Below are 116,044 nucleotides of genomic sequence, written 5' to 3' on the forward strand. Positions count from 1 at the left end.
GGTAAACCATTCATTTGAACTTCTGTGATATACCCTTGGAATCTGAATAGGGTACTTAACTGTTTTCAGTCCAGTTAATTTTCATTTTTGTGTGTGTGTGTGTCAATAAAGCTGGGAAAAGTCTGATTCTGTGTGTTCATTTCAGGCTGTAAAGCAAGGGTGAACATTTGGAAAAGGGGTGGTTACTTTCTCTACCCACTGTAATTCTGTCATTGAAAGGAGTGTTGCATTTTGTGTAAAGTTAGTTATTCTTGTGTGTACAGTTAAGAATGGTTGTAAAGTAAATACATAAAAAATAAATGGACACTAATGAAGATGTCTTGTTTTGGAGTGACAGATTTAATGATTTATACATTGCAAAATCAAGATAGTTATAACGAACATGCAATTGTCAAAGCAAGGCCTTTCTTGTGTTTTGGTAGCGGTGACCAGGATAGAAGTTAGGTTACTATATTTCTGATGAATACAATAGAACACATTCTAGATCTGTATCGTAACCCAAACCTATTGTTATTTAATTTCAAAATATCAGTTACAATATATATTTAAACCCACTTTTGAGCATTCTTCCATTGCCAGCTAGAGTTCATTTTTTGCTATTGTACAAACAATACGATACCAGACTAACAGCACGAAACCAAATAAATAGCCAAATATTTCAATCTGATATATAGATGACTGCATCATCAGCATATGTGAACGTGTATTCCCACAAATCAGAGATAATTACTTTTTAACATAGATAAATGTAGAGGGACTCCTATACTTTGTGGTACTCTTTCTTCTGATTTTAATAAGTCATGATTTTAGTCCTGCTATTAATGGACAAACTTATATTAACTATTTCAAAAACCAAGATGTTTTTCGTCAGAATAAGTTTTGTTAAGGTAACAGAAGAGCTGACACTAGATATTTCTGCTTGCTCTGGAAAGACATGGTCATAGGATTATTTTCTCAAAAGGATGATATGACATTTTATGAAGAAATGAGTAAATTCCTACATCTAGCATATACCAGGGGAATAGCAGAAACAACATGTTTACAATGGTAGAATACCTTATATAAGTAACTATTTTAGCTGTCATTTTGTTTGGAATTCCTGTAAACCTGCCGTTGGTATAATGTGTTAGCTGAGCGAACAAACTGTTGTATAGCTACAGTGAGGGAAAATATTATTTGATCCCCTGCTGATTTTGTATGTTTGCCCACTGACAAAGAAATGATCAGTCTATCATTTTAATGGTAGGTTTATTTGAACAGTGTGAGACAGAACAACAACAAAAAAATCCAGAAAAACACATCAAAAGTTTTGTTAATTGATTTGCATTTTAATGAGTGAAATAAGTATTTGATTCTCTCTCAATCAGAAAGATTTCTGGCTCCAAGGTGTCTTTTATACAGGTAATGATCTGAGATTAGGCGCACACTTAAAGTGCTCCTAATCTCAGCTTGTTACCTGTATAAAAGACACCTGTCCACAGAAGCAATCAATCAATCAGATTCCAAACTCTCCACCATGGCCAAGACCAAAGAGCTGTCCAAGGATGTCAGGGACAAGATTGTAGACCTACACAAGGCTGGAATGGGCTACAAGACCATCGACAAGCAGCTTGGTGAGAAGGTGACAACAGTTGTTCGCAAATGGAAGAAAACAAAAGTCTGGAGCTCCATGCAAGATCTCACCTCGTGGAGTTGCAATGATCATGAGAACGGTGAGGAATCAGCCCAGAACTACACGGGAGGATCTTGTCAATGATCTCAAGGCAGCTGGGACCATCTCAAGGCAGCTGGGACCATAGTCACCAAGAAAACAATTGGTAACACACTACGCCATGAAGGACTGAAATCCTGTAGTGCCCGCAAGGTCATTCTGCTCAAGAAAGCACATGTACAGGCCAGTCGCGGCTGCTGGTCTTTCAAAGAGGGGAAGCTCATTTTCCACCAACATTATAACCCTCTGATGGTCTTCATTTGTAGTGACACTCGGGGTCTTATGGACCCCAGACAATAAAATGTAAGCAAACAACAGAATATATATATTTTTTAAATATTATTTTACTGTTTATTAATGTTTTTACTCAACATTTGTGCAGTTTTTGGAGGAGTTACGATATCTTAAAAAATTCTATAAATACATAAATCTTTTTTTAAATAGGACTTTTCACAAAAAAAAAAAAACTGATCACTTTATAAAAGGAAGACTTGGAAGGAAGACTTCCAAATGGATTCGCTAAAATCAGGTCAAGTATTAGCACTGTCTGCCATCGTGCACAGTTTCACTCGCGTACGAAACTAGCCTAGCCTACTACTGTATATGAATGAATGAACGAACGAACTAAAAAAGATATTAAACTTTGTAAAACTGTAACAAGGATTGTGGTGTAGCCTATAATTGTGTGAGACGTATGATGCAAATCGGCTAGCATTTTCGCCAAACAAATATCAAGAAATATTGCAGTAGTTCGTCATTTGAATACACTTAAAAAACTGCGATGAGACTGAGCGCGAAATAGCTTTAGTGACTTCTTATAGTACAGACCGCTGTCAGTCAAAAGGAGATGCAGTTTGACAGATCGTCAGATCCTCCAATCATCATGCGTAAACCTGGAGTCTGAGTCAGATCCGGACCAAATCGAGTCATCTGACCTGTAGCTGATTCTGAACAAACTAGTTTTAGAGATTACGTATTTTAATGCATTTTTTGTCAATAAAATATTTACACAATAGTACATATTTGACCATATATTTTTTTTGACATTATAGGGGAAGCCGAGCTTCCTTTGCAGTCTTAAAGAAATCCCCACTGGTACAGGCACGTCTGAAGTTTGATTTAGAGGAGAACTGGGTTAAAGTGTTGTCGTCAGATGAGGACAAAAATCAAGCTTTTTGGCATCAACTCAACTCACCGTGTTTGGAGGAGGAGGAAAGCTGCCTATGACCCCAAGAACACCATCCCCACCATCAAACATGGAGGTGGAAACATTATGCTTTGGGGGTGTTTTTCTGCTAAGGGGACAGGACAACTTCACCGCATTAAAGAGATGATGGACGGGACCACAGTCAAAATCTTGGGTGAGAACCTCCTTCCCTCAGCCAGGGCATTGAAAATGGGTAATGGATGAATATTCCAGCATGACAATGACCCAAAAGACACGGCCAAGGCAACAATGAGTGGCTCAAGAAGAAGCACATTAAGGTCCTGGAGTGGCCTAGCCTGTCTCCAGACCCTAATCCCATAAAAAATCTGTGGAGGGAGCTGAAGGTTTGAGTTACCAATCGTCAGCCTCAAAACCTGACTTGGAGAAGATCTGCAAAGTGGGACAAAATCCCTCTGATTTGAGGGCACACCGGGTGGCCAACTACATGAAACGTCTGACCTCTGTGATTGCCAACAAAGGTTTTGCAACCAAGTACAAAGTCATGTTTTGCAGAGGGGTTGAATACTTATTTCACTCAATAAAATGCAAATCAAATGCATTTTTCTGTTTTTTTTTGTTGTTATTCTGTCTCCCACTGTTCAAATAAACCTACCATTAAAATATAGACTGATAATTCATAGACATGGTCTCCGTTAATGACTAGCTAGTTTGGCACTTTAGCTAACGTTGTTTCAGAATTGCCCAATTTATTGCTTATCCTGCTCTAAGGATAACTAAGCAAACAACCACTGTTGGTATACTAGTACCAGGGTAACAGCGCAAGACAGGTTATGCGGCTGGGTAGCTAGCTAGTATAGCTTGTTATGGGGAGCTTACCTTGAGAAATATGGTAATTTCAGGTCCTTATCAGCTTATGTATTCCTCATTTGAAAACAATGCCTATATTTGAGTTTTATGCCAGCTTCTTTGAGAATGGCAATGCAAATTACTAGAAAATTGCGAAGACACCGACTCAAATGGGAGTACACTGACTATTGTAAAGTACTCCATTTCAATTACTCTGTATGAACAAAATTAGATGGTAACCCGACCATCATGCCCATGTGAGCTTGTTGGGCATCCCATTCCAATACCATGGGCAGAACCCCCCCACAGTTATAACAACCGCCATGTTACGTGGATTTTAGACAACAAGGCCTGGCTCACAATTGCCAGTTCATCCCAAAGATGTTCAGAGGGGTTGAGATTAGGGCTTTGTGCAGGCCACGAATTCCTCCCCACCAACCTTGTCGAACCATGTCTTTATGGACAGCAGCACAATCATGCTGGAACAGGAAAGAGCCTTCTCCAAACTGTTGCCACAAAGTTGGAAGCACCCAATTGTCTAAAATGTTTTTGTATCCTGTAGCATTAAGATGACTTTTCACTGAAAGTAAGGGGCCAAGCCCAATCTCTGAAACACAGCCCCAGACCATGATCCTGCTTCCACCAAACTTTACAGCAGGCATTATGCATTCCGGCAAGTAGAGTTTTTCTGGCATCCACCACAACTTGATTCGTCCATCAGACTGCCATATAGTGAAGCATAATTCATCACCCAGTTTGCACCACAGTTTCCACTTCCAGTGTCCTGGAACAGCATGCTTTACACCACTCCAGCCAACGCTTGGCATTGTGCATGTTGATGAGAGTCATGCGTACAGCTGCTCAGCCATGGAAACCCATTTAGAGAATCTTCCAACACGCAGTCCTTGTGCTGATGCCGCTTCCAGGGGCAGTTTGGAACCCTGTGGTGAGTGATGCAACAGATATGTGATGTTAACACGCTTCAGCACACTGAGTTTGCATGGTCTACCACTTCGTGGCTGTACTGTTGTTGGTACTAAATGCTTTCACTTCACAATTATAGCACTTACAGTTGACAGGGGTAGACATTTAACAAAATGGCAAAGGTGGCATCTTATGCCACGTTTAAAGTCACTAAACTCTTCAGTACAACCCATTGTACTGCCAATGTTTGTTTATGGAGATTTCATAGCCATGTGCTGGATGCTATGCACCAGTAAGCAACAGGTGTGGCTGAAACACCTGACCTCAATAATTAGTCAATATACACTCACCTAAAGGATTATTAGGAACACCATACTAATACTGTGTTTGACCCCCTTTCGCCTTCAGAACTGCCTTAATTCTACATGGCATTGATTCAACAAGGTGCTGAAAGCATTCTTTAGAAATGTTGGCCCATAATGATAGGATAGCATCTTGCAGTTGATGGAGATTTGTGGGATGCACATCCAGGGCACAAAGCTCCCGTTCCACCACATACCAAAGATGCTCTATTGGGTTGAGATCTGGTGACTGTGGGGGCCATTTCAGTACAGTGAACACATTGTCATGTTCAAGAAACCAATTTGAAATGATTTGAGCTGACATGGTGCATTATCCTGCTGGAAGTAGCCATCAGAGGATGGGTACATGGTGGTCATAAAGGGATGGACATGGTCAGAAACAATGCTCAGGTAGGCCGTGGCATTTAAACGATGCCCAATTGGCACTAAGGGGCCTAAAGTGTGCCAAGAAAACATCCCCCACACCATTACACCACCACCGCCAGCCTGCACAGTGGTAACAAGGCATGATGGATCCATGTTCTCATTCTGTTTACGCCAAATTCTGACTCTACCATCTGAATGTCTCAACAGAAATCGAGACTCATCAGACAAGGCAACATTCTTCCAGTCTTCAACTGTCCAATTTTGGTGAGCTCGTGCAAATTGTAGCCTCTTTTTCCTATTTGTAGTGGAGATGAGTGGTACCCGGTGGGGTCTTCTGCTGTTGTAGCCCATCTGCCTCAAGGTTGCGTGTTGTGGCTTCACAAATGCTTTGCTGCATACCTCGGTTGTAACGAGTGGTTATTTCAGTCAAAGTTGCTCTTCTATCAGCTTGAATCAGTCGGCCCATTCTCCTCTGAACTCTAGCATCAACAAGGCATTTTCGCCCACAGGTCTGCCGCATACTGGATGTTTTTCTCTTTTCACACTATTCTTTGTAAACCCTAGAAATGGTTGTGCATGAAAATCCCAGTAATTGTGAAATACTCAGACCGGCCCATCTGGCACCAACAACCATGCCACGCTCAAAATTGCTTAAATCACCTTTCTTTCCCATTCTGACATTCAGTTTGGAGTTCAGGAGATTGTCTTGACCAGGACCACACCCCTAAATGCATTGAAGCTACTGCCATGTGATTGGTTGATTAGATAATTGCATTAATGAGAAATTGAACAGGTGTTCCTAATAATCCTTCAGGTGAGTGTATAGTCATATAGTGTATCTTTCCCCAGTACCCTTAATATTATAATTAGCATTTCCTATGATTGTATGCATGTGCTTTGCAGCCATTGGACTGAAAGCTAAACTCTGCCGTGAATACATTCAAAATACAGTACATGATATATTACAGAAACAGTTAGTTATTTTTGAAATATTTTTATTCTTTATGGTTACAGATTTATTGCTCATCTACCATTATCACTTGCAATATTCAAACAGTTTATGGACAATTAAAACATTTGAGAAGAATTTGCCAGACTGAGGATTTACAACAATAAATACAAGAGTTGATCTGTTGTAGGTCCTACACTTTTGAATGAACCAATCAGGATGCTGGTGTCAACCACGCCCAGGTGATGCAGCTATTGGAACCCATATCACCCACTCCCCACTTCCACCCCCCCAGGCTATGATGATTAAAAAAAACTAAAACAGGGTATGATCGGAAAACAGGCCACGTTATCGAAAAAACACAGGCTAGGATGAACTGCATCAAAGCAATCATGTCCTACGACACATGACCTTAACACACGCAGATATTCGCACATGCCAACGTTCACTCACACAACATCATACAAACGCAAGCACATGAAACACATGGAAACTTAAGACAAAGGGTTGTCTATACCGCGATAACACATCCTTCTAACAGATGAGACCATCAAGTTTAATGTCAGACAAGCTTTGAGGGATGGTTGTGGAGGCTGGGGGGAAACCAATGCACAACGGCAACTCACGAGTATGACAAACACAACCGAGACATTTTGGGATTCATAATGTGGTCAAAATTAACAAGGGGTTGCTGCTGTCTCCCATTCAAGGAAAAGTCAATATAGCTGGTTGCTCCCAGCTGGCCTGGTAGGGGATTTTAGTATGCATGAGTATCCTACGCATACGACCATTAAAAACCTGAACTCTTCAGTTCAGGTGAAGACCACCGCATGTGGGATTCCTAAAATAGTTCATCTAAACACATGAGAACTTGAACTTGGGCTAAAAATCGTATCAGGACTTTGGCCCTGTTAAAAAAAAAAAAAAATACTCAAATGACCCCAAATCTTATGAATGGTAGATTTTTCCTCAGTCATAAATACATATATTTCAACGATGAAGGAGACGAATGTCTGAAAAGACAAACATTTTTCCCGAACATGAAATCTGAAATGTAGGTCCCCAAACTAATTACAAGCATTTGTAATGATCCAGTTATCAAGTTATAATCTCACTGCAGGTAAAATCACAACTAACCCCTGACAATGGCTATATGTACCAACTGGCTCTGGCCCGGTAAGTACTGTACAGTTCTTCTTACAGCAACTTACCATGTAGGACACTGGTACCAGACTGGCTATACATTTGGTATAATAATGAAATAGACTCTGTGTCACAGTATTCTAAAACATAAAGATCACCCTGAACATGTATTACATTTATCATAGCATAGAACATTTAATTGGTTATCTTTATAACGACATACATGTCTGATTTCAAAAGTAAGATAATAAACGGGTTGAGGAAAATCTTGAAAAATCGTAATTTCTATATAAATATCTAAATATATACCCCATGTAATGATCTCCAAAACCTGACATGCATCTAACACAGTATAATGCTTTGAAATGGAAATCTGTGGACATCGCTGATCAACTCTTACTTGCTGAATACTTTCATGTAACTTCAACACTGGCATCATTATTTGAGCGTTTCGAAAGCTGAGCAACACAGTTAATCACAGAGAGGCTGTGACACAGGCAGCTGAGATGGATTCACTGTGTTTGAGTGACATCTGGGAGAAAGGGTCCCAACCAATCATAGGAGTGGAACCCGGCCCAACACCGTCACTCTCCAGTTTAACTGCACTAACTACTGGTGCCTGGAGGTAACAGGAGGACCAACGCATAAAAAAAACACTTAGATGAAGATCAAATAAAAAAGAGAGGATATGATTGGACCCAATGACCACCCTCCCCATCTATCCCCTTTACATTTTGTCTTTAAAAAAAAAAAAAAAAAAGCGTAGTAAATAAAGATAAAGAACAGGAAGGACGCATCCAATCACTAAATCTTTTTTGTTTTTGTTTTTCTTCATCTTTTTCATCCATAGTTTTTCATCTTTAGTTTTTAAACAGGTAATAAAAAAGGTTTCGTAAATGTTTTTTTTAAACGTACGACTGACGGACACAAGTAGCGAAGAGAAGACAAAGATGAAACGGTTGAATGTCCAGGAGACATTCCCTAAGGAGCGCAAAATGGCCAGAGCAGCTCAAAAAAATTAGAGTTACGTTATTCTAGCGTAAATAAATAAACACTGCTGAAGCGCAGGTAAAGCAAGACGCTCCGCTCTGTCTGTCAGTTAAGAGCTCCTTCCCGTTCTATAAAAAGCAGGTGTGTGACAATTTAGCCCTACTCCTACCCCTCTCAATTCTCATTTCCTCTGGGTTTTCTTTGATTCATGGAGTCTTGATCTTTTCTTCATTTCAGAATTGGTTTAATACCTAGAAGAGGAAAAAATGTATCTTTAGAATCACGTTGTAACAGGTACTGCAGTATCACATGAAAACATTTGCACCATAGTTATGCATTGATAAATTATAACGCTGAATAAACGGTATGCACTGTGAAAAGCAACATACCAAATTCATAATGATGTGAAAAACTAGTTAATTGCTTGACAAGGAATAATCAATTTCCAATCATCCCTCTGTGATTAAGTTGTATTGAATTGGTCTGAAGAGGTCCTTAACCTGTAGTAGTTGGGCTTGAAGGGCCCGTTCTTGTTCAAGCCCAGGTACTTAGCCTGTTCGTCACTCAGCTCTGTCAGGTGGGCATCAAAAGTAGGGAGGTGAAGACTGGCCACATATTCATCTGTAAATATACAGAGGGAGAAAATCTTAAGTTAGCGTAGACGGCAGGGGCCCATTCATTTGTGAGGGTATCCGAGGGCTGCTGGGGGTAATATATCTTTTTGAGGGGATATCCGAGGGCTGCTGGGGGTAATATTTATTTATTTTTGAGGGGGTATCCGAGGGCTGCTAGGGGTAATATATATTTATTTTTGAGGGGTATCCGAGGGCTGCTGGGGGTAATATATTTATTTTTGAGGGGGTATCCGAGGGCTGCTGGGGGTAATATATTTATTTTTGAGGGGGTTGCAGAGCCTGGGATGCGTCTCTCCGTCTGCAGCTCTCCCTGTCAGTGTAGGTGCAGTGAGCTGAGCAGCAGGCTCCCACAGGCTGACCTACATTCAACCACTCTCTGCCAGTGTGCCTCTTCTTGGCATTAACTGGCGGCGGGGGTATTGGGGGGGGGCATCCAGTTATGCTCCCGGCAAACGCTCTGGCATACAATCAGGCTCTAGGAAAGACGCACTCTACTGTGAACGAAGCATAACCCCTAGCACATACACACAGTGATGTGAATTCCCCCAGACACAATGCAAAGACAAAATCCCCCTTTTTTAATTACAAATTTGGTTGAATTATAAAAATGTAACCAAATGTAACCAAAAACAACAATATAGTAGTATACTTCTGAGGAGGATGATCTAAACAATCATTGGTCTAGAGAAGGATAAAGTGGCCAATCGGCCACATTCATTTTGATTTTTAACAGTTAACACACCCATTCCAACACATATATACCCAGTTTTTTAAACATACTTAATGAAACTGTTTAAGAAGGAATACTGTTTCGTTTATATTGCAAGTAGTTTTAGGTCATATATATATCTTTGAAATTAGGAAACCTTGGGCTGTTACTTTAAAGGGTTTAGCCAGCGGTTGAGTGAGATCGTACAGGGTTCAGAGAGGCAGAAAGCGTCTGCCACTGACTGGCCTGTCTGAGAGCAAAGGGATGTGTGTGTATGTGTGTATAAGAAGAGGTGAGTGTGTATGGGATAGGGCTGGCCTGTCTGAGAGCAATGGTATGTGTGTGTATGCGTGCATAAGAAGAGGTTGTGAGTGTGTATGGGATAGGGCTGCACGATTCATCAAATTATAATAAAACTTGCAATATTAACATGTGCAACATCCAAACCAACTTGAGCCGTTTTTCAGACATATTCTTGATGGTTTTTCAGAGTTTGGGTTCACAATGCAAATATTAAAGACATTGTTTTAAGCCAGTGCCACCAAGATATTGCGCCGCCCACACACACCAAAGTTTCGGTTTCAATGTCAGGGCCTAAAAACATACTTAATATGGGAGAAAATATCCCTCAATGATTGAGAAGGTTTGCCTAACACGCACTGGCAATTACACAAACACAGCCAATGCCATTGCATTAGGTGCATATACAATTCAATGTTTTGACACAGGCCGCGCATTCAAATTGGTAATAAGTGCAAAATGTTTCGAAAGCACTTAACTTCAACTGGTTTTCAATTCAGTTTACCACCACATTATGTCGGCGGTGTTCTTTGTGATTTCTACTTTCAACTGACATTATCAACCCGGTTTACACCCGGGCATAATCATAATTTAAATTTTTGGCAAGAAAATTGCAATCCAATATTTTATCCAAGTAGTGTTATTTTCCCCAGTGTTTCTCCCCGATTTAGTAATATGCAATTCGTAATGAAGGCCCTGCTTCATTTCAGCACTCCTGTGGATACGTCGTTGTCGGGGAATGTCTTCTGAAGCACATCACATTGCTCGCTCAACAAAACATCGCCACCAAAATCCATTCACGCGGGAAAGAACGCAATCTTCAACCTTTAACCTAAACGTAGCTCATGTGTGGACAGAGCCGAGCCTCTCACCCATCTTTTTGGGCAGCAGGTAGACATCCTGTTTGTAGCGTCCCTCAGGGGCGTTGTATAGCTCTATCAGAGCCAGGGCCTGTAGGGGACACAGAAAACACTAAATAGACTGGCATGTAGAACGACACAGCCTAGCCTTGGACTAATGCAAGAGCAATGAGAGCACCCACAATTGCCGGGTCAAGTGTTACAGAAACAGAACCGCCCCTCCCCCCTCCGACATACCTGAGTTGTGGCGGTGATGGACAGTACAAAGGTGGGCACAGTAGAACAGCTGAGGTTCAACAGACGACCCTGACGACACAGGACAGACCGTGTTAACAGCACACCTCCAACACATCTGTCTCAGTGGTGTGCTAAGGACATGCCGCTAACTTGGTTTCTGATTCCAAGGCCAGAACAACACATCTCTGACAGGGACCCCAGTCCCGGGTGGCCGACATAACATATTGCTATACACACACACAACTCTATATGTAATGCTGATTGGATACAGGGATTCTGGAGGGATTAGATTAACCAAACACACTGTATGATTCCTCTGCTTCAGCGGGAGAAATTAGAGAAAGGGTTCTGATGAGTCAAGAAAGAAAAATATATTTGAAGGTACAGCTAACTAGAGCGACATTTCCTTCTCCCAGTTTGAGGCCAGTAATGGTATACACTGCCCGATTTTGCAGGTTTTCCCACTTACAAAGCATGTAGAAGTCTGTAATGATATTCATAGGTACTCTTCAACTGTGAGTGACGGAATCTAAAACAAAAATACAGAAAATCACATTGTATGCTTTTTAAGTAATTAATTTGCATTTTGACCATAGGTCTGTCGTGGTGAAGAAAGAGCTGAGCCGCAAGGCGAAGCTCTCGATTTACCAGTCAATCTACGTTCCTACTCTCACCTATGGTCATGAGCTTTGGGTCATGACCGAAAGGACAAGATCCCGGATACAGGCAGCCGAAATGAGCTTTCTCCGCAGGGTGGCTGGGCGATCCCTTAGAGATAGGTTGAGAAGACCTAGGACACGCTGGAGGGACTATGTCTCCCGGCTGGCCTGGGAACGCCTCGGTGCCCCCCCCGGAAGAGCTAGAGGAAGTGTCTGGGAAAAGGGAAGTCTGGGCATCCCTGCTTAGACTGCTACCCCCGCGACCCGGCCCCGGATAAGCGGAAGATGATGGATGGATAATTTGCATTTTATTGCATGACATAAGTATTTGATACATCAGAAAAGCACAACTTAATATCCGGTACAGAAACCTTTGTTTGCAATTACAGAGATCATATGTTTCCTGTAGTTCTTGACCAGGTTTGCACACACTGCAGCAGGGATTTTGGCCCACTCCTCCATACAGACCTTCTCCAGATCCTTCAGGTTTCGGGGCTGTCGCTGGGCAGTACAGACTTTCAGCTCCCTCCAAAGATTTTCTATTGGGTTCAGGTCTGGAGACTGGTTAGGCCACTCCAGGACCTTGAGATGCTTCTTACGGAGCCACTCCTTAGTTGCCCTGGCTGTGTGTTTCTGGTCGTTGTCATGCTGGAAGACCCAGCCACGACCCATGTTCAATGCTCTTACTGAGGGAAGGAGGTTGTTGGCCAAGATCTCGCGATACATGGCCCCATCCATCCTCCCCTCAATACGGTGCAGTCGTCCTGTCCCCTTTGCAGAAAAGCATCCCCAAAGAATGATGTTTCCACCTCCATGCTTCACGGTTGGGATGGTGTTCTTGGGGTTGTACTCATCCTTCTTCCTCAAAACACGGCCAGTGGAGTTTAGACCAAAAAGCTCTATTTTTGTCTCATCAGACCACATTACCTTTTCCCATTTCACATCTGGATCATCTAGATGGTCATTGGCAAACTTCAGACGGGCCTGGACATGCGCTGGCTTGAGCAGGGGGACCTTGCGTGCGCTGCAGGATTTGAATCCATGATGGCGTAGTGTGTTACTAATGGTTTTCTTTGAGACTGTGGTCCCAGTTATCTTCAGGTCTTTGACTGTGTAGTTCGGGGCTAAACCCTCACCTTCCTCATGATCATTGATGCCCCATGAGGTGAGATCTTGCAAGGAGACCCAGACCGAGGGAGAAATGACCGTCATCTTGAACTTCTTCCATTTTCTAATAATTGCGTCAACAGTTGTTGCCTTTCAACCCAGCCATGTGCAGGTCTACAATTTTATCCCTGATGTCCTTTCACAGCTCTCTGGTCTTGGCCATTGTGGAGAGGTTGGAGTCTGTTTGATTGTGTGGACAGGTGTCTTATAAAATTAACAAGTTCAAACAGGTGCAGTTATTACAGGTAATGAGTGGAGACCAGGAGGGCTTCTAAAAGAAAAACTAACAGGTCTGTGAGAGCCGGAATTCTTACTTGTTGGTAGGTGATCAAATACTTATGTCATCCAATAAAATGCAAATTAATTATTTAAAAATCATACAATGTGATTTTCTGGAGTTTTGTTTTAGATTCCGTCTCTCACAGTTGAAGTGTACCTATGTTCAAAATTACCGACCTCTACATGCTTTGAAAGTAGGAAAACCTGCAAAATCGGCAGTGTATCAAATACTTGTTCTCCCCACAAGTCCAAAGGAGTGCCCAGTTCCTTCATGCAGTAGGCATCCTAAAATTCGACCTTCTTAGAGAGTTTTTCCTAGCCACTGAAATTCAACACTACTCTTGTTTGCTCCTTGGGGTTTAAGGCCGGGTGTCTCTGTAAAGCACTTTGTGACAAATTTGATTGATTGATTGAGTAGGCACACCACCTCCTTAAAACACGTCCCTCTACTTTGGAGCCGAGAATACAGACTACAAATAAGCTCTAAAGAACCAAACTAACAAAACAAGCACCACTTCTGCTGTTTGAAATAGAGATGAGGGTCAAGGAGTGACCCCAGAAGAGATTTGAGAAGAGAGAAGGAAACAGCAGAGGAGAGGTGTATCTGCTATCAGATTATAGCTTGGAGGACATCAAAACGGCAGATGCACTGAAGAGCCCTTTTGTTTGTCTCTGTTTAACGGTGGTCCAATTCTGTCGCTCACGCACACAATCGCTTGGCAATGAGAGACACAGTGTGTGTTAGTCATTCTGATTGTTCTCCAAGCTTAAACCTCAGTAAGGGGTTATATGGATCTTTTCATGCCCCAGTTATTTAGGACTGTACAAATGATTTGGAGATCAGACCGTTGACCAATGTGACTAGGCCCGGACTGTCATGGACAGACTTATTAACGTCAGGATGTTCGCCTACCTCGGCCAGGAGAACTATCCTCTTGCCATCAGGCCAGATGACGTGGTCCACCTGTGACCTCACTCTTTCCCAGGTCAACTCTGGGGTCCGCAGGCTTGCCTGGGGGAGAAAAACAGACAGTAAACAACCACCGGAGGTTTCCCCACGACCCTGCCCACGGCCGTGCACGTGATAAACATGACTGACGGGCATGGGTCACAAAAGGTCACGCCGGCTTTACGTCAGAGACCTTGCTGAATCAGCCACCGCCTCCCCTGCAGTGGCAACGGAGCAACGGGCGCTGGTGACGACCGTGCTTTCCACCCACACGTGGAGAGTTATACCATTAACCAAGCTTAACCCACGCATGTGCATACACAGGACCCAACAACATGCCGACACGCTTGAATATGTTTGCTGCCTCTGGGCGCAAAGATGCTTAGTGAGGAGAGATAACACCTCCACACTGCAGGGCTGCTAGCTCCTTCACTTATTAGGTGGGTCTGCAATCTAATGGCCATGTACTGCCAGCCTGTGAACATGGCCATAAAACACTCAACAGCAAACAACTTCTCATTACACAACAATGTTTACACACACACACACACACACACACAAAAACACACACACACACAAAAACACACACTACTGACCACATCGATCTCAGTGTTGGAGTGCCCCATGTTACAGACAATGCAGCCGTTCTTCATGCGGTCCAGGTATTCCCTCACCACCACGTTCTTGTTGCCTGGAAGAGATGGAACAGTACATGCTGTCAGAAATATACTCAAAACATCACTGCCACTGAAGTAACCTCCGAAATTTAACAGTGTGATTCAGAAATGGGCAGAAGAGACAAATGCTAGCAATAACTCCTGCTGCCAGGCAGCCATTATGCCCAATTATGATGTTTTATGTCACTTTAAAAGAGGTTATGTTGCTATACACCAACTAGGCTTGGCATAAAGCATCTGCACTCAACTGAAAATCTATGTACTCAGAATGGGCTCATGCTAAGCAGACTGTATAGCAAAGAATGATTACATTACATTGCTCGCCTGTGTATTTGTGTAAAATTAAACAGAATTAAAGTGAGTGAGAGCAGGAGTGTTAGAGAGAGACACACAAATATACAGGAGTTATTAAGGCAGTCTAAACTTCATTTTCAATTAGCAATTCCCCCTGAGGACGACAGCACGAGGTGGACCGTAGCTTGTCAAAAGGTCTAATTAACAATAGGCAGACAGTCTGTCGCAGTTAATTCTTCAGTCTGACTCAACCTGAATTTGGAGCACGGATACATGGCTGATAGCTCATGGGGATGAGACAGCTCACCAGCTCATGTCCTTCCAGATTCCATCCTTTCAGGCTAACAGGCGTGTGCGTGGGTCTGCAGGTACAACCAAAAATCCCAGCTAAAGACAAGAAAAGGTCCACCTTGTGGAAACACGTTGCTAGTCCCCATGAGGAAAAAGGCTATATGGATTTTCTGGTTAGGTTTAAGAAAAGGTGTTACAACAGAGGTTATATTCATAATGAGGATTCAGTGAAGCCACAGGAAGGATAGGTTGTTTTGTAGCAATATGCTGGAAAGGATGAAGATTGGGAGTAAGTGCTGTGACGGAAAAACTAAATGAACAGTGCCTTTTAAATTAAGTTGGACAACCGTACATGTTTTTATTCTTGGCAGGACAAGTAGATACGTAGAAATAAGTGGACAGAGCTAGAAAGTAGCAAAAATGTGCTCAGGACCCACATGGAAATAGACCTGCCAACCTTAGATAATTTCTATGGGCAGCACTTCAGAGCAGAGGTCCACGGTGGCCACCTGGCCTCGGTGCCATGACAACGCACATGCGAAGCCCACACACACCCCCACTCAAACAATAATCAACCATCTATTCTAACATGAAAAGGATGTTGGTAGAAGGCTTCCTCAGAGGGATTTATAGGCTAAAGTCTGTCATGAGTACTTGGCAATTGGCTGCTATTCAATAAATAACATGAAGGGATGATTTCACAGACACAGATTAAGCCTAGTCTTGCACCAAAAAAAGACAACCCAGTAACACAAGACATACCGTGAAACAGTTTTAAATGGAGTATCGGATTTGTCCTTAAGATTTACTGAATGGGTGAGGCTGACTCAGCCAGAAGAGGTTTACAGGACATCAGTCATAACCTCATATTAATGCTGACAGTCGGCATTTTTCAACCTTTCAGTCACTGTTTCATTTCAAATCCAAAGTGCTAGTATACAAGGCCTAAACATAAAAAGGTCACTGTCCAAATGCTTATGGGAGTATTTTTACCCATGCACTGTAAATGCTGTGCCTTGAAACCTGTAATCACGTATTAAATTATAGCCACTTTCAAAATGATTGCCACCCTCGATAAAAGGATTAGTAAAAAAGCTTTTATAAAATAAACACAGGTAATGAGCAATGTTTAAACACATGTAAAATTACATATGTATTACCCCCTTCAATTTAAACCACAAATGAGGGGGGGGGGGGATTGACAATGTATTTTTGGCTGATTCCTTTGAATCATTAAGTACATTACATGAGGGGTCTGTTCATACACAAGTAACATCATTGCTGCTATCCCTGCATATCAGTTGCACATGCTACCTTACTACTTCGATATGCCTCAAGTGCAAATTCAGAATGCCATTGAGAATTGACACTACTACTTCTCACTATTATTAAAATGCCTGTACATTTTCTGTAAATGTGTGAATTTTCCACTGCACATATGTAATGCTTTTGGATTTGTCGCACACTTATTCATTCCACAAGTACAGTACAATGAAAGGCAGTTAGCGTCTAACCAGCAGTGCAAATAGAGGAGAGCAGAAAAATATATAAGTACAAGAATATACATGTATATTTTTCTGCTCTCCTCCATTTGCACTGCTGGTTAGACGCAAACTGCCTTTCATTGTACTGTACTTGTTCAATGACAATAAAGTTGAATGTAATCTAAATTGTTGAATCCTGAATTCAGGATGTTCTTGTGATAATGATTCATATTTTGAGTGTCTTAAATACTGGCTATAATGACAACTAAAGACCAATATTATAAGCAGCTCTCCCTATTCAATGTCTGTTTCCATCCACACAAAGAAGCAATAAGCTACCACAATACTGCCCGTTTGGTGACTTACTCTGCGGTGATCAAAGCATATCCTGGCCACTAAAAAGGCTAGTTTGAGACCCTCTCAGTAAGGACCAGAAACTTTTATTAGCAAGAACAAAGCAAAAACTGATCAATACATCCACATATCAAGTGCATATGAATAGGATAAATATTAAAAAAATACCTTTCCTTAAATTTGGGTAGAATCAAGCTTTACACAGTAGCAGATTCCTTTGACCTAGAAATGCATGCTTGCTACATAAATTGAATGCATTTTAGCAGGTCTGGAATGAAAGGAAGGGGTCTTGGGTGCTTATATACACGACCCATTTCACGTGTGAATTGGGTTGTAACTACAGAAACCCTTGGGGAACGCAGTCACAGCCAAGAATCAGTCATTATCGACTGTGAGCGTAAAGCAATTAGGATTAAGTGCAATGCTCAAGGGCCGATCAACAAATGATTCACCTTGTTGGCTCGGGGTTTAGACAGCAACGTTTTGCTATTGAACAGCTTCATGGCTCAAATCCAGAGACATGTGCCCAGATAGTTGGCAGAGCTGAAGCTCAAGTCTCCATCGCCAATGGGGGCCATTTGTTTCAGTCCAGAATTGAAACTTCTATATTACAACTCCACCACAAGGAAGGATGCTGCGTTGTTACCACCAATGTGTTTTTAGGTGAAAACCTGCACCGAAACAGCCAGTGTTCAAAACTGGCTTACTGCTCTTGCAGCAAAATCTATTTTCAGAATTTTCCCCTGCTGTCTCCATCCTAAAATGAAAATGCATCCGCTCGCCAAAAACTAAACAAACCTTGACATTAAGCTAAACATCACATATCCGCTCTTTTAGTTTGTTTGTTCGCTTTTACAGTAATGAAAATGTTTACAAGCTCATCAAGCAGTTAGCAAGGGAACATGGGTAAGCTGTTCACCTGTACAGGTGATGACAATGTCCACTTGTCGGATGACTTCATTCAGCTTCACCAGTCTGAAGCCGTCCATGCTGAGCAGGGAAAGAAAACAAACGGGTTACTGTACTTCCTCATAAACCCCTGCAGACATAGGGCAATGAGCTCTGATTGGTTTTACTTACCAGGCCTGCAAGGCACAGATGGGGTCAATCTCTGTAACGTACACGATGGAGCCCATAGCTTTGAGAGCAGCACAGCAGCCCTTACCAACCTAAGGAAGAACAGTTAAATACATGAGCATTGGACTGAGGCTCTTCTATGGGTTAAAATGGTACAGAGTGACCTCTAGTGGTCAGTTCTTCTCATAGCACAGCAATAGCGTTGGATGCGTTCACGATGGGCAGGCAGATTCGGACCTCTTTGCTAAAGAATAGATTGGTCAAAAGATGAGCCGTCTTACCTCTCCGTACCCACACACCACTACCTGTTTTCCTCCAAACATCACATCAGTGGTCCTCTTCAGACTGGAGAGGGAGATTGAACACCAAACACACCAGGTTAATGTCACTGGTGTTTAAAGCAACACAATTGATTATCATGTAATGAATCGTTTAAAAAGCAGCTTTTCTATGATTGAATGGTGTGGGCGTACTCCAACAGAATAATGTTGTGGGCGACTGAGTATTGTTTTTCCCCCTGTTGAATTCATGATTTTGGCACAAACACGATCATTAACTGGTTAGGAGTTAACAGTATAGGCTTATAAAATTGATTTCTCTTTTTTACATGGCTGCTGCCTCAAGCCATTTGTAGACAATGACTCCTGGCTGCCAACGGTCAGACATTTACATGTTACAACAGACAGTGTTTTAGTGCTTAGTGTGTGTCAGGGTTTTCCCTACCCGTCCAGGATGGACTCTCGGCAGCAGTAGAGATTGTCAAACTTCTGCTTGGTCACGGAGTCATTGACATTCATGGCCGGAACACACAGCTTCCCCGCCTTGGACAGCTGGTACAACCTAAAGACATGTAGGTTTTTATCATTAAGACAATGCTCTCACCCAACACAACAAACTGCAGTGGCTGGATACAGGTTCCACAACCCTGGCATCGCATGTCTCATGCCCTCTCAAATGAACATGGAGTTGAGCAACATTGGAAAAGCCTTGCTATGGCTTTATTATTTAACTCATTTCGTATATTTGTTTTAGATTCTCCATAAGATCCTACCTAGGCACCAGCTCCAATTCCATGTGTCCAAACAGAAATAAAACAGCAGAATATACAATAACGTATATATGAATACAAAATATAGACTTGAAAAATTTAAAAACAAAACAGAAATCTGAAGAACACTTCTGAATAATGCGTCTCTTCACTGTTGAGGAACAAGGTGTTCTTTAATCAGGTTTTTAACCCCCCCCAAAAACAAAACAGAAATGCAGTCGATAGCTCCTAGAAGTCATGCCAATTTATGGTCCTCTTCCCATCTCAGCAACCATTGAGTCCATGTTTAGACCATGTCAGCTTGCGGTCTAATAACACTGAGCAGTCTGGCCTCCTAAACCTGGTCAATCACCAGTGTATTTAACAGTAGATAAGTCTAGATGTGTCCAAGCTTCAGTGTCCGATTGGTCCCGAATACACACACCAACAATATTCAAGGTTAGTTGAAGGTCATATGTTCAGTGTTTTGTAGTGGACACATCTTGCCTCAGTTTGCAAATTATTTGTACATCTAAAGGAATGTAAGGGGTCAATAATATTAAAGGGTTTTACTATAATTTAGTCATTTGCCTCGTGAAGGACTGAGTGTAAAATGTTTGCCCTAAATTTAATCTGAACTACACCACAACTTATTATCATAAATATAACCATAAATCTTCATTTTACAATCCAGTTTAATCTTTTTGGTTTTGTTTAGTTACACACTTTCTCAATTTACTGTATTCAAGCCAATCATCTGTGCAGACAGACTTAAATGGCATTGCATTATGCAGGCAAATCTGACATTACCGGTTATGACCACTAGACGGAGACAAGCCCACCCGAGACAAACCTTCAGAGGGAAAACACTGGTTTCAAGACTGTGTTTTACAACACAGGTGAGGTGAGGGTAGGAACTAACTAATTAGTGACCTAATTAATCAATCAAGTACAAGGTGAGAGTGAAAACCTGCAGATACTCAGCCCTCCAAGGAACCTGTTTGACACCAGTTGCCAAGACAATGAGTACAGTGCACTCCATATGTATTGTGTCAGTAACGTCCATTTTTGCTGTACAATGAGGCAAAAGTACAGACTATAACCTTTTATTCCTGGTTGTTTCTACACATATGTTTTACCAACTAAGAATAACAGCACTCAAGAGTTCCATCCCTCAATTTCATGAGATCATAAGTATTGGGCCAAAACGTAAATCAAATGCAAGAAGTTTAAGAGCTAGTATTTAGGTGTAAATCCCTGGCAGGATGGTATCACCCTTTGACAGGCTTTGCCAAGCTTTTACTGCAGCCATTTTGAGCTGTTGCTTGTTTTTGAGAGTTTCTGACTTCTGCCTCCTCTTCAGTAAGTGAAATGCACAGTCCTTTGGAATTAAATCAGCAGATTGACTTGGCCAGTCTAAAACGTTATACTTTATTCCCATGATGACCTTAATAGATCTCTAATCTCTTTCACAGCAGAGGCTGCGACCTCTGCTGTGAAAGAGGCAAAACAGCGGGTGTGGGAGGAGTTTGGGGAAGCAATGGAGAAGGACTTTCGGTCGGTACCAAGGTGTTTCTGGAAAACCGTCCGCCACCTCATGAGGGGTAAAGTAAGGATGGGACACTGTTGACCTCAATTGAGGAGGTCATTGGGCGATGGAAGGAACACTTTGAGGAACTCCTAAATCCCACTAACACGCCCTCTATAGTGGAGGCAGAGCTGGAGGCTGATGGGGAAGCATCGTCAATCTCCATGGCAGAGGTCACTGAGGTAGTCAAACAACTCCACAGTGGCAAAGCTCCGGGGATTGACAAGATCCGTCCCGAAATGTTGAAAGCTTTGGGTGTGGAGGGGGTGTCCTGGATGACGGGGAAAGTTCCTAAGGAGTGGCGGACCGGGGGGTGGTTCCCCTGTTCAAAAAGGGGGACCAGAGGGTGTGTGCCAATTACAGGGGTATCACACTTCTCAGCCTCCCTGGGAAAGTCTACTCAAAGGTACTGGAAAGGAGGGTTCTGCAGATAGTCAAACCTTAGATTGAAGAGGAACAATGCGGATTCCATCCTGGTCGCGGAACCACCGACCAGCTCTTTACTCTTGCAAGGATCCTGGAGGGGGCCTGGGAATATGCCCATCCTGTCTGCATGTGTTTTGTGGATCTGGAGAAGGCGTATGACCGGGTCTCCCAGGAGATACTGTGGGAGGTGCTGCGGGAGTATGGGGAGTGAGAGCTGTGTTCGGGTTCTCGGTAGTAAGTCGGACTCGTTCCAGGTGGGGGTTGGCCTCCGCCAGGGCTGCGCTTTGTCACCAATCCTGTTTGTAACTTTTATGGACAGGATATCGAGGCGTAGTCGGGGTGGGGAGGGGTTGCAGTTTGGTGCCCTGGGGATCTCATCGCTGCTTTTAGCAGATGATGTGGTCCTGATGGCATCAATGGTCTGTGACCTTCAGCACTCACTGGACCAGTTTGCAGCCGAGTGCGAAGCGGTTGGGATGAGGATTAGCACCTCAAAATCTCAGCAGGAAATCGATGGAGTGCCTTCTCCGGGTAGGGAATGAGGCGTTACCCCAAGTTAAGGAGTTCAAGTATCTCGGGGGCCTTGTTCGCGAGTGAGGGGACAATGGAGAGGGAGATTGGCCGGAGAATCTGAGCAGCAGCGGCGGTATTGCATTTGCTTTACCGCACCGTTGTGACGAAAAGAGAGCTGAGCCGGAAGGCAAAGCTCTCGATATATACCGGTCAATTTTCCTTCCTACCCTCACCTATGGTCATGAAGGCTGGGTCATGACCGAAAGAACAAGATCGTGAGTACAAGCGGCTGAAATGGGTTTTCTCAGAAGGGTGGCAGGCTTCTCCCTTAGGGATAGGGTGAGAAGCTCAGCCATCCGTGAGGAACCCGGAGTAGAGCCACTGCTCCTTTGTGTCAAAAGGAGCCAGTTGAGGTGGTTCGGGCATCTGGTAAGGATGCCCCCAGGACGTCTCCCTAGGGAGGTGTTCCAGGCACGTCCAGCTGGGAGGAGACCTCGTGGTAGGCCCAGGACTAGGTGGAGAGATTATATTTCGACACTGGCCTGGGAACGCCTCGGGAACCCCCAGTCAGAGCTGGCAAATGTGGCTCAGGAAAGGGAAGTTTGGGGTCCCCTGCTGGAGCTGCTGACCCGCGACCCGATACGGATAAGCGGATGAAGATGAGAGAGATGAGACCTTATTAGATGCACTGACTGTGTGTTTCGGGTCACTGTCCTGTTGCATTGTTAAGTGCTGGCCAATGAGTCTGGAGGCATTTTCTTGTACATTGGTAGCAAAGATGCCTCTGTACACTTCTGAATGTGTTATTTATTATATTATCAATAAAAGATGAGTGAGCCGGTTGCACAGACTGCCATGATTATGAGACTACTTCTAACATGCTTCACAGATGAGGTGGTAGATACTTTGGATCCTCCGCAGTTCATGTTTCTCTCCACACTTCTGCCTTCCCATAACTTTGATTAAGGTTCACCTCCATAAAATGGTTGAAAAACTGTACTGGCTGATCTCTGTACTTTTTAGCAAATTCTAATGATTTCCTTTGCTGATCATGACACTGCTGAATACTCAAGACACCAGTGTTTTTCAAACTTTTGATTAGCCTGAGCCCAACAATGGCATTTTTCTTCGGCACCCAAATCGGTTGCATTTGTTCGATAGACACCTACCTAATCTTCATGTTGGATTAAGCCCTCTGACACCAAACACACACTCCAAAGGCAAAACCAAAGAATGGGACTGAACCAACATTCACAGCCCTTGTGTGTGAACAATCAATGCAACAGGAAACACCTGATCACTCAGAGACATCTGTGAGCCACATGTCCCACTACTTGAACTCTGCAAGTCCTGTTGTTCTTAGTTGGTAAAATGCATACGTTAGAAACTGACAGAAATAAAAGGTGACATTCTGCACTTTTGCCTCATATCTTTTAATCTTATTTTCCCATACCTTGACCTTACTCTCCCAATACTAATGGAGGGACCTGTATGATGAAGCTGTGTCTGTTATGCCAGTAGATGTCCACCCACCTGTGTACCCCAGTGACGCTCTCCTCCACGATGCCCTTGATCTTCTTGAACATGTTGGGGTATTTCTTATAGATCCAGTGGGTCAGGTCACCTCCATCGTCAAGGATCATGTTGGGCTGCCACCCCTCCAGGTTGACACAGCGGTCAATGCACCACCAGAAGTCATCCTCAGACTCTCCCTTCCATGCAAACACAGAGAACCCTAGAGAGAGACAGGGAGATATAAAGGGGGACAGAGAGAGCAATAAAGGGGGAGGGAGAGAGAGTTAAAGCGGGGGAGATAAATGGGGAGAGAGAGATAAGGGGGAGAGAGAGAGATAAGGGGGAGAAATAGTGGGGAACATCCAAGAAAGGATGACACAGGAAAAGAAAGGGAGATCAAGGGGGGAGAATGAAAAAAGAAGGGAGAGAACAGTCATACACAGAGAGGGAGAGAACAGTCGTACACAGAGAGAGTGAGGCAGACAGATAAAGGGAGACGGGGAGAGATAGGGACGCTGGGAGTTAAGTGACAAACGGGGCAATGCAGCATGAGCTGATTGACTCCATTCCAAAGGATCGCCCTTTAATTCAGTTGGGGCGACTTCAGAGAGCTGGCGGTCGCTACAGAGGAAGAGCTCCCACGTGAGCTGCTCAGACTCTCTGGAGGTACAGACACCCAGTTCTCACACACCTCCCTCAGCCAGAGCAGCTGCCACCTCGTTCTGAGTGGAGTAGATATTACAGGCCGCCCATCTGCACTGAGCCCCCAGGGCGGACAGAGTCTCCATCAACACCTGCATGACAGAAACCTTCCGTTAGGGAAGACGATCACCTTCACAGCAAAGACAGAAGAGCTAGCAGTGGCGCTAAAAGGTGTGTAAAGCTATCTTTAGACGTGGCATTCAGTAAGTCTGTGTCCTTTTGAGTTTAAGGTGGGCTGAGCGGTGAGTGTGTGTGTGTGTGTGTGTGTGTGTGTGTGTGTGTGTGTGTGCATAACAGACTCACAGCGGTCTGAGCAGTGATGTGGGTGCAGCCAACCACTTTGGCTCCAGCCAGAGGCTTCTCTCCCTGGGCCCTCTTCCTCAGAGCCATGAGGGCTGGCATCTCTGAGGAAGAAAACACCACCCCTGACCAGTTAATTGGGCCAACAACCCTATGAGGACATCAAACAAAGCTCCTGTTTCACCACTTTGAAAATGTGTCTTTCTTTCATCTCGAGCCAACGAGCATCTTAGAGGCTTATGAAACGGCTTCCCGGAGATAGCTCAACTGGCTAGCTTTGATTCACTGCTGCTGCTTTAATTTCCTCATGTCAGTCAAACACGAATCTGCAGTCCAAGCAATTTGGGCTACTTGACACAGCATGCCCAAGTAGGAAGTCACGGGCTCAAAGCGTATTATTTGGCCACGCCTACTCCCCTCAGATTGAGAAGACAACAGGACATTTCTCCGGACAAGGCCTCCAACTGGCCAAGAGAGCAACTTAAATGCACCGCAGATTGCTGTACCACATGGGAGGTGTAACTTGTGCGTCAATGTGACAGCAATGTGTCCAGCTGGATTCTGACTTTGCTGTATGCGGCACCAGTGTGTTTCATCTGGTCTCAATGGGCAGTCCGACCCACTGAGAGGGAACATACACCCCTGGACGGCATGTCACCCTTAGCAGGGTACGCCCAACTTCACGTTATCCCTCGCCTGAACCCACCTTGCTCAGCGATCTCAATCTCCCGGCGTCCGAAGTCGGCCTGCTTGATGTTCTTGATGCAGAAGTCTCCGTTGCCCTTGGAGTTCTTCTGCTGCTTGTCTCGAGGAGAGGTCTCATCGTCGGAGCTGTCTGTGTACGACGCGGCTAGAAATACAGAGAGAGAGGGGTTAGCCAGGAACTAGACACCCATGCAACATCCCCCGTGAAGACCCACGGACACACCAATCCAAATGGCCCTCATCAGGATAAACACACTGAGCTACACACTACGCTTTGATGTCGAAAACAACTACAAAGCAACAGTCAGGGCAGCACACCGATTCAGAACAAGGTAGGTCTAATTAGCCTAATTACAGCATCACCAACACTTCGCTACACACAATATTTTCCAATTTGTGTGCACGCGTGTGAGAGAGACACAGAACAAGATAGTGTTTGCTAGGGAGAATGTGAGGGTGTGTGTTTTTTGAGTGTATTGAAGACCCAGTCAGGGTTGAGACTGTTAGGCTAGGACAGAGAACGTGAAAAAATAAAAAAAATAGAGGGTGAGAGTGAGGGTTAGAGAGAAAGAAAAAGAGGGTGTGAGAAAAAGTGGTCAGGAGTGAGTCAGTGACTGTTCCCGTGGGAATAATTACAGGAACCAAAAAGCTGTGGGCAGAAAATGACAGGACAGGACATAAGGAGCAAGCGTGTGAGAAATAAGACCAGACAGTGAGAGGGGAAAAAAAGACAAGCAGAAATGGAGAAAGTGAGGGGGCGTTGGGGTAAGAGGTGACAGAAAAGAGGAGACATTTAGAAGTATCTTAAAGTGGCCGGTTGTGAGTCCCTGTATGACTTTCAAATCTCTGTTGACATCATGAAGTACTATGTCCGGGACGCACGGCATCATTCACACTCTTACTCTGATGTTCCCCGTTTAAGGGTGGAAATACTGACCTGTTGACCTCTATATTAAACAGGACTGTTCACACACAGGGCCTAGGTGGAAATGTCACAGCTCTCTTTGGACCTTCTTTCACTCACTCTGAACCGAGGCCTTTTGGAGCCCCAGGGAAGAACCAGTGGTTAGAAAAGGAAATGACTGGGACTGCTAGTAAGAATGTTGCCTCTTCAACATTCTCTCCCTCTATTTTTTGGACCCCCTTAATCGGATTTCACTGCCCCGCCTGCCGTAAAAGAAAAATGTCTCAAATGTTCAGAAGGACATTGGGGTGTTTGTGTGTGGCTGCATTAATAACTCAACTGGAATGTCAGCTCTTTTCCCAATGTTGGAAACTAGAGAAGACACTCAATCTTTTCATCCTGACCTGGGGGGAGCTTATGGAGAACCCTCCCGCTCCCTGCTCACCTGGAAGTCTGCTGAGCAGCTCTACCTGGGCTGTAATTAGCATTCAGACAGAGGGCGTGGGGGGGGGCCTTAAGCCAAATTACAGTCGAAGCACGCTACATACTAGCCATTTGGCTGTGAATGCCCACGCTCGTGTCTGTGTGTGTATTCTTAGTACCAGAACTAAAGATGTCAGAGGACACCTGGGAGATTGTGTGTGTGTGTGTGTGTGTGTTGTAGGTACCTGAGCTATAACTGTCTGTGGACACCTGGGAGATTGTGTGTGTGTGTGTGTGTGTTGTAGGTACCTGAGCTATAACTGTCTGTGGACGACTGGGAGATGGAGCGGGACAGGGAACGCCGTCCGATCTTGGTGGGACGTTTGTTGAACTCTTGTTTCTGGTCCGCAAACTGGATCTGTCGGCAGAGAGAGAGGAATGAGACCACGATGTTGAACGTTGGAGCAGCCATCTCCAGCCTAAAACCAAAACAGACAACTTCTTCTTGAATATATGCTATATATGCTATTGGCCCCTTGTATATCTCAGTACCCATCATTATATATTCAAATCCACATCTGTAATAAATATACTGCGTGGGTGTGTGCGTGTATATATTGTTACATAAAACAGCATCACGTGTCTAGGGGTTAGGGCGACTGATTGATCGGACAGAACTCAGGCTTCCATCACACTGAATCTGCACCGTTAGACCCACAATCTTCCATTAGGCCCAGGCCAGACAGCCAGCTGAATGATGTTAATCCTGCTGTTGGCAATGTTGATTGATTACTTATTGGTGACATGAAACCAATACGGTCACAATAAGTTGGTGACAAAAATAAAAACATCCAGCGGTGGCTTTGATTTAACAGCACGCAAAACCCCATGTCATAAATAATCCCTGCGGCGTATTGATGCGGAATGTTTATGTAACGCCAGAAATCCTGACAAAAATCACTTTAAATGCGAATCAGACATCTGATGAAAATAGGACACTTCAGCACTGGATAACATTAATCTCCAACAGTATCTTTGCAGTTCAAACCAGTGTTTTGATTTTATATTATCCGGTTTAGTTGTACAAACTCTGGTCTACAATGTGATGCGTGCAGGCATTCCCCTTTGGATTTGAGAGCAGAGCAACGAGTAAACGGTTGAGTTTGAGTGCATGCTCACATATACAATGTGACATGTCACAGTCTAAGCACAAATAAGCCCACAGAATTGTCTGACTCACAGTCAGATTAACTGACAGCGAGTTTTTTCAGCCTCTATTCAGGGAGACATTGCATGACTACTGAGAGACAAAGAGGGGAGTGTCAGTGACTCAGGCGACCAATCCGTCACAATCTTAATATCAGTTGCAACACACAACATGTTAGAAGCTTTGACTCACGGTAGTGGATTGCACAAGCAACTAGATCATTGGATTTGAGTCATGGCTACTTATGGCGGTGAGTCGCGCAAATTCGTGTCCATGTGGTTCCCTTGCAGCTGGACGGTACTCTGGTACGGTCCGTGAACATGGTGGTGGAGACACTGACTGAATCACTAACTCGGAGTCCTTTGCGCTTACAAAAACGTCACCGGAGAAATGCTAAACACACAGGTCTGTGTGTGGCCTAGTGGTAAAGGGTCTTAACTGCTTCCTCCGGTACAAATGAACTTCAGCAGCATGGGTATGAATCTACCCCACTGCCTTTTCTGCAAATCCCGCTCCTTTATCTGTCCAATAAAGCCGAAATGCTGAGAAAAAACATGGATCTTTCTACATCTGACACCCCAAGATGAGATCCTTATGATTTCTTCAAGACAAAAGCTCTTTAAACACTTTCAGAAAGTGACTACGACCCAGAGGTCAGTGTCGCTGACCCTCTCGCCAGTTCTACACCAACCTTACCGTCCTCCTTCTGGGTTCACCGCCACTGCCATCGCCCTTCTTCTTCGTCAACATGACCTGCGGACTAGACGTGAGGTGTGAAGAGGAGTCTCAACGCGAGGTGGTGAGTCTGGAAAAAATTAGCCGTTGTGTGTCTGGTCCATTTAAACAGTCGCTCCGTCCAGGCTGCTTTGCCTCGATCCAGCCCAAACTGGTCCAGACTGTGACCCGTGCGCTTTGCCTCAGACACAAGGCAGAATTGTTCTCCCTTTTGTTTTTTCTCTTCCTCTACTCTCCCCTTCAACGTGTTTAATTGTTAATTGTTCACAGGCTGGATAGGTTAGGCGATTCTATATCACGGCCAACAACCGCAAAGTGCCGTTGGCTAGGGGCTATTGAGGTCATCCACAGTGGACCTAGCCAGAATTGCATGGTAGCAATGAGGGTTGTAGAGCTGGATATTGGAGCTGTGGTAATTCTGCTTATTCTGGGGGATCAGGACAGTGGGTTCTGTCAAGGAGATCCAGGCCTGCCACAGTTCGGATGGACAAAAGAGCCTTTGTGTAACGGATTAGAACAATTTTCTGGATCTCTCGGTGTTTGTGCGGGACCAAGGCTGCTGTACTAGAACAAAGTTGAATGTGGGCCTACAGGATGTCTATGGTGATTGTTTCACAACAAGCAACGCATTTGCCCAGCGGATCGCATGAGGAGGTTTGGCATCATTTCAGAACATTTGTAAGGTCTGGGAGGGTTACGACGGGGCAGTGACAGACAGGCGATTTAAAGGTCGGCCGACACCCGTTTCTTGTGCCAGATTGTCATGCAGGTGTCTGTATGTGCTTGTGTGTGTAAGAGGGAGAGAGAGTGAGTGAGAGACAAAGAGAGAGACAGAATGAGAGTGTTTGCATGGACACTGTGCGCAACTCACCTTTTTGTTTCCCCGAGTCTTTTAGGGAGCAAAATGTTTCCCCGCCAATACAACTCCCATGTTCCCTTACCTTACCCCAAAGATGAAAATAACCTTTTTCAAATTGTGGAGCGCCCAGATTATCCACGGGTAACTACTGAAGACACATACCAGACGGCTTCAAAGAGGTTTCACGAAGCAGAAGAACAGACGCCAGGGTCAGTGAACAAAGCTCTAATCCAACAGACTTAATCAAGGATTTCGCCTGGTGCAATTAAAACACATTCTAGGAGAAGGAAATGTCTTCGGTGATTTAAAAATGACTGCGGATCTGGCTTTTCTTGGCCCTCTCACTTTCCAAGATTTTAAGAAGCCAAATTTTATGCTTGGGTGCTGTGTTTCTATACATAGTGGCTACCTTCCTGTCTGTAGCTGCCAGCCCATGAACAGATTACCGGTCATCTTCATCTGGGGTAAAGTTAGAAAGAAATGGGACACAATTGCAAGAATGGGGACTGCAGGGATTGGAATTGATTACTTCAATGGAATAGACTTCCATCTTGTAATGTATGTAAGATGAGGTCAGTAGGAAAATATAAGAGGATTCTGAGTGAGTTTCATTCAAAACACTAACTCACATCCACCACTACATTTTGAAATGCCGTTCAAATAAACTCTCAACGTTTCCCAGAACTACTGCAAGTTGGGCCCATATGCTCTTTAAAGGAAGGCTGGCACACTCAGTTCTCACAGCTGCATGTGCAGAATTAATGTAGCATGTTACCAAGTGAGACATTAAGAGAGAGAGGGAGAGAGTGGGCGGGGGGGCGAATCAGAGAGCTACAGGGTAGGGGCTAATTTCAGCCGCCTGCCCTAAAGCAGTATCCTGGATCACCATTTCTGCGTTTACATTAGGGATGCAATGGTACACGCTATGTTATCGAACCGTTCGGTACGCCCCCTACAGTTCAATATGCACACGTGAACAGGCAGTGTTATGATATGCCGGTAATTTTGCTGTAATTTCCAAAACATGCTTATTGCGCTGCAGACTGCACGCATGTTGTAGAGGTCAGGTCCACAGAACCAGACGCATAGTTGTGAACAGGTAAGGCAGGAACCTGCTTGTGGCCCCAGGCTGTTAGGGGGCTCTCAAACTTTACTACACAGGAATGACTCAAAATGTCACAATCGCAGTGACCGCAACCCCCTCCCTCTTGAACAACCAATGGACGATTCGCAATGACATCTCAGTAGGAAACCTCCCTAAAGGAGCCCCACAGGCAAAAAACGTGGGCTTCATTTTCTTTCCCTTTGATAGAGTTCAACTACCAAGCAGAGTCGCTGTTGTCCAACAACCTCTGATTGAATTTGCACTTTCCCATGGTACCTGGGGAAGTTTAACAACCAATGTCCACTATTTAGCTAGCTAAATTACTTAGCTTGGTACTAGCTAGCTATACACCTTAAGAACAACACTGCTTGGAGAAAAGTAGCCAAACATCATGGGTGTCTTCCTGACATCTAACATTGTGATTGAAACCGTGGATTCTCCGAGCGTGAGACCAGAGCTAAAATTAGTTCAGAGACAAGCAAAAAGAACATTTGTGTAAAATGTACAAACCACTGGAATCCGGCCTATAGATTTCTCAGGCAATACTGATATCAATCTGTCAAAATTTTACAATCAAATAATTTAGCAGATGCACTTAAGACCGACATACATTAGCGGGTGCCTACATTATCATACTTTCGCATTACTTTCTTCGGATAAGCGCATTGGTTGTGGAGCAGACCAAAAGCGCTAAAACTATGAATTAAAAATTAACCACCCTCCCGGAAACCTGAAATATCCCTAATGCCCAACAAACCCTACACGGAAGTCCGAAAAGGTTTGATTGGTTGAAGCAACACTGAACCAGGAAATGTACCATTCCAGATAATGACATTATTTCAGAAAATGTAAAAACATAGATCAAAATAGGGGGGCTCGGACTGGGAGCAGAATTGACATGTTGCAATGTATAAAGTAGACCATATTATTGACCGTGGCTGGGAAGACCAGTCATCACTGGGAAAGACAGGAGCAATTATTCCTTCCACAATACAGCTAGGGGAAGATGTCAACCCCGACCGAGGCCTTTCATGCTACACCACCACTGCATCCAAGGCATTAACCCTGCAGGACTGCCCGGCGCTCCCACACAATGCACGTATTATGGATGCTAAGTGATGGCCAGGCTAATGACATGTGAATAATAGATGCTAACTTAACAGAGTGCCTGTCACCCAGACTGTCACCTGTCTCTGAAAGTGGTCACAGCTAGTTTACCACCGTATTAATGGAGGAACCAGATCGATAATAGCCAGGCAGAAGCACAGGTGAACCCATGGCCCAAACAACCGCCCCGTAACATATTGCAGTGGCTGGGGGGAAAAGGTGATGGTTGGCTTCTCACCCAGATAGCCACACCTGACGTGGCCTGTTGTTTTTACCAGGCAGCGGTGTGCTAGCGTGGCAGGGAATGAAGCTTTCAGTAGACACGTAAGATGAGACCAATCAGACAGAGGAAACAGGAGACTGAAGCTCAGAGCGGAGTTCCAGGTAAACGTTGAGAAAAGCGGCTTGGAGCAGCATGAAGCGCTTGGCTGCAGTGCCGAGAAAAACAAACAGGCGAAGATGTGATGGAGACGCTGATGATATCTGATCCTGTGGAATCCCACCAGGCGTGGTGGCATGGAGGCTACGGTTCAGAGAGAATGAAAACAGGGAGGGAGGGAGTGGCCAGCGGGGGACCAGTTCTGGCCTTCACAGACTCTGGGTCGGGTGGAGGGCTGGCCCCGATAACAGGGAGAGAAAGAATAAAGGAGAGCAGAGAAGATGAGGTTAGGACATTTTAGAGACAAGTGAAAGGAGGAGCGCGACCATTCGTAGAAAGAGGTAGACCGATAGAAATGTGAGAAAGTACAAGATGTACATACAATAGGACAATGAACACCCACACCCGCTGGTGGGAGTATGTCTGTGACAAGTAACGAGGGAGAATGAAATGCATTTGATTGTTGATTTCACATCCGCCATTTATTATACACTCATTATATCCCACTTGCTTTGACAATGTAATGTTTCCTGTTGCCAATAAATCCCTACATTGAACCGCAATTGACAAAGTCAGAATTCTGAGGGTCATTCCGGGCTTCCATCTCTGCAGGAAGGCAAGCCAGGACAGGACAGGCAGCCCAGGGCAGGACAGCTGTACTTTGTGTGATGTTCTGCCAACACTAGATACAGACTGCTCTGTTCTTGCTGCAGGGCTCATAGATTGATGGGGCGGAGTCTAATGACAGCACATCAGCTGTATCCGACCAGAAAGAGATGCACAACACAAGGCACAATAAAGTCAGGATAAACACCATCTACACAATGTCTACAAAAGTGTGCGTAGTAAAAGGATTGATTAGTTTGCCCACTATGAGGCTATTACTATTACTAGTTTGTAAGATTAAATTGCGTTCCGCACGGAGGCAGGATGAGAAAGCACTGATGAAATGATGCCTCTCAACTAGGAATCAATGGACATCTAACTTCCTGTGAGAAGTTAGTTTTGTTTCAGCATCAGCTTTCTATAACCCAGCATCCAGAGTTGAGCTGGTCAATCCTAGCAGGAGTCACTAGATGGTCATTAACAGAAATGGAGACAATGCTTACATCCCAAATTGCATGTTATTTCCCAACATGATAAACTTTTGACTGTTAGGAGAGAAGAATATTACTCCAACATTATAGCATGCATTTTTTCAATGACTATTCTCATTCTATTTTCCATCAACACCTATTTATTACCTAAAGACGTATAGCTACAAATGCATCGGTGGTTCAATGGTCGAATCGTCTGCCACACTAGGCCCATATCGTTTTGGGGGAGGTGGCAGGGTAGCCTAGCGTTTAAGAGCATCGGGCCAGTAAACGAAATGTGTCTGGGTTCTAATCAAAGCCGACAACGTGACATTCTGTGCCTGAGCAAGACTAACCCTGATTGTTCACATGTTGCTGTAAATAAAATGTGTTCTTAAGCACACTTATTTGGAAAAAGAAAAAAAAGAATAGGTGTACTGTAAGTATAGTTAATCAATACGACAAGAGGGGTCGAGCAATATGCCCAAAATAACAACGTCTGTTCCAAGTAGGGATGTCATGAGAACCGATACTTTGGTACCAAGTTGATGCCAAACTTAAAAAAAATAACATGGTAACACGATACTGGATTTCGTACAGTTACGTAGGTACCAGAGATCCAAAACATGACACATGGCGGCAAGTGTAGCTCAGTCTCATCGAAAAGAAAAACGGTAAGAGAGTCGCAAACTTTGCGTTCGAGGCGGATGATCAGGGAGTAACAAATTCGCAAAAACCACTATGCAAACGGTGCCTTCAAACTTGAGACTAAACCAGGAAACACTTCCAACTTTAGTGAAGCACCTCAAAGACAGACATGCAGATTTATTTAAAGAATTCAAGGTGAGTGTTTCAATTCATGTTACATTAACAACGTATCCAATGTATTATCCTGGTTATATCCTTATCCTGAAATACATTGTTGTTGTTGTTGAGACAGCTGGCATTGCCGTCTAGTCTAGACAACGTTTTCAATGGTCTGGTCTCACGAGACTAGCAGTGACTAAACGCTCACTAATGGCCTATCACCATGTCAGTAAATTTAAACTACTGCTTGCACTCTGAGTAGAGGGGGGTAGGGGTGGGTGTGTGTGTAGCCCCTGCTGTTTACTTAAGTACATGGGATTTATTGTTGTTTTTTATCATGGTATCGAATTGGGTATCGAGAATCGTGGAATTTTGCTGGTATTGATTATCGACTACAACATTTCTGGTATCGTGACATCCATAGTTCTAAAACATCTCAATGGAGACCAGGACTGCATTCATAAAGGAGAACTACTGATCCAAACGTTGCTTCCGGACATGTTTTTTTTTCTCATTCACAACCGGAATTACTTAATAAATCAATAATGCAGCTATATCAAGGAGAAGATAAGGATGGATTTCATTGAAAGATAATTGAGTTAGTGTAACAGGATGCCTTGATGTAAGTTGGAAGAATGAGATGTGCTTTTAACAGAAGCCTGGGACCTTATCCATCCCAGACAGAGCAGGTTTGTGCCTAGCTTAACATTGTTATGGCTGGTGTGAATGTTTCTTCTTTCGGTTACACTGCAGCTAATAGAAATCAGCACCAGCAGTTCGAAATGACACACACTTAGGGATACTTTCTTAGCTCTTAATTCAGGGAAAATGTTGGTCGTAAAATGTCTGCCTGGCTGCAGGTGGTTCTACAAAAAACTAAATTGTTGTTGTGTACTGCTTCAGGAGGTTCTCCCCCCTGTTAGCATTAACCCTGTGTCTTAATAGGTAGTAGTCATTGCCATAACATATTGCTGTGGTCACAAGCAGAAGAAAATGGCAAAGTGTCACACACTGTCACCAAATCAAGGATTTACTAAGTACAAGGGGCATTTTTCATTCGATAAAAAGACAGATAAAACATCCTTCTGGATTTATTTTCCTGGTTTGTGTTGGACTAAACACTTCCACCATAGGAGTGGCATAACGTTTGGCCGAAGCAAAGAAAAGTAGTTGTCCAGCATTTAAAAAAAAATATAGTAAGAGATAGATAGAAAGCAGCAGAGAAATCAAAAGATTTGTAATGTATTGACTGACTGCAAGAGAAATCTGTTCACTGAAACTGACCAGATCACAGGACGCTTTCTTTTCCATGCATGGATCTGAAAATATTGTCCCAAACTCTCCCAGGTATCTTTTAATCAGTTATCGCCCTCTGAAGCAGCTTGACCTTTTGAACAAAGTGAACTTTGATGTGGTGTTTTCTTCCATCTCGGAGGCACAAAGGTAAAGTTGGTTGATGAGTTGAAGGGAACATTCATTTCTTAACAGAGTGTTAGTACAGTCCAAAGGGTCACAGCTGACGGGGAAAAGTCTTTGACAGACATTAATTCTGCAGTCTCTGTGACACGGCAAGCCCAGAGCATTTTCATCCGAATCTAGTTCTATGCAGTGAAATCAGGTACAGCAGAGGAACATTGCACGTTTGTATCCAGAGAGAACACAGCAGAGAAAGAGAAAGAGAGTGGGCTTTTTGTTCTCCAGTCCAGCCGAGGTAGGATACGGGTCTATGTGTAAAGTGAGACCCCTGGTTGTGACCCTGGAGTTGTACAGAGCCACATGGAGGGCAGGCCCTGTCTTTGTGCATTCAGCTGTAGCGGCAGGGGTTGTGGATGTGAGTGGTGTGAGACTGGTTGCTTAAATAAAATAGACATTGTTCCGGGGTTAGTTGGGTTTACATGGCTTCGTTGAGCTTGACAGGACAATATGATACTTTTAAGCAGTTTTTTTTTTTTTTTTTTTTTTACAATTCCAGACAATCACAGATTTTAATCTTTTTCTGAGTTGATCACATTCATATTTAGGTCATTTAGCACAGGGGTTTCTCAAATCTCTCCTCAGTGACCTGAAGCCATTCCATGTTTTAAAAGTTTTCCAGAGCTAGTATCCCTGATTTGATTCATAAACTCATCACTCCCTTAATTAGGTGCACCTAAAGGTCTGCAGGTCACTGAGGACAGGTTGGGGAACTGCTGATTTATCTTACACAGTCACTTACCGTAGTGAGTGCATACATTCCACCCTTTTTGTGTACTGGCATCCAGTAGGAAATCAAACCACCGAAGTTCTAAGTACCATGCTTTGCCAATTGAGATAAAAAATAAATCAGGTAAGTTACCTGGCAGTTTTAAGATAATTCTAATTTCATCTTCTTTTAGGCTATTTAAGTTAACTGAGAAGAACACATTCTTATTTACAGCAACGAAGCAATTACAACGAACCAGAGATGTTTTAACTTGCCGGTTCTGGGATTAAAGCAAGCAAACTTTCAGATCTAACCACTAAGCTACACCCCGACCCCTTTAAGAAGAAAGCCATCACGTTAGGCCAGATCTTTAGTGAGTATAAAATATAACTCAAAAGTAACGAGTAAGATAATAAGACCTACTGAGTAGAGGATGTTAGTGTCTTAAGTCTCTCCGATACAGCAGAAGGAGAGCCTTAGATGAGTAGGCTAAGCAGACCCTGGCTTGAGTATTACATTATTCTGGAACACACGTCTTACGGTTGGGCAAATCTTTTCGTTAAGAGTAGGCAACTTCTAATACCCAAAACATCTGCTCAAATGTTCTTTTTCTAGGCACATTCTGGAAAGTTTTCTTATGAGTTGACAGAGGTCAACAATTGTTTTGAAAACCACAAAGCTGAGTATTTTGGGGTTTAAGTCAGCTGCTGACTCCCACGTACCATTTACGCATCCAACACAAGTCTAGAATAATCCATTTATGACGCTGGCCTGACAACTCGGTTTGAAGGCACAGGCTCTCACACATCCTTTTTTCTGAATGACATCCATTGTTCAAAGGGAATGAATGGAGATGGAAAGGAAACCGAGACAACCCACTACGTTCTGAGGAGAATATAGCTTCACGCTTCAATACAGTACATGCCCATCGGCATTTAAGTTAAAATGAGAACATTAGTGATATAACAGCACGCAGGCCTACAGTAGCCATAGGCCACAGTACTGAATGCTCCACTCTCCCACTGATTCTCACTAATCGTCAAAATGTCAGTTTCACATTTCCCCAGCACAAAAACTTGCTCTTCTGGTCAGAGGAATGAGGAAGTCTTCTTCAAGATTTTGACCAGTGAGACCAGGTATAGCTCATCAGCAACCATAAATGCTTGCTCCTTTCTGTTGACCCAGGTTAGTCTTCAATAGATTACAGTTAGCTAACACCATATCCTGCTTTATTGACTTCAGTCAGTGAGAGAAATACAGACATGCACACTGACACCAGGTTGTCAGTAGTCAGCCAGAACATGGAGGGAACAAAAAACTAAAAGATCAGCAAAAGACAAAGGCCAAGATACACAATGGTCAAATGTAGAATTGGGTAAAGGAAAAAAATCTAAACCCATTTGGTGACTGAAGCAGTGAGACTTGAGACCTGTGAATGTTAGGACTCCAAAAATTGCCGTCACGCTTTACTGTGGTATGTGAACACCTGGTATGACCAATGATGTGTATGACCCATGGACCACTGTTCTAAAGACACTGCGCATCAATCTTGGTATTTCATTGTACAAATATATACATTCTGCAAGCAATAGAATGGATGAACATTCAAATTCTATGGAGGACAGCACCGTTGGAGCAGTATGGTGGTTGGTGACTTCAAACCCTCTAACATAAGAAATCCATTCTATTGAACTAAGATGACAAGAGCAGAGTAAAGGCCTCTTTAACAACAGCGTCCGTAAACGACATTATCCTTAAAACAGTCATTCAGATCGAAAACAGATCTCCTTTCATGACATGCTGGCCAGGGTGACAGAGAATGGAAAACCCAAACACTGACTGCTTTATTTCACCTTTAGGGGACAGACTATAATAATCTGGGGTGTGGTTCCCAGGAGGGACAAGGGCCTCAGTCAGATACAACAGAATGAGACCTAAACCTTACTGGTAGATGTCACATTCCTCTATATGAATCAATGAACCAATGTCTAATAAGAGACATAGATACAGAATCAGTGCAAGGTGTCTACAGGTCTGTGGAAACGAATGATACAGGACCCTGTTTTCATAATTTTACTAGTGATGTATGGAGACGCTTAAGGACGCGTCAGCACAATGTGCTCTGAATTGCATGTTCCCACTGGCGTCTGTCCCTGGTGCTAAAACGGGCAGCACTCCTTAGTGTCAAAAACCTTAAGAACAAGTGAAGATGCTGTTCTTTGAGCTCGCCAACTAACATTGTGCCAAAAATATTTTTTAAAAACTAAACCAAGAGCCGTCGTAAAGCCGAGTGGGCAGAACCTAGGAAAGGAGGTGGGCGGAGACCATGACATCGTCAGTCATACGGCAGCCTTCCCCTTTCAATCATCGTCCACCGACCTGCTTTCTCGGAGAAGCACTCCATTAGTGGACGACTGGATCAAAACAGACCCAGATAATGCAGGACAAAGTGCCCCCTGCTTATGCTAATATGAGATACCAGGAAGAAAAGGTACATTTTGTGCTACACAGAGACTAAATGTGGGGCTGATCGGTTTACCAACCTAAAAATGCAGGCCTAGTACCCGTGAATTACACAGAATTTTTATTAGAAGAACATCCTTAAAAAAGAAACCAGATGTTACTTTGGTCCTTAATTTTTACCTTCAGGGTGAGATTTTAATAATGGTGTGTTCTCCTCGCACACATTGAATTACATACTATATAACATACTATACATAACAATACATACTAATTCATTCTGCAGTACTTGCACAGGCAATGTGGTCAGGTCCAACACAATTAAGATGTTGCATTAGGGGGCTGAGTTGAGAAACTGGGGGAAGACTCAAGTGTGCCTACGAAGTACTACAGGCTTATTTTGATGTTCGGGACAGCTGGTCAAGTAAGTCTCGTTTTCTGGACAGAGCCACATGGCCAATCATTTATTTGTGAGCAGGACATATCGACACAGACTACAAGAGTGAGAAAATAAACCCTGCTCAGCTGCCTTTCAGGATTTAGTTACGTTACTCAATCAAGACTGCTTGGACGCCCAGCTTGGCCAGACAGGACCAGGGTTTGACTCTGTGGGCTAGATAATCCTGTGAACTCTGGGACACTAAACACCACTCCCTGAGAGCCTCAATCTCTCCTTCCCACCCACTCCTCACAGATGCAGTGGCAAACATCTATGCCATGGTCGGTTTCTGAATATTAACAGATACAATTGTTTTATTAAATGACTAACTCACTTATTTTAAGCACAATGTAATAGCTCTCACTTGGAGATCACTGACTAGCATAGGAATTAATATGGTTAGCTCCACTGTAAGAGGAATTAGTAAAAATGCACGTTAACCCATATTTGAAACTACAGTCGATGTTGCTGCACTTGAACCGATGCACTCGTGGGTCAAACGTTCAAACTGGGAATTGATACACATCAGTGAATGGTTATGTCCCTGTTAACATTCTCGAAGACCCAAATTGGTGGTTGACTGGTCTGCATCCTCTGCACATAGGCAAATATTGCGTAGGGCTAAAAGTTAAGCCGATCGCAACCCCAGTGCATTAACATTCACTTTGATGGATGAAGCTCAGTGCTGCTAGAATCCTAATACCTCCATGTCAATGCGGTTGGCTGCTACTTCTTCCCGGGCTGCCCCTGAGACCAGCCCGGACTAAAATGGACACAGGCAGTTTTGACCTCTCTGACGTTATTTAAAGCAGGGACAGAAGGCTCCCATTTACTTCATTTTATTATTTAGGTTTGAGAGGAAAATACAAAAGATGTCCTCCACTGAATTACAGGCCGCGTTTCAACCGTCCACTAAATGCCTACAAGCGTATACATAAGAAGACGATAGCCTTTGCACTGGAACCCGGAACACACGCAGTGACAAGGCACAGAGAACCCTCCAGGGAAGACATGGTCCCATCCAATGGCAGCTGAAAAGGCTGACTGGGTGAGTCAGTGCAAGAAGGAATCGTATCCCCGGCTGATTTACACAAACAGACAAAGGTTCCCAAAAATTCAGGTTAAGTCACACGCATCTCTTAAGAAGTTGCCATAAGAAGTATACAAGCAGCACATTAAGCACAGCATTAAGCACAACATTATTCTAATGGAATGGACTCTGTACCACGGTACACTGTAAAACTAGGGAAGTAGATCGCTGTGAAACCACACCGGGAACGCCAAGGCTAAGCATGGATTAGGAGTGACTGCGATCAACCTGTACATTCCAGGAACAGATATACAGCTCCGGAAAATAAAGAGCCCACTGCACCTTTTTCTTTCTTTTGCAAAAAAGTTGGCTTTAGGCAGTTTAGCTTTTTACAAATGTATTATCAACAACACAAAACTGAAGGTCTAGGGGTCAGTGACATTAGCTGAAAAAGTAACAGACAGGTCTGTATTCCAGACCAAGCATGAGAGGAATCAAAAACAACATTTATACAGATGGCCAGCAATTTAGAGATTATTTCTCCCACAAGAAAAGAGGAGGAGCTAGGGATGGAGGAATTATAGGCTGTTGACTACAAACGCACCGAAAATAGCATTTTCTCAATGGAAAGGTAGTATTACATAAAACACACAGAGTTCAATTAAGTTGTTTTTATGGCCATGCTATTCCAAGTCTGCTTTTTGTGTAATTGAGACCCTGGAAAGTAAACCAACCATTTGCTTCAGAAAAATCAAACAAGTTCGGTTGGCGAAATTGTCCTCCTGACTGTAAAGCATTCCCTCGCAAGAGCTCTGTGAATGCTCATTATGTAAAAACTGTTGGAAGTTACAGGATCTAGGCATGAAGAAAATGCAACTGAAACAGCTACTTGAAGGGTCATCTCTCTCCAGCTCATTGGAGCCCCATATTCTCTCGCCACAGGAGCCTCTCCCATTGTGGTCACACGCTGCTCGGGGCCTGTGACTTTTTAGCGCTAGCAGGGAGGAAATCGAGCAGACTGAACAGTGTTCTGTTTACCATTCTGAGGGGGCTTTTTGCGATGCAGTATTGTTTTAAACAATACTGGTTCTTTGTACAGGGGTCTGGTGTCAGTCTGTACTGATTTCTGAACTGCAGGGAGGCCTTGACCAAGCAGTGCACCGGGGAGATGAATGTTGAACGCTGACTCCATCTAGCTTTAACATCACCACCTCATTCTGTTCACCTCATCCCTCTACTAAATAATCGCATTGTGTAAAAACCTCTCCTTCATTGTTCCAATTTTGCATCAGCTAGTGGTTAGCGGATTTATAACTGTTAGAACATTCCAGAATGTACGCACACCCACATGGGGGAAACCAGTTCATGGCTTCACCAGCTCCGCTGGTTACATTTCTACCCAGTTTGTTCTGAACGTTTCACCTCACTGGCCACACGGCATGGGTCTACAGAACAAAGTGACGAATGCCCCGGAAAGAGGGGCTGAAGGTCAAAATCCCAGAAGCTGACACGAGGCATTCTCAAGCTCCTGACAGCTCTGTGAGCAAGAGTGTCTGGCTGCAGCACTGAGATCACAGATAGACCGGTCTGTAACTCGCACACAAAAAAACCTGTCTGTGCGCATGTGTGACAGTGATTACATTTGATAGCGGGTCACTAAAGTGAAAGACATGGCTGGTCCTCTTAAAGACATTGTTATCTAGCCCTGGAACCAAGAGTCCATGTTCTTGACAATGTAGAAAACAAGGAGCCTATAAACCCACATAGAGCAGGCGGTGAGTCAGCAGAGATATCCCTGTTTGATTGGTTCAGCTCAGCTGTCATTCGCCTACAGAAGAACGTTGAGGAAGATAGAAGAGTTGAATTAAGGTGATGAGTGTTCCTGTGCGTTTGCATGTGTGTGTGTGAGTAAATAACAGCGAGACAGCAAGTGTGAGAAACAGTTTTCCAAGTCAATAAAAACCAAAATGATAACTTCAGAGGACTGAAAGTGCACTGATTGCATACTATGCCAAAAAGAGACACACAGCCAATCATCGACTGCCCCAAAGTAGAGGCGTCGTGCGGAAATGCAATGACTAACCGTGAGCGGTGTACTCGGAATGACCTAAAATTAGATATCCCATATTAGTCATTCAAAGTAAGGTCATCCCACGCTGTACTGTTCGGGCCTTTGTACCTTTCAGGCATGGCTCAAGACATGAGTGCGCACAAGGAATGTAGATAGGAAATGACTGCAAAATGAACTGCATGTTATTGGGGCAGAAAGGGAAAAGACAATGTAACCATTATAACGGTCTAAATAATTGCACGTACTCAGCTTCGATTCGGACACGGACACATACCTTTCCCTGCCTCCTGTCAATACACCCCTCACAACAATGCATATCGCATCACATGCATTTTCATGAAGACTCACTGGAGTGTGGTGACTTTCCCCACCGGCTCTATTCACGGAGGTCTCATTGACCTGGAGTTGCCTACAGTGACTGACTGAACAGAGATCCAAGGATCTGGCCCTCCTTGACTTGGAACCAGTCAGCTCCCTTCATATTACAGCTATGAGCTTATAGACTACAGTAAAGAGTCAATTTAAGCAATAGGGCATGAGCGGGTGGTCTATGACCAGGATAGCACAAACCCCCAGGAGGACCTACAACCCAGACACCTATTAACAACACAAATTAGATCTTGCAACCCATCATCATCATCACCACCTCCATCACATATATGGCATACGATCTGACATTCCAAGGCTTCTTCCTCTCATTTATGTGAGTGTGACATTGTTTTTTTCTTGTTAACAGAAACAAAACAAAAAATTGGGTATATCACAACTGTCACATCCCTAATATATATAAAAAAAATTACCAGTATTGGTATATACAAGTGGAATCTATAGGTGTACAATTAGTGCATTTGCATTAATTGCCCACCTATACATTTGTATTGCACAAACATATACTAATACAGTATTCGTAAATTTGTATTTGCACTTCTGGCACAATCTGCATTTCGTTGTACTGTACTTGTACTCTACATTGACATTTCATTCAGTGAAAATCTAAATGTAAGGTGACATTGGTTTTATGTTAGAAAATATTTAAGGAAAACACTCAGGCATGTTGCATGCATAAGTATTCAACCCCCCAAGCATTAACATTTGTTAGCAACACTTTTTGCTGCAATAACAGCTTTAAATACTTTAATCAGTATGCACCAGATTTACATAAAGTGCAGGAGTGATTTCGGGCCTTTTCTTCTTCGCAGATTTACCTCATGTTGTTAGGCTGTTTAGACATGTACCACAATTAAAAGTGCAACAGATTCTGTATGGGATTGAGATCAAAACTTGGCCTGGGCTATTGTAAGACCCTTTTATTCCTCAAGCTACTCATGTGCTTTGCCTTGGATCATTGTCCTGTTGAAAGTAACTTCCTCTCAAGCGTCAGTTATTTAGCTGACTGAGACAGGTTCCTTTGCATGTGCAGTGTTAGTCTACGCCACACATGGGACTTTGACTTACCTAAAAAGCTCCATCTTTGGCTCATCTGGCAGCTGGGTCACACACAGATGCCCTCGGATGGTAATTTGAGAAACAGATTTCTTGCCACCTTCCAATAGATCAATGTTTTTAAGAGCTCTTGATATGCTTGACTGGTGCAACATGACTCCAATCCCTGCCATTGATCACTGAAGCTTCTTCAAAGTAACATTTGTCCTCCCTGTGGCTTCTCTTATAATGCTCCTTCTTGTTTGAGCTCTGAGTTTTGAGGGATGACTACTCTTGGCTGTGTGTAGGTGGTGTGATGCAGCTTCCACTCCCAGGTTATTGATCCAACTGCACTCACTTTTGAACCCTTTTCCAAATCTATGCATTTGTATTACATTGTCTCTAACTATTGTATAATTCTCTTTGGTTTTCAGATTCTCAGCCTGACCAATGGTCCTTCAATAGTGTGTTTTTTTATCCAGACAATGCCAGAGAAACTTCAAGGGTTCACCGATGGCAGCAAATTGTAAGGTAATTATGTCTATGTTAGGGCAGTTTCTTTTATCTGAGTAAACTGGGAGCTTCCACAGCACAGGGGTTGAAAACGTATGCATGAAACATTTAAGAAAATCAACTGTTGTATTTTATAAGGGGTTTGGGAAACATTTCCCATGCAGATATGTCCATAAGCCATTTAGCCAACAGGCTTTCTATAGAGAACAGTATGGTAGTTATCTGAACTAGGAGCTCTTAATGAACAGCTTAATGACATAACCTTAGAGCAGGGCTTTGCAACTCTGGTTGCAGAGGCAAAAGCACTTCTGGCTTTCATCCTCTCTAATATGGTACTGGGAACTAGGAAGAAAATCAAAGAGTTCTGTCCTCCATCACCAGAATGCCCCTCCATGAACTGCCACCTTAACGTGGTGGAGGGGTTTGAGTACCCGAGTGACCCTAGGAGCTATGTTGTCTGGGGCTATATGCCCCTGGTAGGGTCTCCCAAGGCAAACAGGTCTTAGGCGACGGGTCAGACTAAGAGCGGTTCAAAACCCCCTTAATGATGATTACGCACAGCTTGGGCTCTGGAACCACACTCCTTGAGAGAGGATGGACTCTTCACCACTCTGGAGTTGCCCATGGTGAGAGGCGGCGGGCTGGTGTGGGTTTGCTTATAGCTCCCCAGCTCTGCCGCCATGTGTTGGAGTTTACCCCGGTGAACGAGAGGGTCGTTTCCCTGCGCCTACGGGTCGGGGATAGGTCTCTCACTGTTGTTTGTGCCTACGGGCCGAATGGCAGTGCAGAGTACCCAACCTTCTTGGAGTCTCTGGGAGGGGTGCTGGAAAGTGCTCCGACTGGGGACTCTATCGTTCTACTGGGGGACTTCAACTCCCACGTGGGCAACGACAGTGATACCTGGAGGGGCGTGTGGTGGAGAGTGCCTGCCTCAAGTGGAGGAGTTTAAGTATCTAAGGGTCTTGTTCACGAGTGAGGGAAGGATGGAACGGGAGATTGACAGACGGATCGGTGCAGCTTCTGCAGTAATGCAGTCGATGTATCGGTCTGTCGTGGTGAAGAAAGAGCTGAGCCGCAAGGCGAAGCTCTCGATTTACCAGTCAATCTACGTTCCTACTCTCACCTATGGTCATGAGCTTTGGGTCATGACCGAAAGGACAAGATCCCGGATACAGGCGGCCGAAATGAGCTTTCTCCGCAGGGTGGCTGGGCGATCCCTTAGAGATAGGGTGAGAAGTTCGGTCACCCGGGAGGAGCTCAGAGTAGAGCCGCTGCTCCTCCACATCGAGAGGGGTCAGCTGAGGTTGTTTGGGCATCTGTTTCGGATGCCTCCGGAACGCCTTCCTGGGAAGGTGTTCCGGTCCCGTCCCACCGGGAGGAGACCCCGGGGAAGACCTAGGACACGCTGGAGGGACTATGTCTCCCGGCTGGCCTGGGAACGCCTCGGTGTCCCCCCGGAAGAGCTAGAGGAAGTGTCTGGGGAGAGGGAAGTCTGGGCATCACTGCTTAGACTGCTGCCCCCGCAACCCGGCCCCGGATAAGCGGAAGAAGATGGATGGATGGAGCATTGCCTTTGATAATGCTTAGGGACTTTTAGACCTGTTCTGATTCCAAATGCAATTATTTTATTTAGGTGAGAGACAAGGGCAGAGAAATACCAGGAAGAGTGCCTATCAGAATGCAATACTTGGCAGTCGCTAACCCGATACTGCTTCTGCGAAGTAAGGATGGGTATAGCTAGCCCATAGTAGCCACACATTGTGCCCAAATCCATAACATACATCCGCTAATCCTATCTGAAAGGGACAGCGTATACATAAATACATAAAGGGTCAACAGATTATCAGCCTGGCCGATAACGGAATCCGATATTGATACTTTTTAACCAGAACTGTTCATTTGTCTGATATAACTGCTGATAAAATACTTAGTCTTAAATGTGGTTCTCTGGCAGCCACATCTCTCTGAAAGGTTTCTGCTTGTATTGCTCAATGTCCCGCCCGCAGAATTATCAGATTGGTTATACATCACAAGAGCCAATCAACACAGTACGTTATATTTGTGAGGGAGGTAAGAATGCTGACGTTGCTATAAACATCACAATAATCGAAACTGAAGTTGCAACAAACATCACCGTCATTATGATCTTTTTCTATGATGACAACACCCAGTAAAAAAAATGTTGTGGACTAAAGTTACTCCAATGAAAAGCCTGAACTAATGTTTTGGTGTAGAGTTGCCGACCAGCAGGGGGGGGAAAGGATTTGGAAAGCGATTTTTCCGGAAGCTCATTTAATAGGGTGAACTTGATTAATCAGCCACATCTGATACGCAAAAGTCCCTGCCTAATGCACTTTGTTGCAGTTAAAAGATAGCTAACACTAACGTTTGAGTTTATTTACGCAGTGATATTTTTGTGTAACAACATCAGTGCGAATGTCTAATGTTCATATTGTAACAATAATGTTACCATAGTAATAATGTTGTTTGGTTGCCTGATATGATGTTAATACATTACGTTCATAGAATTGAAACCAACTTACACACAAACGCTTTGCAATGCTTTTGTGCTGTAATGATTTAAGCATACTTTAGTTCTTTGACCCTCTTACCTTTCTATTTTCAAACCCCCTTCCATTGCAGATGGCTACACCACAGAAAAGTTGAAGTTACAGAAACTTAATTCATTCACTTTTACAGGAAAGAAACCTGAAGACGATTTTAAACAGTAAAATGTGTGGAATTTGGGAAGCAAATTAGTGAATTTTTTTTAACTATATGAGATTAAAGCTAAAAATAATTGCTATTAGGACCACCCTGCACTTTAATATTCAAGATATAATGTTTCAACTGTCCTGTTTTGTAGTACTTAAAATATATATACCTGCCCCAAATATCCGTCTCCTTGATCACTAATAATCAGAATCGGCCATGAAAAACCCATATTGGTCGCCCCCTAATGTACATATACACACACACCTCTCTGACCCCCCCCCCCCCCAGTGTGGAGAGAAGCCGCTTAATCCCCCATGTGGTGAAGTGGTAAAGCATGGATTAAAACCAGCCATCCGTGCCACATACCAAACATCGGCCATACTCTACTGCTGAGCTCTCCATTTCACAGCCCTTTCTGCACCGGGTTCAACAGATGCAGCCTATGGACACAAAGCACAGAACAGAAAGGGCATGTCTGTGCATAAACGTTCCTATTCCAATAGATGGCTTGATAAAAATCAAGTAGAATCATTGGATGATTTGTTCATGACCTAAACGTTCAGACACTGATTGTGTTGTTAAAAAATAGTGTTGCTTGGACAATTTATAAAAGCATACTGCATTTGTGCCATGGTGGGGGGCCCAAAATCTTCAAAGTATCACCAGTGCTCCCTAGCTAGCCAGATGCCTCACGGTGGTGTCCGCTCTGTCACTTCTTGGGGTTCCTGGTCCTACCGCTTTGCTGCCCTTATAGGACACATACAGGACAGACAGACCATATGCTGAATTTCAGTCAGCATTCACCTATTGGCTTGTTGGAAGCAACAATGTGTTTTGTCATTCAGATCAATAGCATATTTGGGACGAGATGTAACATCAATGCAAAGCAAGGGATGTGCATGACAAATATTTTCACTATCAATAACTCCTCAGCTTTTGTTATTGAACAGTCTAATAGTCGACTGCAATAAATTGAGTTAACCTCAATAACGTTTTAGTAAAAACAATTAGGCTAGATTTACTTTTACTCAGGAGACATTCAGATTCAGAAATGCCACAACAGCCGAAAATAACCTAATGCATAGGCCTGTAAAGTCATTAGTATTTTATAACAAGATCTTTGTTTTTCAAATTATTGTTTCAAGCTTTTCCACTAACTACAATTGCAAATGAACTATAAAAGTTGTCAAAAACGAGCATTGCCTCCCATGAATTAGCCCAGAAATATGTTTGAATTGCCTTACATTTGCTAACGTCTTTGTGTCAATGTTTTCTGGCCATAACAACAAAATATTAAAAGTATTAGACCATTTAGCCAGGAACTTTTGGATATACAGTCCCTTAAAACGAGTTTCCAAACAAAACTACATAATACAGTCTCTCACAAAAGTAAACACACCCCTCACATTTTTGCAAATATTTGATTATATCTTTTCATGTGACAACACTGAAGAAATGACACTTTGCTACAATGTAAAGTAGTGTGTGTACAGCTTGTACAACAATGTAAATTTACTGTCCCCTCAAAAATAACACACACAGCCATTAATGTATAAACCGCTGGCAACAAAAGTGAGTACACCCCTAAGTGAAAATGTCCAAATTGGGCCCTCCCCGGTGTCATGTGACTCGTTACAAGGTCTCAGGTGTGAATGGGGAGCAGGTGTGTTAAATTTGGTGTTATCGCTCTCACACTCCCTCATACTGGTTCAACATGGCACCTCATGGCAAAGAACTCTCTGAGGATCAGAAAAAAAGAATTGTTGCTCTACATAAAGATGGCCTAGGCTATAAGAAGATTGCAAAGACCCTGAAACTGAGCTGCAGCACGGTAGCCAAGATCATACAGCGGTTTAACAGACGACCAAAAAGTTGAGTGCTCGTGCTCAGCGTCATATCCAGTGCTGGAAAATAATAGAGGCCACTCAAAATATTGACACTTTGGGGCCCAATTTGGACATTGTCAGTTAGGCGTTTAGTCAGAGGTTCAGACATTAATGGCTGTGTGCTGAGTTATTTTGATGGGACAACAAATTTACACTGTTATACAAGCTGTACACTCACTACTTTACATTGTAACAAAGTGTCATTTCTTCATTGTTGTCACATGAAAAGAGAGAATCAAATATTTGCAAAAATGTGAGGGGTGTACTGACTTTTGTGAGATACTGTATATAGATTAACAGAGTTACATTAATCAAACAACTCTACCGATGTGTTCCAGTGAATGAAAAAATATCCTTGGAAGTTAATGTAAAAGTTATTTTAAATGAATGAACAAATACCAAACAAAAGCTAGCTATCGCATCCATAGATGCAAGATCTTCACAAAATTGTAAAGAATCATAAGGCAATATCCATATTATTATGAACATTTATTCTTGTTTAGAAAAATGTGCATGTCCACATGCTCCGGGACTAGACGAATAGACTTAGAGAATCTGTTGACAATCAGGCCCACAGCCCAAAAAAACCTTTAGCCCAGAGGTGTCAAACCGGTTCCACGGAAGGCAGAGTGTCTGCAGGTTTTTGCTCTCTCCTTGTACTTGATTGATTAATTAGGTCACTAATTGGTTAGTTTCTACCCTCACCTGGTTGTGTAGGTCTGAACTGAGAACCAATTTATAGGAAAAACCAAAAACCTGCAGACACTCTGCCCTCTGTGGAACCGGTTTGACACCCATGCTTTAGCCGGTACAGGTGTTGCCGGGATGCCAATGTATGCTTTCGCTAGCCGTGATAATTTTCTATACTTGGCCGTTAGCCAGATCTGTATAGTCTATAAGAAATAATCCGTCATTACTGCCGCCAAGTGAGTCAATCGGTAGTACAATATTTTTTTGGTAACAGTTGAAAATTAGAATAACTTGTCGATAAATGCCATCCTTGTCGAAGTGTAGACAACTCAAATTTGTTCTAACCATCATCATCTTCCGCTTATCCGGGGCCGGGTCACGGGGGCAGCAGTCTAAGCAGGGATGCTCAGACTTCCCTCTCCCTAGACACTTCCTCCAGCTCTTCCGGGGGGACACTGAGGCGTTCCCAGGCCAGCCGGGAGACATAGTACCTCCAGCGTGTCCTAGGTCTTCCCCGGGGTCTCCTCCAGGTGGGACGGGCCCGGAATACCTTCCCAGGAAGGCGTTCCGAAGGCATCCGAAACAGATGCCCAAGCCACCTCAGCTGACTCCTCTCGATGTGGAGGAACAGCGGCTCTACTCTGAGCTCCTCCCGGGTTCCCGAGCTTCTCACCCTATCTCTAAGGGATCGCCCAGCCACCCTGCATTTCGGCCACCTGTATTCGGGATCTTGTCCTTTCGGTCATGACCCAAAGCTCATGACCATAGGTGAGAGTAGGAACGTAGATTGACTGGTAAATCGAGAGCTTTGCCTTGCGGCTCAGCTCTTTCTTCACCACGACAGACCGATACATCGACCGCATTACTGCAGAAGCTGCACCGATCCGTCTGTCAATCTCCCGTTCCATCCTTCCCTCACTCGAGAACAAGACCCCTAGATACTTAAACTCCTCCACTTGAGGCAGGCACTCTCCACCAACCTGAAGTGGGCAAGCCACCCTTTTCCGATTGAGGACCATGGCCTCGGATTTGGAGGTACTGATTCTCATCCCCACTGCTTCACACTCGGCTGCAAACCGTCCCAGTGCATGCTGAAGGTCCTGGTTTGAAGGGGCCAACACGACAACATCATCCGCAAAGAGCAAAGACGAAATCGTTCCAACCCCTAATGTTTAATTGCAAAAGTTTGACAGATAAAAAAAATAATTTGGGCACCCTATAATATGACTGCACTTCATGTGCAGACTAAGAAATGTGAATTTCATTAACTACAAAATAATAGTTTACCAAAAATATGATTAATTGTTATGGACAATAAACCTAAGATTTGCAAAAACAAAACAGAAAATAGCCTACGTTTGGTCGTTTGTGTGTGATTTCTCACAGCCTTTCACAGGGTTTGAGAACTCTGGGGAAAACTCAGCCTTGTCTCTGGGTAGTTAGTAGTCTGTTCATGGCCCTTTGGTGGTCTGAGGCTGTAGTGGGCAAAGTCGGTGGGGTTAAATCCTGCATGGTTGGCCCCGTCTGGGGATATCTTCAGACAGCACCACAGACTCCCCTGCCTCAGTCCCTTGTATCTATGTTGCAATAGCCTATGTGCCAGAAGGCTAAGGAATTTCTCCTGACTTATCTGTCTGGTTGCATTTTAGTTGGCTCTCTCTAATTCTCAAAAGTCTCTCTCTCATTGTCTTTCACTCACAAGCCCTATTAACCAACCTCAGGACAACCTAGACTGATGACCCTTAGCTATCCCTGCCTACAGCCTACCTGGCCACATTTTCATTTGTCTCACAACTTTGACATACCTATGAAAAGTTAAACTCTTCAACTTTTTGCACCCTGTTTACAGCATCAACATGCTTACTTTTGAAACCCCAACTGACATTAAAATGTACTTCTGAGGAATTTATATTTTTTGAATTTTCTGTTTATCCACTAGCAGACCTCTCCAATAATATGAATAGGGGAACCTAGGCATGATTCTCCCAGCTATGTTAGAAACAAAAAAACACATCACCTACCCATGTCTCAGCTGACCATGAAAACGTTTTCACTGGTACAGGCAGTACTAGTATATATTATACTAGTATAATATATAGAAATACGTAGTCTTCTATTTTTTTATTCTAACAAAGCACATTTGGAATTTTATTTTATACAGCTTATATGCAACATTATTAAATGCTAAGCACTTGATTTTCATGCCAACCTAAATGTTAGGATATCTGACAGTTTAACTCACATACTCCAGCCAGCAATCACAGGCTATACATTATAAACAACAATTTATTGAGAGACCTAGTCTACACGAGTCCTTCAAAGGAAAGTTTTATCAGATAACTTATTTTCTCTGAACCTTGATCCCATTATTCTTTTAAATTCAGATTAGAACTTTGAAACACTGAAGAGATAAGAGATTAATTGACCAGTATGCGGAGGAACACGAAATAAAAGCAAAGGCCCACATGTATTGTGATGTATAGTCAAGAAGTTGTGAAACATGCTTTAGAAACCCTTGCAAATTCTGATCATCTTCCTAATGTCTAGGACCCTTAAACTAAACAATTTTATCAAGGCAACCCTCTAATTAGTTAATTATTCAGACCTGAATAATGGTCTGGGACACCAGACAGGTACAATTAATGATAAGGTAGAATAGAAAACCAGGCTCTGGACCTCATAGAGTAGGAGTTGAATACCCTCGGTCAAGGAGAATGTTCAAAATCACTTCGAATACATATACATCACTTCAAAATGTTCTTAAGTTAACTAACATTAACATCACCATGCCTTGATGTCTGACAAATGTCACAACGGCAACAAATTACACTAAATTATATAAATGAAAATGATTCTAATCTTATTTTCACGGCAAATTATGCCAGAAACGTAAACCTTTAAAATCACCCATAAGCAAAAACCCTTAAGTAGAAATAAAGCTATACTAAAACACATCGTTAAACATTAGTTAGCACCAACTACTTTGTGTTGGTCACATGTAAGTGAACTCAACCTTGTCATCTCTCACAACGCCACGACAGCGTACAGAAATCGACGCGTTAACGCATCACCTAACTATAATATCATTGAAGAGACAGCATGAAAAATGGGTGTCTTTGTCTGCGTCCATAAACACAAAAAAATATGAAAGTATATAAACCTTACTTACTGTTATGTTTAATAAAACGACTTATCTGACAAGTTATCACAAAGATAGGAAACATTACAGTGATTGGAAAACTATACTGTACCGTTGCAAGCTACGTTTAGTAGAGTAGCACAACCATCGCATCGTCACACAATGCCAGATTTCCAGCTTGCTGGCTAGCTAACGTTAGCTTAACAGCAAACAAAAACCCAATGCAGCTGCCCGGAACAGAATGCCGTAACTGAATATCTAAATCACCTTTCTGCTCACCTTTTTCAATCGTGGTGCTTCCGCCACCGTACCGTCGCGATTTACGAAAGCTTCGCCGCCGTTTTGTTGTGGATCTATCCGTTTCATCGCGGACGCCTGCGGCATCTTAATCGGGTTCGGGGTGAGAAAACCTGGGCTTGGATCCCCGGCTTTTACGGTAGGCTCCGTAGTTGGGGTCGTAGACGAAGTAACGACAGCATTGGATTCGTTTTCAACAATCCCTTTGTCATCTGTCTTTGGTGTCAGAGGAGATTCAGGTGTTACTTCTTTGCTGGGGACATCTTTCAGTTCGACCTCGGCCATTTTTGCTGCCACAACCTGGACTGACATCGCTGCTATTTCACAAGTCTTTTTCGTAACACGACTAGCAGCTAGGTGGCTAGGATTCTGCCAGCAACACAAAGTATGACGTCGCTTGGCTATGGTAATTAAAGAAACCTTCAAAATAAAAGCTCATATTTCTAAATATTACTTCATGAATAATTAATTGTGTTGGCTTGTTAGTATATACAGGTGCTGGTCATACAATTAGAATATCATCAAAAAGTTGATTTATTTCAGTAATTCCATTCAAAAAGTGATATCAGTCTGTGTGTATTCATTCATTACACACAGACTGATATATTTCAAATATTTATTTCTTTAAAATTGTGATGATTATAACTGACAAATAAATGAAAATCCCAAATTCAGTATCTCAGAAAAGTTGAATATTACTTAAGACCAATACAAAAAAAATATTTTTTGAAATGTTGGCCAACTGAAAAGTATGAACATGAAAAGTATGAGCAAGTACAGCACTCAATACTTAGTTGGGGCTCCTTTTGCCTGAATTACTGAAGCAATGCGGCGTGGCATAGAATCGATCATTCTGTGGCACTGCTCAGGTGTTATGAGAGCCCAGGTTGCTCTGATAGTGGCCTTCAGCTCTTCTGCATTTTTGGGTCTGGCATATCGCATCTTCCTCTTCACAATACCCCATAGATTTTCTATAGGGTTAAGGTCAGGTGAGTTTGCTGGCCAATTAAGAACAGGGATACCATGGTCCTTAAACCAGTTACTGGTAGCTTTGGCACTGTGTGCAGGTGCCAAGTCCTGTTGGAAAATGAAATCTGCATCTCCATAAAGTTGGTCAGCAGCAGGAAGCATGAAGTGCTCTAAAACGTCCTGGTAGACGGCTGCGTTGACCTTGGACCTCAAAACACAGTGGACCAACACCAGCAGATGACATGGCACCCCAAACCATCACTGACTGTGGAAACTTTACACTGGACTTCAAGCAATGTTGGAGTATGTGCCTCTCCTCTCTTCCTCCAGACTCTGGGACCTTGATTTCCAAAGGAAATGCTTAATTTACTTTAATCAGAGAACATAACTCAGCAGCAGTCCAGTCCTTTTTGTCTTTAGTCCAGGCGAGATGCTTCTGAAGCTGTGTCTTGTTCATGAGTGGCTTGACACAAGGAATTAGACAGCTGAAACCCATGTCTTGCATACGTCTGTGCATGGTGGTTCTTGAAGCACTGACTCAAGCTGCAGTGCACTCTTTGTGAATCTTCCCCACATTTTTGAATGGGTTTTGTTTCACAATCCTCTCCAGGGTGCGGTTATCCCTATTGCTTGTACACTTTTTTTCTACCACATCCTTTCCTTCCCTTCGCCTCTCTATTAATGTGCTTGGAAACAGAGCTCTGTGACCAGCCACCTTCTTTAGCTATGACCTTTTGTGTCTTGCCCTCCTTGTGCAAGGTGTCAATGGTTGTCTTTTGGACAGCTGTCAAGTCAGCAGTCTTCCCCATGAAACGTGTTGCCTACAGAACTAGACTTAGAGACCATTTAAAGGCCTTTGCAGGTGTTTTGGGTTAATTAGCTGATTAGAGTGTGGCACCAGGTGTCTTCAATATTGAACCTTTTCACAATATTCAAATTTTCTGAGATACTGAATTTGGAGTTTTCATTAGTTGCCAGTTATAATCATAAAACGTTTAAGAAATAAACACTTGAAATATATCAGTCTGTGTGGAATGAATGTATACATTATACAAGTTTCACTTTTTAAATGGAATTACTGTAATAAATAAACCTTTTGATGATATTCAAATTTTATGACCAGCATTAACAAGCCAACAAAAAACCCCTTTTAAATGAAAAATGTACCTGAATATCTGAAAACATGACCTTAATTTTCCAAAACCTATTGGTCATGTTCAGGGACTTCTATTCACGTGCATTCTCCGATGCATTAATGGCATAATCTTAACAAATCACAAACATGGAGACTAAATTTGCCGTAGCTCTGTAGGTGAAGGAGATTAGCTACCATGAAAGTTAATCAATTAATGAAGATTTTGCCTTCTATGTGTAAACTTAACGAAAAAAATAAACCCAACATTAAGATGAATTAAAGGAAATTTGCAATGAACTACTTTTTAAACTTCCCATTTTGGTCTGGATGTGTAATATGTTATTTATAAGAGCATAACCTATGAGTGGAATCAGCCATAACATTCCAAGTTTGAAAGTGAGTGATTTTGAGAACATGCATGAATGCATGTATATATGACATAGGACACAATTTTGGGAACCATTTTGGCTCAACAGTGCCACTTTTACAACTCGTTGCCAAAATTGAATCTGATCATCTTGGTCCTGAAATAGAATAAAATCCCAATAATGGGCCATTTGCACAGAAATTATAATTTTCTCACATTGTTTACACACATTTGTTAACGTCCCTATTAATAAGAGTTTTTCTTTTGCTGAGATGATCCATCTACCTGACAGCTGCGGCATATAAAGAAGCGTATTAAACAGCATAATAATTATGCAGCTACACATTCTGTTGTAGACAGTAAAAGGCTACTCTAAACCTTGCCACACAACACAAGTTCTGATGATATGTATAATTGGCATGCTGTCTGCAGGGCTTTCCACCAGAGCTGGTTATTTTACGCGAACTTGGGTGTATATCTAACTAGATACATAAAACACAGACCACGTGTAACCATGGTAGCCCAGATTTTCCAGATATTGCTTGTTCTGCAGGATCAGCTGAGACCAGTCACCTGGACAACTGATTAAACAGGGAGTTTGCAAAACTGAAGAGGTTCTGCAAAAACGATCAGGAAAAGCTCATTTTCATGCTTGTCATGCTCAGAAGGGTTTAGATAGACCTGACGGCGGTGTACCTGACTTCAATTTTAGCAACTCTCTAAAATGTTCGTAAAATCTGTGAACTGGTTGCATGTTGTGTTTATATTTTTGTTATATGTACATTTTCTCTATAATTGAACCTAAGTTGGTGGACATTTATTTGACAGCTTAAGTAACATCACAAAACATTAAATAATTAAACAAACCATTAAACCACAGATAATAAAAAAATCACACTTCCTGAATATGATGAATTTCTGGAATCTTGCTGTTTTTTAAAAGGGCAATTATTAAAACATATAGGGTTACAAATTAAATCATATAAATACAACTTGATGATGATAAATACAAACAATAATGATAAAGAGATTAAATTATGAGAGATTAAAATATATTTATTATGGTCCAGCAGTGATGTCTGCAGTGATGTTTAGGTAGGTGGCACGTGTCAAATTGAATGCCCGGACCCAGGGTTTCCCAGCAGAACATTTCCCAGAGCATCACACTCCTGCCACCGCCTTGTCTTCTTCTCACAGTGCATCCTGGTGCCATCACTTCCCCAGGTAAACGCTGCACACATTCATGGCCAGGCAACCTTCTTCCATTGCATCAACATCCAGTTCCGACACTCGCATGCACATTGTAGGCACTTTCGGCGGTGGTACAGGGGTCATCATGGGACTCTTGACAGGTCTGCGGCTACGCAGCCCCATACGCAGTACGCTGCAATGCATTGTGTGATGTTACACATTCCTCCTGTAACCATCATTAACATTTTCTGTTACTTGTGCCACAGTAGATCTGTTTTGGCGCATCAGTGTAGGTTAGTCCTTAGGGACCAAAAAGGCACTGCAAAATAGAAAATGTGATTACTTGGGGACTGTTTGCTCTAAGTGGTCTAATACCCAACAGCACTTTCTAATGCACCCATTCCAGTGGTCCTAATGCAATACACTGTGGGCCCATATATTTAAGGTAAATGTTATGTGATACATTTTAGGCTGGGAATGTTCAGAAGTCAACTTTTTAACGTCACTTCCCAATAAAACCACTAGATGGAGCTGTAGGCCATGAGGCATCAAATGTAGCTGTGTAAACATGTAGATGCGTGTTTCTGCAGTAAATTATTAGACCTACTGTCTATATGTTGGCAGTGATGATGTAAAATTGCATAGATTAGAGTTAACCTTATCAGCACAAAACATTGACAATAAGTGGGACTTTATATAGACAGGTGTGTGCCTTTCCAAATCATGTCCAATCAATTGAATTTTCCACAGGTGAACTCCAATTTGTAGAAACATCAAGGATTTTAAAAACTATGCCATAGAAAATTGTCTCATAAAAAAGAGTGCAAATCTATCAATCAATCCAGGCAGAGTTCATTTTTTATTGGCCAGTCTGAGATATGTCTTTTTCTTTGCAACTCTGTCTAGAAGCCCATACGAAAAATATATTTTTGCTATGTAAAATGCATGTAGAATGTATGCTGAATATATGTCGAATACATTTAACTTTATTCAAAATTAATTTCATGTATGAAAATGTATTTCACCTTTTAGTCTGAAATGTATTTAAAAATGTATGCATTCATTTAACTTTATTCAAATTACCTTTCAGGTATCAAAATGTATTTCACCTTTTACTCCAAAATTAAGGTCAAAATGTATGAATACATTTCTATTTTGTCCAAATGTATTTCAAAACAATTAATGTTCACTGCGCAAAATGACATTCACATAAGTCCTGGCTGGGGCGCCTCTAGGCATCTCTATGTGCCTGGAGGACACAGTCAGGACCTGACTTCAGAGGTGCCTCTTGGAATCTATTTAAGTTTCATTAGTTCTGCTCTCATTGGTTGGTAATTGTTTGTAGTTGTAGGTGTGTTTTGCTGCTCCTCGGTTCACAGTTGTACTCTCCTTCTGTTATTTGAACAGGAAGAAAGTTAATAAAAGGATGTTCTACAGCTCTATGCCTCATGTCCTGCCCTCACTGAATGGTGACAGTTAGACTTATATTTTATCACTTTACAACAGACCTGAAAATGATTATACCTTTATTTCAGCAAGGAACACAAATGGAGACCAAGATATCTTCTACAGCTAAACACAGGTGTTATTCCCTTAGAGGCCTCAGATTTTAGTGGATATTGGGCCTGGCAAGGACTGGGGGTCCCTTAGGTGTAACCCAGAGACGGGTCTTTGCTGAAATCAATACTGATACAATGATGCATACTAAAGCAAAGAGGGGCAATTATGGGGCGGTACATGCAAAAACAGCCATATTAATTAAGGGGTCATAATCTTCCACTTTACACACACACACACACACACGCCAGCTAACTAACCTATGCTTGAGATCATACCTTGAAGTGGGAATTATGGCCAATAATAGGACAGGGTCATCACATTTAGGTGTTGAAATACACGCATATATATAGATAACCATTTACAAAATGCATTTCATCTTGCAGTCACCAATAAACAGTGCTCTAACGTACTGTAGCAACCTTGGTAAGGCCACAACTCGCCCCTCTAAAAGAGAGATCCCTGTTTGGAACCAAGGTTATTATAGTTTAGCATTTTTTATTAGTTTTAATTTTTATTTCGTTTTGACTTTTTGTTTTCAAATTCAGTTTAGTTTTAATTCGTTTTTAAAGTGGGTTTGCTAGTTTAGTTTATTTTTTACTTTTTGAAAATGCATAGTTTTAGTTTAGTTTTTATTAGTTTTAGTGTTAGTTTTAGTATTTTTTGGTAATATGGGCTATTTGTCAGGGGCAAGATTCAAAAAGGTCAGTAAAAGTATTGTGTAATAACTCAACAAAAACTATGTTGTTTAGGGGCAAAGTGTTATGATATGTATAGCACTAGTTTTGTTATGACCTTTGCCAAGAGCATAAATAGATAGAACTCAAAATGCAGATGAAGTTTTTAGCCATCTGATCGCTATTTAGTAGATTTGCTTCAATGTTTTGAAAAAGTATCTGAAAGGGATAGTTAAAATAATTCCTTTGTTAATAATGTTACACAGAACTTTATTATATTAAATATGGTTCACGCCTTCACAAAATATACACATTTAACACACTAGAGGCCTACCAAATTCACACCCCATGGAAATCCCTATAAAGTTAATGTTACCTCTTACAAAATCCACAGGCCGTACCAAAAATTTTGAATTCACACTCTATACAAATACCACAGCTGTACAATTTTCACACCCTATTCTAAATTTATACAATAGCCTTCTGCATACTCATCTGGATTGAAGCAGCAAACATTCAGTGTAAAAGTAAAAATGACATAACATTATTTAATATTTGAATCACTTTCTAAAGAAGGCGCAATCGCTTCTCGGGTAGACATTAACACACTGACAAAATTATATTCAGAATGTAAAATATTTTTATACCACTTTTTAATGTGTGATTGTGTAAAGGTGTTCACGAGATACCAACCTTTCGCGAACTTGCTTCAATGTCATGGAGACGCGGTGTGCACGGAGGGGAGGGGTGTGTGTATGTGAGTGACATAGAGACGAAGGGAGAGCAGGGAAAGGTAACACAGCTGAGCGAATACTCTGCGTGTTTTAAATAGCGTTAAAAAAGGAAAGACATTAACAAAGACGAACATTTACTCTATAATTTTATTTTAGTTAGTTTTGTCAACCACAATGCCTCGTTTTTATTTTTATTTCAGTTAACGACAATGTTTTTTCCCACCTAGTTTTCGTTTTTTCGTTCGTTTTCGTTAACGATTATAACCTTGTTTGGAACAATGGTTAGCACACTTGACTTAGAAGCCGAACCTAACGAGTTTGAGACATGGCCTGCCAAATGCCACAGTACATTAAAAAAATATTTTCAAAATGTATTGAAATATATACTTAGTATGTATTTTCTAATACATTTTCAAATGCATCCACAACATTTTATATGCATTTGGTAATATATTTCTAAATGTATTTATAACTTTTCCTAAAATACATTACATTAATTGGGCTATTCTTGTTATTTTTAAATATATCCCAAAATGTGTCAGGCTTCAAGTGAAGGAGTAGCAGGAGAACGAAGCGATACGTATTTGCTGTTTTCTTTATTTGAAGAGACAGCGGCGAAGCTTAACAATACTTTACTAAGAGAGTCAATAACACACAAAGACAGGGGAAGCAGAGGGAATATATATACTGGGGGGAATGATGAGAATGAGAATCAGGTGCGCTAAGACGAGACACAGGTGAAATGCATCAATGAGATGGACGGTGGTGTCAGAACGGCGGTGACGTCGAACGCTGGAGCCTGTCCGCTGCAGGGGGGGGAGAGGCAGCAGGGGGTATAGTCTTCACAAAATGTCTACAAAATATATTTAAAATGTATTTACTTTCCATATGGGAGGCCAGCATCCCGGAGTCACCTGTTCAATGTTGAGGTTGAGACTATTGTTTGCAGGTACTATTTAATGAAGCTGCCAATTGAGGAACTGTGAGGCGTCTGTTTCTCAGACTAGACACTCTAATGATAATGTATGGAATATCTTTAATTTCTTAGAACAAGAATAGATGACTTTCAGGAGAAAGTACTTTGTTTCTGGCCATTTTGAGCCTGATATCGAACCCACAAACACTGATGCTGGAGATACTGAACTAGTCTAAAGGAAACATTTTTGGCTTCTTATGTTAGCACTGCTGAAAACCCAACTGTTTGTAGCAGTGCTAACATAATTGCAAAAGTGTTTTTGTAATGATCAATTAGGCTTTTAAAATGATAAACTTGGCTTTGCAAAAATAATGTGCCATTTGAACCCAGGACTGATGGTTGCTGATAATGGACCTTTGTATGCCAATGTAGATATTCCACTGAAGATTAGTAATTTCCAGCTACAATAGTCATTTATAACATTACCAATGTATACACTGTATTTCTGATCAATTTTATGTTATTTTAATGGACCAAAAATGTGTTCTAGTTTCAAAAAAGTGATCTGAAGCCTTTGAACAGTAGTGTATATACACTGTACAAATGTCTGCTCTTATCAGTGGCTGCACTGCAAACGTCCAGCAGGGTGTACTCCCAAAGGGACTTCCCAAGGACTGGAATGACCCGGCCCTGTCAGACACGGATGTGCATGGAAGCAAGCGTACACATGGTTTGACATATAAAACAAAAAAACAATAGCTTTTCATGAGCTTTTACAAATAGAGAAAAATGCAGAGAAGAATGGGAGAAACCTCCCAAATACAGGTGTGTATTTGTGTGTAAATATTGCCAAATAAGCTTTAAAAAAGTACTGATTTTATGGGTTTAAATATATTAAATACTCCGATATTTATATTTTGCTTTGTCATTGTGGGGTTTTTCATAAAGACTGAAAAAAGGATTAAATCCACTTTATATTAGCATAACAAAAAGTGGGAAAAGTGAATATCTGAATACTTTCCAAATGCAATATATTGTGATTTTGGTGTGAGTGACAAAGGTAACCTCATTTAACAAATGATGCTGAAAGATTACAATTTGTAATTATTTATTCATATAAAACTACAGAAATACAGTTTCACAGTGAGTAAAAAAACAAGTACATCCCTGTCTTCAATAGCTGATGTTGCCCTCTTTGGCTGAAATAACTTAATGTAGCCAATTCTTCTAACTGTCTATCAGTTTAGGAGGACATTTTGCCCACTGTTTATTACAGTGTTGCTACAACTGTGTCATGTTTGAGGTCTTTCTTGCATGCATGGCCTGCTTCAAGACCCCCCACAACATTTTGATAAGACTTAGATCTGGGTTTTGAAGCCATCCCAGATATTCTATTTTTGATCCATTCTGTTACAGCTTTGCTTGTGTGTAATGGATCCTGTTGCAAGATCCATGTTTGGTTCAGCTGCAGATTGTTTGACTGATGGACTCACATTCTCCTTAAAATTCTCAGATAAAATATGGTATTTGTGGTTGCCATCAATGATGATAAGTTGGCCAGGCCATGAGGCAGCTCAAATGAATCGAACTGCATGGAAATTGCTTGGCTTGATTTGTTTAACTTGGCTTGATTTGTTACCACACACCCCTCTTGGCCATAGGTGGTTATTTTAAATAGTTGCTTTGTGTGATTTGATTCATTTGATTTAAGGCATACAATACGTTATGTTTCACTAGCTTGTTCGAATAGCCTCACCCAGCATTGCAGTCCAGTGGCTGGCTGGTCAGTGGCAGCTCTGTTGTTAAAGTGAATGACACATTCTCACATAAAATGTGTAGGTCAGTGGCTACCAGAAGTCTGTGTACACAGGATTATTTCCTACTAAAAGACTGTTACACACCTTTTTCTAACCAGATTGAAATCTAGTTGTCTTTAAATGATTTTATATCTTTGTTAAGACACCATTAGTCTTAATTACTTAATTATGGCATGTATTTACTTTTATCAGGAGCACCTCCAGCACATTTCCTGCAACAAGGAGATAAATGATTATGGGATAATGTAATCATGAAACTCTTAGTTTTGTGAGACAGAGGCACATACAGTTCTCTTTCTGACGTCACACCAATGTTCGCGTATGGGTCTTCAGGTTATAGTGTTGCGCAAAACATGAACTTGAGCTTGCTCAATCTCAATCCACACTTATTATTGTATAATATGACTGTAACATTTTAGATATGACTATTTGGGGTATGCTGGAAAGGCTGTATGAAATATGAATCAACACACATGCCATGATGTCAATCTGTACATATCTGTGGCAATGATTCTCCGGGCAATGATTCTGCACTTTATCATCTGTGCTGTTTAGAACCCTGTGAGGGGGGGGGACATACCCTGCTGTTTCTGGTGTTGAGGACTGTTGTCGAGGTGGGTAGATAAACAGGTAGGACCAGATCACCAAGATTACAGATGACACTGGATAGCCATTCCATTCGTGTTTACGGCTTGGGTATGAATATACAAGTTCTGTGAACTTTCGAGAACAGATTAGGACATATGATAGAGTTACTCAACAAGGTTGGGAGCTTTTTAAAAATGTGTGACAAAATGGAAACTAGCACTGATTTTTGTTGTTTCCTTTATTTCACGCGCCTTTAAACATTGAGCACACAGCGTGACTACACACCATGCTCAGAAATCTGGAAATCATTTATTTTACCAGTGGGCCAATGTAGGCAAAGGATTTCAGCTCAAAAACAATTAAATAATCCTTAAGTTAAGGTTTCTAACCCTAAGTGACTTAAATCATGATTTCAACAGAGTCTGGAAATGTTGTCAGATTTGTCAAAATCCTAAATTAATCACGAATAAGCAGGGTGAGCGATACCACAAAACCACTCCTACTTGTCCTATTACATACATACAAAAAGGGAATGTATGTAATATTGGGTATAAACAAATAAAAAAAAATTAAAAAAGTGTTTTTGTTTGATTTAGTATCTGTTGTCAATTGTGACAGCAGCTTGTCAAAGCTATAGTTGAAGGTGAATTACGGTTAAATCATGTGTAGTGATAAGGTGTGGAAGGTGTTAGACCTGAATATGATAAAATACAAGAGCTGTGCTCAGACGTGAACTCACGCTTGAATGCCTTGTGCCCTTGAATGAATTTAGAGCTGTAACTGAAGATTTCACGTGTCTTCTTTGTAAAAACATTTCTTAGAAATCCTGCTATATTTGTATTTTATTTTACTATTGTTTTTATTTACTTTAATATACTATACTTTGTGTTGAACTCTTATCCTACCTAAGAATATGTTGTTTTAGGATGTGTATTGTGAACAGGCCGTTATTGAAAATTATTACTTCTTAATAAAGGTAGAAACATTTAAATTGTTTTGGTAGTCAGGAGAACATAAAGATTGGCCAACAAGATTAATGTATTGGGGAAAGAGGTAGATACCAGTACACATAGTTGACCTGCCTTGTTTATTTTGAATGACTATTTACCCAGGAAGCATTTACAATTGTTTTCCTCCCAACTGGCAAACAAAATTAAATGCTTTGTTTGAAGCTTTTGACAATGGCTGCTCTCTTACCTGGGGCTTGTCTGGGTAGAAATCAATCACTATGGCAACGTTTCACCATTCTGCTTAGCTCAACAGAGAAACTTGCATTTCCATGACCTTTACTGTGTTCCCACAACAATGAAAAACACACATCATTTGTACTTGCAAGTAGCTGAATTACAAGGCAGATATTGTCTTGTAGATCAAACTGGTGTGTAGGCTACATGTTCAGTATTGTACCATTCTTTGGTCACCTGTGCAGTAAGTTTTTGTTGTTGTTGAAAAAAACACGATATTACATTAAAGTAAACATAAAGGGACATTAATATCCCTCAAGAAAGTGACCTTTAAGTACTGTTCATTAGATGTAAACAGGGTTTTAGGGCTTTTAATGTGTTTTGTATCTTGCAACTTGCCCAAATCAAATTTGTTTTACATTTGTTCAAACCATCTCACAATATTTCAATTACATTTAGGACAACATAATGCATTCTTGTTAGGTTTTATTGTATTAAAGTTTATTTGGATTTATTCAACTGTAATGTATTCATGGATATTTGTATTTATTTTAGTGTTCATGAATAGCTTGATGAAGTTCCATATTTAGCGAACATTGCAGCCAATAATGAGTGAAAATTCTGCCTTAAAAGCAGTAACTTGACTTTTAATGGCAAACATTATCAAAATAACAGGTGGGAGCAGACAAGTTTGTCAGAAGCCTTACCACAGGTTGAATGAGTTGTAATTCATTAATTGAATTTATAGGCAGCCCACAAATTATGGCATTCCTATCACAAATTCTGGAAAAAAACAATTTATGGATACTCAAAGAGAGGGTCTTTGGCAAGAGATATTCTTCAGGTGAAAGAATGAATTATTAGAGACGTGACTAATTATGAGAGACCATGTGGTTGAATTTCACATCGAGGCTGTTGATAACTGAAGAGAGAGGAATTATGTGATTGTCTCTGACAGGGCAGGCACTGCAGAATTTGGTGATTTGGTGATTTTGCTAGACATACACTCACCTAAAGGACTATTAGGAACACCTGTTCAATTTCTCATGAATGCAATTATCTAATCAACCAATCACATGGCAGTTGCTTCAATGTATTTAGGGGTGTGGTCCTGGTCAAGACAATCTCCTGAACTCCAAATGTCCAAATGTCAGAATGGGAAAGAAAGGTGATTTAAGCAATTTTGAGCGTGGCATGGTTGTTGGTGCCAGACGGGCCGGTCTGAGTATTTCACAATCTGCTCAGTTACTGGGATTTTCACGCACAACCATTTCTAGGGTTTACAAAGAATGGTGTGAAAAGGGAAAAACATCCAGTATGCGGCAGTCCTGTGGGCAAAAATGCCTTGTTGATGCTAGAGGTCAGAGGAGAATGGGCCGACTGATTCAAGCTGATAGAAGAGCAACTTTGACTGAAATAACCACTCGTTACAACCAAGGTATGCAGCAAAGCATTTGTGAAGCCACAGCACGCACAACCTTGAGGCGGATGGGCTACAACAGCAGAAGACCCCACCGGGTACCACTCATCTCCACTACAAATAGGCTACAATTTGCACAAGCTCACCAGAATTGGACAGTTGAAGACTGGACTGATGAGTCTTGATTTCTGTTGAGACATTCAGATGGTAGAGTCAGAATTTGGCGTAAACAGAATGAGAACATGGATCCATCATGCCTTGTTACCACTGTGCAGGCTGGTGGTGGTGGTGTAATGGTGTGGGGGATGTTTTCTTGGCACACTTTAGGCCCCTTAGTGCCAATTGGGCATCGTTTAAATGCCACGGCCTACCTGAGCATTGTTTCTGACCATGTCCATCCCTTTATGAACACCATGTACCCATCCTCTGATGGCTACTTCCAGCAGGATAATGCACCATGTCACAAAGCTCGAATCATTTCAAATTGGTTTCTTGAACATGACAATGAGTTCACTGTACTGAAATGGCCCCCACAGTCACCAGATCTCAACCCAATAGAGCATCTTTGGTATGTGGTGGAAAGGGAGCTTCGTGCCCCGGATGTGCATCCCACAAATCTCCATCAACTGCAAGATGCTGTCCTATCAATATGGGCCAACATTTCTAAAGAATGCATTCAGCACCTTGTTGAATCAATGCCACGTAGAATTAAGGCAGTTCTGAAGGCAAAAGGGGGTCAAACACAGTATTAGTATGGTGTTCCTAATAATCCTTTAGGTGAGTGTATAATATTAGATTATGTTTTTCAATATTTTACCTTATCGGGGAAGTTGGACAAGTCTGACAGAACAGAGGTTGTGATAGGCTTGGTTAATGTACATTTGTTCCTTTTGGGGACAACCCCTAAAAAAATACTACTACTCTTAGGCCGAATGACTGATCTGCACAAAACTTTACAATATTTTTGGACAAAGGGTAATCCATGCAATATTATTCAGATTTGTATCTTAAACAATATGCAGGCCGCAAAAACTACCTGATAGAGACTTGATTCTTTGTGTCATTTGACCCTAAGATTTATCAGCAACCAATGGGATGCCTCTGACACATCACATCGCTATGAAGTCCGTGTTTATTCAGCTTGCATTGTGAGTCAATGTGTTAGACAGCAGATCCAGTCTGAGGCCCCTAAATCACTATTGCTCAATGTGCAAGTAGACTGTTTATTCCAATAAAATAAAATATTTGCAATACTTAGCCTACAATAACCTTTATATTTGTTCAGTAAATGTAATGGCTTCAATCTGTATTGTGACTTTTAGTACATTTCTAACTTCTCAAACTACCATCCTATGTATAGTGCTCAGAAACAAAAATGCAAGGGGAATCTTTAAAAGCCTTTTTCAACAAATACTTCAGGGATACAAAGGACAAAGAAAAACAATGTGTGTATTTGTGATTCCGTCATTAAAATGGCTGGGCAGGAATGCTGCAGGGCCAAGTGCTTCTTTACAGAATTTAGGAAATGTTAGGCTCTAAGCAGGAAATACTTGGTAATAACAGGTATTACAAGACTTGTATGACTGTAAAATACTCCCCACTACATTTGGTTGTTTTAGAGTTGACTAAAGACGAAGTGCATGGCTTTGGCCATCTGTACTATGTACATTTTTAATTAGCTAATGACTCATATTTTAAATTAGATTCTCACTTGTCATTACCCTACAGCAGGGCTATTCCAATCTGGTCCTGGAGGGCCAAAACACTTCTGGTTTTTGGTTCTACCTGCTAGTTGATTGCCTTCACCTGGCATCTCAGGTCTGAATCAGTCCCATATTATTTGTAGGACCAGATTTGAATAGCCCTGCCCTATAGGCACAGTCTTTCCTTCTCTAACAGTAAGTCACCCACTCTATGTTCTTCCATATCGACTGAGTTCACAGGTGCTCAAGCACTTACGGGATTGGACTTAAGGATTTGACGTAACAAAATGTGTAAAGGGGTCTGAATACTTTCCGAGTGCACTGTATATAGTACATAATATACAGTATATATTGTATACAGTATACAGTTCTGGAAAAAATTTAGACCACTGCACCTTTTCTTTCCTTTCCAAAAAAGTTGAAAAGGAAACAGAAGCATTCAATTAGCAGTGGTCTCTTAATTTTTTCCAGAGCTGTAAACAGTGGCTCTCACAAATATTCTCCCCCTTTGCACATTTCATTTTGTTACAACATGAAACAAAAATATATTTAATCACACGGTTTGCCACTGATCAACACAAAAATCAGAAAATCAAAGTAACAAAATCTACAAATGGTCCTGAAGTAATTACAAATGGTCCTGAAAAGTATTCACCCCCTTTGCTATGACACACCTGAATGAGCTCTGATGCAACCAGAAATCACAAACTTAGTTGAATGCAGTCTACCTGTGTTCATTCAAGATGTTTCACACGATTTTACCTGTCTCTGAAAGGTCAAACATTTTGTTATGACCATTCCTAAAGAAACTGCACCTAACTGAAAACAGGCCACATGCTATCAACATAAATTCTCTGGGTAAATAGTTCTCATAGCGACCCAATTCTGTATCTATAATGACAAGGGCGCACTGAAACTTGTTCGTGTGCTACATGATTGACAGCCTCATCTAATGGTTGCTTCTCAAGTGTCCAATCACAATTTTCCAAGCATAAAACACACAGTCCAATGTGGACAGCTCTATCAATTGGGTGAGGTCCCGCCCCATTGCATTTGGATGATGCACAACTTCACACCATCCAAATGAAATGTCTATTTCATTTGGACGGTGCACACGTGTACACAATGCAAATGTAATGAGTATTTATTTATATATTTATTTATTTATATATTTATTCATATATATATATATATATATATATATATATATATATATATATATATATATATATATATATATATATATATATATATATTTATTTATTTCATATTATGGCACATTTAGTCCTCCATACATGTTGGCACTTTTGGTAAAGCGGATAAAAAAGACTATACAAAAATATCATCATTGTTTAGCAGTAAACAAATGTAATATTTATTCCCTCATTAATTCAGGCAAAATAGATCAAAAGACATGTTTCACAAACAGTGGCACCTGCATTTAGTACGTTGGGCATCCTTCCTTTGCCAATTTCAGAGCACTGAGTCTTCTATGTTTGTTGAGGTGCAAGAAGACTGTTTGAGACTCCATCCATGCAGGATCTCTCCAGATCCTTTAGATCCGTGATCATTGCTTGTGGAATCTACTCTTCAACTGGGATGACCATTATAAAACCTTGCAAATGTGATCAGTGAGCAATTTTTGTGTGGATATGGATGCTATGAATCATTGTACAGCTGGAAGATTTTTCAGCAAACAGTCCTGGTACTTGAGTCAACAATGCCAATGTATCTAACTGTAGTTTTGGAGACTTGGTGACTCCAAGATTCAACCAACTTCTGCAATTCTCCAACCAGGTTCCTTGGAGAATTGTTTTGCTCTCAAACCATCATTCTAACTGTGCATAGGTGCGACATACACTTGGGTCCTCTTCCAAGAAGGTTCATCACAGCTCCAGTTGATTTAAACATCTTATTCACTGAACATATTGGTCAAACATAAAAATACGAAACCAGGTAAGCCTTGTTCAGGCAGCTCGTGATTAGAAGGTTTGAATGTGGTTGCCCTGGCTGGATTCGGTCCGCGGTGTCCTGTGACAGACTGTCTTTAACCACTGTGCTATTTTAACAGTGGGTGTTGTAGCATGTAATACGTATGTAGAGATGTGGTGTCTCTTCACTTCCGGCATTGTCAAACCAATTAACCAAAAAGCAAAGCTCAACAAATGAAGTGGGTCTTCACTTCCGCAGTAATGAATACACAAACTTCTTTGATAAAAAGATCATTACCAATAGAAAACCAATAACCAACTCCTCCTTAAATAGGTATAATCCCCAAAATCTCAATTGTCCTGAGAATGTCCTGAACCTGCCAGACATGGTGTCAATGGGGACATTTGAATTTTTTTATCATGTATCGCCCGACACATTCATTAAATGAGTAATGAGATGTAAACCCACAAATTGTCAACTAGACCCGATTCCAACAAAACTACTTAAAGGGATGGATTTGTCTAAAGATCACATTAATCAAAAAATTCACTTACAAGAAGTTAGTCCAGAAAGGACATAATTTCTTCCAACCATCAATTATTCAGCTCCTTCCCCGGCTGTAATTAGTGTTCTTAGCATTGTCCAAATTCATGAATTGAAACTGATGATCCCACTATAGCAAAGCCGCATTGCAAGTGGAAAACTACTCCAAAACACTTCAAACTACATTCACTAATCTGTCGCGGTAGAATAGATTTTTTTAACTGTACACTGACCAGGCGTCAGAATTTGATCAATCCAAACCAGCACTAGCAAACTATGTCCTACAGCCATTCACACACCTCATTGGGGTGGGAGTAAACTTTAACCTCCAGAAGCTAGTTTCTCTAGCTGGCCCATTATCGTTAAATATTGTCGGTGGACTTCAGTTTTATTTCTATCATTGTGGAAAATGCCGCGATCGTGTTTTGTTTGCAAAGAAACAATACAAGGGATCTGAGGGGTATACTACGAAGCGAGATCACTGGCTTATCGAGGAAACTTCAGGAGTAACTTGGTGATGTCGGAAGTAACTTCCCGATTAACCCATACTAAGGAAGGTGTATACGTTTTAACTGAGGTATACTGTCATGGCAACTTACGCTGCATCTCTAGACTCCTCCAAGCAGGTTATATTCATGGTTAACTCAATGTTACCCAACATAAGCACCGCCTTTCCTCTCACAAAAAGGCAGGAACGTTTGGAAGACCCAATCGACATTGTCGCACGGATTGGGAGAGGCCTTCTCCAGAGCGGGAGGGTGTTTAGAGGCTGTGTAACTCTAGTTTACCCCAACAATGTTCTCTAATAAAGATATTGACCCTCATCTGATGGAAATCCGTATATTTGCCGGATTCTAGGGCCAGACGTCTCTAATGCCACTTGCCGGAGTAATGCGCTCATGTTGAACAGTGTATTGTGGTTTGTGATATTTTGCCAGTGGACATTTCATGCATTCCATTGGTGATGCTGAACATTTCAGCAAGAATACTGTAGGCTATACCATGCAGTTCACAAGGTGGTAGCTCTCACTAAACTGCTTGATGCATTTGTTGTATTCTCTGGCCATTTAAGCGTTCATAAGATCAAGTATGCTTTTAATGCGATTGCAAATAATTAACAAAAAATACTTGGCCTATTTTTAATATGCATAACCTGGGCCTAGGCTATATACAGAATATATATATACAGAATATATATACAGACATTTTTTCCACTGGAATCCCGAGGGTGATTGGTGCGATTGACCATACACATATGCCTATTAGAGCGCCCCTGGGAGAACATTAGGGGGATTAGGCTCATGTGAATAGGAAGTCATTTCTATTCAGCATTAATGTTCAGGTATTTGATCATAAAATTCACATAGGTGTCCTTACAACATAGGTGTTTTATAGAGTAGATCTTTAATAATTAACAGAGAGTAATGGGTCAATTTCAGAGATGTAGTCCATGTGTTGGGCATAACTGAATTATTTTCATTGTTTTCACATATTTAGATACACTATTTTACTCATCCTTACATCTCAATCATACTACAAATAAAAGAGGAGTCTGTAAGCCAAAATAGAGAACATATGACAAGAACACTGGTCTCACTAATTTACTGTCTGCAATACGCTGCCAACAACCTCCCTGGCTTTGTTGGCCACCCCGGTGTTAGATTTAACCGTTAACCTTTCTTTAAAACCCTCATACCCTTTCTATATAAAGCACGAGCATCTGTGCAAAAACTCAGCTTGACTTGGCAAAAGTGCCCCTTTTAGGCATACGTGCACAAACTCCAGTAAGTTAACACAGAATCAACTAAGAATCAATCTAAATCATTGTCGTAGTACCGTTTAACACTACTTTAGGCAATCAGAGTTCGTCAAGCCTGACTTTCCTTGATAACCCTGAGTTAAATCTGAGTAGGTTGAACTCCCTTCATATTATCCTTCTGGTAGAGGAGAGGTGTTTCACTCGTTGCCATATCTTAATCCAGTAACCATGTAACACTTCATTCTACCACTGAAATACGATTTAGTTAGATATTGACTCTTGTAAAAGCTACTTAAGTGGTTAAATAAATGTAATCATATACATTTGTTGTCTAACATTGTCTGAATAGCTTTGTTGACATCAATTCAGCTGAGGTGGCTTGGGCATCTGTTCCGGATGCCTCCTGAACGCCTTCTCAGGAAGGTGTTCCGGGCCCGTCCCACTGGGAGGAGGCCCCGGGGAAGACCTATGACACGCTGGAGGGACTATGTCTCCCGGCTGGCCTGGGAACGCCTCAGTGTCCCCCCGGAAGAGCTAGAGGAAGTGTCTAGGGAGAGGGAAGTCTGGGCATCTCTGCTTAGACTGCTACCCACGCGTCCCGGCCCCGGATAAGAGGAAGAAGATGGATGAATGAATGAATGAATGACATCAATTGAACAGAAAAGTTCAGCTTTGAGCTAAAGCCTCTGAGTCAATGTTTGTGCACCACAAACTGTGGACCAGATGGTAGGTTTACATTCAAGGGGTTTAGCAGATTAGCACAGTTCAGATACACATTTTTTGCATGTTGCTCATCATGCTATAGATGATGCAAAAGCATTATCATTAGTCTAATATACAACAGGTCTAAACAGTGCATTGTGGATGTACAATCAAGTTATGAAAATTACAAAACATAAATGCCAGCCTGATCGGCTATGTCCAGCAACGTATAGCAACCAAGATTACTGCTTGAATCAAAACAGAAAGATAGCACTTTTGCCTATAAACAGATCATCTGATCAAAACACATTGGGTATGGACTCAACAATATAAAACAAAAACTACAGTCAACATTAAAAACGTTATTAGCAAATTAATTTGAAAGGGGTTTGCTAACAAAGGTGTTTGTCTTGCTAGGTTGGACAAACACTTTAATGCTAAATGTAGTTTTTAGTATGATTGTTTTTTATTTTGAAGGTAAACATATAAAGCACTTTTAATTGCCCCGTGTATGGAATATACTATCCAAACAAATAGCTGTCCCTTATACACTTGGTGTCTAATGTTAAGTAGCTACTTACTATTTTGAGAGCAGGCCATCTGCTAGCTTGGCCCTTTGGCCTAGAACGTCTTTTCCAGTTAATTTTTGGAATCTCCAGCACCCCAAGAGATATGAGGGAAAAATCCGGATGATCAACCAGACATCTTGGAACGAGTTCAGCTTCAGGGACGGGGTCATTCAGGGTCTCCAGGATTGGAATCAGTTGTTCCCATTCTTTGCAACAAAAGCATTCCGTTTCGGTTGGCATTAGATTGCACGATCCACAGCTACACCACAATCCTCCAGACATTCTGGGAAAAGGTTGGGGATAAACTGGTTCACCATTGTTAGCTGCTGTTCTAGCCTTTAGTTTGGTCAGTTCTGTGTATTCTGGTTCGAACAAGGTTCTATCCCCCAGAAAATGTCTTCTTTCTGGTCGTAATTATGTATTTTCCTTTGTCTCTCAAGCAAGTAAACATTAACTGTCCTTTGGTGAATATCAATGACGAAATAGGGAACTTGCTTCCTAGCTAGTGAACACACTTTTTGTATACTGTGATGTATACACTTCTTCCAGAAAGAATGCGCGGATTGATGCAATTGTGAACAAAACTGACCAGTAAACACAGGAAGAACCCATTTATTTGAATTTACAAATATATTATGGCTGTTTATCAATTCCAAGTACGCTAAGAACATACTTGTGTCCTTGAGAACAACGTTCTTGCCAAGCGTCCTTGCGAGAATGGTCGAGAGGACAGAGAACGCGCCTATCTGGATTGAGATGCTTGTCTACTTGGCTATTGCGCAATACCCCTCCACTCTATGAGGGTTGTAACCTCTTCAGTATTACCTGAATAAAAAATGTGAAGATGAACGGCAGAAGGTTGTATGGAGAATATAGCCATAATCATATGATATATGACATTTGTATATGAATTTTTTGAAAATAAACAGCAATTCTAAAAATGCTGTCCCTCTCTACTGGTACAGTAATTACTTAACTTAGCTAACATTAACTAGCCTCTCCACTACACTGAATAACATAGGCTAGTTGATCGAAAAGTCAGAGCAAATCTCTAAATTAGCTGTTTATTTCATAAAATAAGCAAATATTCAGCGACTACAATGCCCATTTCTCATCACATTTATTTTCAGATGCTGATTTACAGGTACCGTTTACCTGAAATAAGAAAAGTTAAAACTTACTACAGTTGTGGAGTTTTTCCTGCTCTCCTGACATCTTGAAATGACTTCTGGGATATCAGATGCGTTCTCGCTGAACAAGTCACCAACCCATGCATCCTCGATAAAAGAGGCGGATCAAGTACACATTTGGGTGTTTTAGGCGTTCTTGGTAACTTGCGTTCTTTGGATTGGAACCCTACTTGGGCCATGAAAGATGACGTCATACGAGTTCACAAGAACACAAGTACGGACAAAAACGCAGATCGATAAACGGCCATTGTGAACTTACAACTGTTTTTAAGGAATACAACATTGTCATGTTCTTTGAGTTTAACACCACCACTAGTCTTAGTTTGGAGATACCACTAGTCAACAGTTTCCATTCATGAATTTGGACGATGCTAAGCACACTAATTTCAGCCGGGGACAGAGCTGAATAATAGATGGTTGGAAAAAATCTCTATGTCCATTCCGGACAAATTTTGGTAAGTAAAATTCTGCAAAAGCACTTTGTGACAACTGCTGTTGTAAAAAGAGCTTTATAAATCAATGTGATTGATTGATTGATTGATTGATGAATATGATTTTTAGGCAAACTATCCCTTTAACACTAGAACCGCCAGGCCTTTTTTACCCCCTATAACCGCCAGAGCGTAACGCCGTTTGGTGTCATTAGCATATGAATTGTCCCTATTAGCATGGACATTCTCCTCCGAAACATCACCATCCACCCAGAGCATCAGTTCATGTACTGGGTCGTCATCAAACTATATAGAATAGTCAAAAAAATTATTAATTACAGAATGAATGTGTTTTAAATGGTTATTGAATATGAAAAATACAAGAATGTGTTTATATTGAAGGTCTCATCATACAAAAAAATGACTAAAAATAGAATACATAGAAAAAGATGAGGTCTGAATTGAATAGGCTGTGAACAGCTGGTCTTTGCACGTCTCTCCCGGGGGTTGTAGTGGGGCAATCGAGTTGAGTTCAACAGAAATGCATAGCTCTAGTCTCCTAGATTACTGGAATATAATATTTCTATAGGAGACATGAATAAGTTATCTAAAAACCGAGATAAGTTATTAGAAAAATAAGAGATATTGTTAGAATTTCGTTTTGTGGGTAATTATTTAGCTTAATACAATAATAGAATATTAATCTTCAGTAAAATAAGCAGGGAAAATGAAAAGAGAGATGATAGGATGTGTGTGTGATTTAGTTTCCATTTCCCTCCTAAAATAATGTAGATTTACTTTTTCGATTTACATTTGATGAATTAGCCTACACAATAAGCTGAATCTCCTATTGAAAAACGGTAATCCATGTGATAAGTAGCCTATATAATTTCTAATATGTTTCAAAAATAGTGTATCGCGCATTCATCCATTGACGTCATACATTCAGTGAAGGGTGATTAACACCTGGGTACCATTTGGCTACCAATGCTAAGTGGCGTGGGCTGTTGGTGGATGAAGTCGGAAAACAGGGTAAAAAAATTGTCTCTAAATCAGTCAGTTTTGAATTCTGACAACGGAACAATATAATAAAAATCTATTTAGGAAAAGTCATGGAAGGAGGAGGGTGTAGCTTTCAAAATTGCAGTTTTATTTTAATTACAAACTCAAACGCCAATTGGCGTAGGCATTTGGCGGTTCTAGTGTTAAGGAGCTATTTCCCGTGCTAGGTAAGCCAATGTTCAACATAATAAATTGCTCCCTATCCTCTGGATGTGTACCAAACTCACTATAAAGGCAATTAAGCCTCTTCTGAAAAAGTCTGGATCCAGACATATTAAACAATTATAGGCCAATATCAAACCTCCCGATCCTCTCAAATATCTGTTTCCCAACAACTGAATGCCTTCCTGAAGACAAATAACATTAATGGAATGCTCTAGTCTGGTTTCAGACCCCATCATAGCACTGAAACTGTACTCTTGAAAGATATCAGGTCGTATGTGTGGATGGCATATCCTCTAACAAATCCAAGGTATGTTTTGGTGTTCCTCAAGGCGTGGTTTTGGGCCCATTATTGTTCTCACTATATATGCTGCCTCTGGGTGATGTCATCCGGGATCTCAATGTCAACTTTCACTGTTATGCTAATGACACACAGTTATATATTTCAATGAAGCATGGAGAAGTCCCAAAATTTGCTACTTTGGAAGCATGTTTTTCAGATATTAGGATGTGGAGGACAGAGAACTTCTTGCTTTTAAACTCAAGAAAAACAGAAATGTTCATTTCAGGACCCAAGAAACTGAGTTTTGTTGGCAAATCTCACTGTGAATCTTGACGGCTGTATGGTCGTATGCCAAAAAACTGCCAGAAACCTTGGCATTACCCTGGACCCTGGTCTCTCCTTTGATGTACATATGAAATATATCTCAAGAGTTGCTTATTTTCATCTTTGGAACATTGCAAAAATCAGAAACTGATGCAGAAAAATGAATCCATGCTTTTGTTACTTCTAGATTAGATAACTGCAATGCTATTCTTTCTGGTTACCCTGATAAATCAATAAAAAAACTTGAATTAGTGCTGAACACGGCTGCTAGAATCCTACTGTAACTAGAACAGAAAAATGTGAACACATTACTCCAGTACTAGCCTCTTTACACTGGATACCTGTTAGGGTTAGGGCTGATTTTAAGGTTTTATTGTTAACCTATAAATCAATACATGGACTTGCTCCTACTTACCTCAACTGAAATGATCCAGCCATACATACCTACACATAATCGCTGCACAGCACAGATGCAGCTAACTGTACTGAGAATTTCTAAACAAACAGCCGGAGGCAGGGCCTTCTCTCATTGAGCAGACTCGGTGCAAACTTTCAAGTGTCTACTAAAGACTCATCTCTTCAGCAGGGTCTATGATTAAGTGCGGTCTGGCCCATGGGTGTGAAGGTGACCGGAATGGCTTGATACTGTCCACCCTTTCTGTCTTGCCAGGTGGGCTCTCATCCCCACTGGGATGCCCTCCCTCCAATGCCATTCGGGGGGCGGAGTCACTGGCTTGTTGTTGTCTCTCTATTGTGCCCATCATGCAATTAGGTTGAACTCTGCTGGCAATTCTCTGCCCTCATTTCAGGGTGGTTGCGGTTGGTGGGTGTCCCTTTGGTTGATGCCTGGAAATGTGGGTGGATTGATTTCCTGCCTGTTGGGCCCTGTCCGGGGCCTCCCTCGGATAGGGCCTGAGTGTCATTCGACCCCCCTGTCTCAGCGCAAAGGTCTTACGCTGCTATATTATTGTCCCGGGGGAGTGGTTTCAGGTCTCCTTCTTCACTGTAAATCCTTGTAGCTGCCACTCTGCTGGTTATTCCTCCCCCTGGGTTGTCCCTGTCCTTGTCCATCTGGTCATGCTTCTGACCTGGACTAGGTTTAATTATTACAACTTGTACCTGGTGCAGCCAGAAGAGGACTGGTCACCCCTCTGAACCTGGTTACTCTCTAGGTTTCTTCCTACATTTTGGTCTTCTTAGAGTTTTTTTTCCTAACCACTGAAATTCAACACTGTTGTTGTTTGCTCCTTGGGTTTTCAGGCTGGGTGTTTTGTAAAAGCACTTTGTGCCACTGCTGATGTAAAAAGAGCTTTTTAAATACATTTGATTGATTGATTAGTTGAAACTCCACAGTTCTCAAAACTAGTTTGGTTCTCAAAACTTAGCTCACACATCATTGTTGTTCTGAGGTTCAGTTGTACAACAACTGTACCTCATGACTTTGTTTGTATGCTTTATATATTGACTTGCAGCCACATCATTCACTGTTTAGCTTTCATAAAAAGGTCTGTTTCTTGAAACAGGTGCATCTTTGGTTGATTCTTGGCAATGTGGGTGGATTGACTTCCTACCTGTTGGGCCCTGTCCCGGGCCTGTCCCGGATAGGGCCACAGTATCACTGAACCCCCGTCTCAGGTGAACCCCAAGGTTTTACGCTGCTATATTGGATTAGGTTTCATAGACTCTGGACACAGCCCACATGCATTTATTAATTATTAGGGGTTCTCCGGTAGTAATAATGTTAGTATTATTATTATTATTCTTGGTGTCTAAAATGCTTAATAACTCAAAAAGTCGATGGTAAAATGTTTTGTGAAATAGTCCACGTGTAACAAGCATACAGACCCCCAACCTGATTCCTCCACCCCTTTTGTCCAACAGTGCTGATTTTCTTTTATACCATTTCTCATGATGTACAAAAAAGCCTCAAGAATCCATAAAGTCCCCCTTGGATTATAAGGCAGTACTTTGTATTTACTCAATGTACTTCTAAGCTGTATTTCTCTTTGACACATACGAAGGCATACACATCATAGACAGGTGATTGTTGTGATAGAGGTCTATATGAGTACACAAAGATATACAGGGTGAGTGTACCCTACCAGATCATTTTCCTATACTCACCATTTTGGAGGACCCCGTCCATTGTTCCTACGCAACTATATTTACAATTTGTACCCTTAAAATGTTCCCTCGGCACAGCCAGAAGAGAACTGGTCACCCTTCCGAGCCTGGTTCATCTCTAGGTTATTTCCTACATTTTGGTTTTCCTAGCCACTGTGCTTCAACACTTTTGTTGTTTGCTCCTTGAGGTTTCAGCATGGGTGATTTGTAAAAGCACTTTGTGACAACTGCTGATGTAATAAGGTCTTTATAAATACATTTGATTGATTGATGTGGTGATGCGGTGAATGTCATATCAGTGAGAAGATACTTCTATTAAATGTGGTTGATAAGAAATACTACAGTTGCTAATAACTGAATATTAAATCTTTCTTCTTCAATAATATTTTTTCTTTTTTTTTTAAAGAGTTTTATCTAAATCCAAGGCTATAATTCTTTCAAGGTCAAGCTCATAACCAACAATTACACTTTTTATAGCTTTTTTGCATATTTACCAAGAGTGGAAATAATTGCAAAGGGTAACTGCATCTATTTACATCTGAGACAAGGTCACAAATTAAAGAAATGGAAAATGATCATTTCCCTCATGGCAATATTCCTTCCAGGTTCTAATGTTTAACTTGGAATGAAGCAGGAGGGGAGGAGGAGCACAGGCATATCAGGATGAGGGGGTGTGTCTTTTACACAGATACCTGTGAGAGTTAAAGGAGGGAGGAGTCGAGACCAGGAACTGTATATAAAAATAAATACTGAGGGAGAAAGGTTATAGTGGTGGTAATTTAAAGGATGGAAGGATACAAAGCAATCTGTTTGGTGACTCTACTAGTTGCTCTTCTTTCAGAAGGTAAGTGACAGTTCTCAACAATTCTCATTATTGCACTGCTTTTCTTTAATTGACTGGTGACCCTGAACTTAAGGAGTTTGTTTGGGGTATGGAACTGTGTTGGTTGGTGAGCTATATGGACATGCATTAGACTACAGGCAAAGCCACTTAAGGCAGTTAAAGGGGTACGGTCAGGATGTGAATACCTTATGACTGTATTATTTTAAAGGTGCTGTTAACCCTACTGTAAGGCTGAATGTTGAACTCTGTCAAACATAGGGACATAAATCACATGGGCAAAATGGATGTTGTTTGGGGACTCAGACACATGTGTATTCTTGAAGACGATCTTAGGCAGTGAATAAATGAAACACAACAGAGGGTATTGCAGGAAGTTGCTTAAGACAATCATCAACTCTACATCACAACATTTTCAGGGTAGAAAAATATAGTGAGAAGGTAAGTAGAAAATTCACACTAAAACCTACATAAGCCAAAACACTTGAAATATTACTGTAGCCTTATATTAAAGTATTACAAATAAGAGAGATGATAGGAATAGTTTTCCTCACAGACAAGGAAAGGAATGTTTGTATTTCCTTAAATGTAAGGAAATACAAAAATGCTGATGATTTTATATTTTGATAAGATATATGCCTAATAAACTCAAATGAATACATTCTGTAATTTTATAAATTGTTGTTTATTTATAAATAAGCATGTAATCTCCCCTATACATATTACTTGCTGGCAAAGCAGCAATTCAACTAAAATGTTGTTTTCTTCATAAACTTTAATTAGACTCGTAGCATACACAGTGACGTTTCACTACATTCATATTCATTATATACGATTGGATTCGGATCAAATGCAGACTTGTTTTTAGATGGAGCTCATTCACATAGTACCCTGAGGCTATGCAAGCGTTCTGTCTTATCTTGTCTTCAACAAGTAATTAAAACCTGTGAACAGTTTTAGCTGGCAATCCTTTTGGTTTTTACAGAGATTACATAATGTTATTAAAGGATAGTTTATGCTCACTCTCCTTATTTTTTTACAAGGCTTTTATGGATAATAGAAATCAGAGCCAAAAGGTTGAGTAGACACAGATGTGAAAGGTGGAAACTGGTTCTGAACCCAGGGCTCTGACAGAGAGTATATGCATTGAGCCAGAAGTGTTCCTGCTCTTCACTCATTAGCCATGTTAACATTACAGTAGAGTGGTGCTAGTGGAACGGCAACATTGAGTAGCTGGCTGTGTAAACACTGCCTGCTACTTAGATAGGTTCAGAGGCGTCGCTAGGCTCACAACACATTTGGGGCTATGTCTTTGGTCGTCTTGCATGAACCGCACGTTTGAGATCTCCCCAGAGTGGCTTGATGATATTAAGGTCAGGAGACTGTGATGGGCACTCATGAACCTTCACCTTTTTCTGCTGTAACCACTGGAGGATCAACTTGGCCTTGTGCTGGAAAGTCAAAGAGCAACCCATGCGCAGCTTTCGTGCAGAAGAATGCAAATTGTCTGCCAGTATTTTCTGATAACATGCTGCATTCACCTTGCCATCAATTTTCACAAGATTCCCAGTTCCTTTAGAGCTCACACACCCCCAAAACATCGGTGAGCCACCACCATGCTTCAAAGTGGAGATAGTATTCTGTTCACTATGGCAAGGCAAGGCAAGGCAAGGCAATTTTATTTATATAGCACATTTCATACACAATGGTCATTCAAAGTGCTTTACATAAATATCCATTTGACAGAGGAACTGTTACAGAAATAAGAAATAATAAAAACCATTAAGAATATAAAATCAAATACAGTTAAGAATAAAAAATATAATAAAATAAAGGACAGTGAAAACAGTCGGACGGACAGTGGCACAGTGCTCATTCATTAAATGCAAAGTAAAATAGATGTGTTTTGAGTCTGGATTTGAATGTGACTACTGTAGGAGCACATCTGATCTCTTCTGGAAGCTGGTTCCAGCTGCGACTGGCATAATAGCTAAAAGCAGACTCTCCTTGCTTAGAGTGAACCCTTGGTATTTCTAGCTGATGTGATCCTAATGATCTGAGTGTTCGTTTGGGTTTATATTCATTGAGCATATCTGCAATGTATTGAGGTCCTAGGCCTTGTTGACCCCTCTCCAAACATGGTTGTGACCATAAAGCTCTGTTTTGGTCTCGTTACCCCAAATTACAGTGTGCCAGAAGCTGTGAGGTGAGTCAAGTTGTTCTCGGGCAGAGGAGTCGCTAGGATCACAATACATTCGGGGCTTAGCCCACACCCCCGCCCCACCCGGGACCGAAAGTACACGGTTTTGAATGTACATGTACATAACCTGTATTTCTCCTGAGGTTACCTGTGGGTTTTTCTTTGTACCCCGAACAATTCTTCTGGCGGTTTTGGCTGAAATCTTCCTGACCTTGGCTTGGTATCAAGAGAGCCCACAATTTTTCACTTCTTAATGAATGATTGAACATGGGATTTGCAAGGCTTTGGATATCTTTTTATATAATTTTCCATCTTTATTAAGTTCCATTACCTTGTTAAGCAAGTCTTTTTGCTGTTCTTTTCTGCTCCCCATGGCTCAGTATCTAGCCACCTTAGTGCATCCATGTGAGAGCTAACTAACTCATTGACTATTTATACACAGACACTCATTGCAATTTAAAAAGCCATAGGTGTGGGGAATTAACCTTTAACCTGGGTGTGTCACCTTGTATACCTGTAACAAGGCCAAACATTCAAGGGTACGTAAACTTTTGATCAGGGCTATTTGGGTGATTTCTGTTATCATTATGATTGAAAAAGGGGCCAAAAACAACGTGATAATAAATGGCTTCATATGATCACTATCCTTAAAGGCTACCCTGGCAAAATGTTCAGAATTTCTGCCAGGGTATGCAAACTTATGAGCACAACTGTATGTTGTGTCATCATGTTCAGTGAGAGAGTGAGCCTGTCTGGTACTGTATGTATAGTTTGTCAGAACCATGATTCATTCAGCCGACATGATGCTAATAGGTTCCATGGATATGCAAATGTTATATTGCCACTGTTTATGTAAACTTTGCTGCAAAAGGATGTAAGGCAAATAAGTAATTAAATAGAAAAATTATTTCATTTTTTGCACCCAGTTTTTTTTGGTGCCCATTGATTTACTAATCATAATTCATGCCATCCGTCAAAGGTGAAAACTGATTTGAATGGATTATGATAGAGACATGAACTATTTGGCTTTCATAGAGATGGTGTGTGTGTGTGTATGTATGTGAATGTGTGGGAGAGAGATGAAAAGGATCTGAGCAAATCATACTTTAATGATGCAGTGTCATTTAAAAAATAAATAACAACATAAATTAAATAAACAACATCTGATCGTTCCATAAAAACTAGGATGATCACAGGATGCAGGACAAATGCAAATTTCCAGCTCTATACTTGGCATGAAATTGTACACGTGACCAGCTTCAGAAAAAAACTAAATTACTGTCAAGAAATGACTCAATTTTAAAAACAGACATGCTGTACTTGCATATATATATAAAAAATAAACGTTTTGGAAAGTTCTTACTTATTTTGTTTGAAATAAAGATATTTTTTCCAGGAAAAAGGCATATCCAGACATAGAGCCAATATAAAAAAGAAATAATATTACAAATATGTTTTTATAAAAAATTCCAAACCATACATATTTTCATAAAATAAAATAAAAGATAAATGTTTCCCTGACAGACAAGCTTCCTTCTGACTTTCAACAATCCTTACCCTACAGTGCCTATTAAAACACATACAAATCTGACATAGTAGATTAATGGCAACATCCAAGCATAAATAAAAGCGAAAACGAGACAAAATGTCATATAAGGACCCATAATAACATCAGACGAGACATTATTGGCCGGGATTTCACACAATAACAGAAAAGCCTGCTACTGTCACAGACACCTCACTCTCAGACAGGTTAAATAAATTATTCAGGGGGTTGGGGTAGTAAAAACACAGTAACGTCTCTCACAATGATGGCCAAATGTCTGTGTTCAGCCCACCCTGTATTCCCTGTTCACCTGGCCATGTAAGACCAACTCAATTATCAACTTTGAACACCACTTGGCGTGTTCTCCATTAACAATGAAAAAGCCTGAAGGAACATGGCTAGAGCCCTGGCCGAGTTAGGGCTGATCATGGACTCGAGATGGAAGAAAGAGAACGCGGCCCCAACACATCGACGGGGTCGCTGAAAAGGCGGTCCAAAAGTTCTTTGCCATGCACATCACAGAGGACGCCACTTCACAGAGGTGAGGGATGGGAGAAAGCTCGGCTTTAACCCCAGGCAGCTGAACAAACTGGGTTTGGAAAGAAACCAGCAAAATTATACACTTCATTGACATGTTAGGCAACTGCATCACCTGCCATCATGGGGCTCTTCCAAGGATTGTGATCAGCCGAGTATAACCAGAATAGAGACTGGAAATGTAACTTCTACCCCCAGGCAAAACTAAAACTACCACTTACAAAATGTCTGAGGACAATAGGCGTTCACTTTAGCACAATCACCTTCAGTCTATATGTAAACACAGTCTTTCTCTGACACATGCACAAACCAAGATTCACACACAACAAGATTCACACATTCTGAATACATTTTTTGAACACTAGAACATTTGCATCTATTTATCATCAATTCACTTGGTTCTTTCGTTTTTGACTGTGGTATTTCTGAATAAGTGACTTTATTAACTAAATAACTATATTTAACAGAATGCACTGATTAAATGGCTTTGGAGAATTGACCAAGGCAACTAAATTGCTTTTTAAAACTTGTTTAACACAAAGCTTAATGTTACACCTTCCATCTAACAGGAAACAGTAAGGTTGAGTCATCAATACAATGCTTATTTTTCATTGTCTTAAGGGCAAAGTACAATGAGGAATTTCCAGTCTTAATCTTTGTTTTAATCATTGGTGGCAAGTGGCAAGTGGTACCACAAACACACAAGATAGACAGATGACCTCAACGTTCCATTCACATGTGACAGTTGGGAGAAACTGCTTCTGGTTTCCAATAGCCGTTAGTCTGGTTGATACTTCACTGTCTGCTCTCATTTAGCTGCCTAGTCTTAAAAGACAGTGTTTCTATGACTGCAATTCAACAGTGGACTTTATTCACATTTGACTAATAAAGATGACTGTCTTTTTCAGAGTAAATGACATATTGTATTCATTTAATACATTATCGTAACAGTAGAGTGCTGCTAGAGTTAGAGTAACCCTAACCCTCCTCTTTTCAGTAAGAGGAGAGGGGATGAAAGAGCCAATTGGAAGCTAGGGATGATTGGGAAGCCATGTTGATGAGGTCCAGATTGGTAATTTAGGCGGTTAACACCTTTACTCATAGCACATGTGCCATGGGATATTTAGTGACCACAGTATCAGAACACCCATTTAACATCCCATCTTAAAGACAGCACACAGAACAATACCTACGGCAATGTCCCATTCACAGTCCTGGGTCATCAGGATTTTGAGGTCTACACCAAAGAGGAAAGTGTCCCCTACTGGTCCTTCAGCACCCTTTCCAACATTATCTGGTCTCTCATCTAGGGACAGACCAGCACTGACGTGACTTTACTTCAGAAGCAAGTTTTAATGTGTCCAGTTCTTTAAGATTAGTTCAAATGAATGAAACTAGATCAGAAGAGGCAGCCATATTGTCCCAAACAGTAAAGATGCCAAAAAGTTTTAAACCTTATTTGATGAAGTATCCTTCTAAGACAATTTATTTCTACTATAATATGCCCAATTTATTTTCTGTTCTTTTTTCTTTTGTTTCCACACTAGGTCTGAATAAACAGTTTGGTATAAACAGCTATCTACTAATTTCCTCAGTATTATTTTGTATTAGTATCAGACAACAAATATTAAAATGTAGTAATGAGTAATGAGAGTAAATATTTATTTAAAAACATTCCGGAGACAAACTTGTCAAGTAAGGAACATGGTGAAATTAGTTTTGACAGATGCTGTATTGCCAAACAACTTACAGACTCATGACAAGATGCTCAAAGAAAAGCTATGTACAGTAGAGACACTAAATAAACACTTTCCTGTCAGGAAATGCATGAATAATCTACAGACTGACAGAGCTGTGTCTCAATGCTGTAAAACCACTGCTTTGCAAAAGAGTAATTAATTACTTGTTTGTCCATTGTGCCCAAACCAAACATTTTTTTTCTTTTGTTTTTTAGGGTCCCACTCTCAGTTGGATGGTAAGTCCCCTCCTTTTTCAGTTAAATTCTTTATATTCCTAATTCAATGTTTCAACCATACTAAAGAGCATTAAATCTCTTCACATCTTGTATATGCTGTATTTTTATCCCTTGTCCATCTGTATTTGTAGTGTGTGGTATGCCTCTACTCAACACTAAGATTGTGGGGGGTCAGACAGCCACTCCTGGAAGCTGGCCATGGCAGGCCAGTCTACAATCATCCGGCAGACATTTTTGTGGCGGCTCCCTCATCAATAATCAATGGGTGTTGACAGCTGCTCACTGCTTCAGGTTAGGACTCAAACAAAACACTTCAGTCAAATATGAATGGACAATGTTTTTCATCATATTGTACTATTTCCATAATGATAATGACATTTTATCTCAAAACCTGTTTTTGGTACAATATAAATACTATGAGACCAACTTTCCTTCTGATCCCTACTTTCCAGTTTAAAAATGAGAAGTGGATTGCAAAGAAGGGTTAGAAGTCATTAGTAGAAAATAAAATATATCTTACATCGCTGAGATGGGTTCTTTAACACAGTTGTAAATTATAACTGTTCTCCCCCAGCTCCATCCACTCTAATTTGCGGGTCATCTTGGGCCTCCAGGACCTGCAAGGCTCCAACCCAAACTCAGTGAGCCTGATGGTATCTCAGATCACCGTCCACCCCAACTACAGCAGCAGTACCAATGACAACGACTTGTGCCTGCTGAAGCTGTCCTCCACAGTGACTTTTACCAGCTTTATCCAGCCGATCTGTTTAGCTGCACCAGCCAGCACCTTCTACACAGGAACTACTAGCTGGGTCACTGGCTGGGGCACTACTAGCAGTGGAGGTTAGATCATGATGAGATAAAAATCTAATGGAACGTCAATAATATTACATGTATTCTTAATCTGTGTAAAATATTTTCCTTAATTGTGTGAATGTGTCTTCCATGTCTTTAGGGTCCGTCTCAAACACACTACAGGAAGTGTCTATACCAGTAGTGGGGAACAGGCAGTGTAACTGTGGCTATGGAGTTGGCACAATCACTAACAACATGATCTGTGCCGGTCTGTCAGCTGGAGGAAAGGATTCCTGTCAGGTAAAATCTCAGAGCTTATTACAGTCTGAGTGAAATACACTTTGGGACAATTCCCCAGCTAATATCAAACCTACCAAGTCCTAGTTTAAAAATGATTATTGGATGCTCTATTAACAGTGCTTCTTCTTCTGTGACTTGAACTAATCCAGAAATAATATCCAATATTTTTTATAATTACAGTTTAATCTGTGATATAATTATTTGTATGTGTAGGGGGACTCAGGAGGTGCGATGGTGAGCAAACAGGCCGGTCGTTGGATCCAGTCTGGTATTGTGAGTTTTGGAGACGGCTGTGCCAAGCCAAATGTCCCAGGAGTGTATGCCAGAGTGTCCCAGTACCAGACCTGGATCAACAGCATGATTAGCTCCAACCAGCCAGGCTTCGTCCCCTTCTGCTCCAGTGGGACTGACTCTGACCTCAGCTTCACCTGCTCTGGTCTTCCAGCCCCTACAACCTCCACCAGTGCCCCCTGTACTACCGTCACACCCACTCTACCTCGTATGTACCATAACTATCTTGGGCTTATTTCAACACCTTATAGTGAATCCCTCTGCAACTGATCTGACTGTTGGATCACTGAATATGATCTGTCTCTGTAGCTGTGGTGTGTGGATCCGCCCCATTGAACTCGGCTGTTGGTGCTGGAACGTCATTAGCGACAGCAGGCTTGTGGCCCTGGATAGCCAGCCTGCAGATAAATGGCGTGCACGTCTGTGGGGGCACGTTAGTTGCGTCGGGTTCTGTCATGAGCGACGCTAACTGCGTCTCCAGGTAAATTAACTTTACGTCAGTTACCTGCAAAACGAGTGGCCAAGGTTAGTTGGTGCGTTGAATCTCATTCATGACAAAAAACATTACATTAAATTACTTCATATGACCTTGCTGTAGTATTAACTGTACTAGTTATCTGCCAAAATCAGTCTAACATCACTGTACAATTCTGCTTTTACCATTCTGATCAGCTGGATGGTTTAAAGGTTCCGTAATAAGGACTGAACAGATACATAACATAACCCATTCATACCACATTCATAATATCGCTGGGTGATTCATAAACAAACAGCTCTTTTTGAACAGCTGGTTTTGATTTGCATGATTTTCTTGCTCAAAACAACAACTATCTGAACACAACTTAAAACTGAATATAGATGGCGTATAACAATAAATAGTAGGGAGTGCACATTCTTCTGATCCAGGCAGATTTTTCCAGTGACATTAAAAGATGAAAAAACACTTTTCAGCAGGTGTTCTAATGGTTTGGCTAGGTAGAAATATATGTAGTTAACATTAGAGAAAAACACATGTTTATAGCTCCTGGTCGATTTGTAAGCTTTTTGAATGAAGAGCCACTTGGGAGCCACATGTGTTGTCTCCTTAACAAATGACTATCAAGTATTACCACCTAATTGTATGCAAAGCTATAACAGAATGTTGTTTTAGATAAAGGTTGTCATTTATAAATCATTAAAGCTTTTCATAAAACAAAAGTTACTTCTTCCATTTCTCCAGACAGCCCAATGCCTCTCTGTGGACTGTGATCCTGGGTCGTCTGGATCAAAACGGCACCAACCCAAATGAGGTGAAACTGAATGTCATCAACATCACAATGAGCAACTTGACGGGCAACAACGTGGCCATTCTCCGACTGGCCAGCCAACCCACATTATCTAACTTCATCCAGCCTATCTGTCTGGATCAGGGAACCAACACCTTCAGTGTAGGGACTAACTGCTGGGTGGCTGGCTGGGCCACAGGACAGGGTGGAGGTGAGTGGATGGAATACTCTCAGAGTTTTTGTATTCACATTTGCCTGCAACTTGTATTGAGAATGACTGCCAGTGTAGAAAGACAAAGACAGAAGACAATCAAAAGCGGCATGTTGGATGTTAATAAAGCTATTTCGTAAGGTGGCCAGCATAGTATTCAGAGAGGGGCCAGTTGTGTAAAAGACAGTGTCACTGGCAACAAACACAACATTAATAATACATGCAAAGAATAGGGTCGCTCAGAGAATGGAACCTTGAGGAACACCCATAGAAACGGCCAGAGGTGTGGACAGTGGGCGTTCAGATTTGACACATTGTATACAATGAGCGAAATCGTTTTCAAACCAGGCCAGACAGTCTTCCGAGAACCCCAAGTTGCCGAGTTTATTAGTTAGGATGCAATGGTTGATAATAGTAAGTCTAGCTTTGACTGAATCATCTGAAGGTGTTTTGTTGTTGTCTACAGCAGATATGATCTCCTTTAGGACATTGTGTAAATCACAATGACAGGTTAACTGTTGGTTTACCAGGCACTCAGAAACTTCAGACAGGCAGAGCAGGATTAAGATAGAAGTCAGGTTCTAACTTTCCATCACCTCTGAGAAGAGGAATGAAAGCCACAGATTAGCACAACTGTTATCAAATGAATGTTAGTAAAACACAGCATATACTTAATTGCCTAATTGCCTTAATGCAAATAATACTTATTTCCTTAAAGAGATGCCTAGTAGAGGGGCTTTCAGAGACCAAAGCTACAGTATGCAACAATAGCAGGCATTTATGCTGGATAAACTCTATAACATACCAATTCCTTGAATATCCTACGTTGAAATTAGCAGTTACAAAACATTATTTGGCTCCAAATAAGAGTTTTTTTTTTATGAGTGATTGTACTTGATCGTGTATTCACTGATGAGCCAAAACATGACCATCCGGCTAATATGTTGTTGGTCCCCTGCGTACCGCCATAACAACGTCAACCTCTGAGGCATTGACTCCACTAGACCCCTGAAGGTGTGCTGTGGTATCTGGCACCAAGACATAGCAACAGATCCTGAAAGTTGTGAGGTGGAGCCACCATGGTTTGGACTTGTTGGTTCAGCACATCCCACAGATGCTCAATCAGATTGAGATCTGGGAAATTTTGAGGCCAGGGCAACACCTTAAACTCTTCATAATGTTCCTCAAAACATTCCTGAGCAATGTCTGCAGTGTGACAGGAAGCATTATCCTGCTGAAAAAGGCTACTGCCATCAGGGAATACCATTGCCTTGAAGGGGTGTACCAGATCTGCAACAATGTTTATGCAGGTGGCACGTGTCAAATTGACATCCACACAAATGCCCAGACCCAGGGTTTCCCTTGTTAGGAGATTATCAACATTATTCACTTCATCTGTGATTGGTCATAGTGTTTTGGCTCATCAGTGTATATACATGAGATCTCTTTTCCACAGGATAAAAATAAATAAAATAATGGTGGAAGCCTTAAAGCTGCACTATGACAAATAAAGATTTTAACAAGGATTCTTCAGCTATCCCAGTTAGAGAATAATGTGTTAGGTTTCTACTTCATCCTATTTTGGTTGCAGGGATAATCTTTTGTTTCCAGGTAGGTTTTTTCCTTGAGATTTTGAGTAAGAACCACTGTTTTTGGAGGATAGTTGGAATTTTCACAAGTATTACTATAATATGTCTGAGGACCAGAATGACCTTTTGCTAGAATTAATTTTTTAGGGTTGGGTCCTGATTAGATTTAGGGTTAGGCAAAATAGGACTTTTTATGGGAATAGATTTTGGTCCCTAAAACAACCCTCACAAGTATAGAAATACAAGTACTAAACCAAATTTGTGCTCCATGTTCTCAGCTGGGCAAACTCTGCGACAGATCCAGACCACTGTGGTGGATTGTGGTAATGTTTCATCTACTGTCAACATTTGCACAGGAACAGTGGCACTAGCAGAGGTAAAGTTGAATCTAAAATAATAATTCTATGTACACTCTAGATAATACAAATATAAATAACACATTACACATCCAGCCCAAAATAGGAGGTTAAACAAAATATATTTTGCCAATGCAAAAAATAGTTACGTACTAAACCTCAAGGAAAGCACAGGTTGAATGTGTTCCAATGGCACATTGTGTTTGCTAATTCAAATTCATAATTTTAAAACGCAAATGAATCATTAGAAAACCCCTTTCCAATAATGTAAGCACAGCTGAAAACCTTTGTGCTGATTAAACAGTACTAAAATTGGCGTTATTTAGACTAGTTGAGCATCTGGAGCATCAGCAATTGTGGGTTTGATTACAGGCTCAAAGTGGCCAGCAACAAAGAACTTTCTTCTTAAACTGGTCAGTTTATACTTGTTCTGAGAAATGAAGGCTATTCCATGTGCGAAATTGCCAAGAAACTTGAAGATCTCGTACAACACTGTGTACTACTCCCTTCATCGAACAGAATTCGAACCAGAATAGAAAGAGGAGTGGGAGGCCCTGGTGCACAACCGATCAAGAGGACAAATACATTAGAGTGTCTAGTTGGAGAAACCGACACCTCACAGTTACTCAACTGGCAGCTTCATTAAATAGCATCCACAGAACACCAGCCGCACCAAATTAAAAGATGCTGGAGTAATGCTTGACGCTATCTGTCAAGTATGGTGGAGGCAATTTCATGGTTTGGGGGTCCTTTGGTGGTGGTAAAATGGAAGATTCGCACGAGGTAAAAAGGATCTTGAAAAAGGAAGGCTGCGGACGGCACTAGATTGTAGCACATTTCCACCTACAACAGGGCAATGACCCAAAGTACAGCTCCAAATTATGCAAAAACGATTTAGGGAAGAAGCAGTCAGCTGGTATTCTGTCTATAACGGAGTGGCCAGCTCAGTCACCAGATCCCTAAAGCTGTGCACAGTGCTTGCCAGTTCAGGATATAAAATAGTGATGACACCACAACTTAATCGTTTTGACCACTCGGGCGGTCACAATTATTTTTCCTGAAATGGTGACTGCTTTATGTGGGTACACAGATCAGGTTACATCCAAAACCATAACAAACTGGTCTCAACGCAAATACTTTTCCGGAAATGGCAAGTACTATATGCAAGCACATTTTACCAATACAATACAAATAAAACTTATTATTATTATTACCAGGGATTCCAAGTCTTGCACAAATGTTTCCCCATCTCCACTTGCACGATTTAAAAATAAACTGACATGACAGGTAGAAATACAGGGCAATCAACATAAAATTAAAAGGCAATTCCAAGGCTTGTCTATTTCAAATTCAAAAGGTATGTTAATCTCCTCAAGTCTATCAATGGCAGACTCAGGCAAGCGAGAATTACCTAGTTGCAAAATGTCTACATATCAAGTAATTTAGCAGACATTGTAATACAGAACTGCAACAGTAGTGAATGCATACATGTCTTTTACTCTTTACATGCTGGACACCCGTGGGAATCAACCCCACAACCTGGTTTTGCAAATACAATGCTCTACTAACTGAGCTAAATGGGACCCTAAAAAAAAATATTGTATTTACAGCTTTTTGAAGCCGGCTGATAAAAAGTGAAGAAAAAACAGCAACATTAAATGTGTAGTGGTGATGATGGAGTGTGGTTTTCAATGTGAACTGTTGTTGTTGCACTTCGCCATCTTCAACCTGGAATACATTATAAACATGCTAGCACATTCACTGTACCAACATTTTACAACAATTTGCACCAAATATCATCATCATCATCATCATCTTCTTCCGCTTCATCCGGGGCCGGGTCGCGGGGGCAGCAGTCTAAGCAGAGATGCCCAGACTTCCCTCTCCCCAGACACTTCCTCCAGCTCTTCCGGGGGGACACCGAGGATTTCCCAGGCACGCTGGGAGACATAGTCCCTCCAGCGTGTCCTAGGACTTCCCTGGGGTCTCCTCCCGGTTGGGACGGGAACACCTTCCCAGGAAGGCGTTCCGGAAGCATCCGAAACAGATGCCCAAGCCACCTCAGCTGACCCCTCTCGATGTGGAGGAGCAGCGGTTCTACTCTGAGCTCCTCCAGGGTGACCAAGCTTCTCACACAGGGACCTGACAGCCCTTAGCAAAGGACCCAGGACCCCATATTCCCGAAGCACCCTCCACAGGATGCCACGAGGGACACAGTCGAATGCCTTCTCCAAATCCACAAAACACACGTGGACTGGTTGGGCAAACTCCCATGAACCCTCCAGCACCCCATAGAGGGTATAGAGCTGGTCCAGTGTTCCACGGCCCGGACAAAAACCACACTGTTCCTCCTGAATCCGAGGTACTACTATCGGCCGTATTCTCCTCTCCAGTTCCCTGGCATAGACTTTCCCGGGGAGGCTGAGAGGTGTGATCCCCCTGTAGTTGGAACACACCCTCCGGTCCCCCTTCTTAAAAAGAGGGAACCCCACCCCGGTCTGCCATCCCAGAGGCACTGTCCCCGACCGCCACCCCACGCCAAGACAGCCCCACAACATCCAGAGACTTGAGGTACTCAGGGCGGATCTCATCCACCCCCAGTACCTTGCCACCGAGGAGTTTTTTGACTACCTCAGTGACTTCAGCCCGGGTGATGGACGAGTCCACCTCTGAGCCCTCATCCTCTGCTTCCTCAATGGAAGACGTGACGGCGGGATTGCGGAGATCCTCGAAGTACTCCTTCCACCGCCCGACGACATCCCCAGTTGAGGTCAACAGCTGCCCACCTCTACTGTAAACAATGTTGGTAGGGCACTGTTTCCCTCTCTTCGAGGCCAGCCGATAGTCCTTCTCCATGGCCTCACCAAACTCCTCCCAGGCCTGAGTTTTTGCCTCCACAACCACCCGGGCTGCAGTCCGCTTTGCCTGCCGGTACCCGTCAGCTGCTCTCAGGAGGCCTGATAGGACTCCTTCTTCAGCTTGACGGCATCCCTTACTTCTGGTGTCCACCACCGGGTTCGGGGATTGCCGCCTCGACAGGCACCGGAGACCTTACGGCCACAGCTCTGAGCGCCCGCTTCGACAATGGCGTGGAGAACATGGTCCACTCGGACTCAATATCACCAGCCTCCCTTGGGATCCAGTCGAAGCTCTGCCGGAGGTGGGAGTTAAAGATTTCTCTGACAGGAGACTCGACCAGACGTTCCCAGCAGACCCTTACAGTACGCTTGGGTCTGCCGAGTCTGTCCAGTTTCCTCCCCCGCCAACGGATCCAATTACCACCAGGTGGTGATCAGTTGACAGCTCCGCCCCTCTCTTCACCCAAGTGTCCCGCCGCCTCTCACCATGGACAACTCCAGAGTGGTGAAGAGTCCATCCTCTCTCAAGGAGTGTGGTTCCAGAGCCCAAGCCGTGCGTAGAGGTGATCCCGATTATCTCTAGTTGGAACCTCTCAACCTCACGCACGATCTCAGGCTCCTTCCCCGCCAGCGAGGTGTTGTTCCACGTCCTTAAAGCTAGTTTCCGTGTCCATGGATCGGGTTGTCGAGACCCCCGCCTTCGACTGCTGCCCGATCCTCTCCGCACCGACCCCTTATGGTCCCTCCTGTAGGTGGTGAGCCCACCTGAAGGCGGCCCCACATCGCTCGTACGGGCCCCATGGGGAAAGGCCCGGCCACCAGGCGCTCGCATACGAGCCCCAACCCCGGGCCTGGCTCCAGGGTGGGGCCCCGGCTGCACCATACCGTGCAACCAAATATATGCAAAGTAAATACACAAGTGTTAGCCTTCAATGGCCACATACGTTGTTTCATATCATCCATCTAAATTACACTTCTCAGGCTAAAGTCATAGACCAGCCAAGTCTCAGGAACCATATGTAAATTTTTTCATATACATTTCTGACAGCTGAATTTGGAAGATATATTACACTACCTTAGGTTATGTAACAGTAAAAAACAATGTTAGAGGCAATTGTGACTAAGTTCAGTGTCACAGATTTGTCACGTTGCAAAGACTGATGTAGCCATCATTCACTGAATCAATACATTTTACACCTTTGAATATGCTAACATATTTTAATATTCACTCAAAACATATTTGACCATGTTTATATCAAAAAAATTGCTGATCGGTGCATCCCATACAGCACCTCAGTGGCAAGTAAACCTCTCCCCATTGTTAACCCATGCTTTTCTCTGTTTCACTCCGTACAGGGGGATGTGGGTGGTCCTCTGATGTGTCAGGTGGGCAGCTCATGGTACCAGGCTGCTGTGTTGACTCTTCCCAGCAGCAGCAACAACACTATCATTAACAGCTCTAACAGCTCTAGTAATAACAGCTCTAGCACTAACAGCTCTAGCACTAACAGCCCTAGCACTTCCAACAACAAACGTCGGCGCCGCGATGTCAGAGCAAATTCCATCGAAGTCTTCACCAAAACCTCCAACTTTAAGAGCTTCCTGTTAGCCACTCTGGGATCTTTCCTATCCCCTGCCACCACAAACAACACCAACACCACCGCTGGCGCCTCCCCAGCTGGCTCACCCTTCTCCCTCCTCATACTGCTTATCTCAATATCCTGTGTCCTCCTATCAGGGTAGGATTGCACTGGGGAACTCTGTGGCAAACCACTGACAAGTGTTTGTGGCAAACCACTGACAACTTCCATCGAATCAAAAGTGTATTTTTCTATTAATCGATCAATTTCTGCCAGTGATTGGCGGAGTGCGTCAACTACCAGTGTGATTGTAATGTTGAACTCAGGGAGGTTTAATTAAGAGTTACTTAAATTATGAATGTTTGCTTCCTTAGTCTTTACTACGTAAAATCTGATTAATAATAGATATTTTATTTAATGTTATTTTGACAGGGAATGATACTGAGACCAATGTTTTACAGATGAGCCCTGTACAGTAGCTTAACTACATAATCTTGGAGTGCCATGTCCGATATGCCCCACCCCTATGCAACATTTTAGACCCTGCATTCAAGTAGTGGAGCCAAGGGGTGACAAGCAGTGCAGAGGGCAGAGTTCCCAAACAATGTACAGTACAGGCCAATCGTTTGGACACACCTTCTCATTCAATGCGTTTTCTTTATTTTCATGACTATTTACATTGTAGATTCTCACTGAAGGCATCAAAACTATGAATGAACACATATGGAATTATGTACTTAACAACAAAACATGTCTTATATTTTAGATTCCTCAAAGTAGCCAACCTTTGCTTTTTTGATAGCGCTGCAAACCCTTGGTGTTCTCTCAATGAGCTTCATGAGGTAGTCACCTGAAATGATTTTCACTTCACAGGTGTGCCTTGTCAGGGTTAATTAGTGGAATTTTTTCCCTTATTAATGGGGTTGGGACCATCAGTTGTGTTGTGCAGAAGTCAGGTTGATACACAGCCGACAGCCCTATTGGACAACTGTTAGAATTCATATTATGGCAAGAACCAATTAGCTAAGTAAAGAGAAACGAGTGGCCATCATTACTTTAACAAGTGAAGTTCAGTCAGTCTGGAAAATTGTGAAAACTTTGAATGTGTCCCAAGTGCAGTTGCAAAAACCATCAAGCACTACAACGAAACTGGCTCACAGGAGGACCGCCCCAGGAAAGGAAGACCAAGAGTCACCTCTGCTGCTGAGGATAAGTTCATCTGTACTGTACATTGTGTAGAATAGTATGACTGGTGTACGAAAACAGGGCCCAGAATGCACAATTCTGTATGCAAATGGCCTGGCAAACAGGACTTTGTCAGCAGTTGTCAATGGGGCCTAAGCAAATCTTGAATTTGTGTCCACGTGGCCCTCTATGCTCACTTTATATACACCTGCAATACTAATATTGAGAACAAATGTAACTGTTGCCGGTAATTTTGGTATTGTACTTGAAAAGCTAATATTACTGACCCATGTCAATTCTGTATGTATAAGACTACATTTGAATATGTATTATTTTAGATTGTTTTTACATTTAATATTTGTCTTACTAACTTCTGTTGATTTTTGGCAATTTTTGGTAATGGAGGTAATAGAGGTACCACGCACTCTATAACCTGATTTACAGTAAGAAATCTATAAAATGTTTAAACAAGAAAGGGGCAATATATAGAATTTATTTTCCATGAGGAAGCTCAGTGAATTGCAACAACCACAGATCTCATTCACCTTCCCCTTATAATGCACTCAAAATACTCACTTCCACAATTGGTCGACTTGCAGTAACAATTATATATTTTGTATGTTTAGATGGCACAATAACTCCCTACACTAGTCCATGCTTGTTTCCTCCCATTAAAAGAAACTGAGTGAACTGTGTAGAATTTTTTGCAACCAGGAAATGACAGAGGAATTTCCCATACCGTATCTGCCATTCGTCATCTATTGACTCTAGATTAGATGATTGCATCTCTAAGAAATGTCCAATGGAGATTAAAGAGGATGCAGCTTTTTTATTTGACAACAGAAGACGGTGGGCTTTTGTACGCACTCAAAATCATTTCTGGTGAATAAATGTTGATAACACTATTCCACTATTATTGGTAATGTTTTATGGACATTGCAGTGCAAAAGTTCAACATAATACCACCTCTGGAGTATTTAATATAATTAACTACAAAGGGTAACTAAGTTAATGTACAAAATTTGCTGTAGACATGGAAAGAAGATATCAATGATGCTTGAAGTTGCACACAGTAACAGTATGTAGAACGTTTCAAAGGCTTCAATATCAAACATAAAAAAGCTAACTGCAAAATAAAAGGCTTTAGACCCCCTAAAATATTAATTAGCCGCCCCTAAGTAAATAAATATATTTTTTCTGTGATTTCTTTTTTTTGTCAACCTTTCCATGACATCTAAACTTCTTACAAATTGTTCAACATTTTATAGATTCGTGTTCATATGGCAGCATGTTCGGTTGAGTTTGATGCTTTGAACATAACTTGGAGCTGTCTTCTGTAAGTACTGTGGTAGCTAACATTTCTATTGGTCAGAGAAATAAATCTTCTCAAATAAATCCTCTCAAGTTCAAGAAGGAAAAATGTAAATGCACTGGAAAGCAACTGTATGTTTTGCTAATTAATATAACCGTTCAGCTATCGCACCACAATTTTTTATAGAAATGTATGAAGGTAAAAAAAAGACCAGATGTCATGTATTATGAAAGTGATCAGTCTTATTTTTTCTTTACCAGAAAGCAAGAAAGCTAGCTACAACTGTAGACACACCAGAAGAAGACTAACATCTCTCATTTGTAATACAAATAAAAATATACTATAATATATTTAAACAAAATAGTAAGGTGGCCGATAATACGGGATCGTATATATATATATATTTTTAATAAATTTCCCATTAATGACATGCTAGCTAACATTTAGATGTCATTAATGATCATTAGGAAAACAGTTGCAAAACTGTGTGTTTCACATATTCATGTTTGAAGTTAAGGTATTGCAACGTATTCTGTTCAGAGGAAGGGAGATCCGGTTGTTAAATGTTTTTTTTTTTATTAACATATGTTTTCTATAGACTTTTTTCCAAGATTAATGGCCTAATGATTAAATCTGTTTTTGAAATGATTCAGAGAAATCTCACTTAGAAACAGAATATACTGTATGTAGATGTTCATTTACTATCAACTATTGCATGACAATGACAATAGCATTTTGGCTACAGAGTACAGCCATTTGTGACTTTTGTTAGTGTTGGATGGATGAATGCAGAGGGATAATTTCTTTAGATAGAATTTAAGTCATATTAAATCAGTGTTTAACAAACCATGAGACAGGTATAATTTCAGCCAACCTTGACCAACAATAACCTTATTTTGATCTATTTTATGCTTGTTACTCTAATGATCTAATATGTTTTGGGGACTATGGCCAGACCCCCCAAAACTAGGCATTGCCCCCCAATCCATGATTTTCTAGTGACGTCCTTGGTTACAGGAGGTAAAGAAGAGCTTACATCCGTAGCTATGCAAGACTCCTGTTGGTTGTTGCTTTGCACGGTTGACTGCAGACACATTTTTAGCTTTTTTTGAGACATCCATTTTGTGATTGTGTTAATTTAGTGTACAGCGCTCCCACTTAAAAGTCAAAAGTAATGTGTTCTACCCTGCAATGCCAAAATCACATGACCACCAGGGCAACTGTATGCTGTACTGCTGTACACAGTATGTATGTTACTGTGATTGCAGAGAGTGTTGATATGAAATAACCTATATACAAATGGAAATAGAAATAAACAGACACATTTGTTAACACAATTAAAATAGAAAACTTTGTGGTATTTGGTTAATTTCATTTTCTCAGTTCCTTTGATATAGTGTATGTTACAAGTGGCACTTCAAACTGAGAAATTAAGGCAAATAGGGGAGGGAAGAAAAGTATTAAGTACTGTATGTACAAGTGGGAAATTAATAGTTGTGAAAATGCAAGTACAAATGGCAATTCTGACTGCAAAAGGAAATGTATGTACCATGGCAATTCTAAATGTGCAGTGCAGGCAAATTGAAGGTGTGACGTGGCATGTGCAACTGAAATGCATGTACTGCAGCAATGAGGTTACAGAGGTTGAAACGTACATGTAACAACTGAGAACTTACTTATCATACTACACGCCACCATCTTGGTCAGAATCCAGTAATACAAGAGAGTAGTGCAACAAGGTCCTTGAGAGGCAGTACTAAGCTGTGGGCGGGTGGGTGTGGTTATTGATGGGTCACAGAGTTCAGGGTTACAGAAACAGATTTTTCTAGATTTTATTAATTTCCCCATAGTTTCAATGAAGAACCCCAAAAGGATCCTCCAATAGCATTTCATTTTTAGTGTATGTTGCTAACTTTGATATTTTATGATGGCTAATCTGAAAAAGAGAACTTGGATCATGTTGATGACCCTCTGTTAAATAATGGTTAAATAAATCTAATAATATTTGACAGATATTGTACTGGTAATAGTTGCCATACTCAATTTAGTGCAGTAACTCCCTATACACTGGAAAATATGCTAATAAAAGAAGAATTCTATTTGAATTCATGTAAAACTAAATGGATGAGTTTGAACATAATGTGAATTGCATGCTTATTGAGGCTTGTTAGTGTTTCATACTACTGCATTAGGGTATATCCAGGCCCTTGGAGAAAGGCCTTAAGATGTCAATTCACAAACAGTTTAATGTTAAAGTGGAATGTATGGTAATTCAATTAGAAAGTTGAATTATGTTAACTCAAACTTGAGAGTGTAGACTGGTTCAATTCGTATGCCCAAATATTGAGCAAACTGACTTTCAACTTTAATGTTATGTCACGGTAACTTACTATCTTTTGGTAGCCAGTTGTCTAACAAATGTACGTTGAATCAACATGAAAAATATATACACCCACAAACACTTCCTGAAAATTTATTTGAAAAACCCTTATGAAAAATGGAAACATTTCTCTTACAATGCAATTAGCTGTTTGGAAAGAGGAAGTCACTTTTTGTGTGATGACTGTGTGATTTTAATTTTTGTTAACATTTCTCCAGGTGAACTTGAAAAACCAGAATGGAAAGGTTGACACAATTGCCCGTAAAACCAACATCACAGATCTTCTTCCTCCTTAAAGGGGCAGTGCCTCTAGAATCCTGCCTCTAAACAATAACAAAACCTGTCTCCTCCTCATCTTCCCTAACTGAATGAGACCAGTATCGCACTAGCTAGTGAACTACTGTACATTATACATTATGTAAATCCAAATGTCACTAGTCGGTGCAGTTTGTCTATAGCAATATTACACTTAATATAATGTAGCTACTGAAGGTTGTAGCCAGCAAAGTTTTTGCCTATCCTGAACAAATACTAATGCCTACTTTGTTTGGTCCGTAGCAAGAATCGAGCCCCGGTTGACAACAGTCTGCATCTCTAACCACTACGCTATTAAACAATGGGTGATCAGTCAGTCAGGCACTCACTCACACATTCACTCTTCTTGGCCAGCTCCACTTACACGGTCAGGCTAAAATAATCACTGACAATAGATAGAAATAATTATTTTTTATTGAAATAATATCTGTGTCATTCAAACTTTGTTCTCGTCAAAGAATCCTCCATTTGCAGCAATTATAGCCTTGCATACCTCTGGCATTCTCCTTGTCATTTTGTTGAGGCAATCAGAGATTTCCCTCCAAGCTTCCTGAAGCACCTCCTACAAGTTGGTTTGGCTTAATGGGCACTTCTTACATACCATACAGTCAAGCTGCTCCCACAACAGCTCATTAGGGTTGAGATCTGGTGACTGTGCTGGCCACTCCATTATATACAGAATACCAGCTGACTGCTACCTCCCTAAATAGTTCTTGCATAGTTTGGAGCTGTGCTTTGGGTCATCGTCCTGGTGTTGGTGTAAATTGGCTCCATTCAAGTGCTGTCCACAGAGTATGGCATGGCATTGTAGAATGGACTGATAACCTTGTTTCTGGATGAAATACTAATCACGGACCCGGTTGTCAAGGGAGAGAGTAATTCAATTATTTTTTGCCGCATTTAATAGTCTATTGTTCATGATGTTACAGACTCAATCTCATCTCTTCTCATCTCAAAGAACTTCCGGTTGAACTTCATCTGTCCATAACACATTTTTCCAATCTTCCTCTGTCCAGTGTCTGTGTACTTTTGCCCATCTTAATCTCTTTTCTTTTTAACTGCCAATTTAAGATATGGCTTTTTCTTTGCAACTCAGCCAAGGCCATTATTCTGGAGTCGCCTCTTCACTGTTGACATTGAGACAGTTTTTTTCCAGACTTTTTTCCAGAATTTCTCACTTGGACTAGCCTCTCAGAATAGAATGCTGAGTTTCTGGCCCTTTTGAGCCTGTAAACAAATCTAAAATTGCTGAGGCTCCAGATACTCAATGAGTCTGAAGAAGGCCAGTTTTATTGCTTCTTTAATTAACACAACATTATTGTCAAATGGTTCTAATGATCACACAGCCTTTTAAAATTATAAAGTTGGATTAGCAAACACAACGTGCCACTAGAACACAGAACTGATGGTTGCTGATAATGGACCTCTGTATATATTCTATTAATAGACAGCCGTTTCCAGCAACAACAGTCATTTACAACATTGACAATGTCGACACTGTATTTCTAATCAATTTTATGTTTTTTTTTAATTTTCTTTCAAAAACGAGGACATTTCTATGTGACCCCAAACTTTTGAATGGTAATGTACCTAAAAATATGAACTGCAGATGTCTGTCACAGATGGGTGTAGGCAGGGCACGAGGCCCAGAGATGTAGAACATCCTTTTATTCACTCTATTCGACTCAAAAAAAGTAACAAAAGGAGAGTACAACCGTGCGGAGGAGCAGCAAAACACAACACAAACTACAAACAATGAACAACAAACGGAAAGGCAAACAGAACAACTTAAATAGGGTCCCCAATTAGAGACAACGAGACACAGCTGTCTCTAATTGGGGAGAACAGGAAACCAGAGATGGGGACAAGTCACACATGGTCAAGTCCAAGCAAGTCTCAAGTCTTAACCATCAAGTCTCGAGTCAAGTCTCAAGTCACAGTTCAGATAAATCAAGCAAGTCAAGTCAAGTCAAGGGTTTACCCGAAGCAAGTCAAGTCCTTACAAGTTTCAAGTCAAGTCAAGTCACAGTATTAAAGAGATGAACACACACACACACTGTCCTCTGTTTCTGACGTGCGCTCGGTGCGAAGCTCGATTTCAAAATCAAATATCTTTCTCCTCCGCGGTACAATTTTTTGGGGGGATCTTGAATCAGCCTGAAGGGGTTGTATTCGCTATAACAACCGCCTCGCTATACCTTATCCCGCTTATTACATGGCTACCTACCAAATAAATCAATAATTTGACAAAAAATATTGATTTCAAAAGGAATTTATTGATTTAAAAACGATTGTATTGCTTCCTCTAAAGAAAATATAGTCCGTTCCGTCTCTGGTTAGAATCCTGCTGCGTCCATAGCAACGCGCTGTTTTTAATGGCAACGGTCTGTTATCAAGAAATAACACGCATTCTGCACTGGAATTCAGCCAATCCATGTAATAAGGGCTAATAATAACAACCTTATAAACTAATTATTGTGACTGAAAAACTGCCTAATATGTAATTACGCTGTAATTATTCTTGTCTGTATGAGTAAAAAAATAAACCTCTTCGAAATGTTTACATGCTAGTAATCACATCGGCGCCTCCATGTTAGCCTTTCATGCAGTAAAGTTAACTGTTATGGTGTAAGCACAATGCTTTTTAGTTTCCACACGCAGTCCACAAACACTTGAAAATGCGCACATTTAATACAGACATTATGGCCTACGTGTAATAATATACATGCCCGCTCATTTTAAGATCCCCATCAACATAAAAATTCAGGCTATGCCACGGTTATAGTCAAATTCCCTTACATCTATTTACCAGATGTATTCTGTAATGATAATGGTCACATTTCTAACAAGGAAAAAAATTAAAAATATGCAACCAAGGCCAAATTATGACAAACAAAAGATGAATTAATTACTTAATCGTTATAGATCTTAGTGAAACTGAGATTACTTTCTTACCTTTCCTTGTGGTTCTTAAAATGACGAATGAAATTTGACGTTGTTGCATATTTTGCATCTGGCAAATCTTTTTTTATTCACACGGTCCAGTTCAAAGTCCTTGTATCCAAACGATACTATTTGTGGAGCTCGTCTAACGTTACTGTCTGCCATGTTTGGCGCGGTTTGAATTGTGCAGCGTTAAAGGCACATACGCTGATTAGTGCTGCTGATGTCACAACATATAAAATAATTTTATTGCTGTTTGTTCATTATAAGTTCAAGTCATTGTCGAGTCTTCCACTTCAAGTCAAGTCAAGTCTCAAGTAACTTGTTCTCAAGTCGAAGTCAAGTCAAGTAATTTTCATACTTTAATCAAGCAAGTCACAAGTCCTGAAAATTGTGACTCGAGTCAGACTCGAGTCAAGTCATGAGACTCGAGTCCCACACCTCTGCAGGAAACAGTAGTCATGTTTTGACTGTAACCCCCAGGCGCATAGTCATTCCTAGTGGCACCTCTGCTGTCAGGTCCTGACTGTGGCCCCCAGTCGCATGGAGATGGCTAGAGGAACCTCTGTGGTTAAATCCTGACTGTGGCCCCCAGGTGCATGGAGATGGCTAGAGGCCCCCAGCCAGGACTTGACAATGTCTACTGGTCATTTTTGTTTCTTTTTATGCTAGTAATATAGTCAAAATCTTACATATTGCCTACATATTCCACTCTCCCTGAGACATTCTTGTAGAGAGAGGACACAGACAATTTTTATGGTAACCCTGGAGTAAAAAGGGTTTAGTCCCTTGCTCAAGTGGAGGTTAATATCTTCCTGGCTCCAGTTACTGATCTGCCATTCTAACTGCTTGGCTGTCTACGAAATAGACAGTGGGTAATGTGGACATTTTAAACACACAATCTTGACAATATTAATTGTACATTAGGATCAGGTGGAACTGTTTTTACAGCCTATGCCGCAACACTACAATGACCACTGTCAGGAAACACATTCTTAATACAGAGTTGGACAGAAAGATTCAATGAGTTGATGAAGTACATGTTAATGAAGGATTTCTTTATATTTCTCAGGTTCTCTCTCTCAATTGGATGGTAAGTCCCCTCCTTTTTCAGTTAAATTCTTTATATTCCTAATTCAATGATTCAACCATACTAAACAGCATTAAATCTCTTCACATCTTGTGTATGCTGTATTTTGATCCCTCGTCCATCTGTATTTGTAGTGTGTGGTATGCCTCTACTCAACACTAAGATTGTGGGGGGTCAGACAGCCACTCCTGGAAGCTGGCCATGGCAGGCCAGTCTACAATCATCCGGCAGACATTTTTGTGGCGGCTCCCTCATCAATAATCAATGGGTGCTGACAGCTGCTCACTGCTTCAGGTTAGGACTCATACAAAACACTTCAGTCAAATATGAATGGACAATGTTTTCATCATATTGTACTATTTCCATAATGATAATGACATTTTATCTCAAAACCTGTTTTTGGTACAATATAAATACTATGAGACCAACTTTCCTTCTGATCCCTACTTTCCAGTTTAAAAATGAGAAGTGGATTGCAAAGAAGGGTTAGAAGTCATTTGTAGAAAATAAAATATATCTTACATCGCTGAGATGGGTTCTTTAACACAGTTGTAAATTAAAACTGTTCTCCCCCAGCTCCATCCATCCTAATTTGGTGGTCGTCTTGGGCCTCCAGAACCTGCAAGGCTCCAACCCAAACTCAGTGAGCCTGACGGTATCTCAGATCACCGTCCACCCCAACTACAGCAGCAGTACCAATGACAACGACTTGTGCCTGCTGAAGCTGTCCTCCACAGTGACTTTTACCAGCTTTATCCAGCCGATCTGTTTAGCTGCACCAGCCAGCACCTTCTACACAGGAACTACTAGCTGGGTCACTGGCTGGGGCACTACTAGCAGTGGAGGTTAGATCATGATTTGTCAAAGTCAAAGTCACATTTATTTATAAAGCACATTTATAAAACAACTTATGTCGACCAGTGCTGTACAGTCAAAACATATAGCCAACTAAACATATTTATAGGACATGACAAACATAAACAGCACTTGCTACCCATTTGCAGACTCCAATTCAAAAGAAAATAGATGGGTCTTAAGGAGGGATTTAAAAACGTTGCTACTAGTAGAGGACCTAATACATAAAGGTAGGCTGTTCCACAACTCTGGAGCAGCAACAGAAAAGGCACAATCTCCTTTAAACTTCAACCGTGACCGTGGAACACAAAAGCACTTTGTTGGATGACCTAAGGGTCCTTGAGGAAGAGTGCTGGCTAAGGAGGTCTGAAATATAGGAGGTGCTGATCCATGTAAGACATTAAAAACAAATAAAAGAACCTTAAAATCAATCCTATATTTAACAGGTAGCCAATGGAGAGAGGCCAGCACAGGAGTGATGCTTTCTTTCTTTTTTGTACCAGTTAAAAACCTAGCAGCTGCATTTTGAACAAGGTGAAGTTGGGACAATGTAGACTGACACATTCCCATATACAGTTACAATAGTCCATACGGGAGGAAATGAACGCATGAAGAACTGTCTCTAAACCTTTAAGGGGAGAATGGGTTTCAATTTGGCAATGGCACAGAGTTGGAAGAAGTTGCCTCTGAGCATTTATCAAAATTGAGATCTGAATCAAAAATTATCCAGAGGTTTTTGTATAGCTATGTACATTGTTGGATAGCGGGCCTAAGATATTAACACCTTAAGAAGAGCTGATTCAGTGCTATGGCAAGCCCTAAAACCTGACTGTAATTTATCCAGAATGATTTTTATTGAAAAAGGAGGAAAGCTGGGAAAAAATTACTTTCATATTACTTTTAATATGGGGTTGGACCACTGTATGTTTAAAACATGACAAGACTGTGCCATTGATGAGGCAGCTATTTATTATGGACAATATACTGGGACCAATAGTGTCCAGCACTTCTTTAGTGCTGGACACTAAAGAAGTGAGGGAACTGTGTCCTGGGGGCAGGTAGTAGGCTTTATGTGTGAGAATAAGTCTATCACATGTGAAAGAAATATGGGTTCAAACTGGTTAAAATCAGAGGGGTCGTGATCTGGAGGTAAGATGCAAGATCTTATGGCATCTATCTTGCTAGTGAAGTAAGACAGGAAGTCTCAGAAGTTGCTTCAGGAAAAGCAGTAGCAACTTGATGTAAAGCCTTGTTTATCACATTAAACAAGACTTTATGATTATTAGAGTTGTTAGAGATAACATCAGAGAAATATTTGGCTTTTACTGTTTTAACAGAGAGTTGATATTGAATTAAACAAACTCTCAGAATTTCATATGACACTTGCAACTTACATTTTTCCATTTCCTTTCTGCTTTTCTGCACTCTTGTCTGAGAGTATGTAGAGTATAATGTTTCTTGTCTGAAACATTATTTAGCTTGGGCTGAGTTCTAGCTTTCGCTCCCCTCTTTTTAATAAAAGGAGCAACAGAATCATGGATGTCAGACCAAGTGGAATTAAACATAGTGACTAAGCGCTCTGTGCTCAGGCTTGAGGGAGCCTCAATACTGCTGATGAGGGGAGAAGCCTGCAATTATCTGAAAAGAGTTTGGCAGTGGAAGTGTTAAAAGAGTGAGAGAAATGTAAAAACTCTCTAACCACAGGCTTAGCTGGAGAGGAGATTATCAGCAGTAGGGACAACAGAAGATATGAAGACTGAGAAATATTGGATAAAATTCTTATGTATTTAGGAGGTCTATATACAATCGCACACAGCATTGGACTGGACAGTTCCACCTTGATCAGCTGTAACTTGAAACTTTGGTATGTTTCAACTGACACAGTGCTTCCACTTAAAAGATTTTTAAAATAACTGCTAATCCTCCACCATGACCAGCGATTCTAGGGGAACTAAAAAAATCAGTTCACCAGTTAAGCCATGTCTCAGACACGAACAAGGAACCTAATTCACGAGATAAAAATAAATCATTCAAAATAAAAGTTTTGTTCGAAATAGACCTTGCATTTACCAAGGCCATTTTAACGGAGATGTGTTAGGCCAGATGGCATGTAACAGGATCGCCAATCTTCTTTGGAATGGAATTGTAGCCCAATAAACGTAAATTACAGTGGTTGATTACTCTCTTAAGAACGTGAGTCTAAGAATATGTACGAGGCAGGTACGTCTCAGTGAGATGAATGGATTGCGACAGGGTCGATCTCCAGGAAACACTGGACCACTTGGCCAAGAGGGTTGTTTAATCCTAGCTAATATGCTTTTTCGTTTACCCCATTTTCTGCGGCGTTTCCTCTTGTGAGAGGTGCAGTTAGGGAGCGGCACCGACTTGCTGGTAAACAAGGGAGAGAGAACTTCTGTCCCCCTGGACTCCGACTGCGTAGATCAGCAGCGGCGGCCAGAATATGGAAGAGGCAACTTGGGCAGACATGTAGACGAACAACACGAACGTACAGAGAAATTCGATGTGACGGCTCGCCAAAGAACAAACTAGCGCCATCTTGAACGTCAGTCAGGAGCTAATACGCAGGCAAATCCCTGGGGGATAAAAATCTAATGGAATGTCAATAATATTACATGAAATCGTTCATCTGTGTATAATGTTTAACTTCGTTGTGTGAATGTGTCTCCCATGACCTTAGGGTCCATCTCAAACACACTACAGGAAGTGTCTATACCAGTAGTGGGGAACAGGCAGTGTAACTGTGACAATGGACTTGGCACAATCACTAACAACATGATCTGTGCCGGTCTGTCAGCTGGAGGAAAGGATTCCTGTCAGGTAAATCTCAGAGTTTAATACAGTCTGAGTGAAATACACTTTGGGAATATTCCCTAGATAATATCATACCTACCCAGTCCTAGTTTAAAAATGATTTTTGGATGCTGTATTAAAAATGCTTCCTCATCTGTGACTCAGACTAATCTAGAAAAATTATTTAATATTTTTCATGATTACAGTTTAATCTGTGATATAATTATTTGTATGTGTAGGGGGACTCAGGAGGTGCGATGGTGAGCAAACAGGCCGGTCGCTGGATCCAGTCTGGTATTGTGAGTTTCGGAACAGGCTGTGCCCAGCCAAATTTCCCAGGAGTGTATACCAGAGTGTCCCAGTACCAGACCTGGATCAACAGCATGATTAGCACCAACCAGCCAGGCTTCATCCCCTTCTGCTCCAGTGGGACTGACTCTGACCTCAGCTTCACCTGCCCTGGTCTTCCAGCCCCTACAACTTCCACCAGTGCCCCCTGTACAAGTCTGACAACCGTCACACCCACTCTAACTCGTATGTACCATAACTATCTTGGGCTTATTTCAACACCTTATAGTGAATCCCTCTGCAACTGATCTGACTGTTGGATCACTGAATATGATCTGTCTCTGTAGCTGTGGTCTGTGGATCTGCCCCATTGAACTCGGCTGTTGGTGCTGGAACGTCATTAGCGACAGCAGGCTTGTGGCCCTGGATAGCCAGCCTGCAGATAAATGGCGTGCACGTCTGTGGGGGCACGTTAGTTGCGTCAGATTCTGTCATGAGTGACGCTGGCTGTATATCCAGGTAGGTTAACTCTAGTATAGTCACCTAATACTGGCAACACTAAGAATGTACAATATTGGTTAAATAAAATCTCATATTTGGTCCTATATTTTTGCACGTGCATGTTGTTTAAGTCACATTTCAGATTATTATAACTGTATGGTAGATTGTTTATAATATTATTTTGGAGTCCATTATATTCTATAAAATAAAATGATTATAAAGATTATAAACATTTAATTTGGTTACTTCTGTGACTATTGGTAATCGTTAAGAAATTATGAATAACAATGTTACAATCTGGCCAAGATCATTCCCCCAAGATACAGTGAGGGATTCTTTTTTTTAATCCCCTGCTGATCTTGTATGTTTTCCCACTGACAAAGAAATGATCAGTCTATAATTTTTATAGTAGGTTTATTTGAATAGTGAGAGACTGAATAACAACAAAAAAATTCAGAAAAACCCATGCCAACATTTTTTTTCCTTTTCTACAGATAATGAGCTGAGATTTGGAGCACACTTTTAAAGTGAGTCTTCCTAATCTCAGTTTGTTGCCTGTAGAAAAGACACCTGTCTACACAAGCAATCAATAATTCAGATTCCAAACTCTCCACTATGGCCAAGACCAAAGAGCTGCCCAAGGATGTCAGTGACGTGATTGTAGACCTACACAAGGCTGGAATGGGCTACAAGACCATAGCCAAGCAGCTTGGTGAGAAGGTGACAACGGTTGGTTCGATTATTCGCAAATGGAAGAAACACAAAAGAACTTTCAATCTCCCTCGGTCAGGGGCTCAATGCAAGATCTCACCTCGTGGATTTGCAATGATCACGAGAACGGTGAGGAATCAGCCCAGAACTACACGGGAGGATATTGTCAATGATCTCAAGGCAGCTGGGACCTTAGTCACTAAGAAAACAATTGGTAACACAAAATCCTGCAGCGCCCGCAAGTTCCCCCTGCTCAAGAAAGCACATGTACCCATCAGAAATTTGCTAATGAACATCTGAATGATTCAGAGGAGAACTGGGTGAAAATGTTGTGGTCAGATGAGACCAAAATCGAGCCCTTTGGCATCAACTTAACTCGCCATGTTTGGAGGAGGAGGAATTGCTGCCTATGACCCCAGGAACACCATCCCCACCATAAACATGGAGGTGGAAACATGCTTTGGGGGTGTTTTTCTGCTAAGGACAACAGGACAACTTCACCACATCAAAGGGACGATGGACGGGGCCATGTACCGTCAAATCTTGGGTGAGAACCTCCTTCCCTCAGCCAGGGCATTGAAAAATGATCGTGGATGGTTATTCCAGCATGACAATGACCCAAAACACACAGCCAAGGCAACAAAGGAGTGGCTCAAGAAGAAGCACATTAAGGTCTTTGAGTAGACTAGCCAGTCTCCAGACCTTAATCCCATAGAAAATCTGTGGAGCGAGCTGAAGGCTCCAGTTGCCAAACGTCAGCCTCGAAACCTAAATGACTTGGAGAATATCTGCAAGGAGGAGTGGGACAATATCCCTCCTGAGATGTGTGCAAACCTGGTAGCCAAGTACTAGAAACGTCTGACCTCTGTGATTGCCACAAGGGTTTTGCCACCGAGTACTTAGTCATGTTTTGCAGAGGGGTCGAATACTTATCTCACTCATTAAAATGCAAATCAATTAAAATCAATGTGTTTTCTGGATTTTCTGTTGTTGTTATTCTGTCTCTCTACAATTAAAATGATAGACAGATAATTTCATTGTCTGTGGGCAAAAGTACAAAATGAGAAGGGGATCAAATAATTTCTTCCCTCAACGTATGCTAACATTTCACCATAAAAAATAACAGGGGAATGATCTTCGAAATTCTCATATAGAACAGTTCAGGAGACATATCGTCATAAGGAGTTCTGAACAGATACTGTACACTCATACATATCACGTTCATAATAGTGGTAGTCTGTACATAAACCAGACATTCACTGCCAGCCTCATTAAAACCCCTAAAGCATTACACAACAATGAAAACGAAGAGTTGTGTCAACCTCACAAAAAAAACACCTAATTCCATCTTTCCAGCCAGCCCAATGCCTCTCTGTGGACTGTGATCCTGGGTCGTCTGAATCAAAACGGCACCAACCCAAATGAGGTGAAACTGAATGTCATCAACATCACAAATGAGCAACTTGACTGACAACAACGTGGCTATTCTCCAACTGGCCAACAAACCCACATTATCTAACTACATCCAGCCTATCTGTCTGGATCAGGGAACCAACACCTTCAGTGTAGGGACTAACTGCTGGGTGGCTGGCTGGGCCACAGGACAGGGTGGAGGTGAGTGGATGGACTCTCTGAAATGAAATAAAAAAGTGAAAGGTGTGTATATCTATGAAAGAATTTGATAAACAATGGTAGTTGGTCCACATAACCCTTAATACACTCTTAAAAATAAAGGTTCCTCAGGAGCCTGAATTATTTTTTATGTTTATGGTAAGAGGCTTTGACAATGTATAGGTATTCACACCACGGATTGGACATCCCACTTTCAAACAGAACAAACCAAAATAGATGTTTTACTAAACCACCTCCCCACTAAACCAAATTGTCCATTTTACTTCAAAAATATCTGTTGTAGCACATTTATTAGGTATCTCACAGCGTTGTGTATGCAAATAGCTAGTAAATAAGAACCTATCAAAACGCTAACAAAGTTTCTGAACAAATATTGGGGTCACATAAGGATCCTGAGCAGACGAATCACAGCTCTTCCTGAGTAATGTAGGTCACATAAGCCAGGCTAGTTCTTCAGAACAAAGCTATAAGAAAACACGTTAAGTTCTTTGAAGGACACTAAATTGGGTGGTTCTTAAAGAATTAATTAAAGAGTTACCAGTAACAGCCAAATCTGTGTTTCATTCATTAATTTCCAGTCCTTTGGGGTTCACAAAGTGAAACCCTAAGACAAAAAGTAATTCATAAAATGATATCATAAATATGTGGGCCTAAGTATACTCTTATGCAGCGGTCTGAAACTCAAATAATACAGGCCACATCAGGCCAGCAAGCCACATTGTCCTGGCTTGGAAAGTTGAATGATTATTCTTGAATTGCACATCTTGCCACAATATGGATTTAAATTTTATTTTTTGTGCTGGTGTCTAACTGAATACTCTTCTCAATGCATGGGATCTGAGGACGATTTTGTTTAAAGTGCACTACTAAGGCTTGAAAAGACTATACAATTTCTAAAGAAGGAAAACGATTAGTAGCTTAAGTCTTTGTTATCATTTGGACTATGACTCCACAGAATTATAACTAGCTAACGTTATAGTCGCTTGCAACTTTGCTTGATAATAACAGGATTGCCATTATCTTCTTCTTCTTATTGTCAAAGGTACGTGGCAAAGTAGTTTTCTAGCAAACAGCGTACTTTAGCAATGTTGTTGTATTTCCATTAGGGCAGTCCCTGATGAAGATTTAAAACAACAATATACTTTCTCCCATAGACACACTCGGTTTGTTAATAAAAACAAGAGGTTTGACGCTTTAAGCCATGGTATCGTAACAAACAAAGAAACAAAAAAGTCAGGGGAGCTATAACTTTACTCTTCATGTTTCTTCAGATGCTACCAAAAGCTGATAGAACAAGATAATTTTTAAAGCCTAACTATTGGAGTTTCTCCCGGCTCTGTGGTATCAACTCTCTATCAGCTCCACAGAACCGGGTGGGTTGGGCAGCCAGAAGATTAATAAGACTCGATCTGTTCATGATGTACCACACCTTAGATAATGCTGTCCAAAAATATTACGTCTCACACAAAGGGAATAAGGTAATACGTGAGTGTTATTGCTGCCCCTTCATAAGCAATGCCCACTTTAGTAAAGTCAGAGACACAAATGTCTCCTGTCTAATGTGCAACAAGCATGGATATAATAAGGTACAAATATTTCTGTCTCCCTTTCCTCAGCTGAGCAAGCCCTGCAGCAGACCCAGACATCTGTAGTGGACTGTGTCAATGTTTCATCTACGAATAGCATTTGTACAGGAGCTGTGACACTACTGCAGGTACAGTCAATATTGACATACTGTATAATTGCCTGTAAATCACTGAGGTCATGTTTTCATAATCATATGACTATGTGGACCCATGCTTTTCTCTGCTTTACAGGGGGATGTGGGTGGTCCTCTGATGTGTCAGGTGGGCAACTCATGGTACCAGGCTGCTGTGTTGACTCTTCCCAGCAACGCCACTACCCTTAACACGACAAGTCTCAGCAACGCTCGCCGACGCAGGAGTACCAGCACCCCCCAGATTCAAGGTCTTCACCAAAACCTCCTACTTCAAGACATTCCTGATTAACACTTTGGGAACACTCCTATCCCCCACTACTGAAATCAACTCCAACAACGCCACTAACCCTACCAATGCTACTAACACCACCAGCGCTACAATGACTGCATCAGTTGTTGGCAGAAGTGGAATGTCCCAGGGCTACTCGTCCACTCTCCTCCTGCTCTGGCTCTACCCTGTCCTCCTTTTAGGTTGGGGGTGACACTATGCAACTCCATGGTAACCAATGAAATGAACCATACCGCATATAACTTCTCATTATCCATTCATAGTGAAGCAGTTGAAATCTTGTATTAATTGTCTGTTTCTGGGCTTTTAAACAAGCTTTATACCAATCATCCTCGTCAGTGTCTTCTTGTAAATCGGCCTTCCAGGCATTTAATTTGATTCAGTATTATATATACATCAGTATGCTGTAGTATTTAGATATGTGGCCTTTTCCTTCAAAAAAAGTGTTACTTCTTCAAGTTTTGATAGAGGTGGTATAGGCATTGGCTGCTTATATTTTTATGACATATAGTTAAAAAATAAGACATTTCAGGATTTGACGCAATTAATTAAAAGAAACTGCAAATGTATACCTTTGTGGCGTAGGGGGTAAAGACACAGCCAGGTGGGAGACCCAGATGAGAATTTGAGGGAAAATGGCAACATCCCTTCTAATTGCGGGCCGGCTCCTTTTCTGGTTCTTAGTGAGAAACTCCAGTGGAGGTCATTGAGAACCACTTGTACCTTATGCAACCGCTAGGGGGAATTATCGAGAAACAGGACCGCCATGTTTGAGGAGTGGGCTCAGGCAATCTTCTTCTCTAGTCTTATGAAGAAACAACAACAAACCAGCACAATCGTTCTCTCTTATTATTTCTCCTGTTTCACTGGTTTGTGAAGTGTGAAACACTAATTCCTCATAATCTATATTTTTCTAACATGGTTAGTAGTTGACAACAATCTGTTGTCAGATATTGAATAGCATATTATGTTACTTTTATTGAGTTTGGGTGCACTAGCATGTTATCAGAGAAGCTAGCTATGTTAACGTAATGAACATCAGTACAAGGAAAATTGGTGCACACCATTTCTGTATTTTTCCTTTTATTATCCACTCAGGAAATGATTTGTGAATGTTTGTATTGTAATTAGAATGTTATAATATTCTTTTAGCAGGATTTACATTTTAAAGCAGTTAAGTAAATGCAGTTTAATGTAAGGCCTCCAGAGAGTGTTTTATTGTCTACAGTTGTCACGTCCTGGCTGTGCCCCTAGCCATCTCTGCGCTGGGCTCGGGGCATAGCCAGGACAGGACAGGAGGTGGCCTTTAGCCACCTCTACTCCTTTTTTTGGTTTCCCCAATTGGAGGCAGGTGTTAGTTATTGCCTCCAATTGGGGACCCTATTTAAGTTTAGTTTGTAGGCCCCAAGGCGTGGTTCATTTTGGTTTTGTTTATCCTGTGTAAGGAATACCCACGTCACTGGTTGCTGCCTTTTGTTTTGTTGGAGTCCTTCTTTCTTTATTTTGCATTAAACATGGATTACCTTACCTACCTCTACTCTGCGCCTGTGTCCTTTTCATCCCACGACCGTGACAACAGTTAACATTTTATTGTGGAATGCAGATGGATGTCTGAAAGATTATTGAAGTATCTTTATGGTCACAATTTTTTTTAAAGGCATTTTTATTTGTATGCTTCACTACAAATGTGTTCATATTTTATAGCCAGGTTTTGGGTTTGTACAGCTAATGGTGAGATTGTGAGTATATGTGTATATATGTTTGTTCTTCGAAATAGTATGAACTTAACTGTATGATTCACCACAACATGGAATATACTGTATATGATTACACTATCAGAGACAACATAAAAGAGAACTCTAATAAATCTTACAAAGCCTTTCCTGCAAACCAGTACTATCCTTCTGTCATATTATTTTTCCTGTTATAATTTATATAATCTGCCTACCTGATCCCACGTCTGGGACCTGTAACAGATTCTTGGGTTTCTCATAAATTGCTTATTCTTTGGTAGGTATACATTAATTACAAATTTAACTACATGGTATTACAAAGGTTTTTAACCTTATGTTTAACTTTCTCATACATGTCTAATTCCTAGGTAGGTAACAACTAATTGCAAATTTACCTACATGGCATTACAAATGTTTAAGCGTTTAGTTTTGCTTCTTCATAAATTGCTTATTCCTAGGTAGGTAAAAATGTATTACAAATGTAACAACATGGTATTTACAAAGGTTTGTAAACTGACCCATGTTCAAAACTCTGCATACCCTTAGTTCTAAATACTGTTTATTGCCCCCTTTAGCATCAATGACAGCATGTAATCTTTTGTAATAGTTCTCTATGAAGCACTGAATTCCTCCAGGTGGTTTAGCTGCCCATTCGTCTTGGCAAAATGCCTCCAGGTCATGCAAAGTCTTCAGTCGTCTTGCATGAACCGCACGTTTGAGATCTCCCCAGAGTGGCTTGATGATAGTAAGGTCAGGAGACTGTGATGGCCACTCCAGAACCTTCACCTTTTTCTGCTGTAACCACTGGAGGGTCAACTTGGCCTTGTGCTTAGGGTCATTGTTGTGCTGGAATTTCCAAGACTGTCCTATGCGCAGCTTTCCTGCAGAAGAATGCAAATTGGCTGCCAATATTTTCTTATAACATGCTGCATTAATCTTGCGATACATTTTCACAAGATTCCCCATGCCTTTAGAGCTCACACCCCCCCAAAACATCAATGAGCCACCACAACGCTTCACATAGCACTTATGGTTGAGACCATAAAGCTCAATTTTGGTCTCGTCATTCCAAATGATAGCGTGCCAGAAGCTGTGAGGCGGGTCAAGGTGTTGTCAGGCATATTGTAACCGTGCTTTTTTGTGGCATTGGTGCAGTAAAGCCTTCTTTCTGGCAACTTGACCATGCAGCTAATTTTCTTGGTTTACCTGACGTTGGCTTGGTATCAAGAGATCCCTGAATTTTCCACTTCTTAATAAGTGATTGAACAGTACTTTACTGGCATTTGCAAGGCTTTGGATATCTTTTTATATCCTTTTCCATCTTTATAAAGTTCCATTACCTTGTTATGCAGGTCTTTTGACAGTTCCTTTCTGCTCCCCATGGCTCAGTATCTAGCCTGCTCACTGCATCCATGTGAGAGCTAATAAACTCATTTACTATTTATTCACAGACACCAACTGCAATTTAAAAAGCAACATGTGTGGGAAATGGACATTTAATTGCCATTTTCATCTTTGTGTGTCTGTAATAAGGCCAAACATTCAAGGGTATGTAAACGTTTGCTCAGTGCCATTTGGGTGATTTCTGTTATCATTATGATTTAAAAAGGAGCCAAACAACTATGTGATAATAAATGGCTTCATATGATCACTATCCTCAAATAAAGATCAGTCATATTTTCAAAATATCACAATTTCTGCCAGGGTATGCAAACTTATGAGCACAACTGTATTCAGCTCTCATTACAGATAGATTGTTGTTTTTCAGGGATAGTGTTATTATACATTTTGGCCTCAATTTTTTTAATTTGGTTTGCTAATGTCTCTAATTTTTGATTGTGTTTTTTGGTTTTAGAACTTGAAAAATTAATAATTACTGTGAGGTACGCGGGCAACGAGTGCATAAAAGACAGGCAAAAACAAAAGAAACACTGACATGAAGA

The 116,044-nt window shown here is 41.4% G+C and overlaps 2 protein-coding genes and 1 pseudogene across 3 annotated transcripts; 2 read left to right on the forward strand and 1 right to left on the reverse strand.

Annotated features, from left to right (window-relative positions):
• Nucleotides 1–6,517: 6,517 nt before the first annotated feature.
• On the reverse strand, nucleotides 6,518–53,038 carry ahcyl2b (adenosylhomocysteinase like 2b). 2 transcript variants are annotated; one of them, XM_010864894.4, is made up of 16 exons: nucleotides 52,636–53,038; nucleotides 26,844–26,952; nucleotides 25,209–25,352; nucleotides 24,506–24,606; nucleotides 24,192–24,294; nucleotides 23,519–23,720; nucleotides 19,155–19,271; nucleotides 18,713–18,776; nucleotides 18,435–18,523; nucleotides 18,274–18,344; nucleotides 14,851–14,945; nucleotides 14,219–14,317; nucleotides 11,201–11,269; nucleotides 10,976–11,054; nucleotides 8,960–9,080; nucleotides 6,518–8,710 (listed from the first exon to the last, which is right to left on the reverse strand). In XM_010864894.4, exons 1-16 carry the CDS (start codon nucleotides 52,963–52,965, stop codon nucleotides 8,704–8,706), a joined length of 1,800 nt encoding a protein of 599 aa, XP_010863196.1. In that variant the 5' UTR covers nucleotides 52,966–53,038; the 3' UTR covers nucleotides 6,518–8,703. The 2 variants fall into 2 exon arrangements, with proteins under 2 accessions (XP_010863196.1, XP_010863197.1); XM_010864895.4 differs by lacking the exon at nucleotides 52,636–53,038 and adding an exon at nucleotides 28,438–28,829.
• Nucleotides 53,039–78,753: 25,715 nt separating this feature from the next.
• LOC105006387 (polyserase-2) lies at nucleotides 78,754–95,012 on the forward strand. The gene is made up of 10 exons (XM_010864893.4): nucleotides 78,754–78,836; nucleotides 85,071–85,091; nucleotides 85,223–85,382; nucleotides 85,666–85,934; nucleotides 86,047–86,186; nucleotides 86,400–86,685; nucleotides 86,787–86,958; nucleotides 87,697–87,953; nucleotides 89,821–89,918; nucleotides 94,113–95,012. The coding sequence occupies exons 1-10, from the start codon at nucleotides 78,779–78,781 to the stop codon at nucleotides 94,497–94,499; spliced, it is 1,848 nt and encodes a 615-aa protein (XP_010863195.4). The 5' UTR covers nucleotides 78,754–78,778; the 3' UTR covers nucleotides 94,500–95,012.
• An 8,413-nt stretch (nucleotides 95,013–103,425) lies between these two features.
• LOC105006386 lies at nucleotides 103,426–112,706 on the forward strand (annotated as a pseudogene).
• Nucleotides 112,707–116,044: the final 3,338 nt, after the last annotated feature.

Source organism: Esox lucius, chromosome 23 (assembly GCF_011004845.1).
Source record: "Esox lucius isolate fEsoLuc1 chromosome 23, fEsoLuc1.pri, whole genome shotgun sequence".
NCBI lineage: Eukaryota > Metazoa > Chordata > Actinopteri > Esociformes > Esocidae > Esox > Esox lucius.

Bases quoted from the DNA above. Each gene is read 5' to 3' on its own strand.
- ahcyl2b (XM_010864894.4), bottom strand. From the start codon at position 52,965: ATGTCAGTCCAGGTTGTGGCAGCAAAAATGGCCGAGGTCGAACTGAAA. The intron at 24,607-25,208 runs GTGGGTTCAGGC...TTTCTTCCTCAG, and splicing joins GATTGAGATCGCTGAGCAAG to AGATGCCAGCCCTCATGGCT. The intron at 11,055-11,200 runs GTATGTCGGAGG...TGTCCCCTACAG, and splicing joins CCATCACCGCCACAACTCAG to GCCCTGGCTCTGATAGAGCT.
- LOC105006387 (XM_010864893.4), top strand. From the start codon at position 78,779: ATGGAAGGATACAAAGCAATCTGTTTGGTGACTCTACTAGTTGCTCTT. The intron at 86,187-86,399 runs GTAAAATCTCAG...TTGTATGTGTAG, and splicing joins GAGGAAAGGATTCCTGTCAG to GGGGACTCAGGAGGTGCGAT. The intron at 86,686-86,786 runs GTATGTACCATA...CTGTCTCTGTAG, and splicing joins CGTCACACCCACTCTACCTC to CTGTGGTGTGTGGATCCGCC.